We start from the raw sequence: 136,889 nt of genomic DNA, 5'->3' as shown, positions 1-136,889 counted from the left end.
GCTACTCTGCACAGCAGGATGGGGCCAGGTACTTGGGACACTGGCGTGGGACTGGCAGCATGATCTGCTGGCTTGGATGGAGAGCTCCAGGCTGTCCATGGGAGGCTGAACAATGTGGGGCACTCCTGTCCCCTCTGTGTGTACCCACCTGTGCCATGGGGACAGCTGTTTGACGTGGGAGTGCAGGACCTTGTTGTCACAGCCTGTTGTGCGTGTCCTTGTGCGTTGTGTCCCATCCTCAGAGGGGCTTTGGTGTATGGAGGAGCCCTGGACAGGGCCCCAGAGTGCCACACGCCTCTCTGCTGGGGCGTCAGCCCTGCCCCACCCAGCCAGGCATTGGCATCCCCCCACCGTGTGTGTCACCCCAATAACCTGTGTCCCCCTGCCCAGGAGGTGGTCAGGAGTTGTGATCCCTCTGGGTGAACAACCTTTTTCTAACATCCAGTCTTTCCTTGGCCAGATCTCCACCCGTTCCCTTGGGTCCTGTCCCTGGTCATAGAGAGCAGAGATCAGAGCTGCCCCTTGGGAGGAGCTGCAGCCTCCAGAGAGGTCTGACCTCAGCCTCCTCCAGCTGAACTAACCGTGTGACTTCAGCCTCAACTACTTTTAATCTCTATGGCTGCATAGAGTTTAATGAATATTTGATACGCTTACATGTTAATTCTCAATTATTGTTGTATTCTGTTCATACAATTTATAACTGACACATTAAATCTACAGGTTAACCTAAAGAAGTGTAAGCTTTATTTTTATTGAATGTCTAACATCTTATGTACACCCTATAGGATGTGTCCATTAGCAAGTATTTAACAATATGGGAGAATAAGGGAAAATTTAAAAGAACACAACAAAACTTTGTGAAGTTCATTGCTTTTACTTCACTATTGAAGTATAAGTACTCATACAATCCCTTACATAAAAATTACATGTCAAAAGTGATCTTTACCCACTCCTGGGAATGAGAGCTCGGGACACCCAGGGACACATGAACAAACTCCCCTGACACTGAGCAGCATCCCAATGCTGATGGCTCAGAGCATAGGGAAGCACTGCCCTGACACATGGTGCCAGTCCACATCCTGGGCTCCCCTCAGGGGCATTGTCTTAGGGTGTGTTCTCTTCCTATCTCTGGAGCAGTTCTGTTAAATGGGCAGTTTTATTTATCTCTTCCACAACCAATCCTCCCTCTGGGAGATATCTTCTGTTAATGGGCCATTGAGTCTCCTCATATGACTGGTAAAATTCCATCATCCCATTGTGAGAAGCTCTGGGGAAAGGGCCCACCAAGTATTCCTACCTGGATATCATCAGAGATCTGGAAGACCAGGGCAGCCTTTTCCCACTGCATTCCCAGAGAAGCAGCTGTCTTCTCCATTGGATTTCCAGGACAAGACCAGGCCCATCTACGCCACCACTGGACGTACATCGTTCTCCAGGATCACTGCTCCAGCAGAACCACAGCTGGCACTGCAGGAGGGCTGAGCCAACATTTAATGGGACTGCTGCCACCTCCCTGACCCACAGGGGGTCAGGGCCTATTCTGACTCTGTCCATAGTTTATTTGTTTGTACTTTTACATTTGTGGGTTTTTTTAGTTTTCCTAGTAAAGAACTGTTATTCCTATTCCCATATCTTTGCCTGAGAGCCTTTTAATTTCAAAATTATAACAATTCAGAGGGAGGGGGTTTATAGTTTCCATTTCAGGCGAGGGCCCTGCCTTTCTTAAACAGACACCTGTCTTTTCAAGCTATGACAGATTTTTGGCGCCCAAGATGGGGCTCAAGGGCATAGAGAGAAAAAGAGTGAAAATAGGGAATAACAGTTCTTGAGTAATCTAATTTTTCTGTGCTAATATAGAACCTCTGTTTAGTATCACCATGTGGTCCAGCTTACCCTGGTTTGGGTGGCATGTGATAGTTGCTGTATTTCTCCCATTCAGGCCATTCAGGCCCTTATCTAAATATGGGTCCTATAACTGTGCCTACTGTGGCTGTTTTACAGTTTGTTTTATGGGTTAATAAGGTGAGGAATTAATGGATCTTTAAGTTCCTCTGGATGGCAAGCACATGAATTCAGAGCTATCACACACTGACTGTATTTTTTTGGGGGTTACTTTAATAATGGTAATTACTGTGAGGAAATGACACCAGGGGAAATTTTCTCCTAACCCTTCAACCAGCTTTTTGGGTCTACCCTACCAGTTTTCGAAGGGTTCAGGTGCACTCTAAATGCTAATGCTATCATACAATGGTTGGTGTTACCGATATGCCTGTTGTCTATCTAGCATTTAGAGATAAGGGAAGATTAACCTGGATTACCACCCTGACACCTACCTCAAAGACTAGGGATGCTGCTACTCTAGAGCCTGACCCTGCCTCTCAGCCCACCTCAGAAATGAACCCCCAGATTGGGTGGGGGTTCTGGAAAAAGAGATACACGAGATGAGCCAGATGTAAAGAAGTACATTTCCCCAGCTGGTGAGAAGCCCTCACCCTTCCTCAAAGAAAGAGAATCTGATGGTGCAGCAGTGGAACCCACAGATGTTACAACTGCCCAAGTTCCAGCTGAACCACAAAGGCAGTCACAGCCAGCAACAGCCGCCCCTGTGGAAACAAGGAAGTCTAAGATGAAATCAGAACACCCAGACAAGGATAAGAATGGAGGGCTTTCAAAATCCACAGGGGAGCCAGAAGTTTCAATCATCACTGAGTCTCTGACATACAAAAGTCTCCGTAATCTGCACAAAGACATTTTACAACGGGGACGTGAAGCTTATACAAACTGGCTACTTTGGGTCTGGGACCTTACAGGCGTGCAACTGGATGGTGGTGAGGCAAGGAATTTGGGACCCTTGACCCAGGACTCAGGTATGAATCAGATTTTTGTAAGGGAGTCTGACGCTGTTGAGTCAGGGACGGTAAGAAAGTCTCCAGTCTTCAGGTCAGAAGGCTCAAGAATAATTCCTTTATTAGCAAGAAGTTGCGAGCTTTTAAGCCTCACTCGCTACACTGAGACCTGATTGGTCTCAAAGTAGAAACATCTCACATTATTGGTGACTATGAATAGCCATAACAATAAACAATGATTCCAAAAAGAGACATAATAATTGTTTGAATTCTTTTGTCTAAGATTCCCAGGCTCAATCTGGGAGAAATTGTTTCTGTTCTCTCTTCAACTGAACTGAGATATGCACAGGAGTCAGAGTCCCTTTCCCTCTGGGAGCAGCTTTTAATGAGTGTCAGAGAGAGGTTTGTCCACAGGGAGAGAATGCAGGACCACCACCACAGAATGTGCTGGAAGGCCCTTGAGGAAGGGGTCCAACAGTTGAGAGACATGGCAGTATTGGAGGTACTCTTTGGGAGGGATGGACAGCACAATAATGACCCTGACAAGGTCAGGTGCACAGGGCAAATGTTGTGGAGTCTGGCAAATCTAGAGCCATCTCAATACATCACCTTCATTGCAACGATTGATGCCAATACTAACTGAGAGACAGTGGGTTCTGTCACCAACAAGCTTAGAAATTATGAGAATATGATCAATGGCCTGGTGCAGGATCATGTCTCTGCTGCGATTAAGGAGTTCAAAGAGGAGATGAGGGAGATGCGGGAGGAGGTGAGGAAGATCAATGCAGCACCCATGGTAGTCACAAGCCTCAAAGTCAGAGCCCAACATCCCCCTGCTAGAGAGAGAGGGTACAGCCCACGGGCTGACCTGTGGTTCTTTCTGCGTGACCATGGGGAAGACATGGGAAGGTGGGATGGGAAACCCACTTCTGTCCTGGCAGCATGGGTGCATCAACTCAAGGAGGGAAACACTAACCGAGGGAATTCCACTAAAGTGAAAGCAGTCTCAACCATGACTGAGCTGCTGAGTATGATCTGTCAGATCCCCTTGAAGGTACCTCTAGCATATATGCCCAGGAAAGAAATAATAACCAGGGTTAGAGGGGCCCTGCCTCTAGCCAGGGAGAGGCGCGGGGAAACCAGATCTTCTGGATGGCATGAATCCAATGGCCTAGGACATTAGAGCCACAAAAATACAACGCCTTAGTTGATACTGGTGCGCAGCGTACCCTAATGCCATTGGGACATGTGGGGGCAGAACCTCTTTCCATTGCCGGGGTGACAGGGAGATCACAGCAATTGACCCTGTTGGAAGCCAGGGTGAGCCTGACTGGGAAGGAGTGGCAGAAACATCCTATTGTGACTGACTCAGAGGCCCTGTGTATTCTGGGCATAGACTTCCTCCAGAATGGTTATTACAAAAACCCAAAGGGACTCAGATGGGCTTTTGGCATAGCTGCTGTAGAGGCAGAGAACATTAAGCAGTTGAACACCTTGCCTGGACTACCAGAAAACCCATCTGCAGTAGGACTCCTGAGGGTGTAAGAGCAAAAAGTGCCAATTGCCACCTCAACGGTGCACTGCCAGCAGTATTGAATGAATCAGGATGCCATGATCCCCATCCACAGAATTATCCATGAACTGGAGAGCCAACTGGGTGGTCAGCAAAACCCACTCACTCTTCAACAGTCCTATCTGGCCTGTGCCCAAGTGTGACAGAGAATGGAGATTGACTGTGGACTACCGTGGCTTGAATGAAGTGACTCCACCGATGAACGCTGCTGTGCCAGACATGCTGGAACTCCAGTACGAGGGGGAGTCCAAGGCAGCAAAGCGGTACGCCACTGTTGACATTGCTAACCCATTTTTCTCCATTTCTCTTGCAGCAGAATGCAGACCTCAGTTTGCTTTCCCCTGGAGGGGCGTGCAGTACAATGGAACTGACTGCCCCAGGGGTGGAAGCATGTCTCCACCATCTGCCATGTTAAGAGTATAGATACTTGTAGTGCAGAAAGCATACAGGCTTGGCTGATAGAGAAAGGGCATGGTTATCTGCAAGGAGTGCATAACCAGGCCTGAAGCCAGCAGACAATCCTTGAAATGCCCTTGGCCAGGCGATAAAGAGAAGTTGGTCAATTACACAATGCCTCCAGGCCCGCTAGCAGACTGTCAGTAAACTGCAAGGCAGAACTATTGCAGAAGTAAGCAGAAGCATGAACGGCTGGCTTGCACCAATCATAGCAATAGTAAAGACGCATGAACAGATATTTGTAACCAATAAAATGTAAGCTAAAGCTGTATGGACAACTAACAATAGTATAACAGAACATATCAAGCAGTAATAAATCAAACAAGATGCATACCTCATATTGAGTCGCTTCTTGATTCCAGACCCCTTCTAGAATCTCTACATCTCTACATCTTATCTCTACATCTGGCGCCCGAACAGGGACCTGTGCCCGATTTTAGAAAGCCTTTGATTTTTGGTCGGATCGCTAAGAGGGAAGCTATGACGGGAAGAAGGGGAACAGGGAAATGGCATCTGCTCTGCGGGTAGCTGGACCAGACTGATCGCGACAGTCAACGACTGCCACGGTAAGACCGCTTACTCGGGTCACGGATAGAGAAGCGGCACTCTCACTGCTGGAGAAAATGCTCACTAAGTGAGAAGCCAGCATGAGTACTAAAAAGCTCCATGAGTTTTGCAAGTGGGCTAAGGAAAATGGTCATCTTTGGGATCCTGGATTGATGTTTAGCTTGACTGAATGGAATGAGGTTGCAATTAGCTTGTGGGACACTTCATTAGACAACAGCAGTAAAACTCTTTCGCAGTTGGGCAATACCTGCCGAGAGGTGATAAACACCCTGAAAAAGATGGCTGAGGAGAAAAGAATGGCATTTACTGCCTCAGAATTACTAGGGAAAGACAGTCCACCACCTGAGCATACACGCATTTTTGACAATGAATGCTCCCGAACAGCAAAGGGTGTTATTGCTACTATTAAGAACAGTGTCACAGAAATCATTTCTAGCACAAATGAGGGAGCGGGCTCGTCTGAGGTTGCAGGTTCATCTGAGTCCTCTCAAGGGAGACATAGAGGGACCAAGTTGCCGTCTGAAAATACCAAAACCTGTTATTTCTGATTCGGATGGACTGGGAATTCAGTCAGACCCTGAATCAGAGACTGAAAGACCATCCTCCCCACTATCAAAGCAAAAAAGGTGAAATAAGCCATCTTACCGCCAAGTAGATTTGGTCCTTCAGCAACTGCCAGACCTGGGAGCGAAAGATTTGAAGGCAAAAGAAGCAACTCCTGTGGGGGATATGCAAGTAATTACAACTGAAGAGGTAACTATTAAGCCAGTGACCCCACAGAGCTGTGGTCAGGCGTTATCTGCGATGATATTCTGGAAGGTGAATGGCAAGCGTCATCAGCTATTGCCTGCCTGGTGCAATTTAGGAGACGGGTGGCAGGCTGGTGAATGGAAACTGTTTGAGTGGAAGCTTATGCAACAGATACACAATACAGTCTCAGACTATGGGTTGCATTCTGAACCGTCAAAACAGCTTATGACCTTCCTTTCTGGCGCTGAAATTCTGACACCCAGTGACTGCATGACTGTGGCAAAGCTTCTGCTGACCCTGGCACAATATATATTGTGGGAAAAGGAGTGGGAAAGGCAGGCACAGCACATAGTGTCAGTAAATCGGCCAGTGCAAGACCCAATGTATGCAATTAACATTGACATGCTTCTGGGCCAAGGAAATTATGCCAACGCTGTGGCACAACTTCAGTTTCCTGATGTCTTCCACAACATAGCTGCTGAAGCAGCAAAACAGGCTCTATTTCTAGGCCCCTCTGAACGCAAGGCTCCTTCATATACTACTATTAAACAGGGACTACAAGATCCATATGAGAGTTTTATCAACAGACTGGTGCAATCACTCGAGCAGGCTCCTGATCTATTGGATGACATGCGGAATCAAATGCTGCGAACTTTTGCATTTGAGAATGCAAATGGCAAATCCAAGATGATTTTATCAACTTTGCCAAGAACCACGACTATAGAAGAAATGGTAGAACAAATGGCGCACAGTGCCTTGAGCCAACAAGCTGCCTTTGTTTCAGAAGCTGTGAAAAGTGCTGTATCTACTCAAACTCAAGTTCTAGCTGCAGCATTAAAGCCACTGACAAAGACTAATAATCGCCCTAGACCCGGGAATAATGGAGGTGCCTGTTATCGATGCGGGAAAAAAGGCCACTTGCATAGAACTTGCTCTGTCACGGTATGGTGTGACTACTGCCAGTCCAACTCCCACTCCACTTTGGCATGTCGCAGTTTGGGAAACGTTAAGAGGAGTGTGGGGAGCAGCTGCGCGCAGGCAATAATGGCTGCTCAAACTCCAGAACTGGCCAACCAGCAACCCGGGGGAGCTTGGGGATCGACCTGGCAACAGCAGTAGACATAACGCTAATCGATGATAAGCCACTCCGAATCCCTACATCGATAAATGGCCCATTGCACGAATCACAGTACCAGATAGGGGCCCTACTGATAGGCCAATCATCCTCCAGCCTTAAAGGAATCATAGTAATACCAGGTTTGATTGATGCAGATTTTACTGGGGAAATCCAAATTGTCACATATACTATGCATCCACCCCTACACATTCCAAAAGGCAGCAAGATTGCACAACTTGTACCATTGCAAAATCTTACCATCCAATTATGTAAAACCCCCTTGAAAGAAGTCGGTGTGCGAGGAGATGCAAGTTTTGGTTCCACAGGAGAGATCGTCTGCCTTATATTGGATATGCATAATAGACCAGAGCAATGAGTGACCATAACGAATGGCAGTGAAACTATTACTTTCAACGGCCTTGTTGGACACTAGAGCTGATATTACTATTGTTTCAAACAATATTTGGCCAAGGCATTGGCCTCTTCAGCATAGCAACTCAGTGGCGAACGGAGTGGGAGGAGTGTCCTTGGCATGCCTTAATACTCAGCCCATCACCTTCCAGATAGAAGATTGCTACCATACTAGTTACAGTATTGTCACCGCCGAAAGGAGTGAACACCCTGATTGGAAGGGAATGCATGACACAATGGGGAGTTGTTCTTACCACCCCAGACACGGTTTTCTGGCAATGGCCCCTGTCAAGCAGCCCCCCATTCTAAAGCTGACTTGGGTAACGGATGAGCCTCTATGGGTAGAACAGTGGCCACTAAGCCAAGAGAGGCTGCAAAAGGCACATGAGCTGGTCCAGGAACAACTTGCAGCTCAACATATCAAACCATCTACTAACCCATGGAACACCCCCATTTTTGTCATTCCCAAGAAATCTGGAAAATATCAGTTGCTGCATGATCTCAGGAAGGTGAATGAGCAGATGCAAGCTATGGGAGCCCTACAACCTGGTCTGCCATCACCTTCCATGTTACCAGCAAGGTGGCCCCTGCTAATTATAGATCCAAAGGACTGCTTTTTCACCATTCCATTGCACCCTCATGATACTCAACATTTCACCTTCACCCTGCCAGCAGTAAATAAGGTCCGGCCTGCACAAAGATTCGAATGGGTTGTACTACCACAAGGAACACGTAACAGCCCCACTATGTGTCAGTTGTTTGTGGCCACAGCCTAGCAGCCAGTACGGTGACTCTGGCCATGCGCCCTGATCTATCGTTACATGGATGACATCTTATTGGCACAAGAAAATCCTTTCACCAATGATCAGTTGCAGATTCTAACGGCAGTCCCGTCCAAGGCAGGATTGCAGATTGCACCTGAAAGGTCCAACGCACCTCATCGTGCAAATATCTTGAGTGGCAGATCACCAATAGTGTTATTTGCCTGCAAAAAACCACCATCACTACTGAAATCAAGAATCATACTGACATTCAAATCCTGATGGGCAATTTGCAATGGGTCCAACCCCTCGTGGGCATTACAAATGATGATCTGGCTCCTCTGCAGCCTCTCCTGAAAGGTACAGATGCTGCAAAACAGATTTCTCTCACCCCAGAGCAAGAACAGTGCATTTCTAATATCGGCACCCTTATATCCACACATGGGCATCCCAACACTACCTATGTCTCCCTGTCCATGTCCTGGTCATTTCTCGACCGACTTCTGTGTTTGCCATTGTGGCGCAGTAGAAAAAGAAAACCAAGAGAGGAAGAAATGAAGACAAACTATATATCCTTGAATGATATTTGTCAGTTTCCAACCTAAATGAAGTATTCAAACCCAACTGGATACAGTAGGAGATGTGGTCCGGAAAGGACAAGATCAGGTGACAGCTATCTTGGGGATGGAGGCTGCAAGTATTCGAATCCCTATGAGCACAGCTGACTTTGAATGGGCACTCAGACATTCTACTGCTCTGCAACTTGCGCTCTTAGATTACACAGGGTACATTTCAACAGCTCTTCCCAAAGGAAAAGAAGCTCAGTTTCTTACAGAGCATTCTTGGATAGCATTGGAAAAATATTCACGTAGACCATTAAAGGATGGCCTCACAGTATATACTGATGCTGGAAAAAACACCAGAAGAGCCACTATCACTTGGTACCAGAACGATCAATGGAAAAATCAAATTTTGCAAGCCCTAGCAGAGGATACACTCCAAACATTAGAGCTGGCAGCTGTCTGCTGGGCCATGTCACAATGGCTCTCTACACCGTTGAATATTGTCACAGACTCTCTTTATGTTGCTGGAGTGGCCCAAAGGATAGAAGATGCATTCATCAAGGATATACAGAACGAACGGTTGCTTGCCCTTTTCCAGAAACTGCAGAGAGCCACAAGACAAAGAATAGCTGCCTATTGCATTATTCACATTCGGAGTCATAAGTGGCAAGAAGGACTTGGGGAAGGAAATCACAGAGCTGATCAGTTGGTTAGCATGGTAAAGAAAAATCAAGCACCAGTCAATCAATTTGAAGCAGTCAGAATCTCCCATGAACAGTTTCTTCAGAATGCTAAAGGATTAAGGCGGCAATTCTCTTTATCAATAAATGAGGCCAAAGGCATAGTCTGCACTTGCCCTCAATGCAGCAATCATGGACCAGGCCTCAGAATAGGAGTAAATCCAAAAGGTTTACAAGCCTTAGAACTCTGGCAAATGGATGTAACTCATGTACCCAAGTTCAGAAGATTAAAATATGTTCATGTCACCGTCTATACCTTTTCAAAATTTATATGGGCCACTGCACAACCAGGACAAAAAGCTGTTCATGTTTGTAAACATTTGACTGCCTGCTTCACCGTTTTGGGCGTACCAGAGCTGAGAAAAACTGATAATGGGCCCGCCTACACTAGCAATGCGGTCCGACAATTCATGCTCACATGGCGAGTGCAACACAAAACAGGCATTCCAAACTCCCCTACAGGACAAGCTATTGTAGAGAGAAACAACAGAACTTTAAAGGACTATTTAAGCAAATTCAAGGAGGTCCTCAATCCAAAAGAACTAGTGAATCGAACCTTATTTGTGTTGAAACATCTTAGCAAGCAGCTCAGCTCTTTGAGTGAGATCAGCTCTTTGATGAATTCAGCTCTTTAACAATTTCAGCTCTTTGCTTGCTAAGTGCCTCAGCAGATGCAGGGATGAGAGAAGAGAAGAGTTGTATGAAGTTCCACAGATTTTTATAATAAGCTTTATTGGCAGCTTCTACTAAGGGTGACAGTGACAGCTCTTCTGCCAAACTGGGCAGAAGTAGGGATTATATGGGGTATGTGGGTTTTGGCAAACAGTTCAACAGAAAGGGTCAAGGTGAATATGACCTATAGTGTTACAGAGAGATAACAAGGGTCCGAAGGTGGAAGACGGGTTTCTTGGTCCAGTCATCATGACTAGGCATTTCTTATCTAAGGCAACTGACCACCAGGGGGGCCTTGCAAGCTCTGTGGCTGCTACACTTGGGGGAGAACCCTTTAGAAATTGGGAAATGGACTTAGCAAAAGTGACCTAGATGGTCAATACCCGAGGGTCCATCAATCGAGCTGGTCCTGCCCAGTCTGAGCCCTTGCACACAGTGGATGGAAACAATGTCCCTGTGGCACATATGAAAGGTATTTTAGGAAAGACTACTTGGATTAATCCCACCTCAGGCAAAGACAAACCCATCTGTGGGATTGTTTTTGCTCAAGGACCTGGTTACACTTGGTGGGTAATGCAGAAAGATAGAGAAACCCATTGTGTACCACACGAAAACCTAGTTTTAAGTGAGAACTGTGTGTAAGATTTCATTGAGTAGAGTTTATTTATTTGAGTATGATGCAGAAAGTAATAGAATAAGGAGTGAGTAATGCCTTAGGCTGGAAATGGGTGTGTGTATTCTATTCCTATCTGTGGAGCAGTTCTCTTCTGTTAAATGGGCAGTTTTATTTATCTCTTCCACAACCAATCCTCCCTCTGGGAGATATCTTCTGTTAATGGGCCATTGAGTCTCACCACATGACTGATAAAATTCCATCATCCCATTGTGAGAAGCTCTGCCCAGAGGGAGGAGCCAAGCATTACTACCTGGATATAATCTGACATTTGGAAGACCAGGGCAGCCTTTTCCCACTGCATTCCCAGAGGAGCAGCTGTCTTTCCACTGGATTCCCAGTGCAAGACCAGGCCCATCTACACCAATCCTGGACCTTCAGAGGAAACTCCACCCTTCTACAGGATCCCTGCTCCAACAGAACGACAGCTGGCACTGCAGGAGGGCTGAGCCAACATTTAATGGGACTGCTGCCAACAGGGTGTCAGGGCCTATTCTGACTCTGTCAATAGTTTATTTGTTTGTACTATTACATTTGTATTTTCTTAGTTTTCCTAGTAAAGAACTGTTATTCCTATTCCCATATCTTTGCCTGAGAGCCGTTTAATTTCAAAATTTTAGCAATTCAGAGGGAGGGGGTTTATATTTTCCATTTCAGGGGATGTTCCTGCCTTCCTTAGCAGACACCTGTCTTTTCAATCCAAGACAGGCATCCAGCACTGAAACGCAAGGAGGAGGGAGAAGAGCAGTGGGGCCCATGGAGAAAGCCCAAAAGAGCATTTCCCCATCTCTCCCTCAGCCCCCAGTCTCCTCCAGCTCCACCACACACCCCAACACCACAGCTGTGCCACTGCAATGCTTCTGGTCTGTTCTAACCTCCACCAAGAATGGCCCAGGAAGGGACAAGCCACTGCAGTCCACATCATGGAAGAAGGAAAAGGAAAAGATGGAGCCATCTCTGCCCAAACTCAAGCACCAGCTCCCTGCACCCTCAGCCCATGGGACAGCCCAGTCCCAAGGCTCCACTGGCAAGAGAACTGGGGAAATAAACAGGGAGAAGAGTGCATGGTCACCTTTCTCAAAGGAAAACAGGTCCAGGGGAGATGGGATCAGCCCCAGCACCACCTGTACACCCAGGTGCCCTGTGCAGAAGTAGCCAAGACAGAACAGGGCAACCCAGATTCTCACACCACAGGTGGTGGGGAAGGGGGCACATGTGCAATTGAGTTCTTGGAAAACCTTGGGCAGAGGCAAGGCCATTCCAGCCACATCCTGGCTCCTGCTGGACCCCCTTGGGGTGCTTGGCTGGCCCTGGCTCCCTCTGGCAGAAGTAGCCACACCTGTCCAGGTGCTCTTCTCCAGCCACACGTGGGCATTGGCCTCCACCACTGCCCTGGGGCACCCACCACCAACCAAAGATACAAAGATACAAAAAGAACCCCCAAAAATAAATTTCTACAGTTATCTTCAAACCATAATCACGACAATCTAAAATGACAACATAAAGCAAAGCAAAAGCCACCCAAATCCAAACGCATGCAATTGACTGTCATACATGGAACAGCCACTCACCCCCAGGCTTTCCTGAGCACAGAATGTACCACCAGCACCCACAATGATGCAACAGCCAAGGCAGCAGCCAGGAAGAAGCACCCAGACATGCCAAGGATGGATACACAAGGTGAACAAACACCGACAGAGACTCAGAGATCCCCAGTGATGAGCCTTTCAGGAAAGGGAGCACCTTATCTCTGGGGAACTGAGGAGCCGGGTGTTAGGAAGGATGAAAGTTTGAAAAAAAAGTCAGACAGATATGCATGCTTAGCAGAAAGATTTTTGGATGTAGAATCCAAAGAAGGAATAGAAATGAAAGCAAGTTTGGATATAGAAGAATAATAGATGTGTTAATTAACAATTGCGGATCCAGTTCTGCTGGACAACAAAAAGGCAAAGGTTATGTCGAGATGGTAAGAGGTTTTATGACTTAGAGAAAAGGATAAACCCACCTCAAAAAAGAAAATTATTTTACCAAGCAGAAAGATAGCACAGGCAAACAAATCTGCCAATCTTGCAAGTAGAAAAAAGGTCTCAGAATTTTCCACTGAAAGAAAACTGAAAAACAAATTCTAGCTTAAACTGTAACGTACTAACTTTTAGTGATTGGAGAATAGTAACATGAATCTGGTAATTATAGCAGTTATGATAGGCTACCGGTAAAAGTAAAGGTATAGATTGGTTCTACTGCACTAAAACACACAGCAAAGAAAAGTCTAGAATTGATTGTATCCAAAATTAAAGGGTCTCCAAGCCTGCCTGCAGCTGGAACTGAAAGTGTAGGCACAGGCTCTGTCACCCATGATCCTGGACTGCTGTAAATCCTTGGAAGTAATAAACTGCATTTTGGAGACCCACCTGGACTCACATATCCCTCATTTCGGCTCTTACAGCTGGGGGCAGAGAGTGTCCTGGGGGAGTCACTGCTCAGGGCCAGGTGTCCCCACCATGTCCCAGCATGCTGCCAGCACATGAGGGGCAGATGTGGCCATTCCCAGGCAGGACCATGAGTGCGATAAGAGCGGGCAATGGGGCTGAGGAGCCCCTGTGCCCACAGCGTGGGACAGTCCCCACGTGTCAGCAGCCAGCAGGGACACTCCAAGGTCCCCAGCAGTCCAGACACTATAAGAGGGGTGAGCAGCCCCACCACGGCACCTTTGCTCCGCTCAACCATGCTGGGAGCCGTCTGTCTCGTCGTGCTGCTGGGCTACGGTAGGTGCAGGGGATGGGCAAGGGTCAGGGCAGGGGGGACAGGCCCGTGGCACCTGCCCTGGCCCTGGGCACGGGCACAGGCAGCCTCTGATGTCCCTTTGCCGCGTGTCACACAGCCTACGGATGCGGTCAGCCGGCCGTGCCACCACAGCTGAGCTCCCGCGTGGTGGGCGGTGAAGACGCTGTAGCCCACAGCTGGCCATGGCAGGTGAGGGGGAACAGGGACAGGGATGGCGACAGGGATGGGGACATTCCTGCTCTGACCCTGTGCCTCTGCCCTCGCAGATCTCGCTGCAGTACCGCAGCTCTGGATCCTGGTACCACACTTGTGGCGGGACCCTCATTGCCCCCCAGTGGGTGCTGACAGCTGCCCACTGCATCAGGTGGGTGTTGGGGTGCTGGGGGGCATCTGTACAAGCAGCATGAGATATCTGTGGGGACTGACACTCTCTCTCCCCTTGGCAGCTCTTACATGACCTATCGTGTGGTGCTGGGCAAGCAGGACCTGTCAGAGGATGACGAGCCTGGTTCTGTGGCCGTGGGTGTGGAGAAGACGATCGTCCATGAGGACTGGGACTCCTACCTCATCATGTAAGGGATGGGAGTCATCAGGGCTGGGTTGTGGGTGGTGTGGCCACAGAGCCTGGCTGGCTTGGCCAGGGACCCTGTTCTCATGACCAGGGACCATGGTTCATGTCTCCTTGCAGCAACGACATTGCCCTGATCAAGCTGGCAGAGGAGGTGCAGGAGACTGACACCATCCGTGCCTCCTGCCTGCCGGCTGCTGGCAAGGTCCTGCCCAATGACTACCCCTGCTATGTCACCGGCTGGGGACGCATCAGGAGTAAGCAGAGGGTCCCCGGGAGGGTCCTCAGAAGGGGGATGCCGGCAGAGGGTGAGAGGTACGAGCTTCTGCTCTCATTGCAGCCAACGGGCCCCTGGCCACGATCCTGCAGCAGGGTCTGCTGCCCGTGGTGGACTATGAGACCTGCTCCAAGAGGGACTGGTGGGGCAGCCTTGTGGAGGAGACCATGGTGTGCGCCGGCGGCGACGGCGTCGTCTCTGGATGCAACGTGAGTGTGGGCACTGCGCGTGGTGGATCCCCAAATGGTGTGGAACCGTGGGCACTGGGAGGAGAGGGGATGGAGCCACGGTGGTGGATGGCCAGGAGGGATGAGGGGAGTGTTGGCAGGTGCCCAGGACAGATGGCCCTCACTGTCTGTCTGCACAGGGCGATTCTGGGGGCCCCCTGAACTGCCAGCGCGACGATGGGATCTGGGAGGTCGAGGGCATCGTCAGCTTCGGCTCCGGCCTGGGCTGCAACGTGGCCAAGAAGCCGACAGTCTTCACCAGGGTGTCCGCCTACATCGACTGGATCAACGAGGTGCGTGCCCCTTCCTCTGCCCCCACCCCACAGCGGGGCTGTTCTTGCCCCGCTGAGGGTCTTACTGTGACCCCCCTGTGTCTTTTTGGCAGAAAATGAGCGCGAACTGAGGACACGGCATTGTGGAGATACCGCTGTTGACAAGATAAAAGCAAAAAATGCTGAGCTGGTCTCGCTGTTTTTTTGGGGGGAGGGGATGTAGTGGAGCTGGGGACACACATCCAGGGCTGGGTCTGCTGATGCCAAGGTCCTGCTTGTGTGCTGGGGAAGGTGTCCCTGTTGTGCGGTGGGGCTGGGCAGGACTCTGCAGAGGCTGTCAGGCACCGCCTGCAAGATGCTTCCAGTCCTCAAGCCATGGCTGAGGCACGGGCCTTGAGGGTTGGCAATTACTTTGATGGGAGAGGGGCTGGGGTTTCTCCAGGTTATTCAGGGGAGCTCCAGGGAACCCAGCTGGCCCTTGGGGACAATCTGGAACACTTGGTAGCTCCCAGGGTGCTTTAGGGGACCTCGCTGGCACTGCCTAGATGAGGGCTGACTTTCAAATGGGGCCCTTGAGGGAACTGGGTTGGCCTTGGGGAGCATGAGAGTGTCTGACTGGTTTGGGAGGGGTCAGGGGTGCCTGCAGGAGCTCTCTTGGAGACGGAACCTTTGGCAGCTGCACGGCACTGCCGGCTCCAACAACAGGACCTGTGACATGGCCCAGGAGCGGAGCATCTTACCATGGATCTCCTTCTGTGGTGGCTGGAGGAACAAGGTGGGTGGTGGGCAGCACACAGAACTCCCAGCTGTGGAGTTCCCAGGAGGAGCCCGAGCTGCCCTGGAGGAGGCAGGGAAGGGTTCCAGGAAGAGGGCAGTGTGTTGGAGGGAGCAGGTGTGAAGGAGCTGTCCAGGAAGTGGGGCTGGGTGCCGCACCCTCAGCCCCCGAGCAGAGCCATCCATCACACCATCATCCCATCGTGGCTGCTGCAGCCCAGCCGGGATCCTCACGGGGTGAGGAGGAGGAGCAGAGCGAGCAGGGATGGACGGCAGCAGCTCAGGCTCAGTGGGGGACGTGGTGGACAGTGCCTGGTTTAGGAGCCATGGTGCCACTGGACCACTGAGCGGCACCGTCACCAGCCCAGAGAGCAGCACTGGCACCTGCACTGCGGCCCAAGAGCACTGGCACGAGCCCTGGCACCCTGTGAGCCACCTGGGGACTCTCCAGGGACTCCCTGGCACTTGTCAGCCTGCCCAAAGCTTTAGCAGGTGAAGAGGGATGCAGGGTGGGAAATGGTTTGGATGGGCAGGAGATGTGCTATGGCAAAGGAACTGTAGGGATCACCCCTAAGGCGATCAAAGGCCTGCCTGCCAGTCAGATGATGTGTGGAGGTGGCTACTCTGCACAGCAGGATGGGGCCAGGTACTTGGGACACTGGCGTGGGACTGGCAGCATGATCTGCTGGCTTGGATGGAGAGCTCCAGGCTCTCCATGGGAGGCTGAACAATGTGGGGCACTCCTGTCCCCTCTGTGTGTACCCACCTGTGCCATGGGGACAGCTGTTTGAGCTGGGAGTGCAGGACCTTGGTGTCACAGCCTGTTGTGTGTGTCCTTGTGCGTTGTGTCCCATCCTCAGAGGGGCTTTGGTGGACGAAGGAGTATTGTAAATGAAAGGCAACTCTGATGATGGGGAGAGAATGATAAGGAGGACTCCATGGATATCAGAAGGCTAATTAATTACTTTATTATACTATACTATACTATACTATATACATTTCATCTAAACTGAATCTGCCAAGCACTCACTCTGCACACAACGCTCACACTGCACTGAATCTCGTGACTGTCAGCCGACAGTCCTGACACACACACACACTTGGCCCTGATAGGCCAAGGAAATAAAACTTCCTCACTTTGGATAAGCAATCTCCATATTGCATTCTACTTTGGCACAACACAGGCACAGCAAGAGATAAGAATTGTGTTTTCCCTTTCTCTGAGGTTCAGAGAATATGAATCTCAGAAATCCTTGGGAAGAATTGTGCCTTGCTTTTCTCTGTGAAGAGAAATGTGGCGACACCTCACCCCTCTTATTATAATAAAAAGAAAAAGGAGCTGCATTTGTAATTCTTCTGCTGGGACCTTGCAGAAGAGAGAACAGACACATCTTGAGAGGTTTATCCATGGCCGATTGAAACCTCAATCAAGTGCAGACATAGAATGATCAAGGAGATTCTTTACCTGTAGAATATCTACTTCTATTATACCACTAACACAAGGTTTACAATATCAGGAACCCAAACCACCATGCAAAGAAAGTTCATTGTTTCAAGTCTAAACAGCTCAGTTTCAGGAGAAGGCCCATTCATTCACTGGAGATGTTGCTCTTTGACATCTCTGAAAGTCCTTCCTGGTTCTGAAATAGACCTGCCGAATCCTGAAACAGAGAATTGCTAAAGAAAATCACTAATAACTATTAGAAATCCAAAAGTATTTAAAAATCTCTGGAAAACCATGGCCACAGCCTATAATTCAACCACTTGGGCCAAGTCTGACGCATGGCTTTCCAGCACTCTGGACGGACAATAAGAGGTCAGCCTTTTCCACCTTTTTTTTTTTTTTTCTTTTTTTCTCAGAAACACCAGCAGCAGCAAAGGGTTTTTGGACGCTGCGTGGCAGGGCGGGGCTGAGCCCCTGGCCCTGGTCCAGGTGGGCGGACCAAGGACCCCAGACCCAGTTCACGGGACGGCGGCCTGGGCCCGGGTGCAGGGGCCAAAGCCCCCAAACCTGGCGGTGGGCAGGGCAGGGGCTCCGGGCCAGGGGGATGGGCCGAGCGGCCCAGACCCGGCCTGTGAGGCGGGGTCTGTGTTCTCACAGCCCGCCCCCACCATGCTGCGAGTGTCTCGGCAACAGGAGTGGCCAAATGCCTTCTCCCTCTCCCGCCAGAACCACTGGTGCCCGCGGCTGGGAAGGAGAAGCTTTCCCGGGGATGGGGCACCCAGATCTCGGGGTCCCGTCTGCCCAGAGCAAACAAGTGCCCTCCACCCCTTGCTGCGCCGTTCTCCCCCACAATACAAACGAGTGTTGCCCAGCCCTCTGATCAGTGGCACCATCCCCATCCTCTCGGAGCTTGGGACCGGAGGCAGCACCTCCGGAAACCACCCCCCCCACGCCGCTGGCGCACGCGGGGGGAACCAGGCACCCCAAATCCCAGTAATAACAACGCCCTGACCAACCCAGAGTCGGCCCGCGAGAAGTACCCTGTCCCAGGAAAACACTGAGTTTCAAAATGTTCAGCTGAGAGGCGCCGGCTGTGAGCAAACGAGCCGCGCCTCCCCTGCGGGACAGGCCGGCGTCCCCTTCCTCTGTCCCAGCTCCCACCACAGGGGCAGCCTCAGGACAGCCTGAAAAACTCAGGGGGGAAGCCGGGCAGGTTGCAGGTGCCGCAGCAGCCGGTGCTGGGGGTGGTGGGGGCGGCAGGATCGGCTGCCGGAGCGGCAGAAGAGCACAAGGAAGCCCTGCCGCGGTCTCTCTTGGTTCCGGGCGGTGCAGTCCCGGTGAGGGCTCTGCTGCTGAGGGAGGGGGTGGCGGGCTGGGTGCAGGTGCTGAGGCAGCCGCCGCCGGAGGTGGGGCTGCGGGCGGCATGTGGAGCAGTTCTGTGGGCTGGTCGCCATCCTCAACCTCTTCCTGAACAGGGCCGGCGGGAGGTGGTGGGGGTGATGGGGGATTGTCCCCAGCTTCAACATTTCCCGCTGGCGCGGCGGGCAAGGGCGGGCCCGCCGTGGTTGGAGCGATGATGGACCGTGCTGAAGGCAGGCGGCGGGCGGGCCTGGCAGAGGGCGGCAATGCCACCCCTGGACGGCCCTCTCAGCCCCGGGAGGGGCAGAGGAGGTGGCCCCTGCACATGCTCTAGGGAGTCAGACGAAAAACTCTCCACCGACACCTTGGGCAGAGCCTCCTCTCCCCGCTCTGCGCTGGGGGACAAGCCAGCGGCGGCGACTGTCCTTGAAGAGCCTCTTCTCCCGCCAGCCGTGGTGGGGCGGGCAGGTGGCTCCCCGCGCAGGGGGAGACATCCCCCCACATCCCTGCCGGAGGCCCTCACAAAGTAAAAAACGCTCTTGAAACGAAGGTGGTCCCCTCTCACAAATGCGAAAAGCAGCTCCCAGGTCGGCAGCTACCGATGGACCTACCCAGTCCGTTGGAAATGCCTCAGAAAATAAGCACCCAGGGCATTCCACACTGGGGGGTCGCAGGAGGAATTCATGCCCATGGGGAGCCCATGGTGTTTGACCCAGCCAAAAAACTCATAAAGTTCTTGCTGGGGCACGAGAACTCCATGGTCATGAAGCGTGACCTCCCAGAATTCCAAAGTGAATCTCTCTCCCCGTGAAAATTGAGTGCTCATGTCCACAGACGTCTTCCCAAAGTCAAAGCCCACCCAATCGGGCAGTGTCTGCCAGAAGAGCTTCCCCCGGCCCCGCCTCCAAGGCTCGGGGGCTAAACACAGTCGGAAAAGACCGGGTCTCTGCCTAGGAGACTCAGGAAAGGGGTAATACCTTCCTCTCAGGGGAAACAGGCAGCAGCATCCAGTATCCGGGTCTCGCAGAGTCCTAGAGGCTTTTCCCATACGTCCCATGAAGATCTCTGGGAAGAATTCAGCAGATTATTTTTTGCTCAGATGTGCTGCAAACGCTGCCAAAATTCAGGGTCTTGGTTCTCCAGTCCAGGCCACAGCCATATGTGAGGTCACCATTTATTGTAAATCAAAGGCGGCTCCAACAATGAGGAGAGAATGATGAGGAGAACTCCATGGATATCAGAAGGCTAATTAATTACTTTATTATACTATATTATATACATTTCATCTAAACTGAATCTACCAAGCGCTCACTCTGCACACAACGCTCACACTGCACTAAATCTCGTGACTGTCAGCCGACAGTCCCGACACACATACACACTTGGCCCTGATAGGCCAAGGAAATAAAACTTCCTCACTTTGGATAAGCAATCTCCATATTGCATTCTACTATGTTCCTGGTCATAGAGAGCAGAGATCAGAGCTGCCCCTTGGGAGGAGCTGCAGCCTCCAGAGAGGTCTGACCTCAGCCTCCTCCAGCTGAACTAACCGTGTGACTTCAGCCTCAACTACTTTTAATCTCTATGGCTGCATAGAGTTTAATGAATATTTGATACGCTTACATGTTAATTCTCAATTATTGTTGTATTCTGTTCATACAGTTTATAACTGACACATTAAATCTACAGGTAAACCTGAAGAAGTATAAGCTTTCTTTTTATTGAATGTCTAACATCTTATGTACACCCTATAGGATGTGTCCATTAGCAAATATTTAACAATATGGGAGAATAAGGGAAAATTTAAAAGAATACAACAAAACTTTGTGAAGCTCATTGCTTTTACTTCACTATTGAAGTATAAGTACTCATACAATCCCTTACATAAAAATTACATGTCAAAAGTGATCTTTACCCACTCCTGGGAATGAGAGCTCGGGACACCCAGGGACACATGAACAAACTCCCCTGACACTGAGCAGCATCCCAATGCTGATGGCTCAGAGCATAGGGAAGCACTGCCCTGACACATGGTGCCAGTCCACATCCTGGGCTCCCCTCAGGGGCATCCAGCACTAAAACACAAGGAGGAGGGAGAAGAGCAGAGGGGCCCATGGAGTAAGCCCAAAAGAGCATTTCCCCATCTCTCCCTCAGCCCCCACTCTCCTCCCTTTCCGCCACACACCCCAACACCACAGCTGTGCCACTGCAGAGATCCTGCTCCTCTCTCACATCCACCCAGGATGTCCCAAGAAGGGACAAGCCACTGCAGTCCACATCATGGAAGAGGAAAAGGACAAGACAGAGACCTGTGGAGACCCGGTGGGGGAGGCATTCCCTGGTCTAGGGAGACACAAGAAGCTTCCCTCAAAAAGCTGTTAGACCCTACTGGATCTTTTCCCTATTCCTACATCTGTTCCTATGTCCCAGCACCACTCCTTCCCTATTCTTTGACTGGCCCTTATCTTAGTATTGCCTCGAGACCAGGGTCAGGCCCCAGGCTCCTGCAGAAAGAAAGCTGGACCCTCCATGTGTGTGTGTCTGGGACCTGATCATCTCACCACACAGCTGAATAAAACATCTGTGGATATTACGCAAAGGTCCTTTTTGCTTCCTTATCCTGGACTATGCTAGCAGCAAATCAGCTTGCTACAAATGGCGCCCAAACAGGGACCTCTTCTCCTAGAAAACATCTGCACTACACCACCCCAAGAATTTTGTTGTCTTACCCCAGTGTGTTGAGTTTGAAGTTTTAGTTCCTTCCTCCTTTTACTCTTGGGTGTTGGGAAGAGACTGGGTTAAGATGGAAACAACACTTACCCATGCAGAACAAGAAGTTCACCTCCACCTTAAAAAGTCTTTTCTTCAAGAAGATTTGGGTTTTTCAGAGGGGGAGTTAAAGTGTTATGTACACTGGTTATTTAAGCATTTTCCTTATATTTCACGGTACGTAGTCCTAACCAATGACTTTCTAGAAGTAGTTTGGGAAAAATTAAGAACTGAAGAAGAATTCCATAAAGAGTTCTTTTTTTATTATGATGATGATATGCATTCAGAATCTTGAGAAACAGTTAAAAAATAGCAAACCCCAGCTGAAAACCCCTTCTCCGAGCTCTTCCATCTTTACTCCTGACGCCCAGGTTTGCTGTCACTGCATGGCCACAGCTGCGTGGTTGCATTCACATGCTCAAGATGGTGGAGACCACATGGCAATGGCCATGGAGTCTCCCCTTCCACCCTCTAGTGCACACATCTCCTCCAACAGCTTCCACAGTCTCAGGAGTGAGGGAGGAAAGGTCAGAGGAGTGGCCTCTGATTGGCAATATAAAGCTGCACCAGTTTCTTACAACGAAGGGGAAAGAAACCCCACCGTCACTTGCATTGTTGGAAAGGATAGTAAACAAAAGAACGGACGTGTTTACCTTGGTTGCTATAGCACCACAAGATGTGGCGCGAGTTGCGAGAGCTGTCCCTGCTCACACTGAACAGCTGCCTCTGCGGAAAACCCGCAGCCGAGCCCGGGTCGCAGCAGCCCACAGCATCGGGGCTGAGGGCGGGTGGGTGAGACAGTGGGCGGGCAGCCCTGCTGAGGGATGGCTCAGAACCGCAATCCTGGCAGCGAACCCGCCGCCCCCCACCCGCCTGCAGGGCCCGCACCACCACCAAAGCCCTGCGCCAGCAGTGCCTGCGGGCATCAGCTGAGAGAGACCCCCAAGGCAAAGCCACGTCTCAGCGTGGCCGCCAGTGCCGGGAGCAGGATGAACCCCACACACATGGCAGCGCACCAACTTCAACACCAACAACATGTCCAGCACCAGCAACACAAACACAAACCCACTGGAAGAGGTAAAAAAGTCCTTGACATGAATGTTTTGGGGACAGCAAAATGGTTCAATGGAAAAAACAGATACGGTTTCATCACCCAGCATGATAACAAAGGAGATGTGTTTGTTCATCAGACTGCTACAGAAAAAACAACCGCAAGAAATACCTCCACAGTCTAGGAGATGGAGAAATTGTGGAATTTCATATAATACAAGGAAGAAAAGCCCCCCAAGCAGCCAATGTGACAGGACCTGGTGGAGTTCCAGTGCAAGGTAGTAAACATGCACCAAACTGCAAACCTGCGAAATATTACCCACATCATGGAAGTCCTCCACACTCTTACCAAGGAAATAAAACCCAAAATCGACAACCAAGCCCCAGCAACAGTCTAAAAGCTGAAAGAGCACAGAACACCGATGAGCCGTCCTCCATCCAAGAGTCCACCTCCATAATGAAAGAACCCTCCAGTTCAGTAAGTACCACTTCTTCTAATACCCTTCCCCAATTCCTGTGGCCTCCCTGCCCCCCTCCCACTTTCCCCTTTGCCTTTCCATTGTCCTATTACCCCATTTTTATGTTCCCACAAATTCCTACCACCTTTTCCCCCTTCCATGGTCTCCCTCCACTAATCCCTTTCCCCAGAGTTCCTTCATAATACCAGAGGGAGGGTGACTGGGAGGGAAAGAAATGAAAGTTTCCCTAAAGTAACCATCTTTTTCTTAAAGTTAATGATTCCTATTTGGAGTTTCCAGCAGACACACCACCACCTACACTACCATGTACAGAGCAAATTACAGCCAACAACACTGCCACAGGTGGCAGAGAACCAGTCCCTGCTGAAGGAACCTTCTCCTGACTCAGTTTCCTGATAAACCATACTAAGAAAACCCCACATCCCTCCTGCCAGCTCTAAGAAAATCTGTTTGGACATTGGGGACTCAGAATTGTTTGCATTTTGAAAATTGTCTTATGAGCAATTTTAATTGTTTTTGTCATTTTGTGTTGATTCAATTGATCCTTCAGAGAAGCTTTCTTAATAATATAAAAAATGGGGAATTGTGGAGACCATGGGGGAGCATTCCCTGGTCTAGGGAGACACAAAAAGTTTCCCACAAAGAGCTGTTAGACCCCATTGGCTCTTTCCCCTGTTCTTATGTCTGTCCCTAGGTTCCTGAGCCACTCCTGCCCTATTCCCTGAGTGGCCCTCACCTTTGTACTACCCCGAGACCAGGGTCAGCCCCCAGGCTCTTGCAGAAAGAAAGCTGGACCCTCCATGTGTGTGTGTCTGGGACCTGATCATCTCACTGCGCGGCTGAATAAAACATCTGTGGATATTATGCAAAGGTCCTTTTTGTTTCCTTACCCTGGACTATGCTAGCAGCAATTCAGCTTGCTACAGAGCCATCTGTGCCCAAAGTCAAGCACCAGCTCCCTGCACCCCCAGCCCATGGGACAGCCCAGTCCCAAGACTCTCTTGGTGAAAGAACTGAGGAAATAAACAAGGGCAAGTGTCAGCGATGAAGAGAAATGGGGAAGACTGATTCGGTGATCAGAATCTGATTTTAATAGATACAATTAGTAGCATGAGAAAAATAGAAGGGCGATTTAAAACAATGCGTTATCAATTTCTTAAATATTGTACTATTACTTAGAGTCTGTGGTATTTGGCAAGCTTTATTTTTTAAAGTGAGAGCTTTGGAAATCATTCCTGGGTATGATTTCAAGTTCACTTTAAAAGGAGGTTTAGCTGTTATAGGTCCAAATTCAGCAACTCAAAATTATACTTGAGTATAGTTTTGGTGTAGAAAAATTTCTCTACTAGTTAAGACCAGGACTTGGCCAAGTGTCCAGGCTTATAAGTGGAAGAATCTCTTTAATATATTTTAGAAACCTCTTAGTAATAGTAGTTAGAAAAATAATATATGTCTTATATATAGCTATACAAAGATATATGAAGGTTTGTAAAGTAGCTGGTTTTGTCATTTAGTGTTAGTTAAACAGTTAAACATAGACACATAGCAAATGAATAAAGTAGTAAAAGTCAGTGAATTCACATCATAAGATTAACAGCATAATCAGGGTTACTAATACATCAGGAGGAACTGATAGAAGAAATTGAGGTTATAATTGAGGTCTTTAAGAAATGGAGGTTATATTTTCCTAGCCATATATGACATTAAAGCAAAAAAGTAAAAAATAAATCATTAAATAACCCATAAGTAATAGCAGTCATAATATGGAGACTCATTTTCCAGTACTACTTATAAAAAAAATAAAATAGCAAAAATTGTTCCTATTGCGATAATAAAAAAGTTGTATCTTGTAATTTAAATAAGCAAATTTTGACAAAAATTCGTTCAGGCTTTATGTCATTCATTTGTATAGCAAAGGAATAATATCTTGTAATTCAAACAGGTATGCTTCAACAAAACTTAAAATCAACTTCACTAAAACTTAACCTTAATAAATATATCGAAAAGAACTTAAAGTTAGAACCCCTGAGACTAAACAAAAATTAATCTTAACAAGAATTAACTTATTTAAACTATTATTACAAAAAGGTTATTGAAAATTTGTCAAACAGTTAAACATTGTGAAAAATGCATATTATATGATTGGCTCTTTGCAAATATTAAAATGAATACTATATGCGTTATGTTGGAAAGTTATGCTGTATTAATCTCTTTTAAGTAGTGTGATAAATATAGTTTTTAGGCTATAGCATAGTATTAGATAGAAACTCTGTGATGTAAGATATTTTTTGTAACTAGCTCAAAGAATGGAAAAGATAGAGATTGCAGCAAACAGACAACAAGATCCCAAGAAAAGAATTACTGCCTCCTTATCAGGAAGGCCCAGACTTTGAGGAACCAAAGATTGATTTACAAGATGAGGGTGGGGAAGCTGAAATTAAGCAGAAACACTCTAGTTTGAGAGGAATGTTTGAATCATGTATGAGATCATGAATATGCAATAGGCTATTGCTTTTAAGAGGTAATTCTTTGTTAGCAAGGTGTGCCTTTTGGCAGAATGCCAGGCACCCAGACGTCTGTAATTCTTTGTTTTTTATTGTCTCTTATTGTCCTAATTTTTATTACTATTTTCATTACTATTTTATTACTATTAAACTTCTAAAATTTTAACACAAGTGAATGGCATTTTTCACAACATCAAAGTAAACAACATGCAAGTAAACAACTGTACTGAAATATTTACAATAAAATTATGTTGTTAGAACAATGGAGTAAAAAGCAAGCACTTAAGCTGACAGTGGAGTTAAGTCTTGAATAATTACTGCAGATTAAGTTCAAGGTTTGTCTTGAATGTGAGCTAAAGAATCTTGAATTTACAATTTATCTAATTACTCTCAGTGAACTATGCAGGTTTGCTATGTTACTAATATGTAAGAAGACACCACCTCTATAAAAACACCTTTGAATTTTTCTAGTAACAATCCTGTTAAAAATCACAAATCACAAGTTACTAAAATTAGAAGATAAATCTCAACACTGGCTGGTGCCAGGAAGGGGTGGCTGCACCCCCTGCAGCAGCTTTAAATATTGCTTGTAGGATAGATTTGTTTGGCTTAGTAAGAATAATGGGATATAAACATTGAAGGCTAAAATAAAAAAAAAAATTAGTTATATAGTACTAAATGGCTGTACCGAAAAATTCACAACAAAATACATTGTTAAAAAACCACAAGCGACTGGTAATATACCAGTTTGACCAGGGCTAGGTGTCCCTCAGGGCTTTAGATCTGCATGAACTGTGGCTTTTGATAGCTGGGTTGCTCCTTTCAATGCTTCAAAGTGCCTGGGGTTCTTCAGCCAGGGACCATTGTGGGGGTGTGAGTGTCCCCAATGACTCCTATACAAAATCTGAATGCATGAAGATTCCCCACTGTGTTAACACATCCCTCCCCCATAAAACCAGGGGAACAGGCAGCACATAATGTTTAACTGTGGCTGTCCGCCCATCAGGCCCTGTTATTTGCACCGAGTGTTGGCTTTTCAGGCTTTCGCTATTCCCACCCACACAGGAGAGTTAATGGCCACTCACTGGGCCATTGGCTTTTTGAGATAACAGTCATATTGGCTCTTGTATCAATGAGTCCTGTTAGGAGTGTCTCTGCCTTTCAGAGTCTCTTTGCATTGGCACGTAGGATGCTGAGACCTGTGGAAGCAAAAAATCTGTGGGACCCCTGTAGAACCGAAACCCCTCTCCCTCTTCTCAGTTATCAGGGATGCAGATAGTGGTGCTGCCAGGGAAAAGATGAGTTGGGCTATCATAAATATTTTTTCCCGACATCCAGGAGGACTCCATGTTTCAGAAGGCTAATTTATTACTTTATTATACTATATTATATTAAAGAATACTATACTATACTATACTAAAGAACACAGAGAAGATATTTACTGAATGCTATAAAGGTAATAATGAAAACTCATGACTCTTTCTAGAGTCCTGACACAGCTTGGCCCTAATTGACCATTGAGTCAAAACAACTCACACCGGAATCCAATCAAGCAATCACCTTGGGTAAACAATCTCCAAACACATTCCACATGAGAACAACACAGGAGAAGCAAATGAGATAAGGATTGTTTTTCTTTTCTCTGAGGCCTCTCGCTGCCTTTCATCTTCCCAGGAGAAAAACCCTGGGCAAAGGAATAATGTTCAGAGAATGTGAATGCCACATTTGCCTATATTGCTCCTGGCCGGGACTACACAGGGCAGCTGGGGAGTCCATACCAGGAGCAGAGTCAATAGCTCCAGGGAGAACAAACAAAGTGTGCATACAGTGTCCAGGTGGTCCGAAAACTCCTGTGGGAAGCAAATGAACAGATGAATCAAGCAACATTACTGTGTTGGAGGTTGCCAGGTCCATTCTTGGACTGCCTGGGGTGGCTGGTCGGTGATGGTCCGGCCAGGGCTGCCTGTGGTCCGGTGATGGCTGCCTGGGGCAGCGGCTGGGCTGAGGCTTGGTCCGCTCTGAGGCATGGGCTGGGGCATCTCCTTCCTCACGTGATGCCACACTACAGCTCCGGTTTCCCAGTATTGGACGCCCTTCAAAATCATACTTAGACCGAAGTTGATCGCAGCACCGAGGGCAAATACTGGGAGTTTTGGATCTGGCCTTGTGAAAAGTACATATTACATGATTGGCTCTTTGCAGATGCTATAAATGATCAATCGTGAGCCAAATTATCAAAACTTTTGTGCTGCGGTGCTGGGGTGATGAGTTTGCCCGGCTCACGTTCAGCCCCGATCAGCGGCGAAGGGGCGCTTGAGGAGCCCGGAGCTCCTATCGCGCCTATGGGTCCCGATGAGATCCACGATGCGAGAGCAAGGAGGGCGGCAGACGCAGGGAGGCGCAGGCAAGGAAAGGAGGACTCAGCCTTCAGGAAGGGTTGGCAGGTTTATTGGAGGAAGGTCGAAGGGGGAGAAAAAGCAGGGTGGAGGGAGAAGGACTGAGCACCGAACTGAGGGCAAATGACAGCTTATAAGGGAAGGGGGAGGGCCTGGGAGGGGCAACACGACGGCAAATGAGGGTATGAAAAAACTGATACATAGTTTGATGAACGTATGAGGCTAACAAATCAGCAAAAAACTGGGGAGGGGTCCCTGCCCTTGCCCAATCACTTGACACCCTGGGGAGAAGGTTCTAGAAGGAAAGGCAGGGCTGCCAAGTGATGGACAAAGGCCAGGGGTGGGGACAACAAGACACATCTGATGGATAGGGGAGGGGAAACATGATAGACAAATAACGATAAGAAATTGGGGATTTCCAGGGAAAGAGGGGGAAACTATTCAGGATGAACCAGACCAAATCAAACAACGTTACATCACACACCACCACATCTCCCCCTTTCGCAAACAACAAAAAAGAAAGGGGGGACGGGGGGACTAACTTATTATAAGTATCTGAGTTTATGTTCTCAAGGTTCGAATTCGCTGTCCTCATAGGGCAGTTCTTGGTCTACAGGCTCCATGCTATCTCCTTCGTCAGGGTCCTCCCAAGAGTTTTCTTCTGGTGAGTTAGGGGGTGCTTGGAGTCGGAGGACTTCCGGAGAGGAGAGGGCTCGGTTAATAAAGTTTTTCAGTACTTTCCATAGTATTGAGGCAGCGAGCAACACAAATATAAGTGAAAAACATAAATAAACGATTGGCTTCAGGATGGCCACTACCCAGTTTGAAAACCCCCACCCGCGGAACATGTCCCCCAGCCAGTCGGTAGTTTGCGCTTTAATATTTTCAAGATGATTTTGCATGCGCTCAATGGAGACTCTCGCGTCTTCAGCCCTGGATGAGAGGTTGAGGCAGCAGAGACATTCAAACTCCTTGCACTTGTGCTGGTGTAACAGGAGGAGGAAATCGATGGCGGCTCTGTTTTGGAGCGTGGCTTGCCTCGTGACTTTCTCATCATAAAGGAGGTCCGTTAGGGCGGCTGACGTAAGATTGGCCTGTTTTACAACCCAACACTCTAGGCGGCCCAATTCGCCTAGTGACTTAGCGATCGCTACCCAAGGGAGTAAAACTGTGAGGGCAGTCGCTTTTGTACGGTCCCAATGTTCAATCACAGAGTCGCAGCCTTCATCTAGATTCTTTAGATCTCTTTTGGTACGTACCGAATTGAAGGTCGAGTTGAGGCTTGCGCTTTTATTTTGCCAATCCATAATATGGGTCAGGTTGGGTGTAAACAGGGACAGCCGGCCTAATGCACATGGTCCCCCGATAGGATTAGATGGGATTCCCGCCCAAGCTCGGTTTCCGCAAATTAAGAACAAACCATGGGGAAGGGTCACTGCTTTGTCGTTCGGGGAGGTGGCTAGAGGGATTTTTTCAATGCGTTTGCACCATTGGTTCGGGAGATAGGAGGCATTGGAGGGGTTCAACAAGGTCAGAGTGCGTGGATACTGGAGTGAGGCAGAGGGGGGGTGTTGGGAACCCGGGGCTTCTCTAAAATATAGAGGATTACCGGGGCTGGGGATATATCGAAAAATGAGGCAAACTGGGGCAAGTGCAGAGCCGAGCAAATGGAGCTCTGGAGGGTTCACCTCAAGAGTAGGTTGTAAGCGGAGGTGGTCTCTCCAGGCGTTCCAAAAAGCAGTGGGGGATTCCGGGGTAGTTCTGAAGGAGTAAATATAATTGAAAGGGGAGGGAAGCTGGGAAGGGGGGAGCGGGATCCCCACGAGGCAAGACGCCATCGGGTCTTCTGCTGCCGCCGTGTTCAGGCAAAGGTGATCTTGCCCCAGGGCTTCCGCGAGAGTCCGCCAAACATTAGGTTTCGGCTGGGGGAGAGTCCATGCAGAGCAGCTGGTGGTGAGCGTGGCCCAAAGGAGGTAGGTGGCAACTAGGTGTGTCTGGGACCGTGCCATACCTGAAAAACTAAAAAGAGGCAGCATCAGGGAAGGAGAACTGGGTTTTAAGAAACGTGAACTAAATATTCAAATGGTTCTGGCTCACCACTGAATAAAAAACAGATAGGCGGAAGAAGGGGGTCAGGGGGCTTCCTTCGGCGCCTCCAACTGGCGACACGGACTTGTTGCTCTTTCGCCCGGTGTTTCGCTTCCCTGGGCACAAAAGGCCGAACCCACTTTGAGGGCACCCACTTGGGACCAGAAGGAGTGAGGACGCAAGCGTACCCTCTCCCCCAGGTCACCAAGTCAAAGGGCCCCTGGGTCTGCCAAGTCTCCGGGTCCTTGATGAGGACCGGAGGCTTGGCTGTAGGTTGCAGCGCGTTGTGGCTCCCGAAGTGTCTAACCATGGGCGGGTTCAGGCTCTCAAAGGAACAGTTCAAAAAATTCAAAGTGAACATCGCCCTTGAGAGTCTGATGTGAGGGGGCTCTACCTTTGTGGTGGATTTCTGGTGTTCTAAAGTTTTCTTAAGGCTTTGGTGAGCCCTCTCTATCATGGCTTGGCCTGTCGGGGAATAGGGGATGCCTGTTCGATGTTCTATTCCCCATTGCTGCAGGAACTGGCGCAGTTCCCTGGACTTGTACGCAGGCCCATTATCAGTTTTGAGCAGCCTAGGGATGCCCAGAACAGCAAATGCCTGAAGTAGGTGTTTTTCGACATCTGCTGCCCTTTCCCCCGTGTGGGCGGAGGCGAATACTGCGCCGGAGAAAGTGTCTATCGAGACATGAACAAAGCTCAACCGGCCAAAGGAGGGAACATGAGTGACATCTGTTTGCCACACTTCACAGCTCGAAAGTCCTCTAGGATTTGCCCCCTGGCCCAATGATGGAAGCTGGTGGGACTGGCACTGGGGACATGTCGCCACGATAGCTTTGGCCTGTTCGCGCGTCAGATTGAACTGGCGAACAAGGCCAGGCGCGTTTTGGTGGAACAGCTGGTGGCTTAGTTTGGCCTGACCGAAGCGATCAGGGAGCGGGGCCACCTGAGAACCCCGGCAAGTCGGTGTGCGACCTTACGTGCATTACGTAGAAGATGAATGCACGTCAAGTCCTCACCTGCCAGCTCCCTGATCCGTGATCTCGCTTTTCGGATCAGGTCAGCCACCAGCTCCAGTGGCGATGTCATTCTCTTGGACCTGTGGTGGCTCAGGAATACCCACTCTATGATCAAGAGAGGGTCCTTCGCCCCGCGGTCCTTGCTCTTCCCGATGACTCCGTCCCACTGGAAGAGCATGCCGTGAAGGTGTGGCAGTTTCCCCAGAACAATAAAACGGAATGGCAGGCCCGGTTGGTACCGGTGGGCCTGCCTGGCCGAGATTAAACTCTGAATTTTCTCCAGAGCGGTTTTGGCCTCCGGGGTGAGGGTCCTGGGAGAACTCAGCTCCTCTCCCCCCTTCAACAAATTGAAGAGAGGGGTTAGGTCTTCCGTGGGAATACCCAACCAAGGTCTCACCCAATTTAAAGAACCACACAGTTGGTGGGCATCTGCTAGGCTTCGGATATTGCTTTTTATTGCCAATTTTTGCGGAACAATGGTCCGCTTGGTAATTTCAAGGCCGAGGTACCGCCAGGGTGGCATCCTTTGAATCTTTTCCTGCGCCAGCTCAAACCCTGCAGCAACCAACGCAGTGGTTGTTAGGTCAAGCGCATGAGCCAACAGGTCGTCGTCTGGCGCACAAATCAAAATGTCATCCATATAATGATGGATGACGGCTGACTCCACAGCTGCACGAACAGGGGTCAGCAGGGAAGCGACGTACCATTGGCAGATCACCGGGCTGCACTTTAAGCCTTGTGGCAATACTGTCCAATGGTAGCGCTTGCCTGGGGCTTCACGGTTGATGGATGGAACCGTGAAGGCGAAGCGCGGCGCGTCATCGGGGTGTAGGGGAATTTGGAAAAAACAATCTTTTATGTCAACAACTGCCAAATTCCAATCTTTAGGGAGCATCGCAGGGGACGGCATCCCTGGTTGGAGGGGTCCCATATCTTTAATAACTGCATTAATTTGACGGAGGTCATGCAGGAGTCGCCATTTGTCTTTGTTGGGCTTTTTAATGACAAAGATGGGAGAGTTCCAAGGCGACATGGACTCTACTAAATGCCCTTTCTGTAGTTGTTCCTGCACGAGCTCGTTGAGCGCCGCTAATTTTTGTTTGTTTAGCGGCCACTGCGCCACCTGTACTGGTTCATCCGAAAGCCAATCCAGCTTCCAGGTGGGGCGCTCAGCAGTGGTCGCTGCCCGAAAAACCTGGGGAGCCACTGGTAGGTCAATTCGGGCTCCCCACTGGGCCAAGAGATCCCTCCCCCACAGGGGTTCCGTATAATCTAATACAAACGGACGAACAGAAGCCAATTGTCCGTCGGGCCCCGTAATTTGTACGATGCCTTTCGATTGCCTCGCCAATTGAAGCCCTCCTACACCTCTGATGTGGCCAGGGACGCTTTGCAGTTCCCAACGCGACGGCCAATCCCGAGAGGGAATAACCGTGACGTCTGCCCCTGTGTCCAGCAAGCCGCGTAGTGCGACTTGCTCTCCCCCCTTTTTTAATTTACAAATAAGTTTGGGCTTTTCATGCCCAAGGGCTTGAGCCCAGGCTACTGTAGGTATGTTTGAGGCCTGGGCCGCTGATTGAGGTTTTATAGATGGTAAAGTGGAAACAGTGGATGGTCGTGGCACGACGAAGAATTGGGCTATTATCTGCCCCTTCGGTAGGAAGAGCGGGGGGTGGACACAATGCAGCATGAGTGAGATTTGTTCCGAGCCAGCGGGAAGCAGGCTCGGGACAATACTCACTTCTGGTGGGGTCGCCTTTGTGTCGCCTAGGACGAGGAGACTGTGGCTTTGACGTTCCCAGTTTGTTAGACCCTCCGGGAGGACAGCAACGTGGTGGAAACCGGCGGAACGGAGATGTAATGGTTCCGCAAGCTGCAACCTACGGGAGGAAACACAGGATGAAAGAGCATGAGTATTAATAGGTGGCTGTGTCAGTCCGGTATGAAAGTCAAGTCCAGTTGGAGGCATTATCTCACTGTTCTCCCTCTTCTCCCGCCAGGACGGATGGTGTGAACAGGCCTCCGCATTTGTGTCCTGGCGCAGGGGGCCGCTGCGCTGTTTAATTAGTTTTTTTGAACAGTTTGCCCGTGGGTCCCCTGCACGGACTTTTTAAACTCATAAAATTGTTGTTTGAGGGGACATGCGGGCATCCAGTGCCCCAGCTTCCCACACAGATGGCACGGTGTGGCTGGAGGCTTGGGCACCGGGGCTGATGTTGGTGGCAGTGGCTGCGCGGTAGTGGGACAGACGTCGGTGGTAAATGGGGGCTCCTCGACGGCGGCGGCGGCAGGACGAAAAGGTGTCTTCAGACGGGAGGCTGCGGCAGGTGGTGGTCCGGTACCTGATGGAACTAATACCTTTTTCCCACACACCAAAAGCATGTCCCGCAGGGTGGGAGCTGGCTCCAGAGGGAGGCTGTTGATTGCATCTTTGCAAGCCGAGTTGGCATTGAGGAATGCCATCTCTTTTAACAGCTCGGCTTGCAAGTGTTCTCCTTCAACCTGATAGTTAATGGACTTTCGGAGCCGCTCCACAAACTCGAGGAATGGTTCCTCGGCACCCTGCAGGACTTTGGCATATGGGACCTGGGGTGTGGCCGCTCGCAACCCCAAGAAAGCTTTCTCAGCCGCCCGGGCAGTTTGCTGCAGAACCTCCACGGGTATGGCTCTGGCTTGGGTTGCTCCGTCACTCCAGTTCCCCGTCCCAAGCATATGGTCAATGGAAATGACATCCCCATCTACACTCGTCCGGGAGTTCGGGGAATCCCATAGGGACGGGAGCACCTTCAAGGCTTCCTTTCTCCACGCTGCCTCCCAGAGCACTTGCTCGGTCGAATTGAGGAGGCAGCGGAAGACTCGGCGGAGGTCGGCAGGTGTAATGACCGACTCCGCCAGGACGGCCTGAAGGAGTCCCCGAAAATATTCGGAGTCCCTCCCGAACTCTTTCTGTGCTTTGCACAGCTCCTTCATGGACGAGTGAGAGAAGGGGACCCATTGAGCCAGGGTTGTCCCATCTCCCGCGGGATGAAAAACGACCGGGGCTGCTGATGGGACTGCAGACAGCTCCGGTCCCCGGCTCGGGACCCCCCCCCCGCTAGCCCCCAGAGCGTGGGAACCGGAAGGGAGGGCGTGGGAACCGGGAGCGGGGGAGGGAGGGTCCCGGCGTGGGAACTGGAGGGAGGGTTCTGCAGCAAAGTGCCTCCCCTTGTGGGAGGGGCCCCATGACGTCGTTGCGGAGGCGGGGGGTGGTGGGAGAGGAGGGGAAGGGGGAGGAGTTGCAGGGGGTGAAGGCGGGGGAGGAGGGGGAGGAGTTTCGGGAGCAGGGGGCGGAGGAGGAGGGGGGGGGAGAAGGGGGAGGGGGAAGGGGAGGGGACGTGGGAGGAACCCGCGAGGGGGGAAGGGGAGGGATTTGGGGGGGGGCCCGGGAAGGAGTGGGGGAACTCTGGGAAGGAGAAGGGGGTTTTTTAGGATTGAACACGCGGTCCCCTCCATTTTGGGATGATTTGACGCCATCTTGGCGAGAGGACCGCGGAGAACTGAAACGAACCTTGGGTTTAACAACTGGGGTCGAGGGGGTGCGGAAAGAGGGAGCAGGAACAGTCTCCTCCGGAGGTTGGCCAGACCTTCGGAGGCTCGGGGACCGGGTCGCCCGCGAGGAACTTAGGGACGGGTGTCTCCCTGGCGCGGGGCTGTCGCGGGCTGCTCCCCGCAGGGACTCGGTTCGGGAAGGAGGGCGCGAGGAACGAAGGGCAGGCGCATGGGGACGGGGAGAACTGGGGTATAACTGGGGGTCCGCTGGCTGAGTCCGGGAGGAGGGTTTAACAGTGAGGGCAGAAATCAAAAGGGATATTAAACAAAAATGGCTCTGAAAGGATTTGCCGCCAGCTTGGATCTCTCTCTGAAGGCGGGATTGGACTCGCCTCAGGAATTTGGGATCCCGGACTGACTCGGCATTTAAATCGGGGTAGGTACGGGTCAGCCAGCGGACTAAACTTTTAACTTCCCTTTTGTTAAACTTATAATTCCCACCCCCCAGGGTACCCACAACTTGGTAAAAAACCCCTTTCTGAGTGGCCGACAGTTTAGCACCCATATTTGCAGATGGAATACGCAGGGGTCAGCCACTCGCTCTACCGCTAGCAACAGGGAAATCAAAAGGAATCTAAAATAAAACTAAACGGGGTCCCCACTGACCCTGACCTCCCCCTCCCACTGGCCGAGGAGAGGACCGGGATGCCTATGCCAGGTTTTCCGTGAGGTCAGGTGGTGGGCTGTACAACACAGCCAAGAGACTCACCCGTCAGGGGGACGAACCAAGGCTGCTGCTAGCGGGAGCTGCCTGCGCCGAAGGCGGCCTCTTTAGGGTGCGCTGAGAGGGTGTCGCCTTCTTCTCTCCGGAGCACCGCACCTCCCGAAACGAGGGCGTGCTACACGGAGAGCGGTGAGTCGCCCAAAGGATTAGAGCAATCCAACCCGCGCGTCGCGGGACTCCTGCTCCGAGATGCAGTCCTCCGAACGGTGTTCAGGATCGCAGACTGCCTCAGATGCAGGGGTCTTCACGCCACGCGTTGGGCGCCAAACTGCTGCGGTGCTGGGGTGATGAGTTTGCCCGGCTCACGTTCAGCCCCGATCAGCGGCGAAGGGGCGCTTGAGGAGCCCGGAGCTCCTATCGCGCCTATGGGTCCCGATGAGATCCACGATGCGAGAGCAAGGAGGGCGGCAGACGCAGGGAGGCGCAGGCAAGGAAAGGAGGACTCAGCCTTCAGGAAGGGTTGGCAGGTTTATTGGAGGAAGGTCGAAGGGGGAGAAAAAGCAGGGTGGAGGGAGAAGGACTAAGCACCGAACTGAGGGCAAATGACAGCTTATAAGGGAAGGGGGAGGGCCTGGGAGGGGCAACACGACGGCAAATGAGGGTATGAAAAAACTGATACATAGTTTGATGAACGTATGAGGCTAACAAATCAGCAAAAAACTGGGGAGGGGTCCCTGCCCTTGCCCAATCACTTGACACCCTGGGGAGAAGGTTCTAGAAGGAAAGGCAGGGCTGCCAAGTGATGGACAAAGGCCAGGGGTGGGGACAACAAGACACATCTGATGGATAGGGGAGGGGAAACATGATAGACAAATAACGATAAGAAATTGGGGATTTCCAGGGAAAGAGGGGGAAACTATTCAGGATGAACCAGACCAAATCAAACAACGTTACATCACACACCACCACACTTTTGGAAAGATTTACTAATCTATCTGCGCAACCGAATTTCGGTCTCCGAAACCTCTGCAGCCAAAGAGACAGCGTCGAGCCTGGGATCGGCGCTGGGTGAACCTGGACCTGACCCCTAGAGTGTCAGAGTCTCCCCCGTTCACGAATGCTGCTTCTTGCGGTGAGGTTTTATACAGTTTATTGTGCCCGAGGCAAAGATGTCCAAATTTCTTTTGTAACTCTTCTCATTCATCGCTGTTCTTTTCAATGTGCAGAGCTGGACAAAGACTGGTTCCAGGTGTGTAGTCAGCGTTGATGGGCTCCGGGGAAGCCGTGTATTCAGATATATCAGTTTGGCGCTGCTGACTCTCTTGATTGATGCAACCAGCAAGGCGATAATCGCTCTTAGCTGGTTCCCAAAGTCTCGAGATACCAGTGATCATCGTCCTGGAAGCTTCTATTCTTACGTTAAAGCGTCGGTCATTATCTTAGCTTGTGTCCAGGAATTCGTTGTAATCTGAACAGACAGCTGCTCTCGGGCATGGGTGTTCAGAGACATAGTTTTGGATTTTTACAATCGTTTATACCATACATAATTAGCATGAATTATCCCTATCATATATTACAGCAGATATTAAAAAGGAATACTCTATGTGTAATGTTGTATTAATTAGTAATGTAATATATGTTATAAAATAATTTGTGCTAAAGGAAATTAAAAACCACAGCATTTTGTCGAGCAACAAGCAGTAATAGTGTAGTGTAGCAGTAGTGGTAGTGTAGCAGTAATAAGTGATAAGGATGGAGATTCAAACACCAGGAGGATGACTGTCTCGAGAAATGTATATTTCAAGGGATTTTTTCATCTGACAAGACCTCAGCAGGATTCACCAGTTCCAAGAAACACAGCAGCAAAAAAGAAAACACTACAATAATATGCTAAAGAAGGGCCCCTTCCAGAGCCCAAAAAACTGTATAAAACGAACCCCTTAGAAATGACATTTGGAGACCCATGGGGACTTTGGTGCGATAGAGGCCAAATCCTCGGTATCCCCGACTCTGATCGCCTGGCTAAGAGTCAAAGTGCTTTTGGCTATTTCCAAATTTATACTTTGATTATTTAATAAATTTCCTAAATTATTAAATTGGAGTATTCGTTTATAACAGTAATACTGTATTTTTTTTAAGTAGTGGGGTAAATATAGTTTTAGGTTATAACATAATGTTAAAATAGAAACTATGCAATGTAATATACTTTTTTAACTAGCTCAAGAAAGGGATGAGATAATCAACAAATTCTTTGCACAGAGAAAACAGCAACAAGACACCTAAATCCCCAAGAGAAGAATTATTGCCTCCTTATCAGAAAAGACCAACTTTCTTCTATCTCCTTCCTGCCTGTGAGGAGCCAAGAGGATTAAGGGGGAGAAGTTGACAATAACCAGAGAACACCCTCTGTTTGAATAGAATTTATGCATCATGTATGAGCTATATGAATATGCAACAGGCTATTGCTTTTAAGGGTTAGTCCCTTGTTAACGGGGGTGCTTTTGGGGCTTAATTGCCCTAGGAGAACATCCTGACATCGGTATTTCTTTGCTTTTTATTGTCCTCTATTGTCCTAACTCTGATTGTCCAAATTCTTATTGCTCTAATTTTTATTACTATTTTTATAACCATTTTATTACTATTAAACTTTTAAAATTTTAAAACAAGTGATTGGAGTTTTTCACAGGCCTCCCCCTTTTCAAAACAGTCCTTTTGCAAATGCCGAGATTTCTTGCACGCAAAGAAAGTTTGGGGGGTCCAAGTCTTTTTCTTTAGTTGCATCCATTTATCACAAGGGTCAGGACGGAATGGATCTGTCTCATAGTCTGAGTCTATCAGCCCTAGATCAAAGGGCTCCCCCTCCTCACTGCTAGAACCCTGATCAGCAATATAAACTGCTAACGACCATGGGAAAGGATGCCTTCCCCTCCCTTGTCTGGGCAGTGTTGATGGCTGTGGCTGGTCTTCAGACCAAGAGGTGCCAGTTTCAAGTGGGCAGGGAGAGTCAGAGTGAGGAGAGACAGAGCTGGGTAGGGGGCTAGCAGCATCTGGCCGCTCTCACTTTTTCAATGTCTTAAAAAGTGTTCTCCAAGACTGGAGTAAAAGTGACTTAAGGTCCTGCTTTGCCATGGGGGAGTCATGCCTGCCCAGAAGGGCAAGCATGGTTTCATAGATGTCTCTCTTGGGACATTTCCTTTCCCATTTTTAGTTCTTTTTTTAGTTCTCCTGGCTCACCTGTCAGTCGCAGCGGACAGGCGATTGTGGGCCCAAACACGGTTCTCTCACCACCACGATCTCTTGGGTTTCTGTGGTTGAAATGGCTCCCAAGGTATTAGAAAGCCTCTTTTTTCCCAGCCCCGTGACTGACGTAGAAGTCAAGATTTGTCAGTTCTGCTTTTCAAGGTTGTTTATTTTCTCTCATCTGTTCCATTCTTTCTCTGACCTGCTGAGATCTGTCCAGCAGGTTGGTTCATGCCACACTGACCGCCCTTGGGGTGGTGTTAGCTTTTTATACTAAGAACTAGGTGTACTTTATTTACAATAATTTTCCAATACCTATCACCAATGTTAGACAGTCTGTCTCTATTCTAAACCAATCAAATAGTGCCACCATCACAGCAGAAGATGGAGGAAGAAGAAGAAGGACAGGACATACCCAGATTCTTCCATCTTGCCTCCTGAACCCCCATTCTAAATCCCCAGAATTCTACTTTTTCACCTTGTGACAAATTAACTATCATTCTACCCAAAGTCTTGGGGCTTGTAAATCTTCACACAAAATTGGTAATTGTTTCCATGGGCTAAAATTGAAGGCACAGGTGTTTTTGACTGCGTGCCAAGGTCTCTGAGCCCCCTGTCAGGGTCTCGAGTCCTCCAGGGCAGCCAGAAGAATGTCCTGGGTTCCAACAAAGATCAGTTCCAGGGGCTCGCCGACTGCTGCCAGTCAGGCTGGTTCATTTCCTCACACGGAGGCACCAATTGTCAGCGATGGAGAGAGACAGGGAGACTGATTTGGTGATCAGAATCCGATTTCATTGTGGCATACAAATGCTTATATACTATCTTAGGAAGACTAGTAATGTGTACTACAATGATTAGGTTAAAATCACATACACAAACTTATGTGTGAAAAATGCATATTTTATGATTGGCTTTTCGCAAATATTGAAATGAATATTATATGTGTTATGTTAGAAAGTTATGCTGTATTAATTTCTTTAAGTAGTGTGTTAAATATAGTTTTAGGTTATAACATAATGTTAAAATATAAACTATTTTATGTAAGATACTTTTTTAAAGAGAGGACTCACCAAGATAGCAGCCACAGGACACCTAAATTTTTCAGAGAAAAAGAATGTATTGCTCTCCTATCAGAAGAAACGAACTTCTTCCTGCCTCGCTCAGCCCTGAAGATGATGTTAGGATTAAGAGGAAGAATCCTGTGTTTGAATGGAATTTATGCATCATGGATGAGGTGTATGAATATGCAGTAGGCTATTTCTTTTAAGGGTTAATCCTCTGTTAACAGGTGCCCTTTTTCAGGCTTATTTTGCCCAGAAAGAGGTACCTGGACTGTCTGTAACTCTTTGTTTTTATTATCTCATATAGTCCTCATATATAGGACTATATGAGATAATAAAAACAAAGAGTTCAAATTGTTCAATTTTTTATTACTCAATTGTTCAAATTTTCTATTACTCAATTGTTCAAATTTTTATTACTCCAATAATATTACTATTTTTTTAACCATTTTATTACTATTAAACTTTTAAACTTCTAAAAACAAGTGATTGGTGTTTTTCACATATGAATATAACAACATCTCTTGCTTGCAAAGTTGAATGGGATTTTCTTTTTCCGCTAAAGCCATCTGATGGAATCTTACTGCAATCTAGGTCTAATTTTCAAAGTTCCTTTTGCTTTTGCCAAGGCATCCTGTAATCAAATCTCTTATGTTAACTAGGTCTGAAAGCCATCTTCTTTCTTGTGTCTCCTAACATCCCAATAGGGAAGAGTGTGGGGTCACCTTTCCCAAAGGAAAAGAGGTCCAGGGGAGATGGGATCAGCACCACCTGTACACCCAGGTGCTCTGTGCAGAAGTAGCAACACAGAACAGGGCCATGGGGAAGGGGGCACATGTGCAACTGAGTTCTTGGAAAACCTTGGGCAGAGGCAAGGCCATTCCAGCCACATCCTGGCTCCTGCTGGACCCCCTTGGGGTGCTTGGCTGGCCCTGGCTCCCTCTGGCAGAAGGAGCCACACCTGTCCAGGTGCTCTTCTCCAGCCACACGTGGGCATTGGCCTCCACCACTGCCCTGGGGCACCCACCACCAACCAAAGATACAAAGATACAAAAAGAACCCCCAAAAATAAACTTCTACAGTTATCTTCAAACCATAATCACAACGATCTAAAATGACAACATAAAGCAAAGCAAAAGCCACCCAAATCCAAACGCATGCAATTGACTGTCATACATGGAACAGCCACTCACCCCCAGGCTTTCCTGAGCACAGAATGTACCACCAGCACCCATGATGATGCCACAGCCAAGGCAGCAGCCAGGAAGAAGCACCCAGACATGCCAAGGATGGATACACAAGGTGAACAAACACTGACAGGGACTCAAAGATCCCCAGTGATGAGCCTTTCAGGAAAGGGAGCTTCTTATCCCTGGGAGACTGAGGGGCTGGGGGCAGAGAGTGTCCTGGGGGAGTCACTGCTCAGGGCTGGGGGGCAGCAGGGCTGCCCAGCCCCTCACTGACAGCATCATGGCTGGGGGGCTGTCCCAGGAGGGAGTGACCCTGTGCCCCAACAGGGACCCTGCCCCTTCCCAGAGCAGGGCCAGGTGTCCCCACCATGTCCCAGCATGGTGCCAGCACATGAGGGGCAGATGTGGCAGTTCCCAGGCAGGACCGTGAGTGCGATAAGAGCGGGCAATGGGGCTGAGGAGCCCCTGTGCCCACAGCGTGGGACAGTCCCCACGTGTCAGCAGCCAGCAGGGACACTCCAAGGTCCCCAGCAGTCCAGACACTATAAGAGGGGTGAGCAGCCCCACCACGGCACCTTTGCTCCGCACAACCATGCTGGGAGCCGTCTGTCTCGTCGTGCTGCTGGGCTACGGTAGGTGCAGGGGATGGGCAAGGGTCAGGGCAGGGGGGACAGGCCCGTGGCACCTGCCCTGGCCCTGGGCACGGGCACAGGCAGCCTCTGATGTCCCTTTGCTGGGTGTCACACAGCCTACGGATGCGGTCAGCCGGCCGTGCCACCACAGCTGAGCTCCCGCGTGGTGGGCGGTGAAGACGCTGTAGCCCACAGCTGGCCATGGCAGGTGAGGGGGCACAGGGACAGGGATGGCGACAGGGATGGGGACATTCCTGCTCTGACCCTGTGCCTCTGCCCTCGCAGATCTCACTGCAGTACAGCCGCTCTGGATCCTGGCGCCACACTTGTGGCGGGACCCTCATTGCCCCCCAGTGGGTGCTGACAGCTGCCCACTGCATCAGGTGGGTGTTGGGGTGCTGGGGGGCATCTGTACAAGCAGCATGAGATATCTGTGGGGACTGACACTCTCTCTCCCCCTGGCAGCTCTTCCATGACCTATCGTGTGGTGCTGGGCAAGCAGGACCTGTCAGAGGATGACGAGCCTGGTTCTGTGGCCGTGGGTGTGGAGAAGACGATTGTCCACGAGAAGTGGAACTCTGTCCTTGTCATGTAGGGATGGAATATATCCAGGAGTAGGTGGGGCGCAACAACGCTGGGGACCACTTCCTTATGGTTCATGTCTCCTTGCAGTAATGACATTGCCCTGGTCAAGCTGGCAGAGGAGGTGCAGGAGACTGACACCATCCGTGCCTCCTGCCTGCCGGCTGCTGGCAAGGTCCTGGCCAATGACTACCCCTGCTATGTCACCGGCTGGGGACGTGTCAGAAGTAAGTGGGAGGTCCCCAGGAGGGTCCCCAGGCTCCCTGGACAGGGGGTGTGCAGAGTGTGAAGTGTGACTGTCCTTGCAGCCAACGGGCCCCTGGCTGATGCCCTGCAGCAGGCTCTGCTGCCCGTGGTGGACTATGAGACCTGCTCCAAGTGGGACTGGTGGGGCAGGCTCGTGCGTGACACCATGGTGTGCGCCGGCGGCGATGGCGTCGTCTCTGGATGCAACGTGAGTGTGGGCACTGCGCGTGGCACCTGCCCCCAGCCCAGAGTAGGACTGAGAGTGGTGCTGGAGCCGTGCAGGGCAACAGGTTCCATGAGAAGCACAGGAAGGGAGGGGATGGAGCTGCGGTGGTGTGTTGGAATAAATCAGCCAAGACTCCATTTTCTTCATGCAGAAAGCGAATTCTTTATACACAAAACTCATAGGAAATATCAGAAGGCACTGTGTTAAACCTAATTGGTCAGCAATGCAGTGAAATTTAGGTCACTGGTTGGTAACTGCTATTGAATAAGTCTACCAAATTTTCTCTTTCTAGATATGTTTCCATTTTCCCTTTGTGGGTTCTCATGGGACAAATCTTATTGTTTACAGAGGTGCATTTGTTTTTCACCCTCAGAATAGACTGTTGTGTTAAATGAACTTCTCATTCACAAAATAGCTTCACATGGGAACTTGCGAATCTCTTGTTAGCTACACTTAGGAGAAATGACATGCCAGCTTTGGCAATTTTAGCAGAGCGAGGTCTGACTTCATAAGGCCTTTCTTTTATAATTCTTCTACCTGTCTATGACAGTGGTGGGTCCTGTGTGGGATGTGGGGTGTGCCAACAGGGTGCCCAGGACTGATGGCCCTCACTGTCTCTCTGCACAGGGCGATTCTGGGGGCCCTCTGAACTGCCAGCGCGACGATGGGATCTGGGAGGTCGAGGGCATCGTCAGCTTTGGCTCCGGCCTGAAATGCAACATGATAAAGAAGCCGACAGTCTTCACCCGGGTGTCCGCCTACATCGACTGGATCAATGAGGTGGGTGCCCCTCCCTCTGGCCCCATGCAGGTTGGCCACACTGCCCCTGCCCTGCCAGAGGTCTCACCATGAGCCCCCCCGTGTCTTTCTTTGGCAGAAAATGAGCGCGAACTGAGGACACAGCATGGAGCACAAGTACTGACTGTGATAAAGACAATAGTGCTAAGCTGGTCTCACGTGGTTCTTTCAAGGGGATGTGGTGGAGCAGAACCAGGGGGCTGCGCCTTGTGGTCCTGGGCTTCTGCCTGTGTGCTGGGGAGAGCCCCCACATTGTGCAGTGAGGCTGGGCAGGCTCCTGGGGAGCCGAAAGTGGGGAGAGATCCCCCACAAGTTACTCCCAGCTACATAGATCCATGGCCATCACCAAGCCAAAGGGTTCAAACCTTGACTGGTGGTTTGATGGGAGCATGGCTGGAATCTGGCCTGGTGGTCCTGGGGGGCTCTAGCAAACTTGGGGAGGGGCTACAGGGCTCCTAGCTGGCCCAAGGAGTTTTTAGGTGTCTTGGCCGGTGCTGGGGGTGTTTCAGGGGATCTTGCTGGTAACTGGGCTACTTGATGGCAGCAGATTTATAATGGGGGTGTTGAGGTAACTGGGTTGGTCCTGGGGGTCATTCCACAGCCCCACCACACTCCCTTCACCACCTGTGCTGCTGGAGTGCTCCACTCTGTTCTCATCTCTGCCAGGGATGCCCTGGAGAAGGAACAGCCACTGCAGTCCATGTCATGGAAAGGAGAGGGACAAGGCTGAGCCATCTGTACCCAAAGTCACCCCCACCCCAATCCCAATGGAACTTACTGAGTGCTTAGTGAGGGAAGCAGGGAAAAATACAAGGGGAAGAGTGCAGGGTCACCTTTCCTGAAGAAGAACAGGTCCAGGGGAGATAGGATCAGCCCTGGGATCACCTGCACACCCAGATGCTCTGTACAAAACTGCATAACATGGGACAGGACAACCCAGAGCCCCACTTCCCTGGGGGATGGAGAAGGGAAATAGAGAAGGAGACAACCATGAGCTCTCACAAACACCTAAGCACAGGCAAGGCCACCACAGCCACACCCCAGCTCTAGCTGCACCCTCCTTGGGGTGCTCAGGGCAGCCCAGGCTTCCTCCTGCAGCACCCTGAGAGCACCTGAAATGCTCCCACAGGAGTGTGGAAATACACAGTGACTGCAAAAGCAGATTGGATATTCCCAGGTTCCCTGGGAATCCCCAAGGACCCCTCAGCACAGACCTACCTTAAGGCCTCTGCACCTCCCAAGGGTGGCTCCAAGGATGCTTTTCCCCCTCAAAATCCAACACAGATGCAGGATTTCTGACCCAAGGCCATCATGGTAGCAGCTCCTTAAGAACTTTACCTCAGCACTGGTATTTCAATGAATCCTCATCAGTTTCCTGCTCTAACTCCCAACTGACTCCTCAAAAGGATCAGGATGCTCCATAGGTTGGCACAGCCACATTGTAAATGACCAGACAGAGCAGCACAGACATGAGTGAAGGTTCCTACTATTCCCACTTCAGAGGAGCCTTCAGGAGGTGCTGAAATGGCAATGAGGAGATGGAACAGACAAGGGAATACAGCTGAAGATTTGCTCTTTAATTGCATTTATTAGAAACACTGACTGCAAAACTCATCCCATTTCACTTGAACATCAGACCCTGGTCCCCTCAATCAGTTACCTGGACAGCACAGGACACAAATATCATGATCAGCAAAGAAAAGCCCTCTGAGGCCGGGTGTGGCCATGTCAGGATGAGCCAGAAGTGCTCTCTTTTGGCTCTGTTCTCCAGCAAAGGGACTTCCTGCTCCATCCACATTTCCCATCGGCACAGCACAATCTCCATCTCATCTCCATTCCATGGCAAAGCCAAAGCTCGTGGATCACATTTCTCCAGACAAACATCTGGACACACAGACAAAATCCACAGGCAGCACTGACACGTCATGGTGGGCACAGATTTCATTCAGCCACAGAAGAATGTCCAGTGCTTGGCAGGGGGCTTGGAGCCCAGGTGTCAGTGGCACATGAAGAAGAACTTTTTACGGAGGAAATTGAAACATCCCGGCATCTGCTTGTACCTCCCCTTGGCAGAGACAGCATGGGCCACCTGGGAACAGAGGAGAGGCTGAGGAATGGGATGCTCTCCCCATCCCTGGGAATCAATGGCTGACATGCCAAGTTGGCCAAAGAAGCACCGCAACAACCAGAAAACAACAACAAGGTGATTCTGTACGTCCTCTTTCCCTCCACACTGGAACTTTTCTCCTACCCATGGAGAACAGAAAAAGTATCTGGGGCACCTACACTTGTACACAACTTTGGCAATATTGAGTCAACAAGGGACATGAAGGAAGATGCTGATCAGCCAGACTCATTCCATATCCCTGTGCATTGTGCTTCTGCACCCCCAGGACAAGCTTACAGGAGCACTCAAATCTCATCAGCTTGGATAGGACAAGCCATGATAGTTTTAGCAATTTCTTCAGAAGTATTAAAGCCTGTATTGCCAAGATTACTTCTCACTGGAGATACCTCCAATGATTTTTGGCAGATTGAGGCTAGACACTTTCCTTGTAACTAAATCTCTCTGCAGAACCTCCAATGAGCCCATCCCTAAACTCAACACTCAATATTCTCATTCCTTTTTTGAGTGTAGGCCTCCATGCCCCAACTGATCACACCCCTGACTATGTCCTTCATCAGCAAAAAGCAGAACAAAAAAGACATTTACCGTCACTAACATGCTGAGCAGGTCTTCTGAATGGGCATACTGCTCCAGCACACTGTCCAGGGTTTCCACATACCATGAGCCACTCGACTTCTCCCTCCAGGAGACAAAACCTTCAGAGAAAGAAGGAGAATTTTATGCCAAAACCCATCTGCTGTTCTCATCCCAACAAGTTCCTAGCGCTCCAACAGAGCTCGGTTGTCCTGAACTGCCCCTATCTTCGGCCATGAAGCTCCGACAGTTTTGCAAATTCCCCCATGCTCAGAAAAGGATTTGCCCAGGCTGCTTTACCTGGAAAAGTTGAGTAGGAAACCAAGATGTCGCTAGGTGTGGGCAAACTGGCAATGGCATCGGGCTCATCCACGTTATCCGATGAAACCCGAAACGGGGTCGCGTCCGATTCCAAGGAACCTCCAGGAGCTTCCTCTTCAGGCGAATCACAATCCACTACAAAGCCTTGATCTCTTTGTTCTGAAAAAAGCAGCAACAAGACAGCTCCTGACGTCCATCTCACCCAAGAGATTCACAGTTGTTCATCCGACATTAAGAAAAGATGGGGAAAGAAAAGGAAAAAGGCCCTAGAACAAAGTAAAGCTTTCTGGCCGTTCAGCTGCACTGGTTGAGTCAAAGTCATTGGTAGTTTATACAAAATTCCTCACTGTGTGTGAAGAGCTGGAGCAGCCTCTCAACAAATGGTAAAAGAAGAGGCAGCTGGTGTGAGAAGACAGTTGGAGAGAGGGGCAGTCAATGAACAGAAAGGGAGCCAAAGCCACAGCCTGACCACATCTCCGCAGCCCAACGCTATCGGAGCCAACACAAAGATTCACCTCCACCACAGGCCTGGATGAAGAACAGTTTGGGTTTTCCTCTCAAACTCGGGCAATTGGACCCATTGAAATAGTTCACAATCTTTTCTATGGGAATAGGTTTTCCATCCGTTCCATAAACGCCTCCAGGGAACTGAATATGGCTCGTCTGCAAGAGGAAAATGCAGGAGCTAGTGACAGGGAAGGCAAGGCCAGTTCCAAGGGGGCCCATTTCCCGTCAGGTGCTTCATGGCATAAAGGTACCAGAACAAATCCTGGTGTTTGTGGGAATCCTTGTGGCCAAGTCAGGGTGAGGGACGTCCAGGAGACATTTGAAATGCTCTAAAACCCAGCAATCCAACTTCTGTTATCCAACTCATATCCCACATCCTCCAGCAAAGGAGTTCTTCATCCTTTGGTACAATGGGCACATACCATACACCATTTTTCTAAGAATGCTTCTCCTCATCCTTTAGGAACTGACTTGGAATAAAGAGGCTTTATTGCTAATAACATCTCCCAGTCAGAGCTGGAGAATGGGAAGGACTGAATCACCACAGCATGAGGCTTACTGGGACCTCCCTGGATTTCCAAATTTTTAGCCCCAACTTCCAAAATGGAAAACACTTGTCCACTAGCACCATTGGATCAGACCACACCAGAGAAGCTCCTGTTTTCTTTAACCTGGAATAAGGGTGTAACTCTCTGAAATGCACTGCAATGGCAGAACAAGGTTTTGACAGACCACTTCCCTCTCACCCTTTGTGAGACCACAGGACAGGGAATTAACCCTTCCCCACAGCAAAGGAACAAAGGGAGAGATGGGACAAACCCACCTGACAGCCATGGGAAAGGATCACTACAATGCAGCAGTCCAAAGCACTGTGGTCCTGCCGAGACAGCTTCAGCAGCTCCAACACCATTTCCTGTGTAGAAAATATCACAATGAGAGTCTTTTGAATCATATGTCAGCCACAGGTTACTGCCAGGCCCTGTTCTAACTGCACTGCCATGGATCCTGTCAACCTCTGCCACAGCATAACACGAGCCCCGCGTACAGCTGGCAAAAGCCATTGGCAGAGAGTGAGAATTTCTGCATCTCTGCCCTTTTTTAACACTGGCTGCTTTAATCACACAGATTTCTCACCTCTCTACACCCTTTTCAACACAGCACCACAAACCAAAGCACATTTCCACATGATTTATCTGATGAAATGTCTCTGACTGGAGCTGGTGGGTGAGCAGAGAACCATATTTTACTTTCAGATGATCAAGTTCCCCCCAACACTTCCAGTAACAGCCAAGGATGTCACAGACAGACATGACACAGCTGTCCAAGCTATCCCAAAAACACAGTTTCACCAAATCCCTACAAATCCCAATGAGGATTCAACATTCATGCAGAAGGATGAAAATGTGCAAGGTCCTCTCCCCTTCTGCAATTGCAGTGCAACAATAAAGTAAGAGGATGCAAGCGGGTCATTGTTTCTTTGTGGGAGGTTTTTGGTGTGCTGCCAACACAAGACACATCCCCTAAAGCACTCCCATTGCTTCCAGGGTCTGACCTCTCATCCCTCGTGTCAGCAGGACACACCAAGCCTCACCTGAGCTTTCAGATCCCGCCGGGTCAGGACAGTGAAGTGCAAGGCCCTGAAGCGCCTCTCCAGCTTCTCACAGTCAATGTCAGAGCCCTCTCGGGTGGACAGACCCGAGTCTCTGGAGAAATTGACGTTATTGAGGATCAGGCAGTGTCCACAGGGATCTGCTTTCATCTCATAATCCTGGCAGGGACAAGTCACAATTAAACTCCTTCTTATTACAAGTGCTTGCTGGCTAATCCAGCAGGATACAATGCCTGTGAGGAATGGGAGTCCTTAAAGTGGCTCATTTCACAGCTTTTTAATTTCTCTAGTCCTAGGGATGGGTAGAAGCACCCTTTCTCCACACAAATCTTCTCATCAGCAGCTAGCAACAAGAAACAACCTAGTAAAATGGGGAAAGCTGTTGTGGAAAACCAGCTGCTGCTTTATCTGTAGCATGTCCAACAGCAAGTTGAAACTTCTGGGAAATTTTTTTAGGCATCATCATCAAACCTCACCAAAAGGAGTCAAGAATTTGTGTTATCACTGTGGTAATCTCAAGGAGGATCTGGCTAAAGACTGATCCACTCTGAGACCATCAGCCCTATTACAGCCTTGGAGCAATTGCTCAGGTATGACAAAGTGAGAACCAGCTCCTCCAGACATATTTTCTGGAGTCACCCCTGAGGCACAGAGCTTTTCCCTAGTAGGGAACGCTTTCAGCCTTCTCAAATACTAACCTGGTCATGTCTCCTCTTGTCAACAGCGAAACCTACAACACAAAACAGGCACAGGATTCAGTTCACCACACTCCACAACAAGACCACACTCCTAAAGTTCACGTCTTTCCCAACACATATGAATTTCCCCTTCCCACCACACTGGAGATGAGCCTTTGGCATGCTGTGGCTCTAGGAGTGGAATGTGGCTTACCCCGGGCTGGCACAGGAGGCATTTGAGGTCTTTCACTCTCAGCTTGCACTGGGATAGACAAACGTTCATGAGGAGTCACATCTGTAATGGCATGGGACAAAAATACAGATGATGAGTCTGAGCTCAAAAGGTTCTACTGCTGAAAGGCAGGACATACAGGCTACCCTGATAAGCTGTGGAGGCCCCACCCTGGCAGTGTTCAAGACCAAGCTGGACAGGGCTTGGAGCAACCTGGGATAGTGGAAGGTGACCCTGCCCATGACAGGCGAGGGAATGAGATGAGCTTTAAGGTCCCTTCCAACCCGAACCATTCTAGGATTCCATGATTGTTCCAACAGTCACCTCTACCAGGATAATAAAAATCATGACTTCCCAGACTCTTGCCCACAGTGAGAGGGATCCCAGCTGCCACCCCCTATGCTGCTGTTTGCCAAAACCACACCACACCCTCAGCACTGACTTTTACGCTGTTTTTCCTCCCGCAGCTCCAGCTCCACAGGCCGCAGGTCCGGCAGCTGCGGTGGCACTGGCCGGGATTCGCACTCCTGGATCAGCATCTCAGCGAGGTCACCCTGCCCGGTGTCCCGCAGGATGGAGAGGAAGGCAGGGAAAGCCTGCTTCCCTCGAGTCTCCAGGTCGATGATCAGCTGCCGGGCTTGCTCCCCTCGGCTGCCAGCGCTCTGCAGAGGAGAAAAACCCAGAACAGAGGTTTGTGCAGTGCCTGGACAACCCTTCCGACCGCTCTGAGCAGGGAAATGTGGGATCCACACCCAGGACAGGGACACGGGGTAAACAACAGCAAAATGAGTGGAAATAGCCAGAGACCCCCCACCAGACCCCCAGGCCTGACCTCCCCCCAACAACAATGGTCACCACTGGGACACCCAGCCTGATGAGCGGTCTAGAGGGAAAGGGGGAGAGGGAGCACCCCAAATCTGGCCCCTGGGGACAAAAAGGCACCCCTGCGCTGTCACCAGTGGGTAAGATGGGGTAAAAACACCCCCAGGCCTGTCACCTGTAACCAAGGGGGGAAACAAGAACACCTTAAGGGTGTCATCAGATTGGGAAGGGGACACAAAGAGAAACCCCTGCACCTGGCACTGGCCAGAGCTGGGGACAAGAAGGGACAAGTGGGGGGGCGGTTCCAAAACATCTGCATAAGGACCAACGCCAGGCCTTGTCATCAGAGTGAGGGGTCACAGGGCCATCCCTTTGGGCCTGTCAACAGGACTAAAGGGACATGGAGCTCCCCTATGAGCTTGCCACCAGAGTGAGGGGACCTGGAGTCTCCCTTGGACTTGAGAGGCCACAGGACAATCCTTCCCACATCTGTCACTAGAGGGGACTTGGGGGCCACCCCCCTGACCTGTCACTGGGCTCAGGAGACATGGGTACCCCCTTTGGGTCCAAGAGGACACGGAGCCACCCCTCTCAGGCCTGTCACCAGGATTAGGAGGCATGGGGGCCACCCTTCAGTCCTGTCACCAGGGCTCAGGGGATGCAGGAGCTACCCCGCCATGCCCATCCCCGGCTCTCAGGAAACATGAACCCTCCCCGGGCCACCCCCGGTGCTCGGTGTCCCGCTCCCTGGCCCACCTGCAGCTCCTCCAGCATTGGCCGGGTGAAGAGCCCGCGCTGCTCCAGCAGGTCCCAGAGCGGCTCCACCCGCAGCGCCGCCACCAGCCGGGCCCGCCCGCGCCGCAGCGCCCGCCGCTGCTGCTCCTCCATGGCCCCGGAGCCTGGGCTGCCGGAGCCGTGCTCTGCCCGGGACCGCCGCTCGATGCCCGGACACACCGCCGCTCAACGCCCGGACACACCGCCGCTCAACGCCCGGACACACCGCCGCTCAATGCCCGGGACCGCCGCTCAACGCCCGGACACACCGCCGCTCGATGCCCGGACACACCGCCGCTCAACGCCCGGACACACCGCCGCTCAATGCCCGGACACACCGCCGCTCGATGCCCGGACACACCGCCGCTCAACGCCCGGACACACCGCCGCTCAACGCCCGGACACACCGCCGCTCGATGCCCGGACACACCGCCGCTCGATGCCCGGACACACCGCTGCTCAATGCTCGGGACCGCCGCTCAATGCCCGGACACACCGCCGCTCAATGCCCGGACAAACCGCCGCTCAACGCCCGGACAGACCGCCGCTCAACGCCCGGACACACCGCCGCTCAACGCCCGGACACACCGCCGCTCAATGCCCGGGACCGCCGCTCGATGCCCGGACACGCCGCTGCTCAATGCCCGGGACCGCCGCTCAGCCCCGGAGCCGCCGCTGGTCCCTTCCTGAAGCCGCCGCTCAATGTCCGGACCCACCGCCGGTCCCTTCCCGGACTTGCCGCTCTGCCCCGCACCTGCCCCTCTGCCTCAGACCTGCCGCTGGTCCCTTCCCGGAGCCGCTGCTCAAGCCCCGGAGCCGCCGCTCTGCCCCGGAACCACAGCTCGCTGCCCGGAAGCGCCACCGCCTCGGAGTTCCAGAATCACACACGGACTCAGGCTGGAGGAGCTCTGCTGTGAGTCATCCCAGAGCAAACGGAATAGGATCCGTCCTTTTGGTGTTTTGTCAGGTTTTTTTTTAAATATCTCCAGGGATGAACAGTCCACGCCCTCTCTAGGCAGTGTGTCACCAGCACAGCAAAGTTCTTCCTCATGTTCAGATGGAACTTCCTGTGCATCAGTTCCCTGCCAGTTGTTCTTGTGCCATTACTGGGCCCCCCGGAGAAGAGGCTGAACCCTCCCTACAGACAGGGACGGGCATGAGGGCCCCTCTCGAGGCCGAATAACCCCTCCTCCCTCAGCCTTTCCTCAGCAAGGGAGATGCTCCTGGCAAGGAGCCCAGGGCTGGACACAGCACTCAGCTGTGCCCCCCAGGGCTGGGCAGAGGGACAGAGGGACAGGGTCACTCCCTGACCTGCTGCCAGTGCTCCTCCCAGTGCACCCCAGGGCCCCCAGGACACTCTGCTGGCTCCAGGACAGCTCATTGACCACCCCAGGTCCTCCCTGCAGAGATGCTCCAGCAGGTCACCCCTGCCTGTGCTGGTACTTGGGGCTGTTCCTCCCCGGGGGCAGGACCTGCATTGCCCTTGTTGAGCATCATTAAGTTTCTCTTTGTCCGATTCTCCAGCTTCTCAAAGTCCTGCTGAATGGAAGCACAGCCTTCAGGTGGATCAGCCACTTCCCCAGTTCCATATCATCACCAAACCTGCTGAGAGTACATTCCATCAGTCTGTCCAGATCGTAGATAAACAAGTTGATTAAGACTGGACTACTGGACCCAGTATAGATCTTTGGTGAAGCCACTGACTGCAGACTTCCAAGTGGATGATGCCCTCTGAGCTCTGCCACCCAGACAGCCCTTGATCCACCTCACCACCCATTCATCCAACACACATTCCCTACGCCAGCTGTGGTGGGTTAAGCTGAGCTGGAAATTAGGCACTACACAGCTCCTTGCTCAACTTCCCCCTTCTCTTCTCCTCCCACCCCGTGGAATGGGAAGGAGAATCAAAGTAAAACTTGTATGTTGAGAAAATAACAGTTTAATAATTGAAAATAAAGTAAAATACAGTAGTAATGGTAAATTATAATAACAACAAAAAAAAACCCAATAACAATAATAATAATGATAACAATAATAAAGGGGAAAACAAATGATGCACAATGCAATTGCTCACCACCCACTGACTGATGTCAGATCCCTTTCCTGAACCTAGATCAGTTCCTTCCCAGTCACTCCCCCCAGCTGATACACTGGGCATTCTGTGGTGTGGAATGTCCCTTTGGCCAGTTTAGGTCACCTGTCCCATTTGTGCTCCCTCCCCGTTTCCTTTGTGAACCTCCTCACTGCCAGAGCACGAGACAAGAAAGAAGTCTTTGACTTTGGATAAACACAACTTAGCAAAAAACCAAAATAGAATCACAGAACACGCTGAGTTGGAAGGGACTCACATGGATCATCCAGTCCAGGTCCTGAAGAGGACACCCCAAGAGTCACATCATGTCCCCTGGAGCTCCTTGAACTCAGACAGGCTCTGTGCTCTGTGCTGTGCCCATTTCCTGGGGAGCCTATTCAGTGCTCGACCACCCTCTGGGGGGAAGAACCTTTTCCTAAATCCAGCCTAACCCTGCCCTGACACAGCTCCAGCCGTTCCCTGGTCCTGTCGCTGTCACCAGAGCAGAGATCAGGGTCTGTCTCTCCTGTTGCCCTCAGAGGAAGGTGTAACTGGGATGAGTCTCCCGTCAGCTGAACAGACCAAGTGCCCTCAGCCGCTCCTCCTCCCCTCAAGGCCCTTCACCAGCTTCTCTGCCCTCCTCTGGACGCTTTCTAACACCTTAATATCCTTCTTATATTGCGGTGCATACACCTGCCCTCAATATCCCAGGTGAGGCCGCCGCAGAGCAGAGCAGAGCAGAGCGGGACAATCCCCTCCCCGGCCCGATGCCCCCCAGGACACGGCTGCCACCATCCCCATTCCGAACCCACGCCACGGCACTGCCGCAGCCTCTGAGCCGCGCCGGCCTCTCCGCCGGCCCTCACCTCCGAGTGCGCCGCCGGCAGCCCCGGTCTCCCGGAAGAGCTCGGTCTCCATGGGGACGGCGGGCGGGCGCGCCGGAAGCGGCGGCGCTCGGTGCGGGAGGGCGGCACGTCCGCTCCTCCGCCCGCGGCCCGCCGGACCATGGAGCCGGGACGGGCCGGCTGCCTCCTGCTCCTCCTGCTGCTGCCGGCGCTGGCAGCGGCCGCGCCGGGCGAGTTCGACCCGTACCGCGTGCTGGGGGTCGGCCGGAGCTCCAGCCAGGCCGACATCAAGAAGGCCTACAAGCGGCTCGCCCGGGAATGGTACGTGCTGCCCTTGCACCCCCTCCGCCCGGCCCCGGGAGCGGATCCCGGCCCCGGCTCGGTGCCAGCGGCAGGCCCCGCGGCCCGCGGTGCCGTGAGCCGCCTCGCCTGGCTGTGCGCCCCGGCGTCCTCGCAGGCCGGCGGTCAGCCTGGCACACGTAGATGCTCCATGCCGGCGATACTGCTGTAAAACCCTCTGGAGTCCGGCTGCGGGGGGAGAAGTTCGCTCAGAGTCTGCTTACGAGGGGGAAAAGTTCTCCCAGAATCAGGCTACAGCGGGGAAAGTTCTCCCAGAATCAGGCTACAGGGGGGAAAGTTCTACCAGAGTCTGGCTAGGGTGGGAAAATTCTCACGGAGTTTGGCTACGGGTGGGGGAAAGTTCTCCTGGAATCGGGCTACAGAGGGGAAAGTTCTCCTGGAGTGTGGCTGTGGGGGAAAAATTGTTGCAGAGTCTGGCTACAGGAAAAAAGTTCTTCCAGAGTCTGGTTACAAAGGAAAAAAGTTCTTCCAGAATCAGGCTAGAGGGAGAAAAGTTCTCCCAGAGTCTGGCTGTGGGGGGAAAAGTTCTCCTGGAGTCTGGCTGCAAGGGGAAGTTCTCCCAGAGTCAAGTGATGGGGGAGAAAGTTCTCTTGGAGTCTGGCTGTGGGGAGAAAAATTTCTCCCTGGGAACTTCTAATACACGAGCGTTGAAGTCTCAGCTTGATACCTGGATGTCCAAGGGCCGTTCAGTCGCTCTGCTGTGGAAGGGAAATGTGTTGGATGCACAAATCACACCCCTCATGCAGGTGGTGTGTGGTTAGGGGCAGGCTTACAGCATAGAAATAAAATTAATAAAGTAGGCTTACCTGCAGCTTTTAGAGCCCATGTTGTTCTGTGTGAGACATCCCCGAGGCCATGGCAGGAGGTGATTCAAGTAAGAACCTGGTAGTTATGTAGGGCAGCAGCCAAGGGAGGCATTGCTAGGAAGGAGACACGCTCCATGTCCTGGGCTCAGGCTGCTGGGGATGGAGCAGACAGAGGGACTGGTCCACAGGCACACAGCCGACATCCCAGCTGCATTTTGGGATGGGGCTTGGGCAGGGACAGCATGTGTTTGGTTTAAATCTGACCTCAGCCTCGGGGATGTCAGTGCACGCCCTCACTGCCCATGTCCTCCTCACCTCCAAACAGAGGCCAGCAGGTCCCCCACTGACCCCTTTTCCTCTGGTTCTGCCCCACAGGCACCCTGACAAAAACAAGGACCCAGGAGCAGAGGACAAATTCATCCAGATTAGCAAGGCCTATGAGGTAACACATGCTTCCTGTGAACTCCTGGTATCGTTGAGTGACCTTAGTTTTCCATACATGGCTATGTGTTTTTCCAGTGTATGTATGTGTGGGAAAGGTGCTTGACTCTGTGGAGGTGGACATTACCCACCCAAATATTTGCTCAGCTTTGTTAACAGAGCTACTGGGGTCACCAGCATGGTTTCTGCTGTAAATACTTTGCTACAGGTCTGCCCTGCTCTGCCTAAAAAGCCTCAAAGAAGGAAGGAGTGGGTATTCCCCAAGCCCTGCCCAGCTGACCGGCGTCTTGACTGTGTCACACATACATAAAAGCATTTTGGGGTCATGTAAGCAACGTTCATCATCACAGGGATTTAGTCACCTCAAATTATTCTTAGCAGTAGTTATTTGCACCTTCTGGAAATTGGTCACTCCAGTTTGTGGCAGCCAAGCCCATGGAAATCAAAATAAATCCTTATTTCCCTGCTAAAAAATGCAGTTTCTCTGCAGGGCTTCTGGCTGCTCAGTGAAACTTTTGGCACTTTCTGAACCCTCCAGATTTAAAGAGACATCAGCAAAAGCCAGAAAAGAGTGTTTGTGCTCAGAACACAGGATGTAACCTGAGGAGCTATTGGTTACAGAAGTGGGTACAGCAGTCTGGATTTAGGGGCTCCTTTTCTTTGGGCTTTGAGGGTTTTTTACCCCTATTTACCACAGTGAGCCGAGAAGGATGTGATGCTTCCTTTTTCCAAAATATTTATCTGTCTGATTTGCAGCAAAGACTGCACATTCCTTATGTTATTTACTGAGGGATTACAGTCAGGGCAGTTGCCCCTCATGGTTTCAGGCAATCATTTTTCCATCATTTGCTTTCCAGATTCTCTCCAACGAGGAAAAGAGGGCAAACTTTGATCGCTACGGAGATGCTGGGGAAAGCCAGGGCTTCTCTCAGCAGCAGCATCGCCAGTTCCACCGCTTCCACGATGGCTTCTATTTTGATGAGTCCTTCTTCCATTTCCCTTTCAATTCTGAGAGGCGCGACACCTCCGACGAGAAGTATTTGCTCCACTTTTCCCACTACATCAATGAAATCGTGCCAGATAGCTTCAAGAAACCTTACCTCATTAAAATCACCTCAGACTGGTGCTTCAGCTGCATCCACATCGAGCCCGTGTGGAAGGAGGTGGCTCAGGAATTGGAGGCTCTGGGTAAGGATGAGGTTGTTGGGGTTGGGTGTGTGTCCCTCGCCTCGTAAGGCTGCAGTGGTTTGCCTTCAGGTTTGTGTGACCCAGTTTAGACCCTGTGGATTTCCTCAGGGTTTTATCCTAGTGCTCTCCCAAACATTCCTAACTCCAAAGCAGGCTGCTGGGCAAAGGAGCAGGTCATCAGTTTTGCACGGGGCATTTGGGCTGTGGGGGATCTTAGAGGTGAACCCGGTGCTCTCCTTTTCCAGGAGCAGGAATCGGCGTCGTTCACGCGGGGTACGAACGGCGCCTCGCCCACCATCTGGGTGCCCACAGCACTCCGACCCTGCTGGGGCTCATTAATGGGAAAATAACCTTCTTCCACAACGCTGTCATTCGGGAAAACCTGAGGCTGTTCGTGGAGAACCTTCTGCCAGGGAATCTTGTTGAAAAGGTAGGTTCTAGCAGGGGTGTCAGATGCTGCTGCTCCTCTCTGCCTGGAGATCCCTCTCTCCTTGGCTGTTTTGGTGGTTAATCTGTTTAATTCAGGCTCCAAGCTGATCTGTGGCACAAAGCTCCAAACCCTGGAGCTGTCAGAAGCGTTCCCACCCCACAGCTCTGTAACACTAGTCCTTGAAAAGAGGATCCTGCTACTACATGGTCACACCAGTGATTCTAGTGGCAGCAAATTAGGGACCACTTACTACCTCATAGGTCATGTCTGCTAAAACTCACTGACACAGAGTCCCGTTTGTTTTGTCCAGTTTTCCTTCAGACCTTTGAAATGAACTGACAGCACGAGCCCTTTCAAAGTCATAAGTAAAATCTCCTAACTGATAATATATTCCCGTGTTTCAGCCTTCTGGTGATTTTTGACAGAGTCCTAACTTGCCCACCACCTCTGTGATGTGGCTGGGTGAGCCCCCACAGCACTCTCACCTGCCTGGCCTCTGCTCATGGCCTTGTTCACCCCACCCCATTTTCCCTTGGGATCTTTACCAGGGGTCACCTGCCCCAATAGACTCTTGACTTGTCTTCTGGGAGTTATTGAACTTCTCGCCTCAAGAATAGAGATCATTTCCCCTTCTACAGTAACTGCAACCATTTATGTACTTTCTGAGAGGTAGCACACCTGAAACAGAGCAAGTTTACTGGAGCTCTCAGGTTTCTTTTAAACCTTGGCTTCCCATTTTTATGTATATATAAATAATATGATCCCAACAAACAGGAGAATAACAGTGATGTTGGCATTGACTTGGAATGGCATCAACAGAGGCTGCAATAACTAAGATGGCTGAGGGAGGCCAAGAGTGATGGTTTTAATTCACTCCTTAATCAGGAATATATGTTGGAAAGACCAACCCACCATCTGCTTCCTGCAACATCTGGACAGCATTTTCAGGCTCAGCCCTTGTTCAGACACCTTGTTGCAGTGTTGCTGCTGTCTGACAGCTCAGAGGTTAAACTGATGTTCTGCTTCTGTCTAAAGATTACAGATAAAAACTACATCCGCTTTCTGTCCCACTGGAGGAAAGACAACAAGCCCCACGTGCTGCTCTTCGATCACATGCCAGTTGTGCCCTTGTTATACAAGGTAATGTCATTTCTCTCACTGCATTGTTGACTTGCTTATAAATCCAGATGTTCCAAATTACAGAACGCCACTGCCATGAGCAGAGGTGGACTGATGCCTCCAGACACCACTGACTGGTTCGAGGCGAGCAAGCTGATCTGTGCAGGTTGTAAATGATGTTGCCAGGTGACCAGCTTTGTAAGGAGTCTGTTTCTTCATCCTGACACAGTTACCCTTCACGGGTGTGAAGGTGCAGGTGTGTTTCAGAGGTAGCAGCAACACAGGTGCACAACCTTTGTTGGGAATGAGAGGTGTTTGTGGCATATCTAATTTGGGTTGCTGAAAATCCCATTTCCTAAGAAGCCCCTGCCACCCTACAACATGTCAGGCTGTAAATAAAGCTGTGGATCTGTGGAGACTCCTGGCACAATGACTAAGAGGATGCAAAATTTGGTTCAATGAGGGAGAGGAAGGGCTTGTACCTCTCACAGCACATCTGATGGGATTCAAACAGTGGGATGTGTTCTTGGAGCAAAGTCACCACGGGCACTTGGGGGAGCAAATGCTTACTCTATAACATAACTGTGCTGGGGATTTCCTCCTGGCCAGCTGACGGCCTTTGCCTACCGAGATTACCTGTCCTTTGGCTACGTGTACGTCGGCCTGCGAGGCACCGAGGAGTTGTCCAGCCAGTACAACATCAACGTCTACACTCCCACCATGATGATCTTCAAGGAGCACATCGACCGGCCCGCTGACGTTGTGCAGGTATCACTCAGAGCCCTCTCCAACAGTTTTGGGAAAATGGGCACAGAGCTTTTCTGACCGAGCTGGTGATGAGGGCATGGTCAGTGGTGCAGTTTGGAGGAAGAGTGTTTGTTCTCAGTTTAAACTCAGGCTTTGGAGGAGGAGAGAGAGTGTTAGGACAGGAGAAGCTTGGGGCACTCCAAGCCTGTTGGGGAGCAGGGACACCTGTAACTTTGCAGTCTTGGGGCCTCAAAACATCTTGGGTGATTGCAGGGATGACCACAAGGGCTGGCAGCCTTCTCCAGGAACATCCAACAGCTTTCCCCTCTCCTTCCTCTCATTTCCGACTTCTGCTTTCTTGGTCCTTGCCAGGCACGAGAAATGAAGAAGCAGCTCATTGATGACTTCCTTTCCCAGAATAAGTTCCTCATGGTGGCCAGGCTCACCAGCCAGAGGCTGTTCCAGGAGCTGTGTCCTGTGAAGAAATCTCACCGTCAGCGGAAGTAAGAGGGGTTCCCATTTTATTTCCCAAGGCTCTGGGGCTGCTCCTAGAGTCACTTTTGGTTTGATTCTGCAGGAAAAGAGCAATGACTGCATTGGATCATGCTCAATATCCATGCTGTCAGAGAGGTTTGGGGCTCATCAGGATTGTTCTGCCAAGAGGAGAGGGGTTGGTCATTCCTTCTCACCTCCAGACTGGCTCTTAATCTGCATCTCATTGTGTCACCCAGGCACTGCGTGGTCTTGCTTACTGAGGAAGGAGAGAAGTTTGCTGAGGCTTATGAGTCATTTTTGACTTTTGCTGTGGCCAACACAAAAGACACGCTGAGGTTTGTGCACATCTACAGTGATCGGCAGCCGGAATTTGCAGATGCCCTGCTGATGGATGAGGAGAAGTATCGTGGAAGATCAGCTGTGAGGGTTTCCTTTTATTTTTTTAATCCCTTCTTCTCTTAGCCTGTCATTTAATTGATGCTGTACCTTGATGTGACACCTGATTCTGGGAAGTGGTTTGAAATGAATCATCTGTCTAGAAGAAAACAAAAGCCCCTTCCTCTCTGACATGTGCCATGCTCTTGGCTCATTCAGGTGGTCATTCTGGAGAGACGCAATAATGCAGGGAAGATAGCCTATAAAGCCTTGGAGGAGGCCTGGCAAGGCAGCAAAGAGGACAACTTCATCCTCCTGGATCTCCTGGACCAGCTGAGAACAGACCCTGGTCTTCTGTCATCAGAGACCGTTGTGGCAGACCTGAATGATGAGCTTGCTCCTGTAAGTGCACAGCCTTTCCAGATGCCTGACATTCGTGTTACCTTTGTGGACAGTCCTATTATGGTTGTTCAGAGGCATTATTTATATTTTAAAATAACAAACCAAAACTCTTAGAAGATTTCTTGCTTACAGAAGGAATCTCATGGCATGCTGTGAACCTGTTGGGGCTCTTTATAGCAGTTTTGTCATTTCATTTTTTGCTTTTCATTCTTTTCAAACAGATGTTCCTTATCCGATGGTTCTACTCCACAGTGGACTACATCTCAGACTGGTGGGACAGTTTGTTTCACAGTAACTGGTATGGATTGGGCATCCATTGTTGGTATTCACAGCTTCCTTGTCATCTTATTTTAAAACAGATCCAATTTTAGCATCCTTTTGGGTGGGAGCAGGACAGCACTCAAAAATATGATGACCTTTAAGACCCAAGAAACAAGCTGAGTTTCTGGGGAAGGCACACAGTGTTATCTGACATAGGCAGGAACTGAAATTGAGGCAGAAAATGTGAACTCACAGACCTGACCGCTGTTTGCACATCTTCCCTCAGGCGAGAAATGATGCCACTCCTGTCCTTGCTCTTCTCTGCGCTCTTCATTCTCTTTGGCACCGTTATTGTTCAGGCTTTCAGGTGAGTATGCACCAAAATGCCCTCGGGTAGCTCTTCAGTCCAACCCCAAGGCCTTAAACACACACAAAATGACTTTCCTCTGCAGTGATTCGAGTGACACAAGGGACGCTCCACCCTCGGGGAAAGAAGAAACGGCCGCAAAGACGGAGAAGAACGACGTGAGCTTCAGCAAAGAGAGTAACAGGTTCCCTCTCTAACTTTTCCAGAATGTTTTCTGCAGAAGCATTGCTCAGGGAGCACCTGTGCAGGGAGGGTTAGTGAAGAGCAGAGAAGTGCTGAAGTTGCACATAGTGCAGTTGTGCAGGGCAGTGCAGGCACAGCAAGGAAGGAGGACCAGTGCACAGCCAGGACCCACCCAGCAAGGACAAGGAGACACTAATCTGCTTATTAAACAATTCCCACCAAGTTTGCCCAAGAGAGGGTCCTCAGGGGAGAGGTAAAGGTCTGACCAACTCATTAAGAGAGGTGCAAACTGAGCTATTGCACCAGTTACATTGGCTTTTGCTACAGGGCACAGGGATGGCTCAGCATAACAGGCTGATGCACTCCCAACTTCTCCATCCTCAGTTGCTCCCAGTCCTTTGCCCCCCTTTCACTCGGTGTTTTTGTTGCAGCAGGATTCCCAAAAAGAGCTTTGTTGAGGTGACTGAGCTAACAGACATCAACTACACCAGTAACTTGGTGCGCCTGAGGCCGGGGCACATGAACGTCGTCTTGATCCTGTCCAACTCCACCAAAACCCCACTGCTCCAGAAGTTCGCCCTGGAAGTCTACATGTTCACAGGGTAGGCTGGGCCCTCTCCCAAGCTTCTGTTGCTGTATTAACCACTTGTGTGATGCTGCTCTGGTGACATGTCAGGAGTGTGGGTGGTTCCATTGCCACGAGTGAATGCTTCTGGTGATCAAAGCAGCCTCTGCCCTCATCAGTGGCAATGAGCCACCAAAAACCAAGAGGCTGTTCCCAACCAGACTTGGTGGTGGTGGCCAGACTTGACTGTACCCATGTTTTAAAAAATAGAAAGCACGACAGTGCTGCCTACACTGAGCTGAAAAAGGAGCTGCAGCAACACAGCACTGCCCTGTCCTTGTTGACAATTCCTTACCTGTCCAGTAAGAATCCAGCCAGACCCAGGACACATGCTAATCCCAGTATCTTCTCTGCTCTTTCCCCAGGAGCAGCTCTCTTCACTTCTCCTTCCTCAGCCTGGACAAGCACCGAGAGTGGCTGGAGTATCTGCTGGAGTTTGCACAGGATGCAGCCCCCATCCCAAACCAGTACGACAAGCATTTCCTCGAGCGTGACTACACAGGCTATGTCCTGGCACTGAACGGCCACAAGAAATACTTCTGCCTCTTTAAGCCTCACAGATCAGGGGACGAGGGGGGAACCCTGGGATCGTGCGAGGATTATGATGCTTTACAACATGCAGAAGCCAGAGGGAAATCCTCCTGCAGCCCAGGATCTAGATCCATTAAAAACAAATTACACAAATTGTCCTTTTGGATGGAACGCCTTCTAGAGGGTTCCTTACAGAGGTTCTATATCCCCTCGTGGCCTGCACTAGACTGAGGAATTTTACAGAGATTCTAAGGGGACAAACTTTTTATGAAGATGACAAGGGACAGCTCTTTCCAGGAATACTCAAACAAGCTTGATGAATGGACTTTAGGTTTTAGATGAACTTTCCTGGGGCCGGCAATTAGAACACACCTCCCATGTCTGGAGCCCGGGAGCGCAGCCAAGCGCACCCGTGTGCCCTCCACCGCCCCGCCGTGCGTTTGGACGCTGTACAACCCAAGAGCCAAGAAGCCCATTGTGCCCCTCTCGTCCTGCCACGTCTGCTTCCCGAGTCGTCCCCATCCCACCTCTTGTTTTACCTCAGTTGAAGAAATCCGTGACTTCCCTGGGTCCGGACCAGCTGTGGCCGGTGATGCAGGCTGGGTCATGGTACTCCCTCCCCGTCCCCGTGTGCTTAGCCCATGGTGCATGGTGTAACTCTGGCAAGACCCTGCAGACCCTCCAGGCCCTGCCCTTCCGAAAGGCCTCCTCCCACCAGGCAGTGGTACTCTCTCGGCTTTCCCCATGGTAAGTGATGCAGAATCCAGTTAGGAGCATCTCCCTTGTAGCAAACTTTAGCTGGGACCCCCCCATGGTGCAGGCTCGTGGGCGATCTGCATGTTTCATGCTCCTCGTGTCATGGTTCCACCTGCAGCTTCACTGGCTGAACCATAACAGGGAGGAAAAGGGCACGGCCGTAAAATACTGTCAAAGTGTTGAGTCATTTAAATGTCATGTTGATTTTTCAGATGCCTTTTCTGCTTCTGTCGATTTTAGACGATGTATCCTAGAGCCATAACTTTACCTGCGTCCTCAGATTGTAGGCGTGAGCTGCTATGAGCCAGTAGATGTGTAAGAAACTACGTAGCTGCCAGGGAGTCACCTGGACTCCTTGCAAACACCTTTCCAGCTGTAGTACAAACCAACCTTCCTTTGTATCAAGGAACCTCATCCTTCAACGATTGTATTCTTGAAATGTTGCCCCAGAAGTGCTGTATCATCAGACTGTTGCGTGCGTGTGAAGCTCCTTTGGTTTAGTTGGAGGTTGAGATGTTGGGTTTCAGCCTCTCACCCATTTCCTTCTTACCCCAAACCTCCATTTCTGCACACTCAGGCTGCTCTCGTGGCTTTGTGTTTGTTTGCTTGGGTATTTCTTTCATCTTTTGGAAGCATTGGGGGTGTGTGAGGTTAGAGCAGCTGCACAGCCCTGGGTTTGCATGTTGCTTTGCTATAGCGTCCCGACAGCTGCTTCCAGCACCACAGGGAAAGGGTGCCCCTTTCTGGGTAAGGTAGAAGGATGATAAGCAGCAGCCTGGTGGCTGCTTAACACTCCTCGAGTGGCCAAGCGAGGCAGCAGGGCTTCTCTTTGTGGCAAGGACTGAAATCCTGTGAGGTTTGTTCTTCCTTTTCACTGCACCGGGGCTGACACTGGCGCCCAGGCCTTCTCCTTCCATGGATCTGGAACCCTGTGGCACCATCAGGCTCCAGCATTGCCAAGCACAGGGATGGAGGCCAGTGGCCTTTGTCACAGGGCTTAGAGCACGGAGCACTCAGTGAACACATGGTGTTAATTCCAGACTCAGCCCTTGCCACTTTAGTTACCATCTTAGCAGAGCAGCCATTCAGTAGGAATAACTGCCAACCCCTGAGCTAGCTGCTAATCCTGCAGAGAAGTTGGGAATGCTCCAGTCATTGCACTCTCTATGTGCCCTAATTGCTCCCAAAGCCTTGCCTCATTGCATTTCCCCATCCCGAGAGCAGACTGGCATGCTCCAGCCCCCACAGGTACCTCAGATCCCCTGTACAACGTGCTTCAAATAAAGGCTGCGATGCTGCAAATGATCCCTATGTGAGGTTAGTTAGTTCCAGCCCAATGCACTCTAGGCCACGGAATGAGGCACTAAAGTAGAGGGAAGGAAGGAAGGTGATGTCTTCTCCCTGCCCAGGAGCTCCTGTGAAGCTCCTGTGAAGGCACACAGGCAGCGCTGACAGAGAGCAGAGAGGGAGTGAAACACCAGCCTGATGCTTCTAGACTTCATTTCCACCTGACTGGAGCAATCACTGCAGCACTCCTGCACTTTTCCCACAGCTTGCTATGCAGGATGTGGTTGAATAGTTTTTAGCCCAGCAGAAGGCTCCACATAACATCTTAAAACATTTGCAGTAGCAGAAGAATGCTCTCTGGCTCTCTGCTGTTTCTTCAGCTGATGAGAAACAAGGAGAAAACCCTCAACTCATGAAAAAAAGTGCCTAGTTATGTACAGTGAGGGAATTCAGCCCAACCCTGAGGAAGGGGGGAGAAGGCTTTATGGCCTTCACATCCATTGTGTGTTGCATGCTGCCAGAATGATTGGGTTTATTTTCTTTTTAGCACAGGTAACCTCCCCTTTCAGCCAGGGAGTGCTTGCATCAGTCCACCAGTGCTGGCTGGGGCTGGACAGGAGCACAGCTCCTGGATTTTTATGGAAATTTTGCCTAAGTTGAAGCAAAAGCCAAGCTGCTCTGCCCCCTGGTTTAGTTGGCTGCAGTGCCAGCATGGCACTCCAGGTGTTTGCTGTCTTGAGACCACGGTCAGAGCTGCTTATCCCGGGATCTGCCCTCTCCCAGTAGCCACGAACCATCACCCCATCATTTTCTGAACACTTGTGATTCTGTTCCGCACGCGGTGATTTGTTATCCAAAGATTGAGGAGATTGGGTCCTAGTGCACTTTCCTAGTGAGATTTGAGCAATGGCACAGTGCTCAGAGCTGAGGCAAAGGGATACAGGCCTCAGAGTGGAGATTGTTCCCAAACTCCTCCCTGTCCCTGTCTCTGCCCTTCACCCACAGCAACCAGGAGCCAGGACACGAGCGCAGCCTGACAAGTAGGACTGAGAACTAGGTACCTATTTTGCACTTTTGATACTGGGAGGGGGGAAATTAACTTATTTGGCAAACTTGTCTTTTTTATTTTTGGGGGGTTTTGTTTTGTTTTTGTATTTGTGATCAGGCACTGATGTCATTTTGTTTTAAGACAATAACAGTTTCGCAACCAAAATAAACTATTTTAATGTGTGATGAGGTGGCTCTGCGTCTCCATGCCCAAACTAACCTCACCTCCATGTCCTCTCAGAAATTTCAGGAGTGTTAAACTGCTCCTGCCATAGGAAACGCCTGGTTATTTCACCAGCAGGCAATCTAGTCAAATATCTCCCTACTCTCAGCAGGAGGCTCAGACCCCCTTCAACTCCTCCCTTCTTCTACATTCATTGTCCTGCTGCAACATCCTAATGGGACAAACCTTTCACCAGTGACAGTTTTTTTCCAGGAGCCCTGTGAGCTGGGTGAATCATTCCAGAGGCAAAATGGCATTAGCCTCATCTATGCCTTTCCTAGGCCAGCTCCAAAGCTCCAGACCCCAGTTAAATGGGGTGTCTAGCCTGTTCCCTACAGTTTCCCAGCTAAAAAATACATTTTCTAGTGGTCAATGGCATTTATTTCATGCTGCAAAGCCCATGCTGGCTGCAGCTGTCTGAAGGGAAGGGGACATGGAAAGCCTGGCTGAGAACACAGAGAAGCATTGCCCCAGGGCAGGTGGGAACTGCCCTCACAGTGTCTTCACTCCTGGGAGGACACAGAGCATCTCGAACAGTAGGTTTGCCCCCAGGAGGGCTGTATTGCCTAAAAATACAAGACAAAAAAAGGAAATCTGTTTATATCCAACGGCTTTCACCCACAGGCATGTGTGCCAGGCACTTGTCTTGCCCTCAGGCATCTTCAGACTCACCAGAGACATCATACATTGGTGCAACTTCCACAAGGTCACACCCCACTATGTTCAGGCCTTTGCAGCCACGAATAATCTCCAAAGCCTAGGGAAAAAAATGGATTTGGGATCAAGAAATACATCTGACCTAGCAGACTGGTCCAGGCTCTGCTTTCCCCATATTCCAGTAAGGAAACCCAACCTCTACAGACCAAATCACATCAGCTCCACATTTTCCTTCCTCACCGCCATGAGGAAACACTTCCTGGCCTCCCTAACTCCCACTTTGCTGTGCTGGTGAAACGACCTCCTTTAAGGGAGGAAAAGAGCCCTTTCCCCCTGGGCAGGGCAGCGTGTCCCCTCACCTGTGCAGGTGTGAGCCCGGCTATCTCGGGGGTGCCGGTCCCCGGGGCATAGGTGGGGTCCAGCCCATCGATATCGAAGCTGATGTAGATCGGCCTCTCCCCCATCTGCGCCCTCACCTCCCTCATCAGCGGCTCCAGGGACTTCATCCAGCACTCCTCAGCTGGAACCACGCGGAAACCCTGTGGGAGCACAGACACACAGGCACCTGCTTAGGGAAAGGGGGGAGACGAGGAGCATCCCCTGCCCTGCTGGGGAATATCTACCGGGAACAATCCTCATTCCAGGGCCAAGCTGCAGAAGTGCACCTGTAAGGACCTTCCACCCCCCACACACACTAACTCCCCACTCAGCTGACATTCAGTGAGCCGGGAGTGCTTGTCCTGGAGACAAGCCGCTGGCATGGAACAGGAGGCAAAAAAATGCATTTATTTCCCGTCGGAAGCCGAGCAAATGTTACTGACGTGGTATTTATGGCAGGGGGAGCACACAGCTCTGTGTGCGGATCAGTTTACCTGTTCCCGGCCGTACTTGTGGGGATCGGGCTCATAGGAGGAGCCTCGGATGCCGATCTGTACCACGCGGCCGCAGTCCAGCAGCCCTTCCTCCACAGAGCGCCGGAACGGGCTCCCGTGGTAGATCCTCTGCCCCAGGGCCGTGTCCCCGGTGTCCGTGTGAGCATCCACGTGCACCAGCCCCACGGGACCGTGCCTGCTCGAGACAGGGTGGCCACGCTAGTCCTGTCCCGTGCATGGTGACCCTGCCAACAGCAGGGACAGCCAACCTGGAGCCTTGCTGAGGCTCTTTCCCAGGTCCTTTCTCTCCATCTCCAGATTAGAAACTTACTTTGCCGCCAGGGCCTGCAGGATTGGGTATGTTATGGTGTGATCTCCACCTGCAAGACACAGGGAAGAGGGGGAATACACTACAGGAGCTGCTCAGTGCTCATTATTTTTGCTCCCAAGTAATTTTTCCCCTCTTTGCATTTATCCTGCACTTATTTATGCAGGGCTTCGTTGCCAAAGGAAAACTAACACTCCCATGTGCAGGTTGCTTCCTCTCCTGGGTCCTCTCTTCTCCTGGTCTTCCTTTTAGGGAGGACCAGATATGCAGACTGCCAGCAGGGACAGCCTGTGGAGCAGGATTCTTGATTGGGCTTATAAATAGGTATTTGATCAGCTTCTAGGACGCTGTAACTGGTGACTTGCCCCTCGTTACTCCACACATTCACCGCCTTCAGCATCACTGATGCCAAGCACTAATAGCTGCGAACTTGAACACACACCCAAATCAGGCCTTGTGTAAAGCCTGGGGCTCACTCAGCTGGAGGGACACAAGGGACAAAACCTGCTCTTGCTTTGGGTCCTGCTCAACAGCATACCAAAAACACGTCACTGGTTTTATTTGCAGACGGACCCATCCTCCTCATTTTTGACCCAAAGGAAGAGGCATCACAGAACATTCTGTTCAGCCGAGAGCCTGTGAATTTACCCATGATACAGCACAACAGCCCAGGCAGGGAACAGACTCATCACTTGCCTTCTGCTAAGCCTGGACTGAATGACAGGAGAAGCAGAGGGAGTTTGACAGAGCCAGGATGCAGTGGCAGGACAGGGAGACTGGGGCTCCTACCCAAGGTGAGGGGCACACAGCCGGAGGCCACGATCTCCTGGTAGGAGTCCCGGATGAGGCGGCAGCTGTCGGGCAGGTTGTAGAGGTTCACGTTCACGTCCCCGATGTCGGCCACCCGCAGGGAGTCGAAGGGCGCGGCCCCGGTGCTGCCGTTGAACCTCCTCAGCATGGCCGACTCGGCGCGGATCTGACGCGGGCCGAACCTGGGCCGTGACACGGCTGGGAAATGCCACCAGGCATTGGCCCCAGCACCCCTCTCACCACAGGAGAGCCGTGCCCGATGGCCAGAGGGAAGCATGAGCTTCCCTGACTGGCCCTTACCTGGCTCCCGGCCGGTTGGACGTGCCTGTGTCCAGCGGGACACCGACAAACGCCACGTCCAGTCCCTCCGCAGACGCCTGCACGGGAAGCCTCATCATGGAGCAGACCCCCACAGGCCGGGCCACGAGCAGGGCACTGGGGGGCACGTTGAACTGTGAGCTCCAGCAGCTGGGGGCTCTGCTCCCTGGGACCAGGGGCTGGAGGAGTCCTGCAGACACACTGGCTGGGGAGCTGGAGGCGGCCAGAAGCGCCGGAGGCCGCAGGCTGTGGTGTGATGCGGTCACCATAGTGGTCACAGCTGGCTTGGGAGCGCAGAGCCCAGCTCCCCGGGGCAGCAGCTGGCTGCAGGCAGCCCAGAGCAGAGGCCTCATCCTGACCCACACACTCCCACCCTCTCTCTCACTGGGAATGCAGCTAGGTGTGCTGTGGAGCCCGTTCCCAGCTTGGGCAGAGTGCCAGCTGCCTCTGCCAAGCCTCTCTCCAGGGATCAAAGTGCACCGGACACTTCACTGCCCAGGGAAGGGCAGAAATCCAGCCCAGCCTCCACATTCACCCTCCCAGCCAACCCCTTTCCCAATGGCATAGTCCTGGCAAACACTGGGAACAAACACAGCAGTGAGGGGCAAGAGCCTGTGCAGGGATTAGTGGCACAGGGTGGGAGGGACATGCTGGGAGATGTCCCAGTTTGCTCCCCTTGGGCATTTGCAGACAGCACAGTAGCACTTGTTGCATTAACAGCCTGTACTTTTAACCTGCACTCCACAAAAGCACCTAGAATGCTGAAAAATCATAAAAATGTCTCGTTAGCGGAAGGCAGAAGGGAAAGAAAACAAAAGGCAAGCCTGACCTCAGCAGAACCACGGGGGGGACAAAATGCAAGCAACAGGGGAAGCATTAACAGGGATTTAAGGACTTGAGGGACAAGCTGCAGGACAAGCATTTTAGGCCATTTTTGAGGACAGAATTGAAAGAGTTTCCAGGGAAAACAAGTTTCCAACGAGTGGAGTTAATCAGTGCAGATAAAACCCTGGTTGGGCAAATACAAACACACTTGATACTGGATGGCTCCAGCCTGTAATTCTGCTCCCTACTTGTATAGAGACAGGACCTGGGAGAGAGAGGGAAAGGCACAGGAATGATGTTCATGGCAGAAAGAGGGCTTAGAGACCTCCACCACACAGCAACAGCATTTACTCCTCAAAAGGCTCCACAGGGTCCAGGGCATGGGACTCACTGCCAGACCCAGGCACACACAAAGCAAAGGCAGCAGAAACATAGTGCAAGAGCTCAGTAATGTAAGAAGCAGCAGCAGACACTTTGGTTGAGTCAGATCAGTGTTACAAAGGCCTTTTTTTGCAGCTTTGTCCCCCAAGAGCTCATTTCCCCCAGTTCCCCAGGCTCTGTGCTCTTTGCTGCACTGGAACAATGTGCAGAACCCAGAGTGCAGGTTACCCTGTGATGATTAGGGGTATCAGCCACTGTCTGATACTGCAGGAGCAGACAGTGATTTACCATGCAGCAGAGTAGGAAACACATCCCCACAGCAAGGTCTGTTCCTCTTTGGGAAACTCCCCTTGGAGTAGAACACTGTGTTCCACAGTTAGCAGTGGAAAGAGCTGAATTTGCGTTTAAGACACCCCGGAACCAATGCTCCACAGCCCAAATTGGATTGAGAGAACCCACACAGCCACAGCCACATTAAATCTTTAATTTATTGTGCAACAAGCATAAATAATTTTCTCCCCAAGTTCCTCTAAACACAATTATAGCCATGAAATTGAATACTGTTTCATAAACATGGCTGTTGTTATTTAAAGATCCATGTCTCTGTCCTCCACACCAAAGGATATTATTTCATTGAAGGAAACACAGGTAGGTTTAAAGAGCAGAGCATCACACTGAGCTCTTTAAGCAGGGGCTGCTGCCCAGCCTCACTCTGTTTGGAGCATTATCCCTAACTGGAGAGTCTGACTCAGCCTTGGACCCTGGGGCAGCCACCACCACAGAGCTACAACATTAAGAACAAGGATAAGCGGGATTTGAGGATGATGTGCTTCCACTATCCTGCGTACAACTGTGAGGTTTTTAGTGCTGCTGACGCTCACGTTACCAGGCAGCACCTCATCAGGAAGATTTCAGGCTGTCATTTCACAGCTCAGAAGAAAATGAGTTTCAAACCACCATGGTTACCCCAAGAAGAGAGACTGCAGTTCCCTTTGTCAGCTTGGATTTCTGTGTGTTGAATTGTTTCTCTGTAAAATGCAGCCAGACAGTGCCTTCTCCCAGTCACTCCTCTGAAAGGAATCTGCTTCATTTAACACACAACTTACAAGTCAATTAATTCCCAAATGGGAGCAAAACCAACCACAAACCTCTGGACACCTGCAAGGTCCACACTCCCATCCCCCCAGAGGGTAAGGAAGCAAGGGCATCTCCTCTAGCAGGGACAGAAAAGCAGCGTGGTTAACACTTGCTAGAGAGAAACTCAAGCTCCTCAACACAGGCCTGCAGCTTGTTCTCTAAAGCACTACAGGACTGCAGACAGACAGAAAGGACAGGTTCCTAAGTGCCTTTTGAAAGTGCCATTTATGTGGGATGCTCGTGTTCCAGGTGGTTCCTTCACCCAGAGTGGCTTCTCCATGCCAGCAACAGGAATATTGCTGCCCAGAGGTCTTCAAACTCAAGGTTTGCCAAGAAGCACATCTTCATTTTGGTTTCTACCTGGCTCTTCTCTGCCAGCCTGTTGGTGAGCAGGGTGGCTGCAGACTGGCAGAGCAGCCAGGCAATCATCTGGTCAGGTTTCAGGGTCCTGGATGCCACAACACTGTCACCCCAGAGGCTCAGGTGCAGCACGTTCGCAGCCACCCTCGCAGACAACCTCTGCAAGAGGAAGGGGAGGGGAGATCAGCTGATCCTGCTACACTCAGCCACATCACCAGCATGGAGCCTTGGCACCTCCAAAACTCCCTGGAGCCCCCAAAAGGCAACACTCTGTGAATCAGAAAGCTCTTTCAGACTACTACTATATATATAATGTTGTGTGGAACCCTCCAGTGTGAGGTCTGGTCCTGATACAAACATCTGAAACAATTCAGCACCACTCAGCAAAGACTTTTTTGGCTTTGATCCTTATGTTGTCCTTTGATCCTGCAGTGAGATCTGGTCTAACCCCTGCACCCACAGCCCTCCAAGGCAAAATGATCTGCCAGGGATACTCCCAAAGAGGATATCTTGAAGGCAACAGCTTCTTACCTTGTTGGGATCTCTCTGAAGCAGCATCTTTATCACCTGCCTCACCTCGAGGGGCACATGGTCAGGCAGGCTTGGCAGCTGGTCCTCCTGGTAACTTCTGCTTTCCAGAGTGGAGTCCCCGTGGCCATAGAAAGGATTGGCCAGGCCCAGGATCTCATAAGCAATCGCTCCAACAGCCCAAGCATCAGCTTTGCTGTAGTTGATCACCGTGCCTGGACCAGGTGATGCTGTGATCACCTGCCACAGAGAGGGGGCTACTCAAACAAACAGCTTGAGTGCTGAAATTCAATTTTTAATGCTCAAACCTGCATTTTTCCTGTAATAAACTTAGACATTGAACCCAAAGGTGGGTTGCATCTGAATCTGTGCTGTAAATATTCCCTATTGGCATGCTCTAAGCCTCTGGCACTGCTCTGCCCACTGGGATGCTGGGAGGAGTCTGAACATTGCACTGAGGCTTTAGCTGTTGTCCCTGACCAGCACTCCCAGAGTTCCAAGGGCTATCTCCTGCTGGAATTATGGAGACAGGACACCTGCAGATGAACAACCAACACCACAGCAAGGTGCTCCAGGTCCAGCAGACAGTTAAGGGTGTCTTGGTTTTTATTATTTCTTATCATCAAAGAAATAAAAAGGAACTGTAAATAATTTCACAACAGTCTTGAACTTTAGCCAAAAGCTACTGTTGCAACTGCTGCATAAAATTCTTAATAGTTACATGGAAAGGGGCCTGAATAAAGATTAAAGAGTAAATTTGGGGGAGGGGAGGAAAAGCTGATTCTGCCTCTTAACACCAACTGATTACATTTCACCTGTTAGAGCTCAAGGTGTCTATTTGACATAGTTCAGCACAGATGTTTATCAAGCCTAACTCAAGATAGGACACAAACCTTCTATGCCACTAAAACTTTTAGCCCCAACAATGGGACAAGAAGAAAACCAGCACCACAAAGCACTGCTACAGAGGGATTTACCTCAGGTGCCATAAGGCAGCTGTTGCCACCCCGATCCACGTAGGAGCTGGTGAAGGGCAGCCTCAGGCCGATGCTTTCATCTGCCAAACAGCAGCCAAAGTCAGTGATGACCAGCCAGGGGCAGCCAGCTGTGAACAACACAGAGTTAGGGTTCAGTTTGGGAGGACCTGGCAGCACCAAACACGACATCACATCAACATCCAGCTTGGTGTTGGAATGCAAACTGACTGAGGGGGCATTCGATCCCCTCATCAAGACTGTGGGCAAAGACATTCAGTAGAGTGACCTGGTCTAGTGGGAGGTGTTCCTGTCCAAGGCCGGGGGTTGGAATGAGAAGAGCTTTAAGGTCCCTTCCAGGCCAGGTCATTCCATCATTTTATGATTCTAAATCCTGAGCCCTGGAGAACAGAGAATCCTCTGTCACCTCTTGGGCCGGTCTCCAGGAAGGCAGGGTGGATTCCAGTGGCCTCTCTGTGTCTCTCTCCCTGATACTCTTCAACCAAATTCTTCCACTCCTAATCACACAGACCTGCCTGCCTCCTATTGCTCCTGCCACTTTGAATCTCAATCACACCAAAAAAGAGCTCAGGTAATTAAAACTGCTGTTCGAGGCTGACAGGAGAACACGTAGAAGAAAATGCTGGATCACTTTCCTCCCAACCCATGTTTCATCATCCCAAGGTGCAGCACCATTAACCTGGCCATGGGGTGGGATTTTAAGAGGCTCTCTGTACTCTCTGGCTTGGGAAAGAAGACAGAACCAAGAGCCTGAAGCAAAGGCTCCTGCAGCATCCCAAATGTGGTGTTCCCGGATGCTCCAGTCAATGTTGGCTGTGCTCATGCAATCCATCATCTCAGCAATACACTATGTCCATGTTAATGATCCAAAACCTCAGGCACAGGCAGGATCGATGACTTGCTGCACTCATAACAAATACTAAGCTAAAAACTAAACCTGAAATTATTCAAAAGGTTTGATGCTTCTTCCCCCAAACACACAGCCAGGTGAGACTTCCCCGAATACCAAGGTGACCGAATCACTTCTGTGAATTAACTGGCATTTATCCTCAGGGACCTACGTACCACAATCAAATTCAACCAGGATATTGTCAGACTTGAGGTCTCTGTGTGCTATTCCATGTCGAACAAGGTGGTCCACGCCTTCCAAGAGCTGCAGAATCATCACTGTGGAGAGGCGAACATCCGGAGTGCTCTCCTGCAGATACTGGCGCAGCGTGAAGGGGTAGCTAGGCAGAACAAGGAAAAAAATGGGAATTAGCATCCTGGAGGCTTATCACTGGCAGTTCAACCTCAGTGTTGGCTCATCTCATTACTGATTCTACTCCATCTCTAGCAGTGTGCTCAGACTAGGGGTGAAGTTCAGGCTTAGAAGGGCAGACAAATGGGGACAAACTCCACATTTCTCATTTTAATTTGGGGTAATTATTAAAAAGAACGGTTTGTCTTCATTGTGGAAGCACAGTCAGAACCTCAAGAACTTGGAACAGGTCCTGGGAGGCGTTTCCAAGAGCATACTCTGCTCTTTGGCAGCAGCCCAGACCCAAGCTTTGCAGGGACAGAGAGCCCAAGTCACGTTAACCAGCTTCTCTCCACTCACTTCTTCATCACCAGGAAGAGCGTGCGGCTGTGACCGATCCCTCTGGGGTTCAGGCTCAATGGAAGGACATCAGGATAGTCAGCAAAGGCTCCAGGCAGCAAAGGGACAGAGGACGTGAACGCTCGGATCACCTGGATTATATTCGGATGAGGCTGCAGCTTCTTCCTCCCAAGGACAGGTTTTCTGTGCAGAGGAAAGACACCACAGATTGCACCAATGCCTCAGTCGGTTCTGAGGGATCCCAGGCACACTGCTGTTATTGCTGGAACTACTTTTCATTATTATGGCCTGTCCTCCACACCAAAGGGCTCCCCAGCAGGGAGCAAACACGTTTTTTCTGCACTGGAAGCATCATCAGAGAGAGATTAAAGCTGCACAGGGTGGATTACAGGACTGCACATTAAGCAAACAGTCAGACACTCACATCCTGGAATCCATTCACTGAGCAAGAGCACGGGCAGCAGTTTCATGGCCTATTTCCTAACCAGCATCTCAGCCCAGCCCATTCACTTCCCAGGTGAATGCAGAGCACCCACAGCCTGTACGGACCCACTGCAGCCACGGGCATCTCCCAGCACCTTCTCCAGAGCTCAGAATCCACCCCAGTGCCTCCCAGAGCAAACTGAGCCAACCAAGGTGTCCAAGGGGCTCTTCTGTAACTGGATCTCCCTATTCACAATGGCCAAATAGGAAATAAGGTGCTTTACCTGCACTACAAACAGAGCATGATAAAAACCTTCACACATAACATGCAGCCTTCCTTTTTCTCAAGCACCACTAACCCTTCTATGCTGCTAACAAAGGCAGAGCCAGGCACAGGCTGCTTCTCCATTCAGAAAGAGCCACAGCAGCTCTAGAGAGTAACACTCAAACACAATTACTTTGTTAGACATAATAAAGGTCAACTTCACACTGGGAGTATCAATTTAGAACCTCTATTTTATGGCAGAGGCACAAAGCTCTCCCTATCCTGAAAAGCAGGTTACCTATTTGTCTGCAACACAGATCTCTCATCCCCTGAATGTCAAATATCCCTTTGGCTGCTCTACTGCATTCCCAGCCAGCCACGGGCACAGCATTCATTATTCATTTGTATTGGCAGCCGGGATGGATTTGAAATTTAAATCAGACAATCTGGGCTGTGGACTCCATTGTTTCAAATAGAAAAAAAAAAGATGCATTTCTGAACAAAAAGATAGCTAACTTGAGGTAATTTAGAAGTTTCCATGAGATTTTCCACCTTCATGCCATTTGCTCACTTCCCACTCAGGTCAAAGAGTACAAACTAAGTCATTTCCATTTCCCTTCTCATCACTTTCCCTGCACTAAAACAGTTTCAACCTCCCTGTCCAGCACCCATCTTATCCCAAACCAGTTCTCAAACCTCACAGTCAAACTGTATTACAGTGAAATAATTTGATGTTTAATACACTCAAGCTGTTACCGATTGCAGCAGTGCAATTAAAAAGCATCACAATACAAATTTAAATAGTGTTCAACCAGTGGCTCCTCCAGCCTTTACCTCAGCAAATGCCAACACATTTCAACACAGGGAAGCTAAGGCACAGCCACTAGACCCTGGTGGGACCCCAAATGCTCCCAAATTCTTGGTGCACCCTTTCAACCCCCTCTGGGCCAAATACTTTAGCAATGCAATTCCCTGCATGCAAACAAACTTAACAATCCCCAGGCTTACCTGCTTTCAGCAGCTATTCTAGAAAGCCCTGGCCACCTTCTAACAGTACAAATTGCTGCAAAATTAATCAAGGGATAAAACCAGCACCTTGCCACCTCCATACCTGCGGCCAGAGACAGCTCCGTATTCCCCGGACAAGGCCAGGCCTGTGGCTGGGACGAGCTCTCGGCCCATGGCATCCAGGATAGCTTCACTCGAGGAACCAGCCTGCAACAACAACCACACCCCATGTGGGTTCCAGCTCCGAAATCACCCAGCCCCAACACGAGCTGAGCGGAGATAATCCTGATGCTGGCACCATGTCTGGAGCTGGGTCAACTGAGACCAGATTCCAGGACTTCCCTCCCTTGAAGATCAAAGAAGGCAATTAACTACTTAAAGAGTTCACTAAGGAAGGCCCCAAGGCCTTTATTTGCAGAAAGAAATCTATTTGTCACTTCAAATGCACGCTTGACCATCAGCAACCCAGACTACACCTCAGCACTCACTTTCAACTTCCAAACCCAAGTGGAAGAGCCCACAGCTAAATGCCAGGATACATCTGGAGACCAAGGGATTCCAGATGTTGGCATTTTGGAAGATTATCTTGAAATATTCACTTGTCATATCAATGGGGAAAGCCACATGGATTTTTTTAAACATAGAAGAGCCACATTGAGGAACTGGATCTCCAGTCACCCAGGCTGGGAAACACTGGAGCAGATCTTGGACAGTCACTCACAGCAAGGGGACACAGCAGGCAGGTTACTGTGCACCCTGAGACCATTGACTCTTCAGGAAGAAAACCCACCTCTGTCCTGACACTGACAGGACACCAATTCCTAAATCACTGGCAGCAGTGGCTTTCCCCTTCTTAGACCTTTCCAATAGAGCCAGCCTCAGAAAACCTTTTCTTCCCAAAACATCACCTCCATACCCAAGAGCCCCAGCAGCAGCTCTCAGTGCCGATTCCAGAGGATGACAAACGCTAATTACCTCGCTCTGGGACTCTGCACTAACACACGACATCTCCAGTGTCACCTACCAGCAGCTCTGTTGAGACACACTCATCCTGCACTCCATAATTAGCACTTTCAACACTTCAGTATTAAACATTCCAGCCAGAATTCCCCAGCAGCAGACACGGGGGATTCAGCGCCGGCTCCTTACCGAGATGTTCCACATCATTTTGATAGCTAAGGGAAAAGCCCCTTGCGGCTGGTGCTTCACCACAGGCTCCTCTTCAGCGCCCTGGGAAGCTGAGGCATGGTGCTGCTGCAGGGCTGGGAGAGGGCTGCTCTCAGCAGGAGCCCGGGGAGCAGGGCAGAAGGGAATGGCTGCCTCGTACACGGCGGCACTGCAGCCCTGCCCGATGGGCTGGCCGATGAGATACTCCTCCAGCTTGAAGCCCTGCCAGCGGAAGGAGCTCAGGGGATCTTTCTGCGGCTTGTTCTTCCCAACAAACACGGTCTGAAAGGAACGCGAACAGAAAAACCCGCTCAGTTAGCGCAGACTTCCCAGTGAAGGAGAACTTGGTGTGTCAGTGGTAGTACACATCCTGGTGGGATGGTCCAACCTGAAAGTCTCAATCAGACTCTAAGCACTGGGCTCAAATCACTGTAACCACATGAAAGATCATCTGCAGGCCATATATTTTGTGCGATACAATTTACCCCTAAACCAGTCTTTTCTAAAGGTGCCCTTTTGAGGGAAGAAGAGGAGCCAGGAGGGGGAGTCATTTGCCAATCTAGAATATAAATGTATTTTCCCACAGAAGCTGTGGCTGCTCCATCCCTGGAAGCGTCCAAGGCCAGGCTGGACAGGGATTGGAGCAAGCTGGGAAAGTGGAAGGTGTCCCTGCCCTGGCAGGGGTGGGAAGAGATGGGCCTAAAGTCCCTTCCAGCCCAAACCATTCCATGATTCTGTGGTTGTGTAAAGAAAAGTTTAACTGAACACTTCTGAAATCAGATGCATTATTACACTTTTCTCCCTCTCCATAAACAAACCAGGTAAACAGCATTTTAAAGAAAATTGAATTGAAACCAGCAACAGGAAAAACAGTGGCCTTTTTGAGGCAGTCAGCTGTGAGGGCTAGTTAGTGTGAGGAAGAGTGAATCTATGATGGGAGGGAGCTGGGGGAGAAAATCAAGAGATGTGGAAAAACAGCACACAGGAGGCTGTTCTGGAGTTTCATCACAGTTCATGATCCTACAGGTCTGGTGCTGCCCCAGCTGTCACCATACCAATACAAACAAGTGGCCTTCTCCGTGAGCTGCAGCCCCAAAGCAGCGGTGACACCCTAGGGATGTGTCATTGCACACAGACCAGGGACAGCAAATGGAACAACCCAGCAAGGACAGAGGAGAGAAAACATCCTCTTCAGGAGAAACTTCAGGAATGCGTCTGCTGGTCAGTGGAGCAGGTGACAGCTGGCTCTGAGCACCAGAGGTCTATTTTTACCCAGGAAATAAGTTCAGTACCATCCGTGCCCCGTGCCCTGCCAGCACAGCCTGGCCCAGCACCACAGGATCGCCATGGGGATCAACATCAGTGTCCTGGGACATGAAACCCCCACCACCAGGGCCCTGACCCCCTCCCTCTGTGGAGGGACAGGGAGTGAGGGTCCCTTGCTTTTGAAAGTACCTGCTTTAGGGTGGTGAGGAGCTGCTGAGTGAGAGGCTCCCCCAGGACCCTGTTTTTGGGGAGAAGGAGGTGCCTGTGGGGCTGCTCCCAGCACTCCTCCTTTGGGGAGGTGCCTGACAGCTGCTCATTGAAGCACCCCCCACCTTCCTTGGGGAGAGATGGGGAGGTGTCTGGGGGGCTCCCCAGTGTGCCCTTCACAGGGGCTCTTGGGGGGCTCCCCACAGCAGTGACCCCCCCCTTCCCTTCATGAGGGGTGTCTGAGGGGCACCATAAAACAAGGCTCTCCCCTTCAGCAAGGGAGTCTGGAGAGCTCCCCACAGCAGTGACCACCCCCCTCCCCTTCAGAGGGGACATCTGAGGGGTTCCTCAGAACCCCCCTCCCCTTTTATGGATGATGTCTGACGGCTTCTCCAGAGCACTACCCTTAGTGGGCGGTGTCTGAGGGACTCCCCAAAACAAGGACCCCCCTACCCTTCGGGGGGGGCGTGTCTATGTAGCTCCCCTCAGCACTGACACTCTGTCCGTTCATGGGGGGGTTCAAAGGGCCCCACACATCAAGGATCACCCTCTCTCATGAAGGATGTCTGGAGGACTGCGACCCCCCGTGCCCTCACGGAGGGCGCCCCAGGCGCTGCCCAGCGGGACCCCCGAGCCGCTTCCCACCTGGATGTGGCGACACGCCGCCTCAGCCCGGCGCTGCTCCTCCAGGCGCGGCTCCACCAGGCCCAGCGCCATGGCCAGCGCCAGGCAGACGCCGCCGCGGCCCCGCCGCGCAACGGCCGCCAGCCCGCCCGCCGGGCCGCGCAGGAAGAGGCGGCGGGCGGCCGGCAGCCAGGCCAGCCAGGGCCGCCATGGGGCGGGCGGCGCGGCAGGCGCGGGGCCGGGCGCGGGGCGGGGGTCGGAGCGGGGGGCGCGGGGCGCGCAGGGCGGGCGGCACCGCGGGAGGAGCCGCAGGGCCCGGGCCAGCAGCAGCCGCACCGCCATGACGAACGCGTCACCGCGGGGGGCGGGGCTCGAGCGGGCCAATGGCGACAGGCCGTGCCCGGAAACACGCCCATCGGATCGCTAAACCACGCCCATTGGGCACGAAACCACGCCCCCGGCACGGGTAAGGGACGGGGAGGGAACGGGCGGGGAATGGGACAGGGAATGGGGGAGGGAGTGGGACAGGGAATAGGGCACGGAATGGGACAGGGAATGGGCATGGAGTGGGACAGGGAATGGGGCACGGAATGGGGGAGGGAGTGGGACAAGGAATGAGGCACAGAATGGGCATGGAGTGGGACAGGGAATGGGGCAGGGAGTGGGGCATGGAATGGCCATGGAGACAGACAGGGAATGGGGCACAGAGCAAAGTGTGGAGATGGGCATGGAATGGGGCATAGAGACGGGCAGGGAGCAGGGCATGGGAGTGGGACATGGAATGGGGCATAGAGCAAGACATGGAGCAGGCGTGGAGTGGGATACTGAACAGGGCATGGAAGGGGACATGTAGCAAGGCTTGAAGCAGGATATGGAAGGGGAGATGGAGTGGGGCATCAAGCAGGGCATGGAATGGGTCATGGAGCTGGGCACAGAGCAGGGTGCAACCAAGGTAAAGCATTGTGCAATGCAGGGCATGCCACTGCTTGGGAGTGCCTTGGCATGGAGCACGGCACTGCCCTGGAAACAGCCAGGGCACAGCCCAGTGTGTGGAATCATCAAATCACAGAATCACAGACTGATTTGGGCTCGAGGGGACCTCAAAGCCCATCCAGTCCCACCCTTGCCATGGGCAGGGACACCTTCCACCATCCCAGCTTGCTCCAAGCCTCATCCAACCTGGCCTTGGACACTTCCAGGGATCCAGGGGCAGCCACAGCTTCTCTGGGCACCCTGTGCCAGAATCCCTCCCCTGCTGCCCGTGCTGTGGGATCAGCCCCACAGCTGAGGCACATCCAGCCTCTCATCCACCAGCATCTCCAAGTCCTTCCCAGCAGGAGTGTTCTCCATGCCCCAGCCAGTACAGATACTGAGGGGCTGCCCTGAGCCAGGGGCAGCACCCTACACTCAGCTTTGCTGAACCTCATGAGGTTCCCAGGGCACATCCAGCACCCTCGGCCCTGCCTGGGCTGCAGGACAGCCCCAAGACCCCACTCCCTGTGTTTCATCACTTGCTACAACTGCAGGAGATAAACCAGAACTGCTTTTATTTCACTTGGGCATGGCAGAAATGCTCAAGCCAGCGCTGATTGGGAAATGTAATGAATTCATTTATCATTGTGTTATAAATCAATATACAATCAACAAATGGCATTACCCTGGAGGCACAAAACCCTCCAGAACATCCCAAAAACTTGTCCTCTTCTTAACCCCAAACAGAATAAAAGCAAGGAAAACAAGCTGGAAAGAAAGGAGCAAAGGACACGGTCAGTGCAATAACCATCCTGCAATCCATGTAATCTGGATTGGGTCACTAATCACTGCTGGGGTTGATGGACCTTTTCCCTCTTGCTTTCACTTCTTTTTAGAGCTGAAGAATCCAGCACTTTCCCAAGCAATGATTTTGCATTATTCAGGAGTGGTTTCTGTACCAAAGCCTGTTTGAGTTCTGCACCAAAGCCATGTCCTCCCTTGCCTACAGGGATGTCTGGACACATTTTTTACTAATAACAAGGAATTTCTATGATTTGATTTTGCCATTTCCTCGGGGCAAGGTGGAGCTGGAGCCTGCAAATCAACACTGAATTAGAAGATGAGACAGAGGAACGGGCAACTTAACAGTATAAACAAATTTCCCACTGTGTTGTTCCCAGAAAGTTGCTTACAGGCTGAGAAAATTGGGGAAAACCACTGTCCCCTGTGCCTAAGGGCAAAGGCTGGTGGTGGCCACACTGCTCAGACCTTCTTCAGGTCCTCAGGGCCAAAGGAGGTAGGCAGCAGCTCCTCCAGCCTCTTGACAATGTAGGTGCCATCTCCTTTGGTCAGGTAGACATCCCAGTCTGTGCCAAACTGGAGGAGGAGAAAGAAGAGCCTGATGAGGGAAAAGAAGGGAAGAACCTGCATTTCTTCCCCAAATTACTCATATACCCCATTTTCTCAGGTTCACAGGGAGCATCCCCCTCTATTACATGTATTTTGGGTTGGCTTATCAGCATTACCTCCCCCAGAGGATATTTTGGGCTCAGATCCTGTGTTTTCACCCCACCAGTGTGAGCCCCAGTGCCTCTGAACCTGCTGAATCTGACCCTCGATCACAGCCCCACGACCCATTAAATATTAACAACCCCAAAACAAGGTGTGGGTGCTGGGATTCCTGTGCAGAAGGAAGACAAGAGCTGGATAGAATATGTGGGAAGCTCAGCTTTTGCAGGAAAATCCCCATTTTCAGGCTTGCCAGAGCAAGGACTCAAGGGCAAAACCCCGCAGCTGGAAGGTGAGCTAATGAATTCCCACTGAACACCCACCCAGGGCTGGAATACCCCTTTGCCAGGAGATAAAGAAATTTGAGGAGCCTGGAGCCAGCCCTGGGGCTGAGGACGGGGGGGTTGCACCCTCCTTGGAACCTCCAGGTGTTTTAGGGGGAGATGCCTGGGGTCAGGGGACGGTGTCTGGGGTCAGGGAATGAGCCATGGAGCCCCACACGAGCTGTCACCTCTCTCATCACTTGTCTGCAGGCGCCACAGGGTGTGATGAAGTGGTCCCCCATGTCACTGCCAAAGGAGAAGGGCACAGAGTCCTGAGGTCAGAGGAGGGGAGAACACCTGCAGAAGACCTTCATGCCCCGATAAATACAGAGCTGCAACAGATTTGTCCCCCAATTCCTCCAAAAACACCATGCAAAAATTTTATTTCCCTCCCCAAACAATGGGGCTGTTGCAAAAGTTGTTCCTGAGGAGCAGTGGGGGTTCTCCTGCTGGTTCCCCACCCCATCCCTCAGCACTCCAGCTCTTGGAGCACCCTCACCTGGTGATGGCCATGGCCTTGAAGCTGGTGTGCCCCTCAGAGATGGCTTTTTGGATGGCACCGCGCTCAGCACACATCCCCAGGCTGTAGCAGGCGTTCTCCACGTTGCACCCTGCAGGGACAACCCCGGCATCAGCCACCCCAAACCCCACCAGCTCCTTTCTTCCCAGGGAATTGACAAAGAAAAGCCATTTTCCCTGCTTCCCTTCTTTATTTTCCCATCCGCTGTGATTTTTGGCTCGGTCCGGGATGGCGGCTGCCGGGAGGCAGCGGGGGAGGACACACAACACCAGCACCCCGGGATGACCCCGCTACACCCTCACACACGAGCCAAGGCTTGCTGGGGGCTCCCCAAAATCCCGGGGGGGGGTCTCAGATCCCATCTTACCCGAGAAGATCTCCCCTCCGGCGGTGAGCAGTGCAGCTCCCACCGGGAACCGGCTGTAGGGGCAATAGGCGCTGTTTTTGGCCTCCCGGCTGCGGCGCAGCAGGAGCTGCAGATGGTCACCCTGGGGCTGGCCAGGGGGGACAGCAGGGAGCGGGTGCTGCCCACTTCTCTCCATTGCTGCAGCTGCCTGCCCTGCCCGCTGACGCCGCGGTTAAATATTTCCTCGCCTGGAAAATAGGCTGGCCGGGATAACGCCCCGGCACGCAGCTGAACTCTGGGAAGCATCCCAGGGGCAGCCCTGGCCCCCACAGCACCGTGTGCAGGGATTCCCACATCCTCTCCCTGCCTGCTGCCTCATTTTTTCCAATTTCTCCTGGTTTCGTTATTTACTTCCTCCTTTCTCTGTCCCGGCAGAACAGTTTTCCGCCACCATCCTGGAGGGTTTTTTTCCTCCTCACTTCAAAACTGGTTCTGTGGCTCCAAAGGAAAATGTCCTTAAATCATTCCTGATGGGAAGGAACAACAGCTCCTGATCAGTGAGATCAAAAGAAATAAATTAATAAGATTAAAAGCATTTAAAAAATTATAATAAAAAATTATATTTTCCCAAGTCTTCTAACTACAAGCAGTAGGGGAAACTGGCTGAAGACACAGGTGGTCAAAAGCCCAATTTCAGATGCCCTCAGGCTGGAGCTCAAATTCAGTTTGGCTGGTGCTTCCATGGGAATCAGCCCACACAAGGTAAAGGGCTCCCAGGTGATCATCAAATTGCTTTTTAATTAAAGATTTCTCTATTTTTCCCCTTGCCCAAGGAGCTTCCTGCCCATTTTCTAGCTGCAAGGACGGTTGTCACAGGTCCCAGGGATTTATCACTGGGATTTTTGTCCAGTTTGTTGGATTTTGGGAGGATTTTGGCCTTACCTGCTGGTTTTGCCATCAAATCTTGCTGCTGGGACACTGCTGAGGAGCCACAACAGGCTGGGAAGCAGCATCCAAAACTGGGAGTGGCTTCTGACGGGCTGAAACTCCGGGAGCTGAAACTGAGTATGGCACAGTGAGACCACCACACGCACCCCAAGAAACCAAAGCTGGGATGCTGAGATCTGTATTGTCCAAGGGATAACCAGGAAATCCATCTCCCACGCACTGCCAGGGTGCTTGTTCCCTCTGGAGCCCAGTGATGACAGTTCACTACTTGTCAGGGCAGGATGCTGAGATCCCTATTGTCCAAGGGATAACCAGGAAATCCATCTCCCACACATTGACAGGGTGCTTGTTCCCTCTGGAGCCCAGCAATGACAGTTCACTACTTGCCAGGGCAGTGAGTAAGAGGAGGGATTGGCAGCCCTGAACCAGCCCACAACTCTTTTTCTCAGCTTTCAAGTGCAAATCCAGGTTGTTTTCCCCTACATACAGTGCAGAGCCTCCCTTGCCCCTAAAATCTGGGAGAAAATAGGAAAATAGGAAAACCAGTCCTAGGGCAACTTGTGGGTGGCACTGTGGGATCAAACCAGTGTAGAGGGACACCACAGCCCCCCTGACCCCAATAATCTCTAAATAAAGAAGCTTCCAGAGTGGGTTCACATCTGCCCTGTCAATATGAACACTGAGCAAGTAAACACAGTCCTCACCTCAGTCAACAAGAGCAAGAATAGAAATTATGAAAGACAGAGGCTAGCATAGATAGAAATCTCCCTCATTAACACTAATTCCCTAATTGCCATCTCCCCAAAACCATCCTTGCACTGGGAGCAAACCATACAGCCCATGTTTGCATCAGAAAAGCTGAAAAACAGACAAATTCATGCATTTTTTATTATTTTGGCTGCAAAATCCTACAAGGCTGTCAAGGCCACGGCAGTGAGAGAGTGGGGCTGGTGCTGTCTGCCTGTGAAGCTGCTATTTTAAGGTTGTATTTGCTTCACTCAAACTGCAGAAAATCTGGGAAGCTGCTGGAAATGGCTTCCCGTTCCCTGCAACACCCCACTCTGATTTTCTTCCCTAAGCAGACTAAAAGTGGGGGAACATGGTGTTATTCTACCCCTTTCTCTCTCCATTTTTTAATCCCAAGGCAAACAGAGCATCCCCAAGCCCAGGGGTCTCCCTGCTTTATGTCCAGATATTAAAAAAAAAAAAAAAGGTGGAAATCAGGGCTTGAGCCAAAGGCACTGAATCCTGAGCAGCCTCAGACTCCACTGTAGGGCTGAAACCTTGCAGTGCTCCCCAAAAAATTCCCCCCGAGCTGTGCCATGGGGAAATAAAATTCCATTTCTCCTGGAGAGAAGCTGTCCTAGGGCCTTGGCCAGAGATAAAAGCAACAGGTTAAAAGCCAGCTCAGCCCAAAAGGAGAGGAGCAGCAAGGAGATCTGACTGGCTTGGATATAACAGGAGCAAATGGGAGGTTTGGATGAAAAAATGCCAGCAAACCTGCAGGATCTGCAAATCCTGGCACACACCCTTGTGACACGTACTGATTTGGGGGGGAAAGCCCCCACCTTTTTGTCGTTCCCGTGTCAGAAGCCATCATCTGACCCTCCCAAAATCATCCCCACACCCGGGTGGGAAATGAGGGAATTTCCCCTGACGCCGGTGTGTTTCGGCGCTGGGGGTCTGGCTGCTGCATGGGGATGGGGGGCTGGGTTCCCCCCCGGCTTCCTCTCGCTGCCGGGGCTCGGAGCGGGCGCGCACGGGGCCGTTCACCGGCGGGGGCCGCTCACCGGCGGCTCCCCGCGTGCTCGGGGAGGTGGAGCAGCCCACGGAGGAGCCGCGTCCCCGCAGCCGCCGCCGCCGCCGCCGCCGCTCCCGCAGCATCAGGCGCAGGCGGCACCCGGAACGCGGCGGCTCCTCGGCTCCGCATCCTCCGTGGGCAGCCGGATCGGACACGGGGCCGCGTCCCGCTGCCGGGGTAGGGCACGACACCCCCTGCGCGGGGGGTGCGGGGACACCCCCCAGACCGGCTGCGGGGCTTGGGGGGGTGGTCCCGCTGCTTGCGAGCGAGGCCGGCGGTAGCGGAGCGGAGCCGAGATGCTGCCCTGGCGCCGGAGCAAGTTCGTGCTGGTGGAAAATGAACGTAAGTGCAAAGGCAAGAGCCTGGGGCCGGGGCTGAGCTACGCGGCGCTGCTGGCCGGCTTCCTCCGCTCCTGCCCGGACCTGCTGCCCGAGTGCCCGCTGGAGCGCCTGGGCAGCGTCTTCCGCGGGAAGCGCCAGAAAGTGGAGCTGAACAAGGAGGACCCGACGTACACGGTGAGGTACCTGGGCAACGCCGTCACCCTGCACGCCAAGGGCGAGGGCTGCACCGAGGAGGCGGTGGGCAAGATCTGGGCCAAGAGCGAGGCGGGCGCCGGCGGGGCCAAGATGACGCTGACGCTGGGCCCTCATGGCATCCGCATGACGCCCTGCGAGAAGGGGACCCGCCGGCCGGGCCACGCGTACCTGCTGCACCGCATCACCTACTGCGCCGCCGACCGCCGGCACCCCAAGGTGTTCGCCTGGGTGTACCGGCACCAGGTGAAGAACAAGGCGGTGGTGCTGCGCTGCCACGCCGTGCTGGTCTCCAAGGCCGACAAGGCGCGCGCCATGGCCCTGCTCCTCTACCAGACCTCGGCCTCCGCCTTCAACGAGTTCAAGCGCCTCAAGAGACAGAGCGATTTCCGCCACGTCCAGCAGCAGCTCCTGGGCGACGCCATCGTGCCCTTGGTGCCGCTCCGCAGGCTCCTCAACGCCAAGTGTCCCTACCGCCCGCCGGCCGAGCGGGCCCGCTGCGCCCCAAGGCTCAGCTCCATCCTGGAGGAGGAGGAGGAGGAGGCCTTCGGCGGCGGGCCGCCCCTGGGGGACCCCGAGCGAGCGGCCGTGCTGCGGCTGGCCAGCGACATGAGGGGCTGCAGCCTGCGCGGGCCCCGCGCCGCCGTGTGCTGAGCGCCGGCGGGACACGAGGTGCCCTCGGTGCGCCCCGAGCCGGTGCTGGACCCTCCTCGGGGAGCAATCTGGACAAGACGGCGGCTCCGTCTGCAGGAAGACCCATGGTGGGGGTGGGTTTGCACCCCAGGGACCCCCACCCGGCCCCGCACATGAACCTGCTCTCGTGCCTCCTCCACAGCGGCCATAATAATAAAATTAATGTGTGTTTTCTGCGGTGTGACGGTGCCTGTGTCTCACCCAGACCGCGGCGGACGACAGAGTTAAGCTCGGCTCTGAGGCAGCTTGGGGGGTTTATATTGCTTTTACCCCTCGAAAGACAAGCCAAGGAGGGGGGGCTGCGGGGTCCACGGTGCTTTCCTGCGGCACCGAGGGCGGGGGAGAGCTGATCTGTGTAGTCATGGCAACTTGAATTTTTAAATATAGAGCTGGGGGGGAGGCGGTGCCGCCCTACGTCGGGGGAGCAGTGATGGGGGTTTGGCCCCTTGGACCCCACTGGAGAGCATAACTTGCCTGCACCCCCCCCCTCCCCACTCCAAATTAGCACCAAGGGCCTGAAGATCAATAATTTACAAAAAATTGCTATTTTTTTTCTTTCCCTTTTGCTGCTTTCCCAGAATAAGCGATGGTAAGGAGATGGTGGGGTGGGGGTGTGGGTGGGTTTGTGTCCTCCCCGGCAGGGACCTGCCATGGCCCTTTGTGGGGTGGGAGAAAGGACTCTGCAAAGTGGGGCTGGGGGCTGCGTCCTGAGGCTGAGCCCCCACAGTGGGGGCCAGGTGGTGCTGCTGCCCCACAGCCCAGTGAGGGGTTGTAAGCCCTTCCCCAAGGTATTATGGGCCTGGGATTTGGAGAGATAAACCCTCCCAGCCTCCCAGGGGGGACAGGCGCTGGTCTGACCACTGTCCCCCCAAAATTAGCAGGAGGTGAGATTTGGGTTGCCCCCCCAGCCCCAAGGTGGCAGGGGGGGTATGGGGGATGCTCCCTCCACACACCCAGGGGCATTAGGATTTGCGGCCAGCTGCCAAGATCCTGATTTGGGCTAATCCCCCTCAGATACTGGTGATGCTGGAGTTTGATGTCTTCCCCAGGACCGCAGGGTGAAGGTAAAGGGGTGGGGGAGGCTGCCATCTGTCCCGCCCCCCCAAACTCCAAGGATGGGGTTTATCCCCCTAAAGCTCCGTGGTGCCGGGATCTGAGCCGCCTCCCCCGACTCACAACCTCTCTGGGGGGATAATGTGTGTGACCCCGCACCCCAGCAGGGCTGTGCGGAGCCCCCGCGCCCCGCCCGGCCTTGGCGGACCCCCCGTCTCGATGGCGGCGCTGCGGCGGCCAGAACGCCGCTCGTGACGTCATCACCGGGCGCCGGCGCGGCGCGCGGTTGCCGTGGTAACGGCGGGCCTGGCCGCCATGGAGGGCGGCGGGCGGCCCTCGGCCGCACAGGCCGTGCTCTTGGCCGCCAGCACCGCCATCACTGCCCTGCTCTACTCCATCTACCGGCAGAAGGCTCGCGTGGCCCGCGGGCTCGAGGTGGGTGTGAGGGGTGCGACGGGGGAATGCATGTGCCCGGCCCCCGAGCCGCGGCCTGGTCGCGCTGGCTGAGCCGCGGCCTCTGTTTGCTCCGGCAGGGCGCCAGGAAGGTCCGGCTGGACGGGGACCTGCGGGCCGTGCTGCTAGAGGCTCCCGGACGCTGCGTGCCCTATGCAGTCATAGAAGGTAAGGTCGTGTACAAACACCAGAGGTTTATGTCCAAAAAGGAAACAGAGGAGTCCTATAACTTTATTTGAACCAAGGGAGAGGACATGGGCATTTCCCATGGAGTCTCTCAAATTACTAGAGGATGCAGCCTCCTTTTTATTCTCGCTTCCCGGCCGCATTTCCCTCTCTTTTTCCCTATTGGCTGAGGGACTTTAGAGGTGCAGACTGCCCGAAATGCCTGATTCCTAAGACTCACTTCTAATGTATAACTTTCCTTTCCTTTCCTTTCCTTTCCTTTCCTTTCCTTTCCTTTCCTTTCCTTCCTTTCCTTTCCTTTCCTTTCCTTTCCTTTCCTTTCCTCCTTCCCCTTGTACTTTTACTTTCACTTTCCCTCCCCTGTGTCAGTCAGTGGAAATCCTGTGGAATTTGTGGTTCTTCCCATTGTTTCTTTTATCTCTCAGTATCTAGTTTTATCTACCACAGTTTGTTTGTAAAGACAAATCCCTCATTCCTTTCAAACAAGACCTGAAGTGATGCCCCAAACAGGGGTGGGGGGGGCACATCCTGCCCCACAGCTGCTCCTCACTAGGGGATTTCATCCCCAGCTCCTCCTCCCAGTGCCCATCAGGTCATTTCCCCCCTGCCAAGCAGCCACAGACTTCTGACAGCAGAAACCACAAGCTCTTGGCCCTTTTGCCCCCATCTTAGAATTCTAGAAGGGTTTTGGTAGAAAGAGACCTTAAAGCTCATCCAGTTCCACCCCTGCCATGTGCAGGGACACCTTCCACTGTCCCAGGGTGCTCCAAGCCCCATCTAACCTGGACTTGGACACTTCCAGGGATGGGGCAGCCACAGCTTCTCTGGATACTCTCAGCAGCCTCACAGGAAGGAAGGGGTTTCTTCCTAGCAGCCCAATGAAGCCATTCCCCATGGTCCAGGGTTTGTTCCATGAGTCCTCATGTGGCCCCTGGGTTCCTGTTGCAGGTGTGGTGCGCTCGGTGAAGGACACCCTGAGCAGTCAGTTTGTGGAGAACTGCAAGGGAGTGGTTCAGAGGCTGACACTGCAGGAGCACAAGATGGTGTGGAACAGAACCACCCACCTCTGGTATGTGCCTGGCACCCTCACACTCCTTTGGTACCCTTGGGGGGTCTGACAGCCTGAAATGGCCTCAGGCATGGCCAGAGTGACCAAGTGCCTCAAAGCTGGGTCCCAAAGTAGCCTCCACAGTGACAGCTGCCATAATGGGGGGTTTGGCTGATTCTAGGGCTTTCACAGAGGGGCTGGAGGAGAAGAGAGCATCGAGTAACCCAACATGGGCTGAAGATTGATCAGCCCCACCTTGTTACCCCACCAGAGGATGGCATTTCAGAAAAGACCCACTTGCAGAACAGAAATTAATTGAATTTGGGTGATCCCCACACCCAGGGGTCCCAGAACTGCTGAAACAGAGCCCAGTGATGCTGTTTGATAAGCATTTGGTAACACCAAATTGGGATGTGTGACACGTGGTGCTTCCCCTCACAGGATGGTTTGTGAATGCCACAGGCACGTCAGGAGGTGGGGATGGGGGAAGCCCCCAGTACTTGTGGAGCACTGAGTGAGGGTGGAGTGGCCTCCTGCACCCCTGACAGTGCCACGAGGGGAAAGGTGTTCTCCAGTGTAGCAGCGTGTGGCTACAGTGAGGATCGTGTCCAGGGAGGCCACAGCCGACAGCAGAGGAAACAGACAGACAAGTCTCTTCCTTGTTTAGCACGAGAGTCCATTTTATTTTCCCCCCCTCCACCCCATGCCGTGGGAGGGAGGAGGCAGAGTCCCGGGAGGCCGAGCCGAGAACAGAGAGAGAGGGACACAGCCCCCGGGCGGGGTTTTATCAGGTGTCCCATGGGAGGAGTCTTAGGATCAGATTAAAGCCTCCTCAGAAGGGAAAGGCTCCACACTCCCGACACCCCCATCAAAGAAACTCCTCTCAGGGCGTGTCCCATCTGGCAGTCCCCAAAACCATCAGGCCATCCCAGGCTGTGTTTCCCATCGGGGGCAGTCAGTTCACTTCCCCCCCCTTTTCCCTCCCCAGGAATGACTACGAGAAGATCATCCACCAGAGAACCAGCACCACCCCCTTTGACCTGGTCCCTGCCGAGGACGACGCCGGCGTCACCGTCCGGGTGATGAAGCCTCTGGACGCTGCCGAGCTCGGCCTGGAGACGGTGTATGAGAAATTCCACCCCTCTGTCCAGTCCTTCACGGACGTCATCGGCCACTACATCAGCGGGGAGCGTCCCAAGGGCATCCAGGAGACCGAGCAGATGCTGAAGGTGGGCACGGCCCTGACTGGGGTGGGAGAGCTGGTCCTGGACAACGCCACCATCAAGCTGCAGCCCCCGAAGCAGGGCATGCCCTACTACCTGAGCTCCCTGGATTTCGAGTCCTTGCTGCAGAAACAGGAGTCCAGCGTGCGGTTTTGGAAAATCCTGACGGTGGTTTTTGGCTTTGCCACGTGCGCCGTGCTGTTCTTCCTGCTGCGGAAGCAGTACCGGCACCACCGGGAGCAGCAGCACCTGCGGCAGATGCAGGAGGAGTTCCGGCAGGCCCAGGAGCGCCTGACCGGCACCGAGGGCGGCGAGGTTCTCAAAAACGCCTGCGTGGTCTGCTTGAGCAGCACCAAATCCTGCGTTTTCCTGGAGTGTGGCCACGTCTGCTCCTGCCACGAGTGCTACCAGGCTCTTCCCAAGCCCAAAAAGTGCCCAATCTGCAGGCAGGGCATCACCAGGGTGGTTCCCTTGTACAACAGTTAATTTTTTGTGGTTCTCGGGGGGGGAGACTTTGGATTTAAAGCTGCCACTGGCAAAGGGGTTTTGTCACCTCGCTGCTTGGGTGGTGGGTTTTGGGGAAGGGGAGGGAGCTTGAGGGAGCGGGTGTTTCACCAAGGGGGCAGAGCAGAGTCTGAAAAGGTTACTCTGCAGCTGATCAGGGCTCACGCTGTGCTATGGAGGTGTTTTTGAGAGAGATGATTCTTTGCAAAGGGTGAGATGCTTGGGGGAAGATGCAGCTTGAAGCTCTTCTATTAAGGTTTGGACTCTCAGGGTTCGTGTCATGGTTACAGAGCCTGCAGCCCTTTACCCAGCTGATAAAAACATGGGAAAAACAAAAATAAAATGTATTAAGGGTTCTGGGAGGCTGCAGAATTCCTGTGAGGCTGCCAGAGGGCTGCAAGGCCTAATGGAGCAGGAGGGGCTGTCGGAGAGCTTGTACCAGGGGGTGTGAGCACAGGTAATTCTGTGATCCCCCCAAAATGGCTTTGTCACACCAGGGTATGAGGATGGGGATGTGAGAGTGCTGTGGCTAATGGCTGATGGCTGTGCTTGGCTTGGCTTGGCTTGGGATAGCAATTGAGGTGTAAAGTAATAAAACAGGATGAAAAGTGTGTCTGTGTCGGATTATTCCAGGTGAGTGGTGAGGTTTGTCCTCCCTGAGGTGGACATGGTGAGCCTGGATCATCCCAAGCCATGATGGAGGTTGGCTGAGGGGGGAACCTGTCCCTCCTGCACTGGACATGACAGTCACTGCTGTCCCCTTATGACACAGGTAGTGCCAAACCCCCAAACTGACACAAAAAAGGAAAATTCCCTTCCCTGACACTCCTATTTTGCCATAAATCCCATATGCACCCAAGAGGGTTAATGGACCCAAAGTCCTGCTGCAGTGAACATTTGCTGGGGAGGACAATTAGAGAAACATTCCAGGGGAATGAGGGAGCCTCAAGTAGGAGCAGTTGAAAACCCCAGGACTGAGGCAGCCCCTGGTTAGCCCTGCTCCAGGCAGAGCCATCCACATCCCCCAGGCACATTTAAAAAGAAACATTCCCATTGACTGGCATTTTAAACCCCCTGAATTTACAGTGAAAATGATGAGTTGTTTCTCATTAAACATTAAACAGAGCAGCTGGGCAGTGTCCGAAGGCCGTTCTGGCTGTGGGGCACAAATCCACAGCTGGATTTTGAGGAGGAGCAGGTCCCTGGTGATTCCAGTGCTGGATTTTGAGGAGGAGCAGGTCCCTGGTGATTCCAGTGCTGGATTTTGAGGAGGAGCAGGTCCCTGGTTATTCCAGTGCTGGGAAAGGGCCGCGTCCCACCAGCTGTAGATGGCGGTGGCTGCCTGCAGGGCGAGGCAGCCTGCAGAACAGAATCGCAGAGGGAACAGCGAAACACAGCTCAAAAAGCCACACTGCAGCCCCAAAACCCAGCAGACAGATTGAAAGGGCAGAATCCCATCTGCTGGAAGAGGTGTCCCTCCTCTTCAGGGGAACGAGCACCCCAAAAAGCCTCATCCCCTCGCTGGGGACAGAGGGGAGGTCAATTCCCCTCAGACCAGTGCAGGACACGGCCTTGAGCCTCCATGTTTTGCCCAGGAGTGGAGCATCAGGCAAAGCCTAAAAATACTCCTTGGAGGGGCTGTGCTTCCCTATTACCCCTCGCCTCCTGTTTCCAAGCTTTCCCTGTGATTTCTCGGGTGTAGCCGCAACCTTATGTAAGGAGCTGACAGCTCGGGGGCGGGCAGGAGTGCAGGGGAGAGGGGCTTGTGCAGCTCTGGGGGCTGAGGATTCCAGCAAACGAGGGCTTTGGAGATGGGAGCAGCCCCAGGACAGCTCACCCCAGCCCTGGCACCACCAGGCACCCTGTCCTTCCATTCTGCTCAGCCCCAAAATGAGCCAGGCTCCCAATTCCAGAGAAACCCTGTAACTCAGCCTTGCACAAACAGGTTCTTTGCTGCTCCTGCTCCCTTTTGTGGGAGATGCACCACAGTTGCCTGAACACCCCAACATAGCTGTGGCCTTTCCCAAAATGTTATCCCCAACCTTCCCATCACTCGCTTTGCCAGGCAGTAACCCCAATGACCCACACTGTTGCGGTAACTCTGCATAGAAAACCCCACGGGAAGCTCACAGTGACTCAGAAGTCCTCCTGCAGTGCCCCAGGAAAGGCTCGTGCAGGAAGGGGTCCTGGGGGCCCCCCGCCAAGCACACCCAGTCCTCCCCATGCTGCAGCCCCCCACAAACTGCCAGAGGTCTCCAGATGGCTCTGCAGGGCAGAGGCTGTGCCCAGGGCTCCTGGGAACGGGCGTCGGGCTCCCCAGGGCTGTAGAGGGGTCAGTTCCAGACTTTCCCCCGGAGTGGCTGGGGAAGCTCACTCTGAACTCCCCAAAGGTGTCTGTGGGGTACTCTGGGCTCCCCAGATGTGGCTGTGGGGCAGCTCTGGGCTCCCTAAAAGTGCTGTGGGGCCACCTAAGATCTCCGAGGGTCCTTGCAGGGCAGCTCTAGACTCCCCAGGGATGCTGAGGGGCAGGCTGGGGAATCCAGAGCCCGAAGGCGCAGAGTGTGTCTGCCAGGCAGCTTTGGGATCTCCGGGGATGCTGTGGGACACCCCGAGGATGCTCCGGGACAGCTCCGTGCTCCGCGGGGAGCCGGCGGGGCAGGCCCGGGCTCCCTGAGGATGCTCCGCGCTCCCCGGGGACGCTGCGGGGCAGGCGGCGGGGCAGTCCCGGGGATCCCCGGGGTGCGGGATCAGCCCGCGGGGCGGTGCCGCCGCCGGTGCCGGGGGCCGAGCCGGTCCCGCCCCGCCCCGCCCGGTCCCGCCTCCCGCTCCTCTATCGCCGCCGCCGCCGGAGCCGCCGCCGCAGCCGCGGAGCCGCGAGCAGCGCCGGCCGGGCCGGGATGTGACGGGGCGGCTGCCCCGCGCCCGCTGCGCCGCTGCCCCGGGCCCGCGGGCCCCGCGCCCCGGGAGGCTGTCGGGGGGCGGCGGCGGCGGCGGGTCCCCCCCCGCCGCCCCCATGTCGGAGGGGCCGCCCTACGGCGAGGGGCAGCTGGCGGGGGACGCGGCCGTGGGGCAGCTGCCCTTCCCCGTTCGCCTCCGCGGCGGCGACGGGCTCCTGGCCGGCGGGCAGGGCAAGAGGCCGCCCAAGCTGGGGCAGATCGGCCGCAGCAAGAGAGGTGGGTGCCGGAGGGACCGGGGCGCACCGGGAGCCGCCCGGGATGCGGGACACGGCCCCAGGGATGCGGCGGGATGCAGCGGGTGTCCCGCGGGGTGTTGGGGCTTCGTGCACCAGGGACCTTCCCCGGGGACGCGGGACGGCGGGGACCGTCCTCAGGGACGGGACACGATGACCGGGCTCCCTGAGGATGTCGGGCATCGCGTCCCGAGGACCTTCTCAAGGGCTGCAGGGCACTGGGGACCGTCCTGAGGGACAGGGTATGGTGTACTGGGCTCCCTGAGCGATGTTGGGCATCGTGTTCCGTGGATCTTCCCCAGGGATGGGGCATCGAGCACCTTTCGGGGATGCAGGGCACCGGGAAGAGTCCCCGGGGATGGGGCACGATGCACCAGACTCCCTGCAGGATGTCAGGCAGCACGTCCCAAGGACTGGCACCGGGGTGTTGGGTGGCCGGGACCCTCCCTGGGGGCAGAACATTGTGCCCTGGGCACTTCACCGGGTGTAGGGCAGCAGGGACCTTCCTCGGGGACAGGGGACATTCCCTGGGGACCATCCCATCCGCAGGGCACAGAGGTGAGGGGACCTTCCCTGGGGACATGTCCTTTGCCAAGTGTCCCCAGGGACAGGGCACCAGTGCCGGGGCGTGCGGTGCTGGGGACGCTCCCTGGGGACGGGACACGGTGCCGGGTGCCCTGCGGCGGTCGGGGCCGTGTCGCTTTGCCAGCAGCCACACCAGGGATGTCGGACCGCTCCAACCCCCTCCAGGGTGACCTTGGGCGGGGGGAACACGGCGGCAGAAAATTCATCGCTCTTCTGTTTCTTTCTGCTTTCTAGTGGTTATTGAAGATGATAGAATTGATGATGTGCTGCAAAACCTCTCCGAAAAGGCCCCTCCCGGTGTTTAAAGCCTCCCTGGGGACGCTGGGCCGAGGCCCGGGGTGGGGTCGGTTTACAATGGCACAGGTGACTGGCAGAGAATAAACCCCAGCCCCGCAGCGAGCGCCGAGCGCCGGGAACGCCGCCCGCAGCCGCGCGGCTCGTCCTGCCCTCCGGAGACGCGCGGAGGGGAGGGCGGCGAGCGAGCCAGAGCCCAGCCGTGAATTCAAAAATGATAATAAATTAAAATATATCTGTGTAATCGGGAAAATAGTCACCTGCTTCAAACCCCCCACCCCGAGGGATGGACGGAGGAGGCACGCCACGGCTCTGAATTACTCGGGATGGCTTTTCTCGGGCTGATGAACCTTGTGCCGCGCTAGATCGGGGGGTAAGAGGAAAAGGGGCAGCGGGAGATGGGGGGAGCGGGGGGAACAGCCCCTGGAGTCTCCCTCCGGCCAGGGTTGTTCCCAGCGGGCACCTTGTTTACATGATTTAATCTTGCAAAAATGAATCCGTGCACTTGGATGTACCACGCTATCCCCTTCTGTATCAGTTTCTTTTTTTTATGTTGATGTCTTTGGATGTTGGGAAATTATATAAAATAGATATATATATATATATTTAATTTTAGTCCCGTTTTAAGGTTCTCGAGGGGGAAAACCAAAACTTTTATAAAGGAAAGGCCTGAAGGAAGAATTGCTGGTTTATTTTTTAAAGCTTGTACTTCTTGGTTGCTGTGAGCAAAGGGACAGATTTTATATGTATGGGGGGCGGGGGGGTCGCTCAGCTTTTCTAACTACCATGCAGTCTGTAGTGTGGGTGATCTTGGTTTTCTTTTTTTTTTTCCTTATATTGTGGCAGTTTCCTCTCTTTAATAGACTGTATTAAAACATATATATAAAAGAAATTATTTAATGTAATCACAAGAGTGCCAAACACTTGGAGATGCTGGAGGGCAGTGATTCCCTCCCCGAGACGAGCAGCACTCGGAGCTTTCTGCTCTTTCCAGGGCTCGGTCGATCTCTCGTGGGGTTTTCTCTGACTTCTCTTTTCTAATCTTTCTTTTTAACTATTTTGCATGACGTGCATAAAAACAAAAGGGGAAAAAAAAGGGGGGAGGGGGACAAAAAGCGCCTCTGGTGCCCGGGCTTGGTTCTTGTTTCTGTTTGCGATTGACAGACCTCAAGGCAGGTTTTTCTTTCCTCCTTTTCTTAAATATTGTGTATGTTGCACTTTTATCCACTACACAGGGCTATTTCTGCAATGTCCGAATAAAAAGGAAAATGAAACAAAACGGAAAAAAAAATTATAAATGCGGATCTGTTTTCCTGTGGGCTGCCAGGGCCACACAGCATGAGCATCCATCCTGTCCCCCCAAATAATCCCAAAATAACTAAGGAAAACCTCCCCACTCTCTAGCACAGACCCCTGTTAATCTGAATAACTAATTGTAATTAATATTTATTTGTGAGATTTTTTTGTTTGATGGGAAAACACTTCAGGGGCACAAACTTAATGGAAAAATTCAACGCTGGGTCCTGAGAGTGGCTCTTGGGAATGGGCAATAAAAGGTGGCTTGCCCTTCACTGGTGGGAAAGGCGTGGAAAATGGGCATTTCCCTTCCAGTATTGCCTCCCTTCCCCCCAGACCCCAAATCCTGGTGTTAAAAAAGGCCATTATCCCTTCTGCCCACGCCACCGAGGGCACGAGCCAACCTTTGTGCCCAGGGAACAAGAATATAATCACAGATGGGAAACAAGTCCAGGGGTGGGATTTTATTGCAAAGAAAATCATATATTGCAATAAAAGCAGGATGTTGCTGAGCTGGGATTTGTACAGGATGACCTGGGGGGAGATGGATTAATTTGGGGTGGCACAGGGAGCAGGGGTGCGAAGGCTGCACAATGCTCCTGTCTCCACCACCTTTGCTATTTATTGCTCCATTTTAAACCCACACAGGCTCTCCCACATCCAGGATATGATGAGGAGCTTTGTTAAATTGCTCCCTTGAAAAATCCCCAATTAGTTTCAATTTTTCCCCAGCTAGTTCAGCTCCGAGGTCGTGGCTGTGTGGGTTGGACGCAGCACACACAGTTTTGGCAACCAGATTTTCTGTGCTGGGGGACCTGCTGCACCTCCAAACCACGAGATGGCCCCCAGAAGGGAGTTTTTTTCTCCCAGACTAATGGGTTTTGCCCCAGTCAGCATCTGGGGGCGAGCCCAGGGCATTGGGAGAGCAGACACAGCCAGAGAGGAGCAAAGCATCCCAGGTGTGCCAAGGACAGCGCTTGGGAGCTCTCAGACACAAAACCATGGGTTGGATGCAGCACTGGGGTAATTAAGTTCACCCAAAACACCCTCTTTTTGTAAAAACCTGATCTATGGGTCTGCCAAACCCAATTTCCCACTTTATCCCATACATCAAAAGATCTCTGAGCACTTAAACCTCCCCAAAACCCAGACCCATCTATGGGTGCTCCGAGGATGGGGCGCAGGCACAGCCCCAGATCCCCCCAAAAACACCTGGAGGCCTGGGAGGGGCCGGTAATGCTCCAGAGAAAGCCTGAAGCCAGAGGGGGAAGGGAGGCTGAAAGAAGAGGAGATTCTGCTAAATTATGAACCGCTCTTTTATATGCATCTTTCATGCACGGCGCATAAATAATGGAGCAGGAGAGCCCGGCGAGATCGAGCACGGGAGGATGCGGGATGGAGGGGCGAGGAGAGAGCGATTCACGGGGGGTGGTGGGGAAAGATGCACCCAAGAGACCGAGCCGGGCATCCCGCACGGCCGGGAGATGGTATTCTGAAGGAGGATTTAAGGATTAAGCTGGCCCCGGGGCAGGAGTTTATTGCATACATTATTTAACAGATGGCCCAACGCAGGCGGCGGCTGCCTACGGTCTCCCCGGTGACCTTGGCTGGGAGATGCCGGAGCCGGGAAGGGAGCCCGGTGCCATCACCATGCTCCGGTTACAGGGATCAGAGGAAAAAAAAAACAAAACGAACCAAACCCCAGAAGCCAGCACCCAGCAGCTCCAGAGCCAAATCCCCATGGAAACTGCAAAAATCCCCACCCAACCCTGCCCATATGGGCTGCTTGTTTTGGCAGGGGTGGGAAAAAAAAAGGAGGAAAAAATAAAATGTATAGAAAAGAGCCATTTGCAAGTTTATTTACCAGAGGAAACTTGGCACCTTTGGAAGAGCGGGGTAGGGGAGGGACGAGTGAGGTGCAGAGGTCCCAGCGACACCCAGAGCACTTGAGAAATCCCACTCCCATGCCCAAACACACACTTTAATCCCATTTTCCCAGGGATTTTGGTGCTGAGGGAAGGTGCTAACACAGTTGCTCCTGCAGCAAAGCCAACCCTGACCGCTTACACCCAGAACCAGGTGTGTCTTCATTCACCTCTAAACCTGCTCGTGTTCCACAGGCTTTGAGGCATCAGCCCCTGGAAATCCCCCAGCATGACACCAGTCCTGGGGGGCTCAGAGCAATGGACAACGATTTTGGGGCTGGATCAGTGCCCCCACCACTCATTTCCCACATCACCTAGGCAGCAACTCAGAAAAAGAAAGCAAAATTGAGGGCAGTGTGTTGCAGCCAGGGCAAAGAGGAGCAGGGGGAGTGGGTGAGTCCCCCAAAGCTCTTCCCAAAAGGACGCCCATGAAGCAACTGCCCAAAATAAATATTCTCTCTCTTTTTTTTTTTCTTTCCCCTCCTCCATCAAAACTAGGGCATGTTAAACTAGGCCAGCACTCCTAAAGTAATTTATTTATCATGGCGGGGAGAGAGGAGGGACAGCAGCATGGGCTGCAGAAGGGGATGCTCCATCCTGCCCCCAAATGCTGTGGGTTTGGGGAATAAAACGGGTCAGTTCTTCCCTCTTCCCTTGTTGAAAAATCGTAATTACTCAGAAGGAAGCAGCTTTAGTGACCTTTGGTGGAGAAGACACAAAAACGGTCATTTCAACGGAATCAAACCCTTTTTGATCCGTTGGCTCAACTGTTTTCACCGCTGGGGTTCATGTTTTGTACTGTGGCATCAGACAGAAAATACGCTTTAGAAAAATGAAAAATGGGAAAAGGCGTGAAAGAAATTTTACCTTCCTTAAAAACTTGGGGTTTTTTTCTTGCTTTTTAACACAAAAATGAGAAAAACCCAGTGGCTGCCCGAAACCTCTCCATCCATCCCTGCCAGGGAATGGGGCCAAGAGGGATTTGGGATGCAGCCCCCATCAGTCATGGCCTTGGAGCTTCATTTGGGGCTTTAGCTTTGCCTTTGGTCTCCCCATAGGAAGAGTGGCTTCTGGTGGGATGGACCCCCAGCGTTGCTTGTTTGGGGGGCTTGGGGGGCTGCGGGTCCCCCTTTCCTGGGATCTTTGTCCCACAGCCACTAGAGGCCACTGAGGCTCTGTGCTCCCGGCTGATTTACTCAGGCAGGACCTTTGGACACACACTGGCACCCAAAAGTCTGAAACAGGCAAATCCCCAGAGGCAGCAAAGCTGGGGAAAGGCAGGGCAGGGAAGAGCTGTCCCTGAGCTCCGTTGGTGTCTCCAGGGGCATCCCCACACCAGGACCCCACGGGGAACAGGGGCACTTTTCCCAAATCTGGTCAAGCCACTCAGCTGCCCAGACTTGTGCTGAGCACTGGTGGGAATTTTGTGTGTCCTACCCCAAGCTAAACATCTCCAGAGGACAGGGAAATGCTGCCCCACGTGCAGCATCCTTCCTGGGCTCACCAGGAATTTCATGAGGGGTCAAGAAGACACTCCCATGATGTGGCATTCCTTACCTTGGGAATATTCTGCAAGAAAATCCCTAGATCCCTGCTGCTGCTGCCTCAGAGAGCCTGGGAGTGGAGCTGCCTGCCTCCCCAGGCTCCTCATTTTCATTTTGCCTGGAGTTAAAATTTTCTAGGATATTCTAAACAGCCATTCCCACTTAGAAGGGAAACATCAGACATCTTCATTTACACACTGCTCCAGGTGTCAAACTGTTGCATGACAATAACAAGTGGGAGACACCTCACCCAAAAAACAGAGAATTTCCAGCTGCAGCCGAATGCAGCAGCAGGTGCTCAGATAAAACCCAAACCTGAGAACAGCATCAGGCTCTGCAACCTGGCCAAAGCCTTCCCAGACAAACAGTCAGTGTTTGGGAGAGGAACTGTATTTTTTGGAGGTTGGATGTCTGTGCTGCCTCACATTTGGGTATTTTCAGACCCTCGGTGAGCAGGTGAGAATGGGCACTGCCTCCTCTGGGCTGCCTCAGTTCTCAGCCTCACTGGCTTTGGAAGAAGATTCCCTGCCACAGATTTTTCCAAGACAATTCCTCCCCTGAGTTTTGACAGGATGTGCTTGTGATAGAAATTGCCCTGTTAAATTCATGTTGGTAATGCAACACCAGGAATGTGGAGGAATAAGAAGAAAACCAGAGGAATTTGGGCTCCTCTCCATGCTACAACACCTCAATTATTAATATATATAGTATTACATTATATAATACTATATAATATTATGTAATATATATGGTATTATATAATACATACAATGGTATATATATATAATTTTTGCAGAGATAAATGTGACACCCGCACAAGCCCTTTCCTTTGCAGGGGTCCCACCCTTTCCCAGGGCAAAGGGGAGCAAAGTGGGAACATCTCAGAGTCCCTGGAGCTGTGTGTGCACACAGCTCAAAGCACCAGCCCCTTCTCAGGGTGGGGGGAATAAAAGAAAATAAAGGAAAATAACCAAACGGCAGAAATAAACCCCAAACAGGCCATGTGACACAAGACTCCAAAATACCCGCGGTGAGTCACGGGTGTGGAGATGGGGCTGATCCAGCTCTGACTCAGCCCGGGCAGCCGGTGCAGCCTGTTTGTGTCCCCCCCACAACTCCTGTTTCCCATTTTTGCTCCAAACCTGCTCAAATATAAATAAATACTCTGTGACTAAGAGACATGTGGTGGGGCTCAGCCTGCAGCAGCCCCTTCAAGCCCCCCAGTTCCTGGTGGTTCCACAAGGGCTGGACACACCAGTATCCCACAAAAGCCAGGCCTAGGGACCAGTGAAGTATTTAAAGTGTTTTTTAAAATACATATTTTTGGAGGGGGAAACACACACACACAGGAAGTTCTTGCTGATGCCACGTCAAGGAAGCACTTGGGATTTTCCAGCTAGCTCTAATTAATTAGTATTTTCTCAGCTTAGCATCGTTTTAAACCTGAAGCACCAATTCCCACGGGTCACAGACAAGGGAAGCCAACACAGAGCAGAGCCTGCCCAGGTGGGGTGAAGCCTCCCTCTGGGACACCACATGGAGGGCAGAGGGTGCTGGTGGAGCTGGGATGAGACTCAGTTCCCACCTGGGTGCAATCCAGCCCCAGCCCTTTCGAAGCCACAGCATCCCCAGAGTGGGGGAAACCTCAAGAGATGGCTGAGTTTGGGGGAGGTGCCTTGGGAAAGCTGCTCTTGGTTATTCCCACTGGATCTGGACAAATGCACGGGGGTGGAACTCCCCTTATTATTTACAGCTGGGTTGAACCCCCCACGGTGTTTGACCTCCTGGGATTCTCCAGGTTGATCCCAGCCTCATCCCAGGTTAGAGCACCATCCCTGAGCCACAGGGTAAGGAAAGGGGAAAGGCAGGATCAGGATGAGACCCTGGCAGCATCATCAGCATCCATAACCAGTTTCCATAGCAACAGGTTCAGCCCCAGATCGGCAGCAGGTGCTGGGAAGCAGGAATGAGGAGAGAGCTCGGGGGGACCCCATGAGCAGCAAAAAATAGGGTTTGGTACAGAAAATCACTTTGCAACTCAGCCCCTCGGGAGCGAAGGGAGGCTGAGCTGAGCCGTGGCCCGACACAAACCCAGGACAGCCCTTTCAGGGACACCGGGGAGCTGCCCCCATCCCCCCACCCCTGCCAGGCATGGATCCTGTCCACCCATTCCAGGGGTATCAGCATTCCCAGTTTATTCCCAGCTGGGCACCAGGAGCTCTGCTGCACCCTTCCCTGGCTCCGGCCAGGAGCAAACAGCCACGAGACCCCAGAGCATCCATCCCACAGTCCTGAACGCCGGGGGAGCGCACGCCTGGGGAGTGATCGGGAGGGAGAGCCCGGACAGGGATGCTCCAGGCGTGCGGATGCCGGCGGGGCCTCGCCCCCAGCCGCGGCCGTGCCCTCCTGCGGCACGGTTACACAAGGCTCCCGGCGCTTGCATAAGCGGCAGCAGCCAGTGCAGCCTCAAGGAGAGAGGAGAAGTGAGCGGGAGCCGCGGCCCCGAGCCACGCCTGCGATGGGATCCCTGGCCAGAGCCCGGAGTGCCGCGGGTCTGGAGCAGGGCATCCTGCAGCCACTCCTAAACCAGGTGACACAACCCCCTGCATGCAGCAGACTGGCCCCATCCCTTCACCGCCCTTGTGGATAGACTGAAAACAGCAGGAATTCAACCCTTAACAGCCATAAAAAGGCTGCCAGAACCCCCAAAGCCAGCGAGCAGCCTGCACACCAGCCCTGTGGCATCCAATACTCACCTGCTGCCACTTCCAGGCCTGGAAATGGGGTTAGTCCCAGGGGAAAACCATTTTAAAAAGCCTTTTAACCAAGCAGGTGTGAGGGAAGCATCTTGTGGGGCTTGGGCTCCCAGGGAGCCTCTGTGGAGCAGGACACCCATGGGTCAGCATCAGCCCTCAGCTCCCAGTCCTGCTCTGGGGGGAACGAGCACTGCCTTCAAACCAGCACCCATCAGCACCCAGGGTGCCTTTGGCCAACCCCTGGGAGTTTGGCACAGGGCAGCTCACCCTAAACCACTTTGTTCATGCCCTAAACCACGTTGTCCGTGCCCTAAACCACGGTGTTCATGCCCACCGTGGTGCATTGGATCTGGCTCAGCTCCACGGCTGTCAATGAGCACGTGGCCAGAGAGGGTTTTAAGATCCTGCAATGGCCAACCAAGTCACCTTTCCCAGGGGATTTACACCCTTTACAGGCTTCCTTTCCAGGATTCCTAGGTGCTGTCCTCACTGTACTGGGGCTGATGTTTTGACTCCAACTCCTTCCCATCCCACAACCCACATCCCTTGTTTTTCTGCCCAGTGCAAAGAAAGGATTAAAAACCACAACAAAAAGTGAAGAAATCCTCTAATTTAATGAGCAGAGAAGCCCACAAACCTCTAGCTTGGCTTTTTAAGTATAAGCAATATCATCTCTGTGTCTTGAGGAGATTTAATTATTTTAACAATTAAAAGGGACCTCCCCAAGAGGCTGCACATGGAGGGCACAAGCACCTGCAGACTCATGTGCATCCCAGCCCAGCACAAACTTCCCATAGCAAAGGTAACTTTACAGGTGGCACAGAAAGAGAAAACCAGAAAAGGTCATTGCACAAGAGGGGCTGATTCTCCTGATTTAAATACAACCCCAGAAACCCACACTGCAAAGCCACAGGCACACCCAGAGCTGCAGCAAACACTCACCAGTGACCCTTGGGCAGTGATGCTGCTTCCTTGCAGGCAAGGGGAAACATTTCCATCCTCCTTCTTTGTATAGGGAATGACTCTATGGGAACAGCTGCCACCCCAAAGGCACAACACTGGGACAACCAGCTCACTGGCAGGGTCAGATACCCCAGCTCTGCACCCATCCCTCCTCTGAGACACCCCCCAAACCTCAGCCTCAGGCCTTTTATTGCCTTCAGGATAACAAATCCCAAAATCTCAGTGCAGCTGCCCTGGGAGGGGAAACAACACAAAAGGACACGAGCCCCAGGTGCTTAGAGAGCTCCAAGCCCCAAGGTGAGCATCCAACCATCTGATTGCCTCTGAAAACCATTGTTAAGGTGATTCTCAGCAGAGGACACGTGTGGCAGCCCCGAAGCCCCCCCAGAGTCTGTGTTGTGCTGGGGTGAGGCAGAGCTGCGGGAGGAGCGAGGGCGATGTGTGAAATCGAGGGGCGGCCACAGCTATTTCTGCTCCGTGTCAGCACCCACTGACAGCAGCACCCTGGGAACACAGAGAAGCTCCAGGCATCTTTTTTCTGAGTGAAATTCACCTGTACATGACTGCACTTCCCCATTAACCCCCAGCATTGTGAGGTGTGGAGCTCGCTGGTTCTGAGCTGGGGCTTGGGGCCACAGCGAGCTGCTGGCACCCTTGACATCTCCATTTAGGCTCCTGAGATTCCCCCTTATCTGATGGGCAGAAGCTTCTACAAATCCCTTCTCCTTCCTTCTGCTCAGGGTCACTCTTTTTTTCCCCTTAATTTCTTGGGACTTGGAGCGAGACCCAGGCAAATGCGACTGATTGTGTAACGTTTTGCTCAGAAAGCTTCTTAAACAGTCACATATTTCTATTGGATTTCCTTGCCCTTCACTGCTGATTACTGGAGTATTTATATATAAATAGAAGCTGTCTTCCCCATAATCTGCTTGTTTCTCCTAATTAACTCAGGGCTGCTCTCCTTGGTTTGCTCAGCCCTTGGGTTTTGGGGATGCAGGCACCCAGCAGCACTCAGTGAACCCAAATGCACCAAATTTCTGCTGAAATTGCTTTTTTAGCTGGTTTTAAAGATGCAAAACCCTCCCTTCCAAACTTTATATGCTCAGTATCTGCCCCATCCTCCCAACTCCCAGCTCAGGGAAGTGCTCAAACGTGATTTCTTCATCTTCCTCCTTCCTCACAAAACTTTCCCTTAATTCAAGGAACGTCTCGATTTGATAATCATTTTAATCATTATTACTCATCTTTCCCCTTTCTTCCCCCCCTCAAAACTTCGTCCTGGGCCTGTCAATCACTTTAATAGCTGTTTACAACCTATCATCAAGTCTTGCATAACATCCACATGACTTCACTCAGATGCCTCCGACACCCAAAAGCTGCCCCTGGGCTCTATTTCAGGAGTGATGGAGCCCACGGCACCAACTGGCTGCATCCCCCGCCGGCATGCCCGGGGTCCTGGGATGGAGAAAATCAAAGCCAAAGACATGCCCGAAGCAAAACTATTTTGTAGTTAACACAAGGCAGCCCCACGCTGCTCCCTGGTTCAGGTTTTGGGGGTGAGGGTTGGTTTGGTGGGCTCGCACCCCTCCCCAGCATCGCAGGTGGATGTTGCACCAATTTGTAGAGATCGGGAGCTGAAGGTATTGGAGCAGCCCCTGGATGGCAGCCTGGCCTCTGCCCCCCACTCCCCTCTCAGCATTGGGACACACGCACACCAAACACGGCAAATTCTGTTTGAAATGTCGTTTTCTAGCGAAGCTCTCCACGCCGCGGCATCGCCCGTCGGCGGCGGGTTGGCGGGGGGACGGGGCAGAGGCGCAATCTGTGCTGGAGCGGCTGCCAGCCCTTTTCCTTCGGCAGCGACGGCTGGCTCGTGGGGCGGGGGGGGACACGACGGCTCTTTTTTAAGCTCTCCCGTCCTCCCCCTCTCCTTCAGATTTCATAACCCTTCAAAGCACGAAAAGGCTCCTCCGGTTCCCGGCTAATGAGTCCCTGCGGAGGAGGAGCGCGGCCCCGGCGGGAGCGGAGCTCGGCAGCAAAACCTCCCCACGGCGGGTGGGACGGGGCAGGGGGACACGGAGGGGTCTCTGCGGGGTCTCGCCATAACCCCAACTTGGCCAGTTCTCTCCCCAAAACCGCTCTTGGCACGAGGCTGCCCGGGATGGGACGTCTCTCCCTTCCCGTGCAGATGCTGCATGCAAATGTTTATTTACACAGCATTAGGGGGTTATTTATTAAGCCACGGCTGACAACTGTATTCAAACTAATTTCTCTTAATAAGGCACTTGCGGTCACCCCGGCAACAGCACCGGAGTGCCCTTCTTGAAGGAAAATACTTACTGGGGTGAAATCCCCTTGGATGCCAAGAGGGTGCTCTGAGGGGGCCTCTGGAGATGTTGGGGCTGGAGGCACCAACTCCCTTCTTGGGAGATCTGCTCCATCCCCCGAGATGGAGTGCAGAGGGAGGAAACTGGGCTAGAAGTGTCTATTTTATGTGATATATGTAGAGATAGAGAGGTCACCAAAAGCAGGGGGGCATCCAAGGGGGTCCTTGCTTGCCCAGGGGAAAATAAGGGATGGCAGAGCTCCCATGTCCTGCTTTGGATTGGAAAACACAATGGCTGCTTTATCAATTCCTGTGATTACAACACTAATTAGGATGATGTGGGATGAAGGCAGGATTTCTGTTTCCCTGCACTGACCAAGGTGACAGGTTAAACTATGCAAAGAAAGACAGCAGATTTCTCAGCTCCATCTCTGCCTCAGAGAATAATCAAACCAAATTTCCCCTGGGTTTTAAAATCCTGGATGCATCAGTTCACCAAATGCTGTGCAATCCAGGGTTTGCAAAACACAACTCCCCAAAACTGGAAGGAAGCTCCTTATCCCATCTGAAACCCAGACTTGCACACTAAATCATCACGGGGTTGTTTTGGGGGTATTTTACTGAACAGTCACTCAGTGCTCCAACCAGCTGGGGTGGCCCCAGGGAAACCCACCAAGAACCCACCCCAAAACAAAGGATTCACACTGGGAATTAGAGCAGGCTGTGATTTACTGGGACAACAACACTTCTGCAACAACAGAGAACACGACTGTGCTGACGCACCCGGCCGGCAAACCTGCAGCAGCACTGAGCATTGCCACACTGGGGCCCTCAGAGAGGGGACATCAAAGCAGACACTGGAGGGGTGCTCGAGGTTCTGGGGAACCCAGAGAGCTGACACTGAGAGCAGAGACCAGAGGGAAGCTCCTGGAGACCCAAGAGAGGTGAAACCAGAGCAGAGAGCAGAAGGATAATCCTGGGGATCCCAGAGAGGCCACACTGAGAGCAGACACCAGAGAGATGCTCATGGTCCTGGGGACCTTGGAGAGGTGACACCAGAGCAGACACCAGAGGGGTGCTCATGGTCCCCAGCACAGGTTTCTCTCCTGTGTCACCTCCAGACACACAGACACAAGACAGAAGCCTGCTGGGACAAGGCTGCTACATGCCAAGGGAGGGAGCAGAAGGCAGTGGGTTCCAGACGGGGTCCACGGGAGACAGTGGCACACAACTCCCTCTGGAGGCACTTGATCCTTCAATCCCGGGCACCCTGGCTCTGCCTGTGAAGCTCCAAAGGCACACGTTGGCTGCAAGGGATCTCACAAACTCCTGCTGGGATTGCAGAGAGCCTGAAGGAGCCCAGCACTGTGTGGATGGGATGGGGTTTGGTCCCAGCCTCCAACTGGCCTGGCTGGGCTCGATCCTCCTGGCTGTGACAGCGGGGCCGCTCTTCACATGCTCATTCCCAGCCCAGATTCCCTTTTATCCATGAGATGAGCATGTTGTCAGACTTTGCCTTCTCTGAAAGCCATCTGAGATGGCAGGAGCCAGGCAGGAGCCTCAGGAAAGCAGGGATTTGGGGCTGAGGGGCTGCAGTGGGGGCTTGGCGGTGATTCAGAGCTGGGAAGAGGCATCTAAGCAAGGACAGGGAAAGTGGAGCAGGCCACAAGATCTGCCCTGGAAACTGGGCTTGGACCAGAAGAAACCAGAATCAGAGGGAACTGCTGTAGCTGAAAATAAAAAGCATCTACTGCAGGCAGTGGTAGGTTCCCTTCCAGGGCAAAATCCTGACTGCTGAGTGCAGGATTTAGCCCAGGCTGCTGTGTGTGCAGGGTTTGCTCTAATAAACACACACATCCCTGCAGCAGAGGAGTTGAGCTCCTTGGAGGCATTTCCTTAAGGATAGATCCCTGCTCCTGTGCCCTCAGTAATCTGCCCAAGCCTCCCTCCTCCTCCTCTTACACACTGCCTGGGTTGTAGCACAGCAGGTTGAACTCCAGGTTCTCATCCCAGTGACGGAGCAGCACAAAGAGCTGCTGGGCTGCAGCTTTCACCGTGGCCAGGCTGGATCCCTCGGGGAAGTCCTGCCCGCTCAGCCACAGGCTGGCTTTGGCAGCCACCAGCTCCCACTCGATGAAGTAAGAAGCTGAGCTGTGCTCCAGCCAGGCCAGGGCCACAGCCGTGGCCCACAGCATCCCCTCGGGCTCCGTCTGCTGCTGCAGCTCCACGTCTGAGAGCACAGCCTGGAGCTCCGAGCCGCCCTCGGTGTCCCAGCCGCTGCCGCTGCCGGCGGGGGAGGAGAAGCTGCGGATGGTGATGGCCGGGGGGCGCAGCTCCTGCTCCTGCTCGGCTCTCAGGGCTCTGGAGATGCTCTCGGCAGCGCTGCCCGACAGGTGCCGAGGGCGGCCCGCGTTCCCCAGCACTGCTCCCCCTGCCAGGTCTGCAGTGGTGGGGCCCTTCCCCTGCCCGCTGGGGACCAGCAGCTGCTGGGGGCAGTTCAGGGGTTTGTGCTCCGAGGAGGAGGAGCTGTTCCTCTTGCTGCTGTAGGAGCCGGAGGGGCTGAGGGACAGGCGGTGGCAGGCGAAGGGCGACGTCCACTTCAGCTTCTCCATGGGGATGTTGACGGCGTCGCAGAAGGCTGAATTCAGAAGGAAGGCACCACAGGCCAGCTGCAGGGACACCTGCAAGGGATGGTGGGCACAAAGGGAAGCTCTGGCACCAATCACTTGTGGGTAGCTCAGGAAAAAGGCATGTATGGGTGAAACAGCTCCCCATCTCTGAGCAGGTCACTGGACGTGGTGTCAGAGGTAGCAGGAGGAAGATTTGGGGGGATCCTCCTCTGCTCCCCTGCCGTGACCACACAACCCCAACAAGGCCCAGGGAGGAGCTGCTCACCAGGGGAAGGTAGTCCATGCTCTCACTGTCACCCTCAGAGCTGGCTTTGCTCCCTCTGCTTGGAGATTTACTCATGAAGCCTTTGGCAGCTCGAACCAGCAGCATGGTTTTATTGAGGGTCAGCCTGTGAAAGGATGAAAAGGTGTCTGTGACCTCTGTGCTCATCCTGACACCCACCCTCCCCTCCAAACCATCCCTGCTCCCCAGACACTGGCACCACACTTAGCCCCAGCTCCAGCTCCTTGGGTCCCTCCTCTCCCCCTGGCTCGTGTTCACATCAGACCCACACAGGTGGAAGGCACCTGCTGAGGTCAGAGGAAGGTCGAGCTGGCTCATACCTGGCAGCAAAGAGCCTCTCAATGGATTTTTGGGCTTGTGCAGAGGAAGCAGACAGGCTGTGGAGAGGCCCTGGGGAGAAACACAGTGCTGGGTTTACAAGGTGCTACAGGGGAGCAAAAGGGAGCAGAGTCAAGGTCCTGGCTTGTTTGGCTGCTGAATCTTTGGCAAAACTCCTCCTCTCCCCTTGCCTCATTTTTCCTATATGGATAATAAAAATTCCTATACCTTTTAAAAATGAACCTGGGGGAGATTTTTACCAAAAGTCACATCAAGTTCCATCCTTTGCACCTCAGAATGAGTCCAGCCCTGTGCTCACAAGCCTAGTTTTAGGTAATAATTTTTTATAAAATTCCCCAAAACTCAGCAGAAGCCCAAACCACTGACTTGATGGAGCTGCACAAGGTGCCAGCAGCTCTTTCCCTACCTTCAGGGCCACGGCAGCGCTCCCAGGCAGACAAGGACAGGGTGCTGGAGGGTGAGGGGCTCCTCTCCTCAGCATCTGCAATTGAGGAACCACATCAGCAACAGCACCCAGCCAAAGCCAGCACCTTCCCTCCCACGGCACGATGGGGTTAATGAGCCTCTTTGGGGCTCTGGTAATTCAGCTCCAGCTCTGACAGTGCCAGACAAGGTCCAATCCAACTCGTCTTCATTAGTGGAGGATTTGGTGACAAGTGAGTGTCTCACATCCCCCCTGCCTCTAATTACACTCGTTTCATCCTTCGTGTTACCCACGCTACGGCTGCCAATTAACTCCCAAGCACTGCCAGCAGCACCCCTGCCATGGCAGGGCTGTGGGGGAAATCGAAGCTTCCTCTCCCTTCAAGGAGATGAGCCCCAGCCTGACACGTGTCTGGTGAGCACAGTATGCAAAGGGGAAGGCAGGATTTAAAAGGACCAGAGAAGGTGTCCCAAGCCACTGAGTGTGCCAGCCTCCTGCTGAGAGCAGGTTTGCCCCCAGGCAGGCTGCACAGGCCGGACAGCTCAGTCCTCTTACAGGGACAGACTGCCTGAAACCCAAGCAGCTCTCAGTCGCTGGCAACCTTTAGCAAGCATAAGGGATATCAGCTCTTTAGTGATTATCAGCTCTTTTGAGTTCAGCTCCTTTGCTTGCTAAGGCGCTGCAGGCTGACCAGCAGATCCTGGTGAAAGAGGAGAAGGCCATCTTGGTGTTCCACAGCCATGTCTTTACTGGGGGTCTGTGAAGGGTTCCAGAACGGCTCTTCTAACCAGAATGGGCTAAAACAGCCCATTATGTAGGGTATAGGGGGATCCAGAATTGTCCAAGACAGGGGTTAAGGGAAAGTGACCTATGGGGTTACAGAGAGATAAGCTGGGGTCCAAAAGGTGGAAGACAGGGGCTTGCCATGACTTGGCATTTCCTATCTTTAGGCCTCTGCTCTCCACGGGGCCCTAGCAGCCCATGGCCTGCTACAACTGAGATCTCTAACACCAGGAAGGAGATAAAACCCCAGGCAATCTTACTCATGCTGATCAATCCGTAGTCTCCATTCTGGCCACATGCTGCCTGAGGATGTCCCGGGGAAGAGCCACGATGCCTTCTGTTTCCTGAACTCTTCTGTTTCCTCTGGTTGCCTTGCTTGGATGTTGCCCCTTGGCATGAGAGAAGAGAATGGCCAGTTTTAGAGAGAGACTGGCACATGCATGATGGCAATGAAGCCACAGAATGAGCTTGGTCAGGAACTGGAGTGACAGGACAAGGAGGAATGGCTTCAAACTGGAAGACAGTAGGCTTAGATGGGCTATTGGAAAAAAATTCTTTGATATGAGAGTGGTGAGGCCCTGGCACAGGTTGCCCAGAGAAGCTGTGGCTGCTCCCTCCATGGAAGTGTCCAAGACCAGGATGGAAAGAGCTTGGAGCAGCCTGGGGTAGTGGAGATGGTGGCAGGGGGTGGAATAGGATGAGCTTTAAGGTCTCTTCCAACCCAAAACATTATGTGATTCTCTGGTCATCCCTGGGTATCCAGACCTCAGAGGAGACCAATTCCCTGGCCATAGGAAGAGGTTTGTGCCACCAAGATCTTGACCACAACCTTGGGTATGGGTCTGGTGCCAAATTGTGCTGTGGCTTCATAGGCTTTGCCCTGAGAGAAGTTCCCCAGTGACACCTTCCCTGCCAGGCCAAGGTTCCACCCCTGTGCCAGCCCCACGTTACCTGTGTGGGTGTACTGGACCAGGGTGGGCAGGTAGGAGCTGGTGCTCAGGTCCACAGGCACGAAGGCTGTGTACTTGCTGATGATGTTACAGGCCTTGCTGGTGTGGACAGCGCTGAGCTGGAACCGCCGCCCAGACCCTGCCACGGGAGGGACAGCAGGGTCAGAGTCCAGGGGCCCCAGGGGCTCCCCCACCCCTCACACCCAGCTCCCACACCCACCCCCATGCCTGGGGATCCATGCCCAGCAGGGGCTGTATCCCTTTATCTCTCTAAACTCTGCCTACTGCTGCTCCTGCTCTTGTTTCACAAGCCCAGATGCACCTCATGAGGACAGGGTTGACATGGCCCCGGGACACGTGTGGCCCACGGCAGTGATGTGTGGCTGCTGCTGGAGTTGGATGCCACTTCCCAGCTCCAAGTGACCAACTCCTTAAAAAGAAGCATGTTACCTCATGCATGAAGCTGAGGGATCACAGAATCATGGAACATACTGAGTCAGAAGGGACTCTCAAGGACCATCAAGTCCAACCCCTGCTTCTGAGGAGTGGGAAGGAACATGAGTTCAGGAATGATCATGTGCAACAAGGCTGCAGAAGCAGAAGAGCACAAGGCGGCTGAAGGGAGCTGTTATCTGGGAGTTGTGTGAGACATTCCCTAATATTTTATCACCAGCAGCTTTTGTTTTCACTCCAGAGGCTGCTGAGACTGCTGGGAAGCCCTCCCGAGGCCGGGCAGGGTCTGCCTGCAGCCAGCTGTGCATTACCATGCTCGATTTCACACTCCCTCTCAGCGAGCTGCTCCAAGTCCTGGATAAGTGACTTGGCTGCCAGGTGGTGGAAGGTCTCACTCCACACGTCTTTGTCACCATCCTCGCGGCTCTCCCGCTCCCGGAACAGAGGGTGGATATCAAACGTGACTTCCCACTGCACAGGCTCGTTGTTCCTCAGCCCCTTCACCACTGCCCTGCAGAGGGCCCTGGGGGAAGAGCGCGGGGAGCCGCAGGCAGCGCCGATATCCAGGTCCTGGGGCTCCCAGTCGGAGGAAGTCTCTGTCTCAAAGGTGAGAGATGGATGCTGGGCAGCCTCTGCAGAGAGGGGAGAGGAGGATAATTATCCACCTCCCTGGGAGCTGAATTCCCCACTGGCACCACAAAACCATAATTAATCCTTCCGAACTGTCACACGGTGGCACGGGGTGCGATGCAATGGCACCAGACCCCGGCACGGACAGGTGAGGCTGGCCATGCCTCCCCCTCTCCCACTCACCCACATCCCCGGGGCTCCGGCTGTCCGATGAGGAGTGCAGGCTCCTGATGGCACCGAGTGCTTCCAAGCCCCTCGCCGGGGCCTCCTGCAGCCCGTCCGGGGGGGTGGCGTCGTGGCAGAAGGACACACAGCTGTGCTGGAGCAGGGCGGGGCGCCGGGCGCCTGTGCCGCGCATCCTGCCCGCAGAGCCGTGCGGGATGGCCGGGAGGGGCTGTGAGCAGAGCAGGTGTTAGGGCTGGAGCCAATGGCACAGACCTGCTCTGTGCCCTCTGATCCCGTCTGCTCCAACCATGGATCTGCTCTGTGCCCTCTGATCCCATCTGCTCCAACCATGGATCTGCTCTGTGCCCTCTGATCCCATCTGCTCCATGCATGGATCTGCTCTGTGCCCTCTGATCCATCTGCTCCATGCATGGATCTGCTCTGTGCCCTCTGATCCCATCTGCTCCAACCATGGACCTGCTCTGTGCCCTCTGATCCCGTCTGCTCCAACCATGGACCTGCTCTGTGCCCTCTGATCCCGTCTGCTCCAACCATGGATCTGCTCTGTGCCCTCTGATCCCATCTGCTCCCTGCATGGATCTGCTCTGTGCCCTCTGATCCTGTCTGCTCCAACCATGGACCTGCTCTGTGCCCTCTGATCCCATCTGCTCCAACCATGGATCTGCTCTGTGCCCTCTGATCCCGTCTGCTCCCTGCATGGATCTGCTCTGTGCCCTCTGATCCCATCTGCTCCCTGCATGGACCTGCTCTGTGCCCTCTGATCCCGTCTGCTCCAACCATGGATCTGCTCTGTGCCCTCTGATCCCGTCTGCTCCAAGCATGGATCTGCTCTGTGCCCTCTGATCCTGTCTGCTCCCTGCATGGACCTGCTCTGTGCCCTCTGATCCCGTCTGCTCCCTGCCCAACCCCTGTGAGGGATGCAGTCACACAGGTCCTTCCCTCTGCCCACCCCTGGCTGGGATCCGTGCCCAGACAAAGCCCTCCACCAGACCTTGGGGTGTCCTCAAGGGACCCTGGCCCCAGGGGCTCCTTCCCCAGATATACAGAAGGTGAAATATGAGTTTCATCCCTCCAGACATTTTAATGACTTTACTTGGGAACCAAAGAAAAGAAGAGAGACAGAAAGATCAAGGACCAGTTGCTTAGTAACGAAAGGAGAGAGATGCAGGGGATGGGAGAAAGGAATTTTTATCTTTTTATCTTCTTTTTTTTATCTTTTTTTTTTTTTATGAGACTGTTTCTCCACTTTCAGGAGACATGCATCCCCCACTCCAGCACCTGTGGTGCCACATTCCACAGAGATGCTCCCCTGTGCAAGGTCTGGGTTTAATCCCTGTCCCCAGGGCTGTGGGAAGACCCATCTGAACAGACAGACTCTATATTCCTAGGACATCACCAGCAGGGAGCAGAGGTGGTAGAAAGTGGTGGATGGAAGGATACTTTCTCTGAGTGACAGACATATATGACCTCCACCACCACCACCTAAATTCTGTTGCTCTATGACACCACCAGCAAAACTGGGAGCCAGGCGGCTCCAGGCATGATTTACCAAGCTAATATTGACACATCCTGCCAGACCCTTTCTGTTCCAAACCTGCTCCTTCTCCTGCCTGAGCTCTCCTCCCAGCCAGGGGAAGCCAGCTGGGAATGGAGCTGGGGGTTTAAGCTGCCTGTGGCTGGTGCTGACCTTTCCTTCCCAGCATGGCAAGCATGGAGATGAGCTGAGGGCTCGGCTTCACACCCCTGAAAATGTCAAGCCCTGGCAGCAGGACTGGGAGCTGGGAGAGCTGCTGGGAGCCCTGGCAGCAGGAGGGATAGCAAAACCAGGCTGCATTTAATTAAGAGCAGGCTGCATGCTGTTAACCATTTACTGCCCCCCAGAAGGGAGTCAGTTCCATCCCTGCCCACACACCAAGGGCAGGAGGATGCTCTGGGGACCTTCCCAATATAGGGAATGTTGCCAGTACCCCTAAAACCTGCTTGTTCCTGGTCACTGATGCTGTTCACCACCCTCACTGCTGTAGCCTGAGGGCAGAGGTCTCATCCCTCCCTCTGGAGCCCTGGCCCTGCTTTCCCCTTTGCCCCCTCATCTCCCCTCCCAGCCCTCACCCAGTGATCTCTAACCCAGAGAAGAGGGGAAATGAAAGTCCCTGCTCTGAGTTTCCATGGGAACACAAGTGCTGCTGTCCTCCTAGCCCTGCAGATGCTGATTGCAGAGCAGAGCATCCCAGCAATGCCAAGGATGAGAGAAAACTATCCCTATCCTTCCCAAAGATCAGCTGAAAAATCTGCCCAAATTCCACCTGCTGCAGGTAGGGGACAAAACCCTGTTCAGCAGATGTATCATCACACAGGTTCACATCTCATCCCAATGCTGTGTAAGGCAATGGATCCAGCTGGGAATCTGCTTTGGCACTGAAATCCTTTTCCCTGCCAGGCACAGAAGTGCCACAGCCATGGACAGGTTTGAATCTTAAATTGTAGGGAGGTAAGAAGGACCAGAGGAGCAGCAAGGTGAAGCACAGGCTGCTAAGGGGAAGAGGAGCAGGGAAAAGCAGGCTCCCATTGGGAGGGACTGCTATGGGATGTCAGGATGGGATATCAGGGATATCAGGATGGCACTCTGCCCCCTGCTTGGCTCATTTCCCCAGTGTTTGGGATGTGCTGCAGAGCTGTATCTATTATCTATATCTATATCTATATCAATATTTTAGGGCTAGTGTGAGTCAGGCCCTTTCCTTCAGGCTCTCATCCCCCTGATATTTTCCTCCTCCTCCTTGCTGGCTTCCACCTGCAGGCAAAGCCTCTCAGGGGATCACCTACCTGGAAATCCACCTGCCAAGTCTCAGGGCTGAGCTGCTGCAGGTCCTGCAGGTGGGTTTTCCTCAGGGGGTTTCTCACCAGGGCAGTGCCAGGGTCGCTGGCTGTGGGCACCTTCCTGCGGGGCTCGTGCTCGGAGATGTGGGTGGTGCTGTACGCCCGTCTCCTGGACAGAGCCTTCACATCCATTCCTGAACGGTGGGAGAGAGGATCAGCTCCACTCCACACTGGGATCAGCCAGCACCACCCTCTGGCTCACAGTGGGAGGCAGGGAGCCCTCACCAAGGTCCTGCCAAAGCTCAGGGGGCCACACTCAGCCCTGCAAAGTTTTAAGCAAAGCAACGAAACCACAGAAGGAAATAGAAACACAAAATTCCTGGGGATGTCAAGAGAGCAGGTTGGGAAGGTTTTGTCTGAGGAGTTTTCAGTCAAAAAAATGCCTGACTGCATTTCCTCAAACCTCCCTGGAGAAGACAAAGGGTTTACTAATGAAATTTAATTAGTGCAGACACGCTCCTGTCAGAGCAAGACTAAAATCTGCCTTGGAAAGACACGATTTCTCATTGCTTTTGACAAGTTTGAGGGGATGCACAGTACAGATCCTCTTGGAATAAAAGGGAAGATCATCCCATGAGTAACAGAGGTTTCCCCAGCTCCGGGGTGCAACCAGCTGCTTTATGCCACATGCTGCTGAAACAAACACCCAGCCAGGCCGTGGTGGGGAGGAGTGACACCCTGGGGAGTGGGCTTTGGATCCATTCTCCCCCTCTCCTGACTGGGAAGCTGCTTTGCAGGTACAGGGATGGTCTAGCAGAGCTACCCATTTGCTCACTCCACTCCTCCTCACACTGTTTGGGAAGCTTGTAAATAATTATGTGGCCAAAGCTAAAGCTGCTTTGAAAATCTCCAGGGAACCCAGCTCACCAGGGCTTCCCTTGATTTCCTGACAGGTTTGGATAAAACATCCAAACCAAACAGACTTGCTCAAGCCTCAGGAGATCTGTCATCTCTCCTGCAAACTCCTCCAGCTCTCTGCAGCTGAAGACATGTGTAAATCAGGCAAAAAACTTGGGGGAGCAGTGACAGGAGTTTGATTAGAGAGACAGGGCATCACCCCCCCCTGCATGTAGAGAGGAAAATCTGACCCGTGTCCGTGTCCGACTCTCCCCCAGGGTCTCTGCCCACGCCCAGGTGCTCGGGGCAGTGCTCGGTGGGGCAGGACCCCTCTGAGTCTCTGGAGTGGTTCCAGCTCTCCAAGCCTGCTCCCTCCTCCTGGGAGTGAAAGAAAACAGAGCTGCCCGACTCCTGGGAATGCATCGTGCTGTACTGCCGCCTCTTGTCCTGCAGGGAAGCACAGAGAGGGAACAGGTCCCACCACAGTCTCTGTCCACCAGCTCCCAGCTGAGACAGGCTGCACCAGCATCCTTAGCCACTACTGCCCCCCAAAGTCCCACCCATCACTCCCTTAAAGCCACAGCTGGGAAGCAGAGACACCCCCTGACCATGCACAGAGCCAAGGCTCTTGTGTACACCCCAACACACCCCGCTCCTGGGACAGACTCACAGCTCTGGGGTTGGACAGGTACGGGGAGGTGTCACAGATGACACCGTAGCTGACCAGGCGGTCACCAGGGAACAGGCAGCTGCTGCTGACAGGGGACACCAGGACCTCAGTGCTCTCAGGAAAGACCCACTCCACAGACACGTCACTCAGGACCGGAGCCATTGCCTTCTTCAGTGACCTGATCATCTGCAAAGGGCAGGGAGAGAGGTTCAACACCAGCTGGACATGGTGGGAGCCATGGTGCATGTGCCATCTGCTGCAGGGAAGGGGAACATTCCCTCAAACAATCCCATCAGCTGATTCCTACCCTCTGCTTCCGGTTAGTCTACTCTGATGTCCATCCCAACACCCCCATTTCCTTGGCACAGTTATACTTGACAGAGCTGGGTTAATGGTTGGTCTTTTCCAACCTAAATGAATCCATGATTCCATGATTTCTACCATGATCAGATAATGATGGAGCACAGGGCTGATCTCACACACACTGCCAGCCCAGAGCAAGGTGGGAGCTATTGGCCTGAGGGATCTTACTCTGATGTGAGGCAGCATCCCTTGCTCCCCTCTAGCACCCAGGCCTTCACTGGTCTGAGCCCCAGCCCCAGCTCTTCTCCTGAGCCCAGCACTCATACACTGATAATTTTGGAACAGCTCATTGCTAGCACAAGCCACTGCCAGAGATCAGCAATGCTCTGCCTGTTACACATGTGGAGAAGACCAATATTCGTGAATACCTCATGGGCAAATCTCCCATGGAGCCATCTACATGAGCTTCCCTGCATGCCAAGGGAACTGAACACCAGATTTAGAGACAGAATAGCTCAAATATTCCCCATTGTTCCCTGCTTTTTCACAGGCTTGGGAAGACACACCAGGCTGTGTTTTATAAGGCCATTAATTGACGCCTCAGACTGCTGAAGGCACCGAGCTGCACAGCCTGCAAAGCTCTTATTAATAGCTCTTATTAAACACCTCTCTCTTCACTGTCTCTGCTTTTAATTTACATCAGAAATGTTGATGCCATTCTGTCTTAGAGAGGTTTTTGTGTGCTCCAGGCTCCTGCAGAGGGTGGAGTTGCCGAACTCCTCCTTGAGAGATCAAGAAAGTAGAAGCTGGCTTTTTGGAGATATTTAGGAGCTAAAGACCCAATTCTCTCTGGGTTTAGTCAAGCAGCAGGTGACAGGCTGGGCTCTGCATTCACCAGGGGACAGAGCCATCACTATGCCAGATTTCAAGCACACGGTTTTACTCTTCATGGGGAGAGAGGGAATGGAGAGACTTTAAAGCCAGCTTAATAAGCAAAGCCATCACAGCGCATTCCTCTCGCTCCAACCCCGAGTCCTTCTCGCCTGAGCAACGCCAGGGCTGAGCCCGACTTCAAAACTAATTGGCTGCTTTGATGCCGGTCCCACTGCCCTCGCCGTACCTGAGGCAGAGCTGCCTTTGAAGGCAGAGCTGCAGCACCGCGGCCATCGTGGTCCCCAGCCCCAGGCGGAGGCAGACGCACCCTCCGCTCCCTCCGAGGCCGCCGACACCGAGATGCTCTTGCATCCCCTCCCGCTGCCCACCTGCTGCGGGGGGGGCTGGGAAGGCAGGGCCAGGATGGGGAATGAGCCCCCCGGGAGCCGTGGCCTCCCCCTCGCTGAAGCAGAGCATCCTTACAGCCCCGCGGGTGGCCCCCGGGGACTGGGGCTGTACCTTGGGCTGCAGCCTCTCGCCCTCCTCCAGGAACTCGGAGACGCCCCTGGACACGGCAGCCAGACCCCGCACCAGCCTCCTGCAGGCGTTTGGCCCGAGGCCAAAGCTGTAGCACCTGCAAAAGGACAGGGAGAATCATGATCCAAAGGAAAAGCCACCCACCAGCCCCATGTAGCTCACACACTCCCTCAGGCAGAAACTCCCTCTGACTTTATGCCACTGCTGTGTCCAGCAGAATAAACCAGCCCCTCTTGTAGGTATGTGGCAGGAAGGTTGAGAACCTCCCAGTGCCTAAAGGGGCTCCAAGAGAGCTGGAGAAGCACTTTGGACATGGTCATGGAGTGACAGGACAAGGGGGAATGGCTTTATGCCAAAAAACGGCAGGGTTAGACTGGATATTGGAAATAAATTCTTCCCTGTGAGGGTGGCCCTGGCACAGGTTGCCCAGAGAAGCTGTGGCTGCCCCTGGGTCCCTGGAAGTGTCCAAGGCCAGGCTGAAGGGGGTTTGGAGCACTCTGGGCTATGGAAGGGGTCCCTGCCATGGCAGGGGGCTGGAATGAGATGAGCTTTAAGGCCCCTTCCAATCCAAACCATTCTGGGGTTCTATGAACCACCAGCCCCCTCCTCTCAGCAGACCCCAAACCCCTTCCCCAAAGAGCAGCCTTCAGCAGTGACACTCAGGGGTTCCCAGCAGGACCTCAATCCTTCCCCTCCTCTGCAAACACAAACAAGCTGCTTTGCTCTCAGTTCAGCTCTTTTCCCTGCTGGCTGTGGTCAATAGCACTAAAGATCCAGTAATTATCTCTGCTTGCAATGAAAATAAACATTTTCTCAAGGAAGGATGATCAAGCCAGGTGAGGCTGCTCCCCCCTCCCCTCCCAGGTCTGTGAATCAGGATTTGGTTTGGGCTGAAGGCTGCAAGTTGAGCTGGAGCCCTGGCAGGGAGGGCAGTGCTAGGTAGGGATGGATGTGCCAGGAATCCAGGAGGATGGGAATGGGTGGGATATAACATTTGAGCAGGGCAGGAGATTGCTGAGAAAGAAAGCACCTTCAGCAGCAAACTGCATCTGCACAAGGGGCTTTTCTCTTGGAGGGTTTTAATCCTCAGCTGCCTGCAAATCCTAGGCCAGCCTCACACCCCTCCTAAATAAGGCTCTGATCTTCTTTAAAGATGGGCCATGCCCAGCACTCTCCCTTCCAGGGTCAGCCGAGACCACGCTCCAGCTCTGATTGCATTTAACCCTCCCTCCCTTCCAGCCCTGCAAGAGCCAGGGGTGGGAGGGTGGGAAACAACCAGACCTCTGTGCAGTTACAAACCCACAGAGCAGCTTCCCTGATAACTCCAAAGTCTGAGAGATGGAACAGGAATCAGGATTTCTTACATTTTCCCCATGTTTTGTGCCCCTTAAAGAGGCAGAGGAGAAACCAGAACAGCCTGTGATCAGGGCTGGGGAGCCAGGCTGGGAGCTTGTGCACAATTAGCTGCCTTTTACATTGCTGCCTTTCAGCATATTCAATTCTGCACAGCCCCATCCTGGAAGCAGCTGGGGCCAGCCCCAGATGTGCTTTAAAAAAAAAATATAAAAAAAAAGCAAGGAAGATTGTTGGCGTGTCAATCTCTCCTAGCAGGAAGCATCAGCCGAGAGCTGTGAAGTTGTCAGCTCAATTATCCTGCTTTTGATTGTTTAAAAAGCATCTGAACTTCTGGGATTCGTTCCAAACCCTTTGAGGTTCTCCCATGGCTCATAGCAGCAATCTCTCCTGCCTCTGTCTCTGAAGTGGGGACGTCTGTGAGAGGGAGCTGTGCTCAAGGGGAGGCACATGCCAGCCTGTGCCAGGTTTCTGGCCCTGCAGGGCTGAGTCTGTACCTGGTGGAGCAGGAGTGGTCCCGCAGCAGCTCCAGAACCTTCCCAGTGTTGCTGATGGCCCCGGCTGTCAGCACAAAGAGCAGCCGGGGGTGGCCCCTGTGGATGGGCTGGCGGAGGAGCCACTTCAGGGGGGACAGGAGGTTGATGCTGCCCATATCAGCCCGGATCCTCCTGATGCTCTGGCAGGCAATGAGCAGGCTCTCCTGCTCAAAGGAACAGTGGAATTGTCAGCGCCAGCACCCTTTGAGCACCAAGGAGAGCCATGGGAGAGGCTGAGGGAGTTGAGGCTGCTAATCCTGGTGAAGGGAAGGCTTTGGAGAGACCTTAAAGCCCCTTCCAGTGCATAAAGGGGCTCCAAGAGAGCTGGAGAAGCACTTTGGACAAGGACCTGGAGTAACAGGATAAGGGGGAATAGCTTTAAGCTGAAGAAGGGTAGGGTTAGATTTGGTATTATAAGGAAATTATTTACTATAAGGGTGGTGAGGCCCTGGCACAGGTTGCCCAGAGAAGCTGTGGCTGCCCCTGGATCCCTGGAAGTGTCCAAAGCCAGGCTGGATGGGGCTGGGAGCACCCATATATAGTGGAAGGTGTCCCTGCCTGTGGCATATAAGGTCCCTCCCCACACAAACCAGTCTGTGATTCTGTGAACTGTGGGCTCACTCACCTCACAGTAGGCCTGGCTGACAGGAAAGAGGGTCTTGAAGGTGGATCCAAACCCAATGATATTGAAGAGACACGCTGGCATCAGGCTCTTGAGAATGACCAACAGGGCATCCTGAGGGGCAGAAAGCAAACAGACATGAGGACACTTGGATCCTCCCTGGCTGCCCCAACTTCACCAGTAAAAGCTCTGCCCAGAGCCATCCCATCTTATTGCCACTTTCACCTGACAACGAACCAACTGCTTCTTTCCCATGCCTCCATATGACCCAGCTCTTTTCAAAGTCCCTTGATGATATTTGGGATGTGAAGCAGTGAGGAAAATGGGGAGTCTTTGGAAAAAAAAGACAACAAAGAACTGAACAATTTTTTCTGTTTGTTTTTAAGGGATTCAATTTGTGCTGGCAACACAGTGCTGCAGCACAGAGCTGGTGGGTGAGAAGCAGAGTGTGAAATTGAGAAGTGCGACACGCAATGCATCTCAATGCCTAAACTTGCAGAAAATAAACAAACAGCTTAAAGTTACACAAAAGGAAAAGCCTCCCCCATCCCCAATTCTCTTGTATTCATAGCTGGCTTCAATTAAAATAACTGGGAGACAACAGATTTAAGCTATTTTCTTTACCAGAGGTGGTTATCTAATGTGCCTATTCCTGGGCTTTACATAAGGCAAGAGCAACTTGAATTGTCACAGTGGTATTGTGGACAAGTCCAGGACAGAGCTTGTGATCACAGGAACTGGGCAAGAGCTGCTTAAGGAGCTCTTGAACTTGTAGGAGCAATTATGTGGCAGGAGAGGAGACCCATTTAAAGCAAAGTGTTTATTTAAAGCAAAATGTAAAGCAAAGTGTTCAGGAGCAGCTCAGTTCTATTTAAATGCTGATCAAGGCAGACTCCTGCCAGTCTGCCGAGGGCAGCAGAAACCCTCTAGCCAGCCCCTGGAGGAGCTGCCAAGGTCAAACGAGGAAGAATAGCCTCCTTGAGTTGTCCTACCAGTGGCAAAGACCAAGTGACCACAGAGGGACACAGCGAACTCCCTGCCTGGGTCCAGTAGGGATCCCAAAAGCTCCTCCTTACAGGCTCCCAAAGCCTGTAAGACTCAGCAAAAACTCAGAGCTGGAGCACTGAAAATCAGTGGAATAATGTACAAGAACAGGGCTGCCCTTTAACAGGCTCTGGAGTACTTGAATCCAAGCTGTTATCTCAAACCTACGAGGATATATTTATACCACTGCTCCCAGATGGCTCCCGGGATGCTGGCTCTTCCAGATCTCAGTGCTGACATCCCATCTTGGAACTCATTACAAGGGAAAAAATACAAATTTCCAAATATTTCTCTTAAAGCACTTCCCAAAATGGGCAACCGATGCCTGCTTGCTATTTCAGCAAGCAGAAAGATTTATTGCTTCTTATGGTAAATATTGATCTTGATCCTGTTGCACTCCATAGCTTTATGGCAACTCAATAAGGAGGGATGTTTGCTTCTAGAAAAGTCAATTCCCAGTTATTAGCGCAGTTTTGCCAGCGAGCACCATCACAGCCTGGCTCTTCTCCCTGGCTGCATCAGGGTGGGAAAGGAACTGGCTGCAGGAAATTTAAATCCCTGAATTTTCCACTCCAGCTGCTTTGGACGGGTGCCCTCCTGCTCTGCACAGGCCCTTCCACCCCATCCCTGAGTGCATCCTGAGGCTGCACAGCTCCAAGACCTGTCATGCCATGCATCCAGCCAGCTGAGGATGATGCAGAAGGTTCCACCAGCCAAAACCCACCCAAACCCTCTCAGAACAGCTCCTGCTGTGAGGTCCCTGGTGTCTGCAAGTGACAAACAAGGACAGGACACTCAAAAGAGGGACAGTGAGTTTCTCCCTTGAGGTATCTCCTCCAAAATCTCCCACAAAATATTTTTTCCTGAAGGTGAACAGTCTTTTTCCTGTTTCTACAGCCCTCCTGAGATGGGGTTTCCATTTCAGGACCAATCAGAGAAGGGCTCTGATCCTGCAGGTCCCCATCCCCAGGGGACAATCCAGCCTCCACAGAGGCTGCAGAGACTGTGGTGCCCAAACCCAGCCATGCTATGAGTTGGAATGCAAAAATCCACGCTGGGAGAAGATTCTCAGACTCCTAAAGATGCTGGGGGAAGGGGTTACAAGCCCAGAGATATCCTGTTCCCCCTGGGAACAGCCTCCCTATCCCAGGGGATGTGCTGCAGCCATCTGCAGGCTCCCCAGCATCCCAATCCTTGTTGCTGAAGGTGTCTGTCCTTCTTCAGCAGTTCCCATGGAAACTGGAGACAGATGGGAAAAGAGATGTGCTAGAAGATGGACAAGTTCAGGAGTGGGTCTGTGGGAACCTCATGAGGTTCAGCAGACCAAGTGCAGGGTCCTGCACCAGGGCTGGCTCTGGGTAAGAGCCACATCTGACAGGGGAACCTCAGACCCACAAAATATCCTGACAATGCTATTTTGTATTCAGAGCTCTCAGCTATACAACTCCCATAACTATTCACCAGGCTGCTGGTGGCATTTGTGCTTGAAAAGGGATGTCTCATATTTAAATCATTTCTGTGGGTTCACAGAGATGCCCATCAGCAAAACCTCTCCTAATGCATGGTCAGCACCTTACTCCCCTTGGAGCTCCCTGGAGGTTTCCTTCTAGGCAGCCATCACCCAAAGCCCTTCTGAATACAGGGAGAACTGGAAAAAGGATGCACAAAACATGCCAGCAAGAGAGGGAAAGAAGTAATGTTGTATTTTATGTGCTGATAGGAAGAGCAGAAGAGAACAGGGGAGAGTCACCTTTGTTGCAGGTACCAAAGGAGCGCCATTGTTGAGATGACTAAAATACAGCCTATAATTACCCCCCATGCCCTGATAATGAACAGTTATGCTCTCAGCACCCCCACTGCTCTCTCTCATTCATCCCTGCTGACAGGCAGGTGCTTCTCCTCCTGCAGGTACCTTGGCATGGCTGATGCTCACACCACTCATGCTCCTGCTGCGGTCTACCAGGAAGATGAACTCGCCCTGGGCTTTCTGGAGGCCTGGCTGCACAGTCCTCAAGTCAGGGCAGAAGTTGAGCATGATGACAGGGTGGTGGGGGATGTCCTTGTTCAGCCTCTTCCTGATGATTTCCATCTGAAAGAAAGCAGGAGATAGCTCCAGAGGTTGATTTTGAGAGGTTGATTTCTCCACCCCATTTCAATTCAAGAGGAATCAGAGCAGGGCTCAAAATGCAAGTGCATGGCTTTTGTGGGCCAGAATCTGCTTGTTCAGAGGTGACAACACCAGGGTGGGCCAATATCCAGGTGTCCTATTCTGTCCATACCCACAGTATTCACCATCCCTGCAAGTGTCCAAGGCCAGGCTGGACAGGGCTTGGAACAAGCTGGGGTAGTGAAAGGTGTCCCTGCCCATGGGAGGGGTGGGAGCTTTAAGGTCCTCTCCACCAATCCATTCTGGGATTATATGGAGCAACTGCACACTCAGATAAAAGCCTGGAGAAGAAATCAAAAGACCTCACCCTACCCAGCACCTTGCAAATCTGATTCTCCAAACATTTCATTAGATCCTTCCCGAAAACCTGGTTCATTAGCACAGCTTAGCATCCCACCGAGGCACACCAGAGGTTTTCTCCGTGGTCACTCACTAATGAAGTGTGAGATGCAGCCCTTGATCTGCTGCATTCAGCACTCCAATTCATTCCTGCCGCCTCTGGTTTGCTGCTTTTTCTGCCCATTTCTTTTATCACTTTTCTTTGTAGGGATTGAAAGGCTTTGGAAAGCTGAACCGTTTGCTCCGGCCGTGGCTCGATAGGAACCTGCATGATCTCTGCACTGCACACAGCTCCAATGGCTCTCCACATTTTCTCTCCTTCTATTTCAAGTATTCATTACAAATGGGATAAAATAAAACTGGTGAAAAACCTCTTGTGATGGGTTTATAATGTGTTATTACGTGTGTATCAAGCAGTAACAGGGTTCATGGCCTCAGCTGCTTTGGAGGGAGCTCCAGGACCCCACATCAGCCCAGTCGTGGCCTTTCATCCCTGGGTCTGAGTGTGGAGAAAACTCCTCAACAGCAGCTCGATCCTCAGGGGCTTTGTTTGCCTCTTTTCTCCTCTTTCTGGCTGCTTTTCTCGTTGGTTTCACAGGGACTAAACCAGACCCCAGATAACTGGGCTTGTTTTCTCCAGCCATGAGTCACATTCCTCAGTTTATGAGCTGACAACCAACCTTTGTTTTCTAAAACTCACTAACTCCCTGTGGCTCAACACACACACACACAAGCTCTGCTTTCAGCTCCACTGCCTGAGCACAGCTTCTCTGACCCAGTGAAAAGACAGGTCCCACTCAGAGGAATAAGCCAAGCTCCCACTCATCCTCCTACCTTTCCCTTCTATGCTATGGGGCATAAATTAATCAGCTGCTGAGAAATCAAAGGCTTTTTCCATTTCCATTTCCCTTCAGCCATATGACATTATTTTCTTTCACAACTTTTCCAGTTTATCGCATTCCAGACTAGAGTGGTCCTAGCTGCTTCTGTACAAATACTGAATCGTGGCCCTGGACCTATCACAGAACTCTCTGGAATGCTCTTGGGTATCCATGACATAAATTTCCTGTGTGATCAGGATGAGCCCATACTTTGGGATTTCTCACTGACTGGAGGGAATTTTAGAGGCAAATCTTCAGTAAACAGCTTCAGTGGACCTGCTACAGGTCAGCCAGAAAACATCTCCTCACCTCCCTTTCGTTCCCCTTCACCCATTATCCAATTACAGTAAACTAATCAGATTTTGTTGAATAAAGTTGATTCCAGTGTGCATCCATCCCCACCAACCTGCAGCTGACAGCATCCAAGCCTTTTGCATAACAAACAGAGGGAGGAGAATTACTTATAATTTACTGCTGAAATTTCTGGGCTAATTTAATTTAAGCCAAGAAGTGGCCAATGTCCTGCTCTGAGCAGCAGCAATTCCAGCCCATCATCTACCCTAGGTATTCCAGGCATTTTCTCTGCTCCCTGCAGTTGTTTCCCAGTCCTCCTGGGGCACAGGTGGCTTTCCTGCAGGGAAATGTCTCCAGAATGATCCCCCCTTAGATAATTTGACATGCTAAATGTGCAGAAATAATTAGGGAGCCATCCGAGGCGTAGCGTGGGAGTTTCATCTCGTTCCACCTGCCACACGCTGAACACAATTAGAGGAGATGCCTGCAGAGTCCCAGCCCTGCCAGAGAGAGCGGAGGGCAAAGGGAAGGGAGGAGAGGAGGGTTGACAAGTCTCTGGTGAAAGGAGAAATCTTAGCAGCACGGGGAGACACCCCTGCAGCAGGTCAGGGATGTCTGCCAGAGGGACCCAGGATCAGACACCCAGAGAAGGAGTTTAGGGGGAAATGAGCATCTCTGGGCACACAGGAGAGCCCTGGCTGTGTAAAACAGGAGCTGACACTGTCAGCCCCAGCTGTGGCCACACAAGCACGACCTGTCCCTTAGGGGAAGATGCCCACCCTGGAAATCCAGAGGGCTCTGAGCTGTCTGCTGCTCTCTGCTGATCCCAGACACACCAAAGAGTTGGGCTGTCACTCATTCCTTCAGAACTGCTGGAAGACAAGGCACAAATCCCAGCACAGATATTTTTCTCTTTGCTGCTCAGCAGAACAAAGAGAAGTCTCTCCTACCTTGTCTTCTGTTCAGCTCATTATTCTCAGGAAGATCACTTCTTTCTCTCTGACAGCTACCCAGAAACAGTAAACATTTACCAAGCAATTAAAAGAATATTTTATTCTATGTCATTGCAATAATTATAATACCCTTAATACTATCACAATGCACCTCTCTAATTATGCTATGCTAGACTAGCACTAATTATACACACAATAACCATCTCAGAGCTCCTTCCCCTCTCAGTTTATCAGCAGCACTGCTGAATTTCCCCCTCTTCCTCGACACAAGCCCCTCTCTGAGGGAGGATGCTGCAGGTCTCATTGGGACAGTGTAATATCTGATGCTGGAAACATGGAATAATCTTCTAGCTCAGCTCCAGTCCATGGAAAGCCTCAGCTAACACCTGCAGCTTGTGTTTCTCACCTTTTTCTTGGCTCTGGGGTCTTTCTTAGTGCCTTTAATGAAGTCGTTCTTCCCCTTCAGGTGTCGTTCGTACTCTGCAGGGGTCATGTCACCCTCTTCCATTAAGACGTGGGGCATGTGGGGCTCTGTAAATGCAGAGAATTGTGTGAAGAACAGCTGTGGTTACACTTTGAGTCTGGCAGAGATGCAGGCACCCTTGGCTGGGAAAACAGCAGTACCTGTGAGCTTGGAGAGCTCAGAAAACCCTGAGAGAGGCCAGGGTTACCTCCTGGGAAGCCTAACCTTGACAGTATTTGCAAAACCAGCGCTAATCCAGCTGTCTCCAGAGCTACAGATGAAGATCCCAGGAAGAGGCAAGACCAGCAGAGGGGAAGCAGAGCCCACCTACCACTTGGATGGATCAGGATCTCCACGGGTCTGTCGAAGGTGTGCTTGTTGGCCAGCGTGATCACGATGCTCTTGGCAGAGCGAGCCGAGGGGTCGGCGTCTGCTCGGATCTCGTGTGTGGGGCTCTCAACTCCTGCAGGGAAAACGAGGTGCCAGTAGGGATTGAGGGTGGGGGACACCAGGGAGAAGGGATGACAAGGCAGTAGAGGACAGGAACCCACGTTAGCATCAATCCTGTACTGGTAAATCCACCCCAGCACAGTTAAGTTGCCAACACAGATTTACATTGAGGAGGAGTAATAAAGCCTCTCTGATTTGGCCTTATCATAAAGCAGAGCAATAGGGCTCAGGAGCTCAGTCCCTGGGTAGGGACCAGGTGCCCGAAGCTGGCTCGCTCATGCCAATGCCACAGGGCTGCCATCTAGCAAGCATGGTGATTATCAGCTCTATAGTGACTGCAAGCTCTCAGGATTTCAGCTTTGCTTGCTTGGTAGTGGTGCCCCGGGCTTGAGGCTGCAGCAGACGGAGAGAGAGGAGAAGGAGAAGGCGCAGGCTGTTCCACGGAGATGGCTTTATTTGGGGAGGTCTGTGCAGGGTCTCTGCTCTTCTTCTTTCTCCCCTAATGGGGTACAGTATGCTTCTTTTATAGGGTTGGAAAGGATCCAAGCTTGACCAATGGTAAGGGGTTAACATGACATTGCCTTATAGGGATACAGAGATAGGTTAAGGGCAGAGGACAGGGAAACAGGTATTTTCTTTTGCTGTTTCAGCATTCCTATTGTTCATATCCTCCATGGTGCTTTTCCTAAATCTATGGGGTTTACTACAGAGGAGGGGGAGTGTGGACATTGCCTTGGGGAGGTGATAATCAGCCTTGTGCAGCAGGACAGCCCCAGTGCTCCTACCTGCCAGCAAACACGGCCCCCGGATCTCCAGGTGGAAGCTGAATTCATACTCAAAGGGGTTGGTGGTCTCACTGTCCAGCAGCTGAGTCAGGCAGAACCTGCTCCCTTGCTCCGGGCTCCCCAATCCACAGGGGTGCTTGTCCCTGATGGTGAGATAAATCCAAATAAACCCTGTCAACATGTTCTATGCCCCCAGGAACTGCAGGTCTGCCAGAGGTAAAGCCTGCAGCCACTCTCCAGCCTCCTGCAGCTCCTGCTCATTCAGCCCTGCATTCTCCAGGATCAATCCCAGACAGAGCCCACCCCATGGTTTTCCATACATTTGGAGCTGGTGGCTGGAAAAGCTGCTGGCATTCTCCAAGCTGGGCTGGGGAACCCTGGGGACACACACAGCTGGCAGAAGGACCCTCACCACCCCGCTGGGCAGTGTCTGCAGCTCAGAAGAGGTGCTGATGAAGATGGAGACACTTTCCAGGGGAGGAATCATGCCCAGGTTGGCCACAAAAACAATCCTCTCCAGGTCCTCATCCATCATAAGCCTTCCTGCACAGAGATTGGACCATGCCAGGTATTGCAACCATGAAAAATGCTCCTTTCCAGGCCTCTCACAACCCCCAGCCCTGGATCAAACACCCAAAGCTGCCACCACTGCACACATCAGCTTTCTCTAAAGAGCCCCAGCTTCTGCATCACTCCTTTGGCTGCCCAGAAGCAGCAGTGCTTTCCAAGATGGATAAGACTGACACTTTTGGCACAAGCACCAGAACCGCTCAGCTTCCCAAAAGGAGCCCCCTTGGTGCAGCAGCATACACCAGCCAGCCACCCCCATCACCTCCCCACTCCCCTTCCCCTCCTTTTCTTCCTAAAACACCCTCAGCCCCCTCACCACATCCATCACCAGCTCTTCCTGGGGGGAGGCTGCAGCTGTTGAAGTAGGTGTCATCCATCTTGGCTTTGTCTTTGATCTGCACAGTCACGGTGCGCCGGGACATGGCCGCCTCGAAGCCCACGACAGTTGTGCCCTCGTCCAAGGGGTACACAAAGAGACCTGCCAGCCAGGAAGGGTGTCAGCAACACCCACCTCTTTCCTGGACCCACCAGCCAGGTCCCTCTTGGCACTTCCCAAGTGGGAAAAAAATCCCACTTGTGGGATTTTTCACACCTAAAAAGTTGTAGAGTTGGACACAATACATTTGGTTGTGCTTCCCACCAGCATCTAAAGGTGGAAGGCATGCACAGAAACCCAGCACTGCCATATCCTGACTTTAAAGTTCCCATTCCAAGCTTCACTCCTTAAAACTTGCCTTCCAAAGCCTGGGGGTCTGGGTTGTGGTAGGTGAGCAGGGCTGTCATCCCAAAGGCATAGCCACTGACACAGGATGTCACCTCGGAGGCAATGAGGGGCAGCCGGGAGAGGGTCACACGGTCAATCAGCCCTGGCATCTTCCTGGGGGTCTCTGGGTGATGTGGGGAGCTGGAGAGAGAAAGGTGAGAATGGCTGTGGAGCCCTGAGTGCCCACAATGTTTGCATGGCTCTGCCACCTCATTCTGAAGCCATGAGGACAGAAAGGTGAGTGACCTGGGACAGGATGAGACCTGGGTTTGATGATTGCAGTGACAGGGGATGGGGATGAAGCAAGACCCCCATGTGAAGACAAGGCAAACCCTTGCCCCAAATCTCCATTGGCACAAGGGAGAAGGTTCAGATGAAACCTCCCTAGCTGGGGACACAGCCCTGGAGGTGCATAGTCCCCACCTCCCACACTGCTGGAGTCTGAGCAGAACAAGTTAACATCTTTTTCTGTCCCTCTTTCTCCTCATTATCCTCCAAACCAACAACTTTCTCCAGGATAAGACAATGATCATGAGAGTTTTCCTTTCTGGGGAAGGAAGAGTAGGCAGGCAGAGCCATCCATGCTCCTGCCCTCCCATGCCCTTGCCCATCCTCATCCTTGCTGATTACAGGGAAGTGCCATTGCTCTGCTGTCCTGCATCTCCAGATCCTTCCTGCACAGGCTGACTCATCCCTCCATGTGCTCAGCCGACACATTCAGATGCAAAGTGACTCCTTATGCCAATTACATTCCAACCCTTTTCCCTAAGCAGGTTTTCCTCCATTACAGCTCCTCTCCCCCAGGCCTCAGGGTTTTAAAGGAGACTTTTCAGGTGGATTTTAGGGCCCCATCCCGCTCCCCCAGGGAACTGGGAGAAGTTGCTAGGCAGCAGTTCTCCCTGGCTGGCTCTGCAATGCTTTATGCAGTGATTTACGAGGCCCAGGAGAAGCCAGCAGCACTGAAATGCATCAGTTTCTCATTCTTGCGTTATTAAAACCCACCTTTATATGCAAATGCCACAGAAGACATCAAGGCCCCGAGCTCGATGAGTGCTTGGGGCAGGAAAACGGCGTTGAGAAAGGACAAAGGGAGAGCAAGAAGGACTGTCCAGGATGGGGGAGAGCAGCCAGGGAAACTGAGCACAGGAAACAGCAGAGAAGATGATGATGATGGAGGGCAGTAATCCCAAGGCACGCCCCTGGATCCCAGCCAAAACCCTTAAATTCCCGATTTAATCCACCCCTCCTTCCAGCACAAACGCTGCTCATGCCAGGAGCTGCCCAGGGAGGTTGGGGATGCATCCATGGGGATGCAGTCCCCACAGTCAGGAGATGGAGTCCCAGCTGAGCCAGGGGAGGCCATCCCAACCAGGATGCTCCAAGCTGTGCCAACAGGGCCTGGGAAGGCAGGAGCTGGCAAGGGTTCACCTGCCACAGGAGAAATAGTGAAGGTCCCCTCAGTTCAGTATGTGGCAGAGGCCATCAAGGTACAGGGAAGTGATTAAATGCCAGGTGGGAGAGGAAGGAGGGAGAATTATTTTACCTTAGGGAAGAAATAATAAGGGGAAAAAGCTCTCTAACAGCTTGGCACAACAGGAATTCATTATGGGACTGCCAGAGGGGTGAATTTGGGCTCCAGGAGCGTGACTTCAGCTTGGAACTGGGGACTTAGTACAGAGCCACGGGTGAGATCCAAGCCCCTCACATCTCCTGCACCCATGGAACACTGGGGACATAGCTCCCATGGGAACCACTTGCCAGCAGGGATCTCTGCATCACCTGGGATAGAACAAGCACTAAGGGACCCTTGGTGAGATGCAGAGCCCTGTGCCATGTCCTGTTTAATCCAGCCAGGAAAGTTGCACCTCTCCTGCAGCTCTGAGGTGGCTCAGAGGAGCCTGGCACCAGCTCTCACTGGTGCGCCAGCCGAAAAATCGGCCCCACAAGGACAGGGAGGGCTCAGAGGGCTCTTCCCAGCAAAAACCCTTCGATAGGGGACGCTGCCAGCAGAGCCGTGGGGCTGCTCCACACAGCTTGTGTCACCAACGCCATCAAGTGACTGCAGCATGGAAAGGGAGAGCAGCAGAAAGGCTGGAGTGAGGGAGAGCAGTGGGAAGGCTGGAATCTCTCCCCTGTGCCAGCCAGGAGCTCAGCACTGGCCCCTTGCCTGCTCCCCATCCTGCCTTTGCTGCTCTGGGATGTGCACTCAGTCTCCATTCAGGCCATGGGGCCTGCACTCTCAGGTTGGGACCTGGCAGGACCCTGCATCCCAAAAAAATTACAAACAGTAGGATCCTGCATCCCAAAAAAAATTACCAACAGCTTAACGCTGCACAGAGTACTCCTAGACACACCCAGTCCACAGCGTGTCCCCTCACTGCCACCAAACATGTCCTGCCTCCCACACACAGCAGGCACAGGGCCATCCCACAGACCTGGCCAGGTGCCTCCCAACCTTGCACTGCATCTGGCATCCCAGGAGAAAGGGAAACCACTGAGGGTTAATAGCTTCAGCCCTCAAAATACACCTGTAATCCCATCAACTGGGGAGCACCTCAGGGCTGGGGACAGACATTGTCCCTTGGCCAGCTGTGCTCTGGACCAGGCTGCTACTGGATCAATTTTTCCCCCCCCCCCTCTTCTTTTCCATGACAATCCACTGCTCTTCCTGCCCATGGAGGGGAGGGAGACACGGAAGTGTGATCACCACACTGCAGGCAATACCCTTGGCCAGACCCTCTGCCCGACTGATGGGGAAGGAGCTGATGCTGCTGCTGCTGAGACGTCCCTGTGATGTGCAGGGAGCACAGGGCTGCGAGCCAAAGCACGGGCTCCAGCCTCTCACAGGGCTGCAGCGTCTGTCCCAGCACTCCCAAGAGGCTGGGGCTGGATTTTATGGGATGGGAAAAGGTGTTAATGTGCCTGGAAAGTGGGGGTGGTGCCTGAAGCACTGCTTGGAGCTTCCTGGGTGTCCGTCTGTGTCTCTAAGCACTGATGTGCCCTCAAAAAATCTGTCTGAGCACGTGGAGTAAAGACAGGAGCAGAGTAATGCTCCTCTGAGGTGAATTTTCATGCACTGAAAAGGAAAAGAGAGCAAAACTGTGAGCACACAGCCTGGTTTCTGGCAGGACCCGACTCCCAGGAGTGGGCTGGGGTCCCAGCTGTACCACACCACAGGATCTGTGGCATCCACAGCCGACAACAGGATAGGGAGAGTCAAAGCAGGTGCTGGGATAAAACCCGACGCAGCTCCACCCAGCTCTGCTGCCTGAAGGGCAGAAATCAGTGGCAGCCCGGCTGCTTCTGCCCCCCAGGACAGAAAGGCTGCCGTGTCAAGCCCAGCCCCGGTGTGACACCTTGCATCAGACGCATTTTTGAGCAGCTGAATCACTGCCCCGCCCTGCTGTAACCCCTGACCGGCCACAAGCTCGTTCCCTTGGAGATCTCGCCTCCAGGTCCGAGCTAGACCTGGGGCACATCCCCACTGCTCAGAGGACGCCTGCTTTTCTGCAGCTGGGTAAAATATTCCTTCCACGTCGTCTGTCTCAATCAACACTGACATCCAGTGGCTCGCCGGGATGACGACAGCCGGAGCGCCCTGTGGAGATGTACAGGTGGACAGAGCTGGCCAAGGATGCCTGTTGCACCACAGCCTCCCATCAGCATTCCTGCACAATCTCCACCGGGAAAAAAACACCCCCACTGTTTGCAAATCCAGGACAGGAGAAGCCTTGCACTTCCCAAACTGTCAGAGCTCTCAAGTAGACTCACCCTTGGGAATTCTCCCTGGTTTTCAGGGGCAGCAAGGCTCAGGGAGCTGGCGAGGGACCCCTGACTTCACCTACCCAATCCACATCACTGCAGGTCATGACTAAGACATGCAGCAGGCCTCCAGCTGCTTTCCCCCAAAGCACAAGGCTCAAACCTGGCCAGGAAACTGGGATCAACCCCCTAAATATCTCTAGGAAGAGGAGGAAATGGGGTTTGAAAGAGCACCCATAGCACTGTCCTGTCTGGAAGAGCCCTGGATCCACCATGGCAGATCTGTGAGATACTCTCAGCAAAGGCTACAGGAGCTGTTCTCCCATCTCCAGCCTCCCCTTGCCTCAAACTGCAAGCAGAATATCCCATTTAATGGAAAACCAGGAAAACAGCCACTGCAGGCCCCAAAGGGGGACAACAAGAGCCCCCACTGCTACAGCAGTGACAAGGATTGCTGGCCCCAAGGACACCCTGAGGCCTCAGATATGGAAACTGGGGAAAGGCTGGGAAGCAACTTCTCCTGCCAGGACCCAGTGGAAGCAGCCAGGTGCCCCTTCCCGAGGTGACACAGTGCCAGGCTGGGCCATGACTGACAGCCCAGGCAGAGACAGACTTTGGGGACTGTCAGCCATAACTCTGGCAAGTGTCTTGCACCACCAGTCTGGCCCCAAACTTGGGTGTCACAAACCTGGATCCCTGTCCCAAGCCCCTTCCTAGAGCTGTTAATCACACATTTCTGACACAGGGGTTAGTTAACCCCCACATTGCCAGGCTCACAGCTTGGGGGAAGACCCCTGGGCTGAGCCAGAGGGGAGTCAGACACCCCTTAGCTAGGCTAAACCTACCAGGCAGCCTGCTTCCCGCTTGGGGTGCATCCAGATGCAAGGCACACACAGGGCCCCCAGGAGCAGCACAGCCCTTCTCCATCCACCCCTGCCCTGCCCTGCCCTGCCCCAGCCAGTGTGGTGGATTCCAGCCAGGTCTCAGTGTTTTGACCCTTTCTGGGGGCATCAGCCCCCCTCACCCTGCCAAGGTCACTCCTCCTTCCCCCAACAGTGTGTCCACAGATGGGTTATCCCACTTGGCTGCCCAGGACAGCAACAGCCCATCACCCCCAGCATCATCCCCCCGTCCATCCCTGTCCTCTGCCTGCACGGAGATGGACACAGTCACTACTAAAGTCTGTACAATTTTTGGGGAGGGATGGGATGTTCCAGGACTCACCATCCAGCTGGGAAAAAGCAAGGCTGGGAAGCAGCAGCTTGCAAAGTGTGGGCTTGTGCCTGCACAAATATTATGACAGGGATCTCTTCAGTGAGCAGCTTTGTGCTGGGATCGTGCACAGCCTTGGGAAGTGACACACACACACACCCCTCACACCCACCCCTGCGGAGCTAAAAAGGTGCAGGAGCAACTGGAGAGTAGCCACTGCTTTTCTTACCTTTCCTGGGAGAGAGGAGGAGAAGGAAGAAAGGGATGGGGGGGTTGGAGCAACTTCACCCACTCTTCCAGCCCCTCTGCGGCTGGGCTGGGGAGGGCAGGAGGGGCAGGAGGAATCCCGAAGGCGACAGGCACGGCTGCGGAGCGCTGTCTCTGGAAGACAGGGAGAGAGGGAGATGAGGAGAGAGGGAAAGGGAGGGAGAGAGGGAGAGGAGCAAGCGCCGGGGCTTGGGGTGGGGGAGCGCTGCACCACCAACCACCTCAGCAACCGGTGGCTTCACCCCCCGGACCCTCCCCACCGGGCAGCGGGGCAGGGGGAACCCGGGGAGGCCGGGGGGTCCCGGGGGGAGCGAGGAGGGGTCTTACCGAACGGGCTGCAGCAACATGTGCCCCGGCGGGGAGGCTCTGCCCGCAGCCGGGAGGGGGTCTGGCTCCCCTGGGATGGGGGGCTTCTGCATCCCCAGGGTGGGGCTCTCGTCCCCCACCGCTGACTCAAAGTGTCCGGAGCTGTCTGGGTGACCATCACCATCATCATCACCTAGTGGAGCCATTTGTTTTGTCAGGGAGGTAACCATGACAATCCCCTCGAACACCCTGGCGGTTCCCTCTCCCCTCGCTCCCCTCCTGAGCCCGGGGGCTGCGGGGGAGAGAACGGGCGAGGGGCGAAGCCCATCCGGGCAGAGGAGATGCCCCTGAGCTGGGCAGGCTGGTGGAAAAAAAGAGGCTGAAACTCCCCTCACCCATCCCCGTGATTTATCTCCCCGGGATTTTCCGCAGCAGCTGCCGGGAGGGGAAGAACCCACCGCATTCACCTTTGTCATCCCCTTTCTCTTTCAAAGGCAGGAAAGCACCCTAGAGCCCCCCAAAATCAGGATGCATCCCTGCTCACTGGCCTCCTGTGCAGCCCTAGGCTGGATCTCTCTTCCAGCCTTGCTATTGCCCCCATTCCCATCTCAGCTCCTGCACCCTCTCCTCCCCAGGAACATCCAAGCCCCTCAGCCACAGCCCCCACCCATGGGGGTCTAGAAGGACCCTTCCCACTGGAGCAATGCTGTCACTGAGGCATGAGCCTGGTGGGATACAGTCCCTGCCCTGAGCAACTTACACTTAAACCCAAGAAAAACAACTTGTAGAAAGGGGAAACTGAGGCAGCTGGGGGGACACAGACTTGGACAGTGTCCCAAAGCAGAACTGGACACCGAGCCTGGGTCACAGCACACCGAGGGTAAAGCTCCTCTTTCTCCCCCTGGCCTCCAAGGACACATCCACACTGCAGGATTGGGATGACCAGACATGTGGCACCCCTAATGACCTATCCTCTCCCCCAAGAACAATGTGTTTTAGAGGAAACAGCAAGAAACTCCA

At 52.6% G+C, this 136,889-nt stretch overlaps 11 protein-coding genes and 1 pseudogene across 12 annotated transcripts; 6 read left to right on the top strand and 6 right to left on the bottom strand.

Annotated features, from left to right (window-relative positions):
* The first annotated feature begins 3,534 nt into the window (after positions 1–3,534).
* LOC118695042 (chymotrypsin-C-like) lies at positions 3,535–15,443 on the top strand (annotated as a pseudogene).
* A 13,199-nt stretch (positions 15,444–28,642) lies between these two features.
* On the bottom strand, positions 28,643–35,929 carry LOC118695100 (uncharacterized). Its single transcript, XM_036396494.2, has 3 exons — positions 35,434–35,929; positions 28,851–30,051; positions 28,643–28,726 (listed from the first exon to the last, which is right to left on the bottom strand). The coding sequence occupies exons 2-3, from the start codon at positions 30,039–30,041 to the stop codon at positions 28,643–28,645; spliced, it is 1,275 nt and encodes a 424-aa protein (XP_036252387.1). The 5' UTR covers positions 30,042–30,051; positions 35,434–35,929.
* A 5,183-nt stretch (positions 35,930–41,112) lies between these two features.
* On the top strand, positions 41,113–43,460 carry LOC118695022 (chymotrypsin-C-like). The gene is made up of 8 exons (XM_036396399.2): positions 41,113–41,511; positions 41,628–41,719; positions 41,797–41,894; positions 41,977–42,102; positions 42,184–42,320; positions 42,402–42,547; positions 43,193–43,345; positions 43,443–43,460. The coding sequence occupies exons 1-8, from the start codon at positions 41,328–41,330 to the stop codon at positions 43,458–43,460; spliced, it is 954 nt and encodes a 317-aa protein (XP_036252292.1). The 5' UTR covers positions 41,113–41,327.
* A 1,471-nt stretch (positions 43,461–44,931) lies between these two features.
* On the bottom strand, positions 44,932–53,944 carry CASP9 (caspase 9). Its single transcript, XM_036396398.2, has 10 exons — positions 50,989–53,944; positions 49,853–50,072; positions 49,393–49,473; positions 49,200–49,231; positions 48,484–48,660; positions 47,716–47,805; positions 46,901–47,048; positions 46,365–46,544; positions 46,077–46,186; positions 44,932–45,452 (listed from the first exon to the last, which is right to left on the bottom strand). The coding sequence occupies exons 1-10, from the start codon at positions 51,118–51,120 to the stop codon at positions 45,360–45,362; spliced, it is 1,263 nt and encodes a 420-aa protein (XP_036252291.1). The 5' UTR covers positions 51,121–53,944; the 3' UTR covers positions 44,932–45,359.
* A 110-nt stretch (positions 53,945–54,054) lies between these two features.
* Positions 54,055–65,528, top strand: DNAJC16 (DnaJ heat shock protein family (Hsp40) member C16). 2 transcript variants are annotated; one of them, XM_036396250.1, is made up of 14 exons: positions 54,055–54,243; positions 55,464–55,530; positions 56,387–56,717; positions 56,963–57,147; positions 58,183–58,287; positions 58,876–59,034; positions 59,386–59,516; positions 59,745–59,928; positions 60,103–60,285; positions 60,507–60,583; positions 60,833–60,913; positions 60,999–61,097; positions 61,531–61,698; positions 62,087–65,528. In XM_036396250.1, exons 1-14 carry the CDS (start codon positions 54,083–54,085, stop codon positions 62,481–62,483), a joined length of 2,328 nt encoding a protein of 775 aa, XP_036252143.1. In that variant the 5' UTR covers positions 54,055–54,082; the 3' UTR covers positions 62,484–65,528. The 2 variants fall into 2 exon arrangements, with proteins under 2 accessions (XP_036252143.1, XP_036252142.1); XM_036396249.1 differs by having other exon boundaries at positions 61,528–61,698.
* A 376-nt stretch (positions 65,529–65,904) lies between these two features.
* AGMAT (agmatinase) lies at positions 65,905–70,144 on the bottom strand. The gene is given in 8 exon segments (XM_036396252.2): positions 65,905–66,131; positions 66,238–66,322; positions 66,582–66,761; positions 67,095–67,290; positions 67,426–67,474; positions 68,212–68,414; positions 68,533–68,933; positions 68,935–70,144. Coding segments are annotated over 8 exon segments (1,518 nt in total). The 5' UTR covers positions 69,265–70,144; the 3' UTR covers positions 65,905–66,057.
* An 82-nt stretch (positions 70,145–70,226) lies between these two features.
* PINK1 (PTEN induced kinase 1) lies at positions 70,227–79,690 on the bottom strand. The gene is made up of 8 exons (XM_036396251.1): positions 79,358–79,690; positions 77,222–77,521; positions 76,176–76,279; positions 74,377–74,559; positions 73,842–74,005; positions 72,759–72,886; positions 71,785–72,021; positions 70,227–71,412 (listed from the first exon to the last, which is right to left on the bottom strand). Exons 1-8 carry the CDS (start codon positions 79,676–79,678, stop codon positions 71,152–71,154), a joined length of 1,698 nt encoding a protein of 565 aa, XP_036252144.1. The 5' UTR covers positions 79,679–79,690; the 3' UTR covers positions 70,227–71,151.
* A 1,176-nt stretch (positions 79,691–80,866) lies between these two features.
* CDA (cytidine deaminase) lies at positions 80,867–83,301 on the bottom strand. The gene is made up of 4 exons (XM_036396414.2): positions 83,028–83,301; positions 82,640–82,751; positions 82,329–82,386; positions 80,867–81,685 (listed from the first exon to the last, which is right to left on the bottom strand). The coding sequence occupies exons 1-4, from the start codon at positions 83,200–83,202 to the stop codon at positions 81,572–81,574; spliced, it is 459 nt and encodes a 152-aa protein (XP_036252307.1). The 5' UTR covers positions 83,203–83,301; the 3' UTR covers positions 80,867–81,571.
* A 2,347-nt stretch (positions 83,302–85,648) lies between these two features.
* Positions 85,649–87,155, top strand: FAM43B (family with sequence similarity 43 member B). Its single transcript, XM_036396413.2, has one exon. It carries the CDS (start codon positions 86,052–86,054, stop codon positions 86,940–86,942), a length of 891 nt encoding a protein of 296 aa, XP_036252306.1. The 5' UTR covers positions 85,649–86,051; the 3' UTR covers positions 86,943–87,155.
* A 1,172-nt stretch (positions 87,156–88,327) lies between these two features.
* Positions 88,328–92,059, top strand: MUL1 (mitochondrial E3 ubiquitin protein ligase 1). Its single transcript, XM_036396456.1, has 4 exons — positions 88,328–88,469; positions 88,568–88,655; positions 89,622–89,742; positions 90,710–92,059. The coding sequence occupies exons 1-4, from the start codon at positions 88,350–88,352 to the stop codon at positions 91,428–91,430; spliced, it is 1,050 nt and encodes a 349-aa protein (XP_036252349.1). The 5' UTR covers positions 88,328–88,349; the 3' UTR covers positions 91,431–92,059.
* A 2,263-nt stretch (positions 92,060–94,322) lies between these two features.
* CAMK2N1 (calcium/calmodulin dependent protein kinase II inhibitor 1) lies at positions 94,323–96,815 on the top strand. The gene is made up of 2 exons (XM_036396225.2): positions 94,323–94,621; positions 95,458–96,815. Exons 1-2 carry the CDS (start codon positions 94,462–94,464, stop codon positions 95,526–95,528), a joined length of 231 nt encoding a protein of 76 aa, XP_036252118.1. The 5' UTR covers positions 94,323–94,461; the 3' UTR covers positions 95,529–96,815.
* A 9,390-nt stretch (positions 96,816–106,205) lies between these two features.
* VWA5B1 (von Willebrand factor A domain containing 5B1) lies at positions 106,206–135,993 on the bottom strand. Its single transcript, XM_036396417.2, has 23 exons — positions 135,891–135,993; positions 135,526–135,677; positions 130,294–130,463; positions 129,876–130,037; positions 129,310–129,532; positions 128,990–129,132; positions 128,086–128,217; positions 127,698–127,822; positions 124,570–124,746; positions 121,617–121,727; positions 120,953–121,155; positions 119,085–119,199; positions 117,390–117,575; positions 116,971–117,166; positions 115,829–116,016; positions 113,003–113,213; positions 112,501–112,821; positions 111,738–111,875; positions 111,047–111,175; positions 109,986–110,060; positions 109,561–109,630; positions 109,223–109,346; positions 106,206–109,008 (listed from the first exon to the last, which is right to left on the bottom strand). The coding sequence occupies exons 3-23, from the start codon at positions 130,430–130,432 to the stop codon at positions 108,286–108,288; spliced, it is 3,891 nt and encodes a 1,296-aa protein (XP_036252310.1). The 5' UTR covers positions 130,433–130,463; positions 135,526–135,677; positions 135,891–135,993; the 3' UTR covers positions 106,206–108,285.
* Positions 135,994–136,889: the final 896 nt, after the last annotated feature.

This window comes from Molothrus ater, chromosome 23 (assembly GCF_012460135.2).
Source record: "Molothrus ater isolate BHLD 08-10-18 breed brown headed cowbird chromosome 23, BPBGC_Mater_1.1, whole genome shotgun sequence".
Taxonomy (NCBI): Eukaryota; Metazoa; Chordata; class Aves; order Passeriformes; family Icteridae; genus Molothrus; species Molothrus ater.
This window is presented reverse-complemented; position numbering and strand designations above follow the sequence as displayed.

What these genes read in the sequence shown, in the direction of transcription:
- LOC118695100 (XM_036396494.2), bottom strand. Translation starts at nt 30,041, where the DNA reads ATGGCACGGTCCCAGACACACCTAGTTGCCACCTACCTCCTTTGGGCC. An exon ending in GGTGGGGGTTTTCAAACTGG is followed by an intron (nt 28,727 to 28,850) that starts GTAGTGGCCATC and finishes CCTCTCCGGAAG; the next exon opens with TCCTCCGACTCCAAGCACCC.
- LOC118695022 (XM_036396399.2), top strand. Translation starts at nt 41,328, where the DNA reads ATGGGGCTGAGGAGCCCCTGTGCCCACAGCGTGGGACAGTCCCCACGT. An exon ending in CGTCGTGCTGCTGGGCTACG is followed by an intron (nt 41,512 to 41,627) that starts GTAGGTGCAGGG and finishes GGTGTCACACAG; the next exon opens with CCTACGGATGCGGTCAGCCG. An exon ending in CGGCTGGGGACGTGTCAGAA is followed by an intron (nt 42,321 to 42,401) that starts GTAAGTGGGAGG and finishes CTGTCCTTGCAG; the next exon opens with CCAACGGGCCCCTGGCTGAT.
- CASP9 (XM_036396398.2), bottom strand. Translation starts at nt 51,120, where the DNA reads ATGGAGGAGCAGCAGCGGCGGGCGCTGCGGCGCGGGCGGGCCCGGCTG. An exon ending in ACAAGAGGAGACATGACCAG is followed by an intron (nt 48,661 to 49,199) that starts GTTAGTATTTGA and finishes TGTCCCTGCCAG; the next exon opens with GATTATGAGATGAAAGCAGA. An exon ending in TTCCTACTCAACTTTTCCAG is followed by an intron (nt 46,187 to 46,364) that starts GTAAAGCAGCCT and finishes CTTTCTCTGAAG; the next exon opens with GTTTTGTCTCCTGGAGGGAG.
- DNAJC16 (XM_036396249.1), top strand. Translation starts at nt 54,083, where the DNA reads ATGGAGCCGGGACGGGCCGGCTGCCTCCTGCTCCTCCTGCTGCTGCCG. An exon ending in TCAGGAATTGGAGGCTCTGG is followed by an intron (nt 56,718 to 56,962) that starts GTAAGGATGAGG and finishes CTCCTTTTCCAG; the next exon opens with GAGCAGGAATCGGCGTCGTT. An exon ending in CAGGGAATCTTGTTGAAAAG is followed by an intron (nt 57,148 to 58,182) that starts GTAGGTTCTAGC and finishes TTCTGTCTAAAG; the next exon opens with ATTACAGATAAAAACTACAT.
- PINK1 (XM_036396251.1), bottom strand. Translation starts at nt 79,678, where the DNA reads ATGGCGGTGCGGCTGCTGCTGGCCCGGGCCCTGCGGCTCCTCCCGCGG. An exon ending in GGAGCTGTCTCTGGCCGCAG is followed by an intron (nt 74,560 to 76,175) that starts GTATGGAGGTGG and finishes TCCTCTGCACAG; the next exon opens with AAAACCTGTCCTTGGGAGGA. An exon ending in CCTGGTTGAATTTGATTGTG is followed by an intron (nt 72,887 to 73,841) that starts GTACGTAGGTCC and finishes TGTTGTTCACAG; the next exon opens with CTGGCTGCCCCTGGCTGGTC.
- CDA (XM_036396414.2), bottom strand. Translation starts at nt 83,202, where the DNA reads ATGGAGAGAAGTGGGCAGCACCCGCTCCCTGCTGTCCCCCCTGGCCAG. An exon ending in CGGAGGGGAGATCTTCTCGG is followed by an intron (nt 82,752 to 83,027) that starts GTAAGATGGGAT and finishes TTGTCCCTGCAG; the next exon opens with GGTGCAACGTGGAGAACGCC. An exon ending in AAGGCCATGGCCATCACCAG is followed by an intron (nt 82,387 to 82,639) that starts GTGAGGGTGCTC and finishes CTCCTTTGGCAG; the next exon opens with TGACATGGGGGACCACTTCA.
- FAM43B (XM_036396413.2), top strand. Translation starts at nt 86,052, where the DNA reads ATGCTGCCCTGGCGCCGGAGCAAGTTCGTGCTGGTGGAAAATGAACGT.
- MUL1 (XM_036396456.1), top strand. Translation starts at nt 88,350, where the DNA reads ATGGAGGGCGGCGGGCGGCCCTCGGCCGCACAGGCCGTGCTCTTGGCC. An exon ending in GCGTGGCCCGCGGGCTCGAG is followed by an intron (nt 88,470 to 88,567) that starts GTGGGTGTGAGG and finishes TTGCTCCGGCAG; the next exon opens with GGCGCCAGGAAGGTCCGGCT. An exon ending in AACAGAACCACCCACCTCTG is followed by an intron (nt 89,743 to 90,709) that starts GTATGTGCCTGG and finishes TTCCCTCCCCAG; the next exon opens with GAATGACTACGAGAAGATCA.
- CAMK2N1 (XM_036396225.2), top strand. Translation starts at nt 94,462, where the DNA reads ATGTCGGAGGGGCCGCCCTACGGCGAGGGGCAGCTGGCGGGGGACGCG. An exon ending in GATCGGCCGCAGCAAGAGAG is followed by an intron (nt 94,622 to 95,457) that starts GTGGGTGCCGGA and finishes TCTGCTTTCTAG; the next exon opens with TGGTTATTGAAGATGATAGA.
- VWA5B1 (XM_036396417.2), bottom strand. Translation starts at nt 130,432, where the DNA reads ATGCCAGGGCTGATTGACCGTGTGACCCTCTCCCGGCTGCCCCTCATT. An exon ending in AAGAGCTGGTGATGGATGTG is followed by an intron (nt 129,533 to 129,875) that starts GTGAGGGGGCTG and finishes ATCTCTGTGCAG; the next exon opens with GAAGGCTTATGATGGATGAG. An exon ending in GCGCTGCCGTGGCCCTGAAG is followed by an intron (nt 109,631 to 109,985) that starts GTAGGGAAAGAG and finishes GTTTCTCCCCAG; the next exon opens with GGCCTCTCCACAGCCTGTCT.